Source organism: Ostrinia furnacalis, unplaced genomic scaffold (assembly GCF_004193835.3).
Source record: "Ostrinia furnacalis isolate ACB-3 unplaced genomic scaffold, ASM419383v2 OfSCF2491, whole genome shotgun sequence".
Taxonomy (NCBI): domain Eukaryota; kingdom Metazoa; phylum Arthropoda; class Insecta; order Lepidoptera; family Crambidae; genus Ostrinia; species Ostrinia furnacalis.
This window is the reverse complement of record NW_021132730.1, coordinates 286733-430911: the sequence shown is the minus strand read 5'-3', so window position 1 is coordinate 430911 and position 144179 is coordinate 286733. Positions and strand designations below refer to the sequence as shown.

Genomic DNA, 144179 nt, shown 5'->3' with positions numbered 1-144179 from the left:
GCTTCTGACGCTACTACGCGGACTTCAAAGCAGATATTATCAATGTATCGTAATTATATTTAAATATTCATGACTCCTGCAACATTTTGTGTTACTGCGCGATCTCTCAACATCCGTAATACGTTGACCTACAACTCTTAATTTTGATGTGTTCCTAGAACAAAAAACAAACTAGTCGGCGGGAGTGTGACCAGTGTGAGTCACTAGTCGGCTGTGTGAATTATCTCGAGTATCGCAGAGTAATGGCCGAAAATTTAAATACGTCTTGTTAGCCCGTAATAGCGCAACGATATAAGCTATTCCATTGCATCAACGCCACGGTGCATGGTTAAACAGTAAATAGTTACAATATTCATAATTTAACTATTGTATAAGTTACATAATAATATTATATTCCCTTGTCATCTACGTACTTACTTATAACCAGGACCATGAACCAGTTAGTGTTATGTTTATGACTAGCGCAAAAAGAACGTACCCATTTTGAAAAAAAAGTATAGTTGTAGCGGTAGGTAGAATGAATTAATAACGGGATTTAATTATTAATTTTCCGATTAACTAAAGCAAACGGCGGTACGTTTATTTAAAAAAAAATATTTACCCGTGTCAAGTGTTTGTAGAGCTTTTGTATAAAGCTTTCTTTTTCTTATATTTAGTATACATATTTTGACAAAACTGCATCGTGGACGAAAGCTGCATGCTCATAAAAGCTGTTCTATTCTAGCTGTGGCTGAAAGGTGTAATAAAAATGGTGGCTAATGACTCCGCATGCCATTTTGAGCGGGTAAAACGGGCAGCAGCAGCAGCCACTTTGTCACCATTGAGGCTCATTAGATTGCTCCAGACTTGACGGCTCGATGTGGGAAAGCATACTGTAATTAAGCTTGAAATATTTCTTTAAAGTATGTGGTTTGTGAGGAAAAGAAGTCTTGAAAAGTGCAAGAAACAACGAATTTAAGGAATAGCTAATTTAAACTTGCTGACCAATTTTAATTGTTATCAAAAGTGAAAATGATCAATAATAATTAATTGTTGAAAAATATTCAGACAGAACTAGAAAATGCGTAGAATCGAGTGTTGAAATTGAAGAATGATGGATGGTAACTTTCGTTCATTAAAAAACTACGACCATAATTCTACATCTTGTGTGGGCTCTATCAGCAGCCAGTGTCAGGTTTCAAGAGCCGCTATGGACGTCATGGCTCAATCAATCCGACATGATTTAACGTATACTCCGAAACACAGACTAGTTCTTCTTTTCAACAATTCAATACTAAACTGGGAACCACTACACAAGGTGAAAAAATAAGAATCACTGTAGCTCGGTTTCTAAATTGTGAATCACAGCTTGAGAAGAAGAATGAATTTAATAATATGAAAAGCTCATACTTGAATAGAATATAAGCACGCTAAAGTCAAAAATTCCAATTCAGAAAGTCCTACCTGGACTATTCAGTTACTCTATGACTAATGAACTCTTCAAATTCAAATAAAATTCAAAAATATTGAACATCTTACAGATAATATAAATAACAGACTTTCGCAAGAATAATATGCACCTAGATTTGCAACGCAATTTCCTTATACGGATATTGCGGTTTTATAGAACATTTTCTAAGAAGTTTTTCATTCTATAAAATATAGGGAAACGATATAACAGTGCTTTAGGCGGAACAGCGTGAGTAGAGATGTTTATAAGTTTATTATATCGATCGACATATCGACAAATCATGTCTCCCGTTAATATTTTTGTATAGCATCTTTTACTACTTACTTACTATCCTCAAAAACACAATTTACTCATGAAATTGAAACACCTTTTTAGGTTTATGATCTTAACTAACATTTTTCTAGCATCCTTTTTCTACAATACTAGCAGTATTGCTAATTAATTAACAAAGAATATAGAAAAAATTACCTACTTAGGTACTGTTTGTCGATGTATTGATCTACAAACTTGAGTACATCTCTATAACAACCGGCAATATCTATCTCAGACCGGATGCTCAGCAAACGTAACCGAGTGTCTCTATTATAGAATCTTTTGCATAATAATGCATATGATAATCAAGGTGAATCCACTGTAGATAATATGGTCTTCATGTGCGAGTCTGCGTGTAATTTGACAGGAGACATTTCATCGGGGGATTTCCCCATCAGATTTTTTTATGAGGTTAAAGAACCGGAACTTATATTTTATAAAAGAAAGCATATCTTTTGTGTTCATTCGTTTCAGACAATCCCAGAAGCATTCGTCATTACAACTCTTCTTTGTGCCCACAGATGTCAATTTTAAATAATTGTGCCATCCTTCAGACAGTACAATACGTAATCAAGGTGGACTCGACCCATAACCCGTGGCTGTACGCATTTGATGACTGATTTTGATGATGATGAGCATATAATTTTCCTTCGACTAGCAGTTCTCTAACTATCCGAATGTTTATAAATGACGTAAGAATTATATTGACAAAGCTGATCAAAAAATTACCGAACCAAAATGTTTCTTATACAAAAAATTCTGAACCTTTGAATAGAATCAGTCTAATACGTGGCGAGTGTATAACTTTTGTCCTAAAGCATTTAGACTAGACTGTTTATTATTTCCTTTTTATTTTTCTTCTTTAGTTTCCTCTGCTTATGATTAAACGGGATGGAACTTAATGTTCCAGATTCATTGATTTCCACTAGATCGTCCTCAGATAACGACTCTTTTATTCAGCTATTTCTAGGATACGCTTGGACAAGAACTACAGACAACATACCAAACTACATAGAAGAATAATTATTATGGATCTTAAAAACACAAGCCAACAATACAATACATAGACGTCCATTATTATGATCCAGAGCCCGCTTTAGTTCGCAATAGTCAGCCCCATGCGCGCGCACCTGCCGACCGGTCGCGCTAGTGCGGTGGCCTGACGATTTCCTGCCATACAGACAATCAACCTAAACACTGTAGCATCTTATTTCTTTACAATAGATTCTATTTTGCAACAAAAATGCATATGATGTGCGGCACTGTACGTAATTACTCGAATCGTCGATACAATGTAGCTTTGGATTGTACTCAAGTTTAGTTTCTGTCGGGGTCCTAGATGTTTTCTGTTCTTGACATTTTGCTGATGATTGTCATAAAGTTAGGACATTAAACGTCAGTTGCACCACCTAACTATAACCGTAACTATAACGTTAACAGATGATTTTTGTATGGAGTTTGACAATTTGTAACCCGCCCTAGTAACTAACATGTGAATTTGGTTCATATAAATGAATTTATTGCAATGGCCATTCGTTCAAGCATGATTATTTATTCACCATTTCCTTTCATTCAAAAATAGACACAAAGAATATTGTTTACCTCATGTAACTAATTTAGTTTTTACAATTTTACTTACGTTTGTGAATGGTACCTATCTAGTTATGTTCTAAAACAGCCTATGCTAGAGCACAACTAGCTCTACGTAATTTGCCTTTTCTTACAACATGTTGCTAAAGCATTAAAATAGGACAAAGTTGCGTCATCATGGTAATCATCACCTCCGTGTGTGCCACATCAATCGTTCCGCCAGAATCATTGAAATTCAAAGCGATGTCAGCCGTATTGTCAATTGAAATCAGTCCTAGGACAACAATTGCTATATGTGGGTATAGCAACTTTGTACAAGCGCACAGAGTTTTTGCTAACCTGTAAAAATAAATACGTCATAATAATATGTCATAATACTTTTGTTGGAATTATCAGAAATAGAACTAAGGCGGGGACAACATTTTATGAATTTCTTGTCAGTAGTAAGCCAGTTTCAAAAAGTTTCAGTGTCAGTTACTTTACAAAGCAATAATATGTTGCATTTGCAGTTATTGAGTAAGAAAGAATCATGGGCCGTGTTTTCTAACTGTATTTACACCTAAATGTTATGTAGAGTTCGGATACGGAATCCGCATTGTGCAAGTCCGACTCGCACTTGGCCGATTTTTTTGTAACAAAAGCGAAACATACATTTCCAGGTTTGTAGGCTAAACGTGTTATATTTTACCTACTTTTACTACTGTCACGTGATGAACAGTTTACACTTTTATCACTGTCTGTACTTAACCTGCTGCTAGGTAGCGTCCAAAATTACAATCTGAATGATACAATTTACATTTCAAATCCGTGGTTACGCATTGCTACCCGAAGTCGATTACACAGTAATACCATAATTTACCCATAATAATAACATTGGTTATTTTCTAAATGAAACAATAGTAGGTAGCCAATTCGGACCCCAACTCTCAGGCCTCCATTTTTTTTTACCACAGTTCTCTAGGTTGTTTATGGATTGGGATTGGAGCATTAGAAGAATATTTTGTGGCAGATATACCTACTCGTACCACTCGTACTTACAATATTTCAGGTAAATAATTAGGAGTCGTACTAACAAAACAACGTACATAGATAGATAGATAGATAGACATACATAGTTTCACTTATTATAGGAATATACCTACAAATGTTCATAAAAGCTTATTGGGTACTCCAGTAAAGGTGGTATAATGACGTAGTTAGTAGACGCACATTAAATCATATGGTCTCTACATTTTCCAATAACCATCTATTTTTCCATGAATACTAGTAAATTATTGTCCTTGATATCATCAAGCATATTTTAAGTATTGCTTCCATTGTTTCTTTAGCATTCATTTTGTCATTTCAATAAAGTTTTATTTGCAGTTTCGGTTTGTAACTTTGTTTTACTTTACCCAAGTAACTACTTAATAATAATATTAAAAAGTGAAAAGATCTAACGCTTCATCCAGCGACTGTAGAACAAATCACTGGGAATCACAGCGCGTCTCTTCAAAGCGTTTGTCGAACATCAATTTAGATTAGTACAAGACAAAAGTAAAAAAGATTGGATTGCTACACGGAGCGTGGTGCCTTCCTCAAATCGGTGGCCGCACCGGTCACGGCACACGGTCAATTCGTCAAGCAGTACCTGCCTGCTCTAAAAACTAGTACTGGCAGGGTTCGAGGGAAGAATAGGATGGCCAGGCTGTCAGATTTAGAGTCCACTTTACCTACTATTTCAAAACAATGACTAACTGTTATTAAAATTTCTTAGCGAATAGAGTCGCTTCTCAAACTAAATTTTAAATAAACAACTTGAAAAAATCGAACTGCCTAAGGTGGGACTCGCACCCACGACCTTCCGCTTGCCGGGCGATCCAACTGCGCTAAGTAGCTAATTTAAAATAACTAACTGACAAAAAAGTTTCTATCGTCAGCTCTAGAAGAGTATTAACACGGGACTATTCCCACCTTTCTTTCCCACCGCTGCAACTCCTGTTCCTCCAGAATCTACAGCTTGATAGCCAATAAAAACCAAAAAGTGTAAACAGTCAATAGTCGAGATCACGAAAATTCAATCGATGTTTGCATCACTTCTTAATCATAGTTATATCACAAATATTATGAACAAATTGCCAAAGTATATCGACGCATTTCACTCCGAGTTTTTTTCTTACGAACTAAAATAATAAAACTCAAGCATTTAACAAAATCGATTTATAAGACTAATTTGTATGTATCTCACAGTGCTTTAATTAATTATAACCAGACCCCAAAGAAAGAATTTCCACGCTTGACATCTTTGAGGCAGAAAGGGCACTTCTTTGGGCAGACAATTAAAAAGACATTAAAAATACCTGTCATACTTAATGACTGAAGTGTTGTCGCCCTCCCACAAGGGAAGGCTCGGAGGGAGGCAGAGAGGCGCAGGGAGGGGTGAGTGAACGCGGCTCTATTACGTGCCTCTGGACGTAATATCGAGAGTACCGTCATAGTAAATCGGCCGTAACCTGTGTCCATGTGCGGTCTTGCTACGCCGAATAATTTGAAAGTAATTTTGAGTGTCTGTAATCACTTCCACAGGCAGAAATTGCTGCTCCATTGGGTTATATATTACAGTTAAAAGAGGTTAAAAGCCAATTCGCCTGTAAGGATATTCCAAGATTATCAACTTTGTGATTTTTCCGTAACACTGAGCAAATACTGTAAGATGCTTTACAGATAATTGTGAAATAATTCAGCAAGAGTCTTAAATACCGCATTGTCATGTTAACTACACACAAATTTTGCTATTTCATTGCAAGTAAGCAGTAATAGAAATGGCGCCGTATTGCAAAGATCGTCACTCATCGTGATTCACAAATGACCACGACCGCTCTGGCCAGAGTGTACTAGTAGGAGGAAGCAGTACTTACATTAAGTAGCGTTTATCGAAGCCTCCGAGTTCGCCGCAGCGACGCGTCACCGTGAGTCACGCGAGCGTTGAACTCGCCGCCATCTTGCGCGCGCGCAGCCCTCAGCACGACGCAACATCCCTCGTGCGCCCGCCCAACGGATTCTAAGAACTACAATGTAGAGTTCAACTATTTTCTCGTAGAAGAAACGTCACGCACGCAGTTTTGTAGCAGGAATAGGCGAGTTTGCGAGTGCGTAGAGGCCCTTGGCAAGGTATCTGACAGCTCTATTGTCATTGTGACAAGAAGAATAAAGAGATTAGAATTTGCAACTTTTGTCTATTTATTGTTTTGGTACTTAGGTATTCTCATTATTTTAAGTTTGCATTGCTTGCATGATCATATTTTAGGAATAACATAAAGATAAATAATTTATTTTCTACTACGCGCACCAAGATTGCCTTGAAGTCTAATATACGTTACGTTGTATTTTAGAGCTAACCTTTTTAATTATGTTCAAAAATCTTAGTAAACAACTTCGTAGTCCAGTCGTTAGAGAGTGGGACTCCCCCGACTCCAACGTTCTGAGTTCGATACCCAATAGGGACACGTTAAGTTAGTCAAATTATTTAGCCATTTCCAACTGCTATGGCGGTTCCTTACAACTCACACGAAAGAAGAAGGTAGGTCTTAATATTTTAACAGCCTCTGATTACTAAGAGTAGCTTAGCTAATAGAGCGTTGTAATCACAAATTAATAGTATTTCACACTCTCCCATATACCATGGCGAACGCGGTAACCATTAAGGTTCGTAACCTTACGAAACGACATTAATTGTGATGTCTTTTAAAATGCTTCGATTAACAGATTCTCTCCGGACACGGGTTGTCCCTTAAATCCCACCATTAGTTCCGCGAAACGTTTAAACTCTCTCACGGACCTTACAGATGATATTTAAGTTCATTAGCGGTATCCGTTTTTAGTAATAAATGGGTATATACGAGTAGGTATACTAAGAAATTTATCAAAGTAATTTTCAAGACTAAGAAATACAATAGAGGCGGATATTTGTCTCCATCATTTACTTACATAATTGACTCACTTTTTATGAGCTATCAAAACCCGACTCTTTCATTGTAGAGAAATACAAGCCGATTATAGCGTCACTATTCTGCCAACTGGTAAAAAAATAGTTTAAATACTTGAAAATTAATTCAGTTTTTAAATCCTTGTAGGCCTAGATGCGGCCCCGATAAGTGGTTATCACGACATTTTATCGATTATGCCCATACATTTTGCCGTCGATAAAAGTTATCACGGCAAGCATCTTAGGCCTATAGATCATTTAATTTGATAGAAATTGAAAAAGTATAGCTACCCAATAATCTACACGATATTGAACGCAAAAACATTCATACATACAAAAATTCGTTTTCAGTTATGTAGTAGGCACACGGAATGACTTGATGACATGTGAATATTCTTCTGTTAGATTTTCTATGCCATACCGATTTGTGTTTTTGTAGATTACTAGTCCATTAAGCTATTTTCTTTACGTCCACACATTCTTCAACATTTTCACACGCTGATGTATAATTTCGTAGTTTTCCGTAACAATAAAGTCCGTCCGAGGCCGTTCCGCTGTCAGACTACCCTTGAACAATCAAACCGCTGGTTACTGATTGTCAGCCACATACTCATTAGTGTAGCGACGTTAGTATTTTTTCCACGTGATTCTGTGCACTACCATTTATGGTACTGCTATGTGGACTGTGGTATTATGTCGTTTAGGTACGTAGAGTACCTAAACCACAAGTATGTCGGAATAACTTTGAATTTAACTCAGTCTTTAGTTTAGGGAAATTCTTAAGTTTAAGAAAATCCTTTCTAGCATTTTCTCGTGTAAACTTAGGCCTGTAGAATTCACCTCTTTCTTACACACTTGACAAAAATGTTTTCAGGAAAAAATATTCTCACAATCACGTATACAGTAGCACATCATACTGACTAGGTCTTGACTGTATTATAAAACATTTAAATACGATATGTACTAGTTATTTTTATCTTAAGTGCAATTAATCAAAAGCGTGTCATTGATATGGCAAAACCGCAAATAAGTTTCCTGTTACTGAAGGAAAAAATTACTCTAGTACCGATTGTTTTTAATAATATACAAATTGAACAAACTACCGTTTTGATACAGAGTTTACACAGTAAGATGTATACCTACTATCGGTAACTGGACAAGGTATAAATAATTTACTGCTAAATGTCGTCACAATTAAATTACTATACTTAAACTATATGCGTCATAGCATAACTATTTAAATTATGAACTATTTATTTAGTGCACGTTGCATTTTGTGGTTTTTGTTAGCAATGTGAGGAAAACCGTATTTTATTATTTTGTAGTAGGTACAATATATATTTTTAGTATTTAGTTGACTAATGCTTAAAATTAACTAACCAATTGCTAATACTATGTAGTTAAGTATGTAGAATTGTAGACAAATTCATCATAGCTACGATTTCAAGTAACAAGATGAAAAATCACTGTCTACTTGAAGTAATAGATTTAACTATACATATTATACTTTGCATATTTACATTGAACTCGAAAAAATGAAGTACCTACTACCTAAGTAAATGAATGCACGTAGTTTGGTTATCCATCGAGTTGACAAGCTTGTGTTCTGTCTTGTAATTCTATAAAACTCTAGAACCTCACATGAATTACGTGCTCCCATGGTTATCAATTGTAATTGAGCGGTCAGAGCAAGCAGCGAGCGTGTACGACGATCTGCTAAATCGTTGCGGTGCGCGCGCGCAGCTTTACTCCTCATTCAAGGATATTTATGCACAATCTGTGTTTCAGTCCTTGGCGAGTACGTACATTCTGAGGCTCTCGTTATGTAGGTACTTCGCTATAAGATAATAATAACTGAAAAGATACCCATCGAAGGGTAATTTGCAATATCTATCAGTTGCATTGTTGGTAGATTTTTTTTGCAGCATCAGCACGTACCTATAGTTTAAACGATTTTCGGCGTTTCAACGTAAGTGAGTAAATAAATTGCTAAAGTTATTCTTGTTTTGATACCATTCAGATGTTATGTAGAGCCAGTTTATTACTTGAGATCACCTTCACCAGCATTTTCGTGCAGTACTTACCTGCGGCGCTACCTTTACCAGCATTCTCGTGTAGTACTTACCTGCGGCGCTACCTTCAGCGGAGTTCAGTGTCCCTACTTTTAACACGTAAAATTACAGGTTTTAATTAATAACAAATTAATTAACTCTAGCTTCACCTCTTACAATCCCTAGTAACATCGCAACACATGTAAAAGTATTTATGTAAACAACACGAATTCCTTTACGGCTGAACCTTCGCGGTAATAATTACGAAACAGATACAATGTAGGTGCACTATTATGGGTACAATTTTCTATACATACGAGTAAGTCATACGTTTTATAATATGTATAATATTATAAAACGTATGACATGCGTGACGCGGTTATATCGTATGCGAAGGCTGCTTGCACTTGCATTGCATGTAATATGACGTCATATCAATCAAACTAAATAGTGTTACAACTACATAATAAAATTGTAGAAGGAGATATATTTAACAAATATGTAAGTCTGATGTCCTGTCAATTGTGTGATGATTTGATAACATTCTTATTGCTTAAAGCAAAACAAACATTCATAAATCCATCCTTCCTCACTTTTGCGTTTATAATAGAGAAGTATTGATATTAGTTTCTAGCCTAGTACTGCTTACTCTTTCCCGAACACTACAATCCGGGCAATTTCAAGGCGAGAGTGAATAGGCACTTTCAGGGCAAATAATTATGTACCTACCATCATAGACTGCATCTGCGATTGCGGTCAAATACCTGCCTTGATGCATAAAAAAGTAAAATAAAATGAAACCTACTTCCAAGGAAGACATATTCCAAAAATGACACCTCTAGAACACATTGTTCCGAGCTTTCCAATCCGAATATGGTACTGAGTTCCTTTGTCCTCTCCCTCGTAATAACTTGTGAAGCGTCTACGCGGAGGAATGCCGAGGTCCGGAGAGGAGCCGTCACTCCGTCACTCGCCTCTGGGAACCGGCCATGGCGGCCATGGGAATAGCAACACTTCCAATGTCTTTATTATTTAAACTTGACGTAATGATGCTTACCATAGATAGGTTAGATGAACTTAGATGGAGCTTTTTTGTTCTTCGTATTCATAATTTGTATGGAAATGATGAGATTACAAGGATGATGGTTGTCAGATAGTGTTCTTTTTAACCGACTTCAAAAAGGAGGAGGTTCTCAATTCGGTTGGTAATGTTTTCGGAGTAAGTTACAATGTGTTTACTATTTGTAATGTGTTAGTACTACGTGTAGGTACTAAGGTACTTAATTGATATTAATTTTTAATAATCTTGTTGTTCAATGGTTCGCATTGAATTTGCAAAATCTTTTTATATCAATCAATGTTGCGCTTCTTTAATTATGCTGTTTAATATTTTTAACACATGAGTTAATCTGAAACTTTTACTTTACAATCCAAATAAAATTAAGCCTACATGAAAATCTCGCGAGATCTTGATGTGTAGCCATTATCACAGATCTAAACGCAAATACTCTCTTCACAGTCGGCTGTGCGTTTATTTAAAATGCGTTTCCAACAAGCAGTGTAAATAAGATAGGCAACCGCAGGAGAGTGCAGCTAAACACAGGGCTTGCGGTCGGCTGGAATGCAGCCGGCCTCCCTCCGGCGCCCGCGCAGGGTTGCCAACACTGAGTTACTTTAATTTGAACCATAACATCTTAAATTACTTTAAAGTTTATCTGAAAAGGGTATATGAAAACACTCCATCGAGGTAAAGCAAAAATAATAAATATGTAATAAATTGCATTGAATTTAAATTGACAGGGTAGAGTCTTGCGACTCTAATTGGCAGGTTACATTTTTGAAAGAATCATCATTTCTAGGCATAGAAAACTGAAATGAACTGGATGCATGCGGCTACCAACCGGTCAATCTGGAAATTGTGGGAGGTTATGATCAGCAGAAGACGTCATAAGGCTGAAAAAGTGATGATGATGATGAAAAGCTGAACGTAGGCTTCACTGATTGATGTTCAAGATTGTTTATTGAGAGTCAAATTTGAATGACTCGCCGGAACTTTAAAGGGCTAAGAATAGAATGGAACTACGTTATTCATGGGTCTTTCTTCATTACTTAATTTTAGTTTGATTCTTAACTTTAAAACTCTTATTTAACAAAATTAAATTAAATATAGACATTCGTATACTTATCGGCCCTTATTATTTCAGCTTAAAGCCAGTGGCAAAGAATAGAGGAATTACGTTATCATTTGGTCTTTCTTCAATGCTTAATTCTAGTTTGATCCTTAACTTTAGAACTCATAATTAACAAAATAAACTTAAATATGAGAACATCGTATTTTAGTCCTTATTAATTCTATTTAAAAACTGCCAACCCTACACAACTTCCCTCATTTCACGCTTCTTGGAAGGGGATTTTCAATCATTTCTCTAGCCAGCGACTGTCATTCGATGCATCTGGAAAACGCTGCGCTGTAATCTGCGCGCGCGCAAGAACTGGCGGGACGTGTGTTCTGTACAGTCGACTGCACATTTCTGTTGCAAAATAGCACATAATATAACGACATAAGATGCTACAGGGTTTTAGGTGGATGTGTTGTCGTCTATACATGGTACTTTTTGTCGGTAGGTTTTATAGCGAACTCAATGTTTATATGAAAGGAACTTTTTCATTTCAAAATAAATGTTGATGTTTACTTCTGATTTCCAACTATTTTAACTCAGTCCACCTTTCGACAAAATTATATTTCAATTATTATACAGCTTAAATTAGTTAGCTCTACATTTTCACACACTGTCTTATTTATGGTCTCATCACAAAATGGTTTCAACATATTATTTATTTTATCTATCACCCTAGTAAGAGGCATCAAGCATTAAGAAATTTGATAAGAGATACGAATGTAAAGATGAATAAGTTTACGATTAAGTTCTCGACTTTGTTTTGTTAAAAAGGGAAAGGCATCTGCTTCCAGAACCAATCCATCATTTGACGGGCTGAATCTGATTTGACTTGAGAATTTATATGATAAGGCCTGACGAATACGAGCAACTAAGAAATAACATAATAGATCAATTAAAAAAGCAAAAGTAGAAGATAAATCTATTCCATGTAAACCAGTAGAGTCATCATTATCGTAGATTATTTTTCTAAGAGAGAACTACCATTAACTATCACGATCGTCTTCCACGGAAGATCACTACAAGTCCTAGCTTGAGGGTATCTTTAAATCTTCTTATTAACAGTTTAAAGCATCACGTAGTTCGCTGTAAAACAGACAGGCGTCTGATGTTTGTATTCTGGGAAGGATCTTGGCTGCGCACGCGATTCAAGGGTCTATTTGGCACGAGGATTTTGTTTTATCCCTCTGTCTTTCTCGTACATGTTAGCATCCGAGGATGAGTGAAAGGGATGGATAGAGCCGAAGGTTTAGACATTAATTTTCGAAATAGGACCCCACACGCGAAACCCTCAGAACGAGATCTGAGATAATTTGAGATAGAGCGGTGAAATTCAAGAGGCATACAACATGTTTTAACGATTCAATTTTCTAAGTAGGTAGTTCCATAAGTACAACAATGGTACATAGAGTATCTATACTTACGAGCAAAAGTATGGAATCACCCCTTTGTGTTCCGAGCGGTCTTAAGAACTGAATGACTATGTATTGTATGTATCTATGGTATCAATTTAAAGTTTATAATTTCACCTATAAAATGGTACCATTTTTTATTGATCTTCTATTAGTCATTTAGTTCTTATGATCGCTCGGAATAAATAGGGTGTGTTAAAAACGATGGAGTGGACTGTATTATAGTGAATAGGCCTGCCGGTGGTGATTATAGGTATGCTATAGAAGCAAGGAAACTCCAAAAAAGGGCCAAAACAGTAGGTATATTGCAGCTCAAAACATTAACACGAGAGTGAACAAAAAGCAACTTCAAAAACCCAAAAAACAATATTAAAAAAAAGTAAAAAACCATAAACAATTATCAAAAAAGGATTGCTGGCCAAACTGCCAGCAACAGGGTGATTGTATATTTTTGCTCGCGAGTGTATATGTAATATCTTGGTTAGAGAAGAGACATTCTACAAATAAAATAGAAAAACCCAGCTGCAGCCGTTGTCACATTAAGTATTGCTCCGAAACGTCAAGCAGTGAGAGGTAGGTACATGTACTAACTCATATGTCGCGTTGAGCTCCGTGTTTCTCTATTTTCATTGAAATGGAACGCGAAAGTTCAAAATATCTGTAATGTACACTCGCGGAATGAAAAGGTTCGTTACCTTAGTGTCGGTTTTCGCTTGTACTAGGTACTGTAAGAGTCAAACCTGCCAACATAACCGTGCAAGAAACATTGCTGCTAACATTTAAATAAATATGACGTTTGCTAACGAATAAGGTTTTGCTTGTTTATTTTTCTATCCCATCAGTGCAATGTTACAAAATGTAGTTTTTTTTTAATTTAATAGATAAATGGCAGGTTGAACCAATAAGAAGGTTTTAGTTTATCAATCATAATAATCTTCTTGACAAGTTAAATCGTCAAACAACTTTGATCTGAATAATTTTGAACTTTACTGACGAACAGTTAAAGATTATTTTCTCTAACTCGAGATTATTCTGTAACATAGTTTCAAAAGGTGATATGTGCTCGCGATTCGTTGAAGGAATCAATTTGAAAACTGACGAACCTTTTCATTCCGTGACTGTACCTACCTACTACCCTACCATTTACTGTCAAACCACACATGTAATGCAAATAAATGATTTGATTGATTTTATCTTACATTCTACAAATAATCAGTTATTTATTTATTAGCTTATGCTTACAATTCTCGCTACTTTACACTGCACTATTATCATTAAATAGATCTGTCAAGCAGGTGCTAGTCAGCCTACACTGAAGTTAAGAACCTATAGAAAAATACAATGATTTATTAGGAACTTGCATGCTACTTCATGTTTAGAACTCTAACTATTCATCTTTAATCTTTATTATTACCATCTATTTCTTGGAAATAGTAGCAACTCTGTCACCATCCATCAATAAGTTAGTTCTACAGGTGATATAGAGAAATAGTAGTTCAAGTAATAAAAAGAACACGGACATGTGAATAAACATTCTGTAGAAATATTACGTACATTTATTTAGCATCAGCTAACTGACTGTCGAGTCGACGTCTAAGGAATACTCAGTTAATTAAATGGCTCCTTAAAAGTATGGTCACCTGACCACCGGTCTCCCCTCAGGCTTGTACCTGACATATTTGTAGTATGTACTAGAATAGAATAGGCTATTTTTATTTCGAATGTAAACGGTTTTTCTGTTACCACTCATTCGCCAACCCTTTTCCTGCGACTCAGGCTTTAAACACAAGTTAAACTAGCTTTTGCCCACGTTAAACTTTGGAGGCCCCAGTTCATCCCTTAGGGGGTGAATTTTGAAAATACCTTCCCAAGCTCAATGTGACGACAGTGCCTACTTCATAAAAAGGCTTATTTCCAAAGGTCATAGCTATATTGTACTCAAATAACGTAAGTTCATAATTACCTACTTTGATTCCCAATGGGTCCACGATCCACGATATCAAAAATAAAAATGCATTTTCTATGAAAATTTTAACATTTCATGAACTCGGTGGGAAAAGAAGAACAATAGAGACCTTTGGGAATAAGCCCATAGAAGCACCAAATTTCAGCGCCATCCGTTCAGTGGTTTCTTGATAGATCAGCCAGTACTGGTTGCCTTTTACATATACAAATTGTGAGCAATTTAACTCGTCATTAATTAATTTTAACAGTGTTTACTATTATGCAAAACAGTCATTATTCATCACTGCCACATTTTCTCTCTATTAACAATAGCCAGGTTTTGAGATTCATGTTTAATAATTCGTTTTATCTACGCAACAACTACGAGAACCAGCGTACAGTGTAAGGGCCGTCGCACACACACTACCGACATATTTTTACCTTCATAGCTTTATCAAAACTCTCCCTGTAAACTTATAATGTATGATACGAAATATTTAGTTCTTTCTTTAACGTAAAAAGGATTACATAATTCACTGCTTGGGAATAAGTAGTAGGTATAATTCATAATTGTTCAAAAAATTAAGACGGTTGCAAGAAGTATAATATTGTGTACTGTGTACCTACATTGCGCATTATCCAAGAAAAAGCCCTGAAAATTCCTGAAACTTATCCCATAACGGTTTTAGAAGCAAACCTACCTGCTGCTGTATTTCCTGAACACTATAATCCGGGCGGCGTTTTCAAGGCGAGAGTGAATAGGCACTTACAGGGCAGATATGTACCATCCTAGACTGCATAAATACGAGTACATATTCCGTCTGTTATTTATTCTTATAACGGCCATTACTTCACTGTTGATCTTGATTCTGGACTTTGAATGTGTTAATCCAGTATCAGTGTGCTACCAGCCTAAGCGAGTAATAAATACTTCGCTGGGAGCCCATCCGTCAGCGCCGAGTACGGCCGATTGCGCCGTGAAGGGCAAGGCCACGAGGCCGCCGACCCCAATATTTAGGGACAGGCCTCCGATGGCGGACTCGGGCGAGTTGCGTCAGTGGACGAGTTGCTTTATGATATTTTTGATCTGTGGTACTGTAGCCTATAGTAGATTAATTTGTTCATGCAGCGAAATACTATAGCATAGGTGACTTAATTTTAAATAAGTTGGAAGAGCAGTCGCTCGACAAGCGGGAGATCGTGGGTTCGAGTCCCGCCTTAGGCAGTTCGATTTTTCAAGTTGTTTATTTAAAATTTAGTTTAAGAAACGACTATTCGCTAATAAATTTTAGTGATATGTGACTTAGCTTAGTAATAGTAACATCCTGATTTGACAAATGCAGTGACAGAGATTAACGAAAGTCGAGACTGGCTCATGCTAATGCATTACAAATCTCAATAAGTTCCAATAACGTTCCTTTTTCTACTTATTTTTTGCAATTTTCAGTTCGAGCGTCTCAAATTGTTTTTGAAATAACACTAACCTGCAGACATGGAGTTCTTGTATCATGATGCAGCCGGCAGGAGCAAATACGAAGATCAACGATATAATTGTACGTCATCGCAACACCAGCATCTATTTTCAAAAGAGTTTTACAGAAGAAAGAAGCATCTTTCTTGCAGAACTTTTTTTTGCAGAGGGATTATGTCTCGCAGTTCTTTAATAAAGTGACTTTTATACACCTATGTATAAGTATCAACCATATGCAGCAACATCGTCAAGCCTCTGAAAATGAAAATACACATTTTTATATACCAAAACTTGCTCTAAATGTAGAGTCGACCGATTCCCGACTCGAACACTCATCTCAATAGACAGTAAGTTTATTGTACAGTGTTTTGTTGAGTGTTACGTTGCACATGTAACTCGTGTCAAGCTATAAATCTCTACGTAAGTATAAGACGCGATAATGAAACACGAAAGATCATTAAATTTTGTAATTGTTATATCAACCAGACAAAAGAAGAAACGTGTAAAGATCTTAAGAGTTTTACTGTATCTATTGTTTTATCTGATAATAAAAAGGATTTAAAAGCTGATTAGTGACAATAATTAATGATGAAATGCAACTAATGAGCGCAATTAGTGTCAGAATAGTAATTGATTAACAAAAGCTCTATGTAAGCTATGGATAAGAAATTATCTAACTAATTGTGACTAGGATCCTTCGCTACGTTAAGGCTTTTAAATACTAAGGCCGAGTGGCACCACCTTGCTATAACCATTCCGGTGTTTTTTTTTATTGAGTTTGACAGACTTTTGATGTTTGTTTTCGTTAAGATGGTGCAACCCAGCCCTATTGAGTGAGTTATCATCTTTTCCTTGAGAGAAAAGGTTCGTTTAGTTACTTAGCTCGTTTAACGAAAATCCATAAAGTCCGTAAAAGCCTCGATTGTGAAACTACAAAATTCCTGCGCGCTGACTCACAGGTCGTTGGAAGTGCATGAATCAAACACCTGCATGTATTCGATGAGTTGCCCAAAATCGGTTCCTGTGTGAATTTCTTGGTGAATTTAATGACTAAGTTTATCGGTACTTTTCTTCGGCTTGAAGTAAGGGCAGGCCCGTTCATCTCCGCGAGTTTACATCGAAAACAAAACACGCACGATGGCCCACCTATAGGATACTATTCGACAAGGCCTCACATACGAGCGAACATTGACTCACGCACGCGTATTCTTGTGTATGATGGAAGAAAATAAAGAAAATGGTGTACTAAATACTGTGCCGTATTTAACTGCCTTCAGATATAGAGGTAGAGGTATTTACTCAAGATAATTACAGATTTTTCATCGAAAAGAATTGAGTCCTGAAAATTTAAACCAAACCTAATAAAAGCTACATTTTAGACTAATACACAAACTTTTGCAATCTTTACTTAATAGATTTTGGTTTCTACTTATATTCTACTACTTATATTAAAGCTACTATTTTAAATATAACATTGTGCAGCGATCGTGATCTTGAATTAATTAATTAGACAGTCACTTTAGTCTCTACTGGTATACTAACTAGGTCGAATTAATTACATAAAAGAAGTATATAAAAAAGTCCAATTAGAAATCAACCACAACCAAAGCAGTTAGGGCTGAAATTGATGGCTGTTTTACTCGTCTGACAACGGGACCAAACAAAGAAAACGTAGCTAACGGCACATTAATTAGCGAACATAAAATTTCTTTGAATCTGTTCTTGTCTTTTATAAAACGTTTGTAATTTGAAAAATGTCGCAGTAAAAACTCTACAGCGAGTGCTGTACTGCCTCTCTCTTTATTGTGATTCTTATTTCTACCGCTGTAGAGTCATCAAGGGCACGAAGTCGATCTTGTACAGGGATTTCAAGTGCAGACCTTGTTTCCAATCCCGGAGTCGCGGAATTTTCACGTTTAAAATCGGCTAAGAAGTTGGCAGACTATTTGTACTGTTTAACCAAACACGTTTTTGTACTTATCAAGTTGGTAGTAGGTAATTTCCCGAAGACTTTTATTTGTAGAGTCCCTAATTTCGAGTCCCGGTGGGACAGATAGAGAAAACAAAAATGTACGCATAATGTAACTAATACGTGTACCTACGTAATCAGCGTTATATTATTATGTTCAAGGTAGGTATTAAGGCTCGATGAGCGTTTAGATGTCGNATCCGGGCGTTTTCAAGGCGAGAGTGAATAGGCACTTACAGGGCAGATATGTACCATCCTAGACTGCATACATACGAGTACATATTCCGTCTGTTATTCTTATAACGGCCATTACTTCACTGTTGATCTTGATTCTGGACTTTGAATGTGTTAATCCAGTATCAGTGTGCTACCAGCCTAAGCGAGTAATAAATACTTCGCTGGGAGCCCATCCGTCAGCGCCGAGTACGGCCGATTGCGCCGTGAAGGGCAAGGCCACAAGGCCGCCGACCCCATTATTTAGGGACAGGCCTCTGATGGCTGACTCGGGCGAGTTGCGTCAGTGGACGAGTTGCTTTATGATATTTTTGATCTGTGGTACTGTAGCCTATAGTAGATTTGTTCATGCAGCGAAATATTATAATATAGACTTAATTTAAATAAGTTGGAAGAGCAGTCGCTCGGCAAGCGGAAGATCGTGGGTTCGAGTCCTGCCGTAGGCAGTTCGATTTGTTCAAGTTGTTTATTTAAAATTTTCGCTAAGAAATTTTAATGATAGGTGACTTAGCTTAGTATGTAATAGTAAGTAACATACTGATTTGATAAATGCAGTGACAGAGATGAACGAAAGTAGAGACTGGCTCATGCTGATGCATTACAAATGTCAATAAGTTCCAATAACGTTCCTTTTTCTACAATTTTCAGTTCGAGCGCCACAAAATGTCTTTGAAATATCACTAACCTGCACACATGGAGTTCTTGTATCATGATGCAGCCGGCAGGAGCAAACACGAAGACCACAAACCCAGCATCTATTTTCAAAAAAGTTTTACAGAAGAAGCATATTTCTTGCAGAACTTTTTTTTGCAGAGGGATTATGTCTCGCCGTTCTTCATGATAAAGTTGACATACTTATTACTATCAAACATGTGCAGCGACATTTTCAAGCCTATGAAAATGAAAAACACATTTTTATATACTAAAACTTGCTCTAATGTAGAGTCGACCGATTCCCGACTCGAACACTCATCTCAATAGACAGTAAGTTTATTGTACAGTGTTTTGTTGAGTGTTACGTTGCACATGTAACTCGTGTTAAGCTATAAATCTCTACGTAAGTATAAGACGCTATAATGAAACACGAAAGATCATTAAATTTTGTAATTGTTATATCAACCAGGCAAAAGAAGAAACGTGTAAAGATCTTAAGAGTTTTACTGTATCTATTGTTTTATCTGATAATAAAAAGGATTTAAAAGCTGATTAGTGACTATAATTAATGATGAAATGCAACTAATGAGCGCAATTAGTGTTAGAATAGTAGTTATTAACAACATATAGCTTTTAAAAGCTCTATGTAAGCTATTATAGGTAACAAACTATCTGGCTAAACGTGACTAGGATCCTACGATTAGATAGCCTATCTTCCTAATGCCCGTTTTCACCATCAATTCCTAATTTTTAAGTGACCCCTACCTATGGTAACACATAGCAGGAAATTTATTTTCATTTGGTCACTTAAAAATTAAGGATTGATGGTGAAAACGGGCATAAGGCTTCTAAATACTAAGATACCACCTTACTTTAATCGTAACTATAACAATAACCAGTGTTTTTATATGAAATTTGACAGACTTGACGTTTGTTATTAGTTAAAGTTAGATGGTGCAACCCAACCTTAGTGAGTGAGTTCATCTTTTCCTTGAGAGAAAAGGTTCGTTTAGTTACTTAGCTGGCTTAACGAAAACCCATAAAGTTCGTAAAAGCCTCGATTGTGAAACTACAAAAGATTCCTGCGCGCTGACTCACAGGTCGTTGGAAGTGCATGAATCAAACACCTGCATGCATTCGATGATTTGCCCAAAATCGGTTCCTGTGTGAATTTCTTGGTGAATTTATGACTAAGTTTATCGGCATTTTTCGCTTAAAGTAAGAGCGCAATTTTGATTAGTTTAACTAAGTTCGTTCGTTCGTTTCAGCCAAATGACGTCCACTGCTGGACAAAGGCTTCCTCCAAGATTTTCCACAATGCACGGTCCTACGCTGCCCGCATCCAGGCTCTTCCCGCGACCCTTACCAGATGATGGTCCACCTAGTAGGAGGCGAGAACTTTTCTGCCCCAACGGCCAACGTCTCTACGATCTGTGTATAACATTATATTATCTGTGGTATAACTAAGAACAATTTAAAACGTCACACAGGGAAATGAAAGTCTATCATTAGGCAAAGTATTCATAGGTTAAACTGGTAATATTTTTTATGAATGCAAGAAATAGAGGTATGTTAACTCAAGATAATTAAAGATTTTCATCGAAAAGAATTGAGAGTCCTAAAATTTTAAACCAAACCTAATAAAAGCCTACCATTACACAAATTTTTGCAATCTTTTCATAATAGATTTGGTTTCTACGACTACTTAAACTATATTAAAGCTACTATTTTAAATATAACATTGTGCAGCGATCGTGATCTTGAATTAATTAATTAGACAGTCACTCTACTGGTACTAACTAGGTCAAATTAATTACATAAAAGAAGTATATAAAAAAGTCCAATTAGAAATCAACCACAACCAAAGCAGTTAGGGCTGAAATTGATGGCTGTTTTACTCGTCTGACAACGGGACCAAACAAAGAAAACGTAGCTAACGGCACATTAATTAGCGAACATAAAATTTCTTTGAACCTATTCTTGTCTTTTATAAAACGTTTGTAATTTGAAAAACCTCGCAATAAAAACTCTACAGCGAGTGCTGTACTGCCTCTCTCTTTATTGTGATTCTTATTTCTACCGCTGTAGAGTCATCAAGGGGACGAAGTCGATCGTGAACAGGGATTTCAAGTGCAGACCTCGTTTTGAATCCCGGAGTCGCGGAATTTTCATGCTTAAAATCGGCTAAAGGTTTTAATTTAAGACTATTTGTACTGTTTCTCCAAACACGTACGTATTGTACTCGTAGTAGGCTAGTAGGTATGTACATCAAGTTAGGAGTGGCATTTTCCCGAAGAATTTTCTATTTGTACAGTCCTGATTTCGATTCCCGGTGGGACAAAAAAGAAGAGAAAAATGTACCTAGGTGCTTAATGTAATTTTTAATACATGGGTGTTGGTGCACAGATTTCTTTTCTATAGATAATATGATATGGGGCTCATAAGAAGCGTCCGCTCTTTGCTGTAATGCTACATGTCACATAAAATTTAGCGCTTCTAACGAACATTAATTTGGCAAGTACCTACCGAGAAAACTGATCTAAAAACTAAAGGGCCCGGGATCCTGAATCCCGGCGCCCTTCCCACCACCGCCTTACCAGGAACACAAAGTACAACGCGGAAGCGCGGGCGGTTCCCACGTGCAATCATTAGCGGTTCCAGGGAAGCCGCGATGGGAACTCACCATTATTGACACTGTCGCAAGCGCATGCCCCGCAAATCGATTAAGACGTATGCATTCTGGTCGTCTCACTCACTCCTACAAATGTACCATTGTAGACAGAGATAGATAGAGTCGACACAACAAATCGTTCAGCAGAGTTGACTCCGGTTTATAGTCTCAAGCGCAGTTTATTGCGTATTGCGCGTATTGTTGATTTGTGTGGAACAGATTTACCGTTTTGAGAAAAATACACCTGGTTTAATTACCATTTACGTTACGGGAAGATATGCCTAGTTATTGTAACAACGTTGTTTGATCTTCCATCTGTAATTAAATAATTTTGTCATTTATTATTTTACCTATTTGAGTGCTTAATTTGACGTTAAAAGCAATAAGTATTGTAACTTTCCAAGTTCATCTGTCTTTGTTATAGAGTCTTCGGTCTTTGACCTTTGGCCTGATCATCAATTAAATTTCCATCCGGTAAGATGCAGGCCAAGAGCATCCCCATTGTGGGTACAAAAAAAGAAGGTAGATTTACGTATATTATGTATGCCGATTGGTATCGACTGCAATCTGCATATAAATAAACGCAATATTAGGTTTTGCGTTTTACATTATCGCATTTTGCCACCATTCTGCTGATATACAATTTAACTCTTACATCATAAAAACAAGCCGGAGGTTATTCGCACCTGCAAAAGTTTCGTATCAGCACATTACAATCTATTACATTAAATGCACCTGGATTTACGTTATTTGCAATTTGGGTAGTGTCAACTTAATTTATTAACAAGAAATCACCCAAATTGTTTTCGTTTAGATGAAACAACCGCTTAACAGTAAGTAGTAACAAATCAAAGAATGGATGTTAAATCTGCAATTTCATGTTCTTCAACAAATGGAAATCCTAAGTACCTTGGTATTAACGATTTTCAACTGTCTAAAAAATATTACCTAGGTGTACCTAAAAATGACTTTTAAAATGATCTCTAGTAACAATTTTACTGCCCATGCAGATCGGATTTCCAAAGCTTTCCGATGCGTTGCGAGTTAAGTTGTTAGTAATTTTCAATTTCCATTGTCTTTGTTGCTTACTAAACCACACATTGAGCAAGATCCAAATCGCGTTACAACTGGAAGCGTAACAAAGGGGTTCAGTGAGTTGTGTCAGACTCATGCCAAGACAACGGGTTGGAACAACACTCGGCTGCCTTTCCTTCGTCTTAATTACTCAATTCGTAGAAAAGTCGCGGAGAGCGGCGCGGGCGCAATGTCATAGACGCTTTGAGTAGGGTTGAAGGCAACCTTTTTGTTAGTTTAAACGTATTTTTTTCTTAGATTTGGACTTGAATTAACATGTCATGATAACTATAAAGTTCAAGATTCAAGTTTTTTATATCATTTGAAAACTTCTTGAACTTACATTACAAGTTTACCACTCTTCCAAAGCATACGCTGAACGGATTGCGCTGAAAGATACGCAGATAGTAAATTATGACGTAGGCGTACCTTTTCTAGGCCACTGAAAGTCACAACAACTAGTATGATGACGCAGTAAATCCATATTTTATGGACACTATTTTGGTACAGGCACATTGACGTCTATCCTTATTGCTTTCAGTAATTTTTAAGGTAATGTATAACATTATTTGCTATTTTAGAACGTTACAACTATCGACAGACGCAGCCCTATCTAGCAGGCAGTGCTGTCATTAGGCCCGCTTACCTGCGCCAGCGCACAGCCCGGGCATTATCTCCGAATCTCCTCTAAAAGGTAATTACACGCGTCTATTCTCTCCGAAGGGCTCAGCCTGATAGGCCGGGCGGGACTGCACAGACCGTAACCACAAATGATACTAGTAGCGCCTCAAGTAACACGAGAGATTAGAGAAGAAAAAACAGTGTAATTGTCTACCTAAATAAAAAAAATCTAGAACAACCTGTATTTTACCAGCAGTCAATGTTTTTCAGTTTGAGCAGTTCAGAAACGCTTAAAAAATCTGCAATCTGTGTTTCTTCAGCAATGATAAGGTGTCATAAGTACCATCTTTTTAGGCTATAGGTACTGAAAATCAGGAAAACGATAGTTTCTACTTATGTAGAGAAGGGATTAGATGCTGAGTTTCTTCTAAAACCGTTCAAAGGCTAGCTTAGACATTTTTGTTGTCTTTGTTCAATAAATAATTCCTTCTCGCGTACTCTTACTAAAGTTTCTCTAGACTAGAAGACACAAATCTTTTTAACTTACTTGAAGTTTCAATAAACTAGGATTACGATTATGGCGCGTGGGCGTTCCTCTATCGTCAGATTAGTAAAAAATACAGGTAAGGAGGTACGCACGCGGAACAAACGTTGTGTACACGTATGAAAATAGTATAGCAAATAGGTACACGTCACACCTGGCAAAGATTAGTTCCATACTTTAGTCGTGCGCCATAATAGGTCTGTATTCGTACCTACCTATTGCGACCGTGCGTCTTGCGTCGACAATAATTACGCTTAGTACGATATGATGTAGTAATCAAGGCTAAAAGTGGGGGGAGGGGGGCAAGTGACAGGAAACTCGGGGCACACGCCACCACAATTAAGTGGACAAGACACCGATCGCTACTGTAATTACCGTCACGCGACACCGAAACCCGCCTTTCTAGCTAGTGATGTCTCGGACGAATCAATCAAATAGATATCTGCATAGTAGGTACATCGACTGATGAAATGACGTCTCACTCAATAAATTACCATTATTAATAACTTTTAAATTAAATCTTGAGAGGAACACGACGGTTGGCATGAGTGCGGAAATAACCAGTTACTTCTTTCTGTTCTTATTATTGTTTTACTCAAGGAAATGTCGTTTTCATTGGAAAATCATTATGTTATTTGTGTTAAGCAGAATAGATTTTTATGGGATCTAAAACAATGCGACTGAAGGTTGAGTATTTTTATTCACACCTAAATTAAAAAGCATTGAACTTGGTTAACGTGATAGAAGTTATTTTTGTACAGATAGAATAATTTCTGCGAGGATTTCAATCTGAAATCCTGAGATCTGTTTTCCCCCATCACTATTAATAACTGAGAAAGATCTGTAGATCCCACGAACATATACGATCCGACGCATGTTCACACGAACCGATCCGAGCAATTTGACTCGAAATATTATTTAGATTGCCAACAATAACACAAAGTGAGTGCCTTCTCAAGCACCAGATGATTACCCAACGGACTGGGAAGTGAATGGAATACAACCGCTTTTATCTAAACTACGATGTGGGGCCACTTCAAATTCGTCAAACGAACATCTTATGGATATTAACTAACTATAGTAGTTAACCGCGAAAATGTGGAATACTTTCATTAATGTTGAGGTAGAGAATTCTTCTTCTATCATTAGTCGGTAAGACGAATAACATCTGAGACCATAGGGCTCCATCAGGGGTCCGGTGAGTCCGCCCTAACTTCGTTGGCCAGGTTATCGCGTTTCGCATGCCCCATTCCCATTTTATAGTTTCTAGTGTCAACTAGATGGTAGAGCTTTCATTTCTATTACCATTGCCACTGTAGTGACCTACAGCTGTAGTTTTAGTATCACCCTTTATAAATAAGAAGAATGACTACACATAATTCCACATATTCTTGTCATATCTTACTTCTAGTATTATAAGTCAGATCATTGAACTTCAGTTAGGTGCTTAAATTAAAATAAACCCTGTATTTTCTTCTCAGTATTTCTTGCATTTTCAAGCAAATTAAAATGGACAAGACTGCATTCGATGTATAAAATATAGACTACGATTTGTTTTGATTATGGTGATGGTATTCGAAAACTCTACATCAGCCATACTCGTACGTATCATATCATAATCCTCGGTATGTGTATGACATTTCTGCAAATATGAATTATTCATACACATATTCTGATAGGCATTTCTGAATATCAACGTAGCATTTAAAGTTAGCTGGTTAGATGGCGGCCTCATTTCGTTTTGTTGCAACTCAATAGAAATTACGTCTGTAATCTTGCAAATACTTGCAATAGAACTTATTGACATTAAAGTTCTTGCTCTATTATGATGTTAATTATTATAGAACTTTTACTCGTGTTCAGTAAGACTACGAATCTGTGTAGGTAACTACATAATTATTTGTTTGACGAACGACTAAATACCGACGTTATACCTAGTCTGTTAGTCTGGGTACCACTATTTAAAGTTATATTTCCACCTTGTATCCGATCTAGGAATTGAACCTGGGGTGAAGACAACTCAAAACCTTGACCATCATCCATCCTGAGATTTTTATTATATTTTAGAAATCGGGAGTTAGTCACTAAAAAATGAGATTTGAAATTTAACGCATACTTAATATCAATAATTGAACAGCTTGGTAAAAAACTATTCCGTCTACAGCGTAGGTATTATAGAAATGAGCTAACCTAGCGAAATATTCCAAGATTGCTGTTTCTAATTCGTCCAGACTAAGTGGACTTGACGAGAGAATTCACCATTAGCGGTAAACTGCTATTCCAAGAATTATGGCGACTACGTTGAATAGTAATTTTGACGGCCGTCTAGGGCCGCATTCTATCATTTTAAAAAGACTGCATTGTATGTAGGTATGCACTGTACGGCTATTTTATAAATACAATAAGAGGTACTAGAATACTCTTTCATTAATTTTAATATAGATTCATTCGAAATATCGATAAAAACATATCAGTAATTCGATCAACTGACTGATTTTATAAGTCAGTAGGTAAAACAAAAACACGGTCATAATTAAATGTAACATTAATTTATATTATTAGTTACTACTAATATGTACTTTTAGCAACCCTAGGCTAGATAGGTACGAGTAAGTGGTATTGCTAAAAATAACACCGTTGAAGGCAAAAAGTCAAGAATTAGTTGTTGATATGTGTTGATAGCGACATAACAGGAAACCAGAACTATGTATTAAATAAACTAATTTTTACAGAGCTTATAAAAATATTGTTTATTACTTAGTTACTTTGTCACCTCTATAAGCTCCTTACTCGCTTTGGCTGCTAATTTATAGTAGATTTTTCAATAAATAGTAAGTACCTATTTATATTTTTCAGTGGCCACTTGAGATGGCCTCCTTCTTTTTTGAAGTCGGTTAAAAAGCAGGAGATTGTGTTCACTCCTAGGAGAGTTAATTACGACAGTGAATGGCAATTGGCTGAAGCCTGAAATGGTGAGTGGTAGCAAGTTCTCAGCCGTTTAAGTCTTTATTACCGGGTACAGTAGGTCCTACTGGGTTTAACGAGCGTTAAAAAGGTCAATGAGGGACATCGTCACCGAGAGATGAACTGTATTAGCACTGAATCAGTTACAGACAAAAAAAAATATCTCATCAATTTAGCCTATCCTATGTAGACCAGGTACATATGTTCTTCATAGCAAGAGCTCGTTCCAAACGGCCCTCGATTCCCGGTATCGAGGCTCGTGACTGACACGCCCGATGGTGGTCACCGCTCGATTTCAGTACACTTTGCTGTAGAAAAATAGGTAAAATATTATTTTAAGTGCCGTGCTCATACGTCGAGAAAGGATGGTAGATAGGCAAAGAGAGTTTGTAGATTTTAGTGCTGTTATAGCTCTACATTAATACATGACATTTAAAACGACATGATCAATAAACAGGTATTACATCTTACTTCCTCTTTCCAAAATCTAGCAGTAGGGTTTTCAATACTGACAATAACAAAGCATAGTAGTTACGCCTATGTTATATTACTGGGTGGGGGCTTTTTATCTGAAAACTGTTAACGAATTTGTAACTCTGCTAATGATACTGGTTTGCAGGAAGTAGGTAATTAAGTTTTCCCTGATTTACGAGCTTAATTAATTTTAGGTTCTTCCCACGATCTAAGTACCATTCACTGCGAATGTGACATGTTCAAGCTAAAAATATTGCCTCCTNAGACAAAATTCCACGCGGGCGAAGCCGCGGGCGGAAAGCTAGTAATATAATAAATGTCCGCAGCATGAAGCTTTCTACTCAATTCTAATTAGTTAACTACTACGGAAATGGTCATAAATTAGTAAACAATTACCTGCTACGAAAACAAATGAACTTACTCATTCCGTTATCCGTTATGTTGAAACTTTTATGACCTCTTACAAATCACAATCCATCAAGATATCAACCAGGTGCTTCGCTCAACTCAATGTTATTTAAGAAATTCCATGGTTTTTCAGTAGGTAATCAGGTTTAAGCTTACTTACACAGCATTAATCTTGAACATCGTAGTACCCAAAAATATGATGTTCCAGTATATACTAGGAGCGGTAATGGCAAGCTTTTTTATATTATATCCTAACTAGGTATAATTACAAAGAAGCTTTCCAAGGTAACTTTCAGTAGATACTTACCTGAAAAAAAGCTGTAAGCCATTTGATGTTTTGTATCAGTGAATTAAGGTCAATTTTCAGCTTCTTCGACATATTATGGCTAGCCACTTCAAAACGACATATTGTGACATCACCGTTTAATTTTCACTAAATTGTACGTTGCGTGCTCAATTTGATTGCATTGACTCCCTGTTCATTCACTCAGGAACCTGCTGCGCTTGCGCCGTACCCTGCTATTACAATGTTCAAAGTCTTTGCGGAAGAGGAGTAAGGTGCAAATTTGCTTGGTAAAATCTATGTTGTTAATGGTAAGGTGAGTATAGACTGGATCATTTAATTGTAACAGAACAACGAGCCGCTCTATGATAAATATTTTCTAGTGTAAGTATCACCCTTTCACGAACTGAACGTCGAGCACGCTCGCCGTTTTGTTACAACCTAATTGTACACGACGATATTATATTATGTATTGTTACTCCAATACCCACAAGGCCACAAACGTATTGGTGTAAAACTTCGACGAGCGCGGGCGATGCAAATTTCAACAAAGAGTAAACACAAGGTACAACGAAGGGTTGGCAAATTAACACTCCCTGAGAGTATTTAGGTAGGTACGCCGAACAGAGCGCCGAGCATTCACAGTAACGTTTCATTACATAAAAATGCTTTGGAAACTGAGCTTACCATTCGTAAGAACGTTACATTACATAGAAATGCTGCAGTCTATACTCACCTTTAAGGGCACAGCGCGTGACGACGTCACCGCACCTTGGGGTGAGGTGGCCATATGGCAGGCATTTGTTGGATTCGCCGTCCGATTTAATTGCCGGCCCTTCCGGCGCTGCGCCTGCGCACAGCTAGGTGCTGTCATGAACTCTGTGATGCAAATGATCTGTGCAAATTATGAGATTCTATTCTTGCACGGGAAATGTTAAATAAAAGATTAGATTTGCCGAAATAGTTATTTTGGGTCTTTTGCGATGGTTTGAAACATCTATAAAAGCCTACTTTAACCTAATCATAAATCAATAAGTCATAATAAGATTAAAGAACAATTCGAAAAATATCAGCATGTTTAGCTTTATAGTAAACTTTACCTAAAATAATATAGCCATTAATGATAAAAATGTTCAATATTTCAATATTAGAATATTTAACCTTTAATAAATTCTGTATCCTGTTTTAAAAATATTGTTTGATTTGTTCATAATAAATGTTCCTAGAACCACAGAATAATAATCTAGAACTCCGACTATTAAAAAAATATTCATTAATGTTAGTAATTTCCAACTTATTTAACCAGTTTGTAATTAAGCTGTTAACTTATTTTTGCAAGACAAGTTTTGACATGAATAAAATTTTAATTTTGATTTCTTTGCTTATAATAATGAGTCAGTTTGTTAAATATAATTAATTATTGCGGTAAGCATTTAATTATTTTCCACAATTCATTGTTCATTCCTTGACAATATTTTATCTATTAATTAATCGATGTAAATGTTAGTTGTTGTTTTCTTGTCAATAATCAATATTTAATATTTTTATTTCTACTTTCTCTGCACTGAAAGCCGAACCATAGACCACAGACAAAAGCAAAAACAATAATCACAAAAACAGTAAACGGTAAATCAAACGTAAGTATTAAGTATTGAATCAAATGAGAAAAGCTGGCTCATATTATTAAAGCTCCATTAACATAAAAGCTTCAGAAAAGAATACATACCTACTTAGTAAGAAGTGGTCTATGACAAAAAGGCTTGAAGAGTTGAACGAATAGACTGGTCATCAAAAATTAATAGAACCTACCTAAAGGTATTTTACCTGAAACACGTTCAAGCTGCTTAGAAGCTCGTTATTTTATCACTTGCAGGTACATTTACCTACTCTTATTCACCATTGCAACTCCTATACATCTAGGATGTACAGTTTGGCCACCCGTATTCACTTACAGGGCAGATATTTTATGTACCATCCTGGACTGCATCTCACTTAACACCAGGTGCGATTGCGGTCAAATACCTGTCTTGTTATGCATAAAAAACCCTTGACTGTCTTGGGACCAAGGAAGACTAATTTTATGTAAGGAGTTTCAGCCATTTTATATGATCAGAAGAATACAGGAGAAGTCCGAAGTACCTATAATAACGCAGGTCGTTAGCATAGCAGGTTAATCACCTAACCCTGCTGAGGCCGCGTGAATGGAGCGGCGATACGCACCGTGGCGTGGCCGCCACCCCGCGTTATGCGCGGTAGCTGTCACCGTGTTACATAAAGTGTAACGTAATGCACTGTTTTAATGTGTAACATGATTTTTATGGAATTTCAACTGTGGGAACAATAGTTGATTAACATTTATGATGTGTTGGTTTTAAGGCTGTGGGCGGTAAGTAAAAGGTGTTGCGTTGATCGCACATTTGAAACAATAAATTATGAGAACTTTGATATAAGTACGAGTAGTGGGCTGAGTTGGTAATTGGTTCTTCTACGAGTACCTACGTTCTGTGACGTAGGTGGCAATGTTAGTCGGATTTAATTTGATTTTAAAATTTTCAGTCTGTTAGCGTGGTTTTTTCAGTAGACATAGGTAATGTCTAAATTCTCATCATAAATAAAAACTTGATATTGATTAACCCATTCTAGCTCGAACCAGACACTCTGAAACTCATACTGTCATAGTAACTACGTAGACATAAATGAAAAACAAAAGCTTTTTCATCGAGAGCTTTATAGTATACTTAGTTAACAAGAACAAAGGCGAGCAAACAGTTATAGCCATATTAACGATAAAATATGATAATAACTGGATAATTACATTAATAAAATGTAGTTGAACAACAAATTAACTTGGGATTGTTAATAATAATAGACAAGCAGGCATGTTGTCAACTGCAGCCCGCATAGCGGTCTGTTGCGTTCGTCGCAAGACGCGGTAATTGCGCGTGCGCGCACCGTCACAGGGGGAGACTCGGATGCACTAAAATGATAAAATAATATTCAGAATATTCAGACTTTAAGAAATATGAGGCTTATCGTTTTCATCATTATCATTTCAGCCACAGGATGTCCACTGCTGAACAATGATTTCCACATCACTCAGCTGGTAGCAGCCTGCATCCTGTGTAAGTCTTTTCTTAGCATTCCTGAAAGCGCCTGGAAAGAGGCTAACTATGTACCTACGATCTTAACTCATTCTTTTTACAAAATCCCTCTTAAGAATCGTAATAATATTTAGGTGGTACAGTATGGTATAGTGTAACAGTGTATACAGAATAATTAAATCATGAGGCTACTAAAAAGAGAACCGAGTGCCTCTCTGTCTGGGGTTATCTTTGTCCGCTCACCAATTAGTCCGACCAATTGAGCATCTAGCGCAAAATCTATCATGTTCTGTATAGTGAAGCCTTCATAAAATGTTTTGTAAGACGTAGTGGAACCACTAAAATGTTTGTGTGGTGCTAACGCCTGAAAATAATTTATTCGATGTACCTAAATACAAAGGCCTCCCCCAAGGATTTCCACAAGGACCGGTCCTGCGCCGCTCGCATCCAGGCACCTCCCGCGAACTTCACCAGATCGTATTTGTCCAGCAGTGGACGTCTTTCGGCTGAAACGAACGAACGAACCTGAATATAATTTTCATCCAAGATCTAAAACAAATATTTCTTATTTTCGCTGAGAGTAATTTTATTAAAGTTTTGTTATCTTATACTTTTAGGTAAAAGTTTTACACACATCCCGAAAAGTGTTATGTTTTGTTGATTTGAATGCCTACTTAAACTTATCGCCATAAAAATACTTACAATGGTTGATTTGCATAATCGTTAATTAAATGAGCCGTGCTAAGAGCAGTTAAATGAAAGGATGTACCGTTTTTTGGCGCCAAGTGAACGTGATTTTATTGGTTTGATAACACTTAAACTTAACCGTAACATTTCTAAAAATACGATTCCAAGAATCTGTTTGTTATTTTCAAAAAAAAATATTAAAAAGAAGTAAGGTGTGGCTGGAATTAGACCCAATTCAATTAACTTAAAACATTTAAACTGCTTTTTTCCTTCAATGGTCTGGTCACTGATTGTTGGTGAGCGAAAATACTTAAATTGATATCGTTACCTACCATCTGTTAACCTACTTACTATAATATGAGTGTACAAGTAAGTAGGTAGGTACCTAGGTTTACATTATTTAGAATTTAGATCATCCTGTTAGTTTTATCCAGTTTTTGTCACAAAATGAAGGTACCTAGGGTGTAAATTATTTTTTATGAGTTAAAATAATTATTCTTGGACTCTAATCCCTATTACATATTTTTGGTAGGTCCGATAGTGGCGGATACATCGATGGTAGGCAGTGGCTATCCTAAACAACTTACAAACCTTTGATATTCATCAATAATATCCTAGACAGGCTCTGAATACATTTACACTGCACTATCTATCTAAGAAATAGTTGCTAGGTTGCTACACAACTCGTAAAGTGCGCAGGCCAGTTTCTGATTAATTCCTTAGCCTTGCAGCGATTGTGAATGGCCGCATGAATGAACATCCAATGGCTCTCGCGACAATCCGTCCGGACATTCTGCCCCACTTGGGTTTAATTGCTAGTTCACAGTGTCTTACGACTAGTGGCTAGAATGCTAGCTTTAATATTGTAGATGCAATACCTACAAGTACCTATTGAGCACTTACATCATAATAAGTCTAAACATTTTTTTTAAATCTCCGGCTGAATTTGCCGGAGTTCGGTTTTTGAAGACAAACAATTTCTTGTATATTCAATCAATAATGTATTTTTTATAGCACGTGCTGGAAGTTTCCCGCTAATGCCTACGAGCAAACTTAGGTACCTACTCTCTATCTATAGACTTCAAGGTTCAGCTATTTGGTAAATAAGATAGGTGTCTTTAATTTCAGCGAATGGTAATCCACTCTTGCTTTTTTTGCAGCCGCTGGTCATCTGGTTCAACTTCTTCAGGTCGTCAGTCTATCGGGCAGGTGGACGTTTTCGTCAGTAGGTACGTTTGCTATAAGGATAACTAGGCTAAGTTAAAAATCTATTAGAACATCATGTGTGATCTGGCAACTTGTATCTACTGTTATGTATTGAGGCAGGTCATGTGAATTAAGTGAATAAAAAACATTTACGCTAGTTATGACCTAATACTAAACCTACTATGATCTGTGATTTATTAAGCCTGTGTACGCCTACGGATATATGCAACTTATAACATTTTTCAAGTTGTGGTCCAAGTCCTTTTTTGGACACTAGCTAGAATTTTCAATCTTCTTATACTTCAGCTACTTGGGTACAGTGTTAGTAGGTAGGCTTGTTTAAGCACTCTGTATACCGAAAGTTGAATGTCTGAATATCTAGAGATACGTGTACTTAGCCTCAGTGGTATTTGAAGGAACTTGCCCCATTGGCTTTTACTTTATCGAAGGCACAGAAATTATTGGAACATGATCGGGCACACCCACGATTTCGATCATACCTACACGACGTTGGTTTCAGGACAATATTAATGTCATTTAGGAATAAATGAATAAACGATACGAATAACAAATAACTTTATTTCTGCCTCCTTAGACAAAGAAACATTCGTTAAATAGCGAAATGATCACGATGTTAAGTCTGTAACAAATATAGTCTAGAAATTTAGAGCTTTTACTCAGAGATTTTTCCAGTTATTACCTACTTACTACTTGTGATGTAATAAATTGAACTCCATAATGAAACAAAGTTGTTTATGTTAATGCTTTCAATTAATTAAACCTACTCAAACAAATATCTTTACTTTGAAATTGATAAAACATCTACAATATCATTATCATGAATTGCATATGAAATGTGTAATCTCCGACGGCTACATAAATACTTAGCGTTTCGCAAATGAGCTCTTATATTAATTACCTGTTTAAATAACGCATTTTAACTTTATGGGTTTAACTTAGCCGTCGGTGTATTAAGTAAGAATGCAAATTAAACGCAATATAGGTACTCGTATATCAGGAATATAACAAATTTCATGACCATTAGCGGCAACATAGTGGCTCAGCGAGCTCTCACCGCAACTTTATGGTCTATAAACCAATGGCCAATAGCTCTCCTATCCTCCATTAGCGTTTGCTCTTGTAAACTAAAAATAAAGACAGTCCAATAGATATTTTCACGACGATAAACTTTCAATGAATACTTAAATGACTGAGTGCAGAATGTACGGGACTATTCCCACCTCTCGTTCCCACCACTGCAACTCCTGTGTAGCCAGGATCTACAGCTTGACCGCCACAAAAACCCAACCAATGAAGGTCAAGTTTGTCCCGGGGGAAAGTTAAACTGTCATTGGACCCGCAACGAAATTAATCAGAAGAACATAGGAGGAGTTCGAAATTAAGGTTCGACTTCCCTCCATTGCAAAGCGGATGACAGGTGACAAACAAAGGTTAGTAATTGTTGCTAGGTTGCTACCGTGGTTGCTACACAACTCGTAAAGTGCGCAGGCCAGTTTCTGATTAATTCCTTAGCCTTGCAGCGATTGTGAATGGCCGCATGAATGAACATCCAATGGCTCTCGCGACAATCCGTCCGGACATTCTGCCCCACTTGGGTTTAATTGCTAGTTCACAGTGTCTTACGACTAGTGGCTAGAATGCTAGCTTTAATATTGTAGATGCAATACCTACAAGTACCTATTGAGCACTTACAACATAATAGGCTTAAAAACTTACTCTCTAAGATAGACATAAAGGTTCAGCTATTTGGTAAATAAGATAGGTGTCTTTAATTTCAGCCAATTTAGTCCACTGATGGATGTAATCCTCGGTGAACGCCACAAAGCACGATCTCTTGCTTTTTTTGCATCCAGCCGCTGGTCATCTGGTTCATCTTCTTCAGGTCGTCAGTCTATCGGGCAGATTTTCTTCAGTAAGTACGTTTAATAAAGGTAAGGAAAGGTTACGTTAAAAATCTATTAGAACAGCAGGTGTGGTCTGATATGCTAGCGACTTGTAGGAACCTACTTTGTTGTGTATTGAGGCAGGTCATGTGAATTACGTGAATAATCCAATCCAAAAAAATATTTACGATAGTTGTGACCTAAATACCTAATACTAAACCTACTATGATCTGATTTATTAAGTACCTACTCCTACGCATTTACGCAACTTGTGTGTTTATTTATTATGGTCTGAGTCCTTTTTTGGACACTAGCTAGAATATTTAAGCCCGATCCGACCAAACTTTTATCCGAAAATAACTCCTGGTATAACTGACACATTGACAGTTAATAATAATAATAATATTAATATACATTACAGTATGGGAAGTAGGTATGTCAAAACTGGCGATTTATACTGAAANATGGTAGGCAGTGGCTATCCTAAACAACTTACAAACCTTTGATATTCATCAATAATATCCTAGACAGGCTCTGAATACATTTACACTGCACTATCTATCTAAGAAATAGTTGCTAGGTTGCTACACAACTCGTAAAGTGCGCAGGCCAGTTTCTGATTAATTCCTTAGCCTTGCAGCGATTGTGAATGGCCGCATGAATGAACATCCAATGGCTCTCGCGACAATCCGTCCGGACATTCTGCCCCACTTGGGTTTAATTGCTAGTTCACAGTGTCTTACGACTAGTGGCTAGAATGCTAGCTTTAATATTGTAGATGCAATACCTACAAGTACCTATTGAGCACTTACATCATAATAAGTCTAAACATTTTTTTTAAATCTCCGGCTGAATTTGCCGGAGTTCGGTTTTTGAAGACAAACAATTTCTTGTATATTCAATCAATAATGTATTTTTTATAGCACGTGCTGGAAGTTTCCCGCTAATGCCTACGAGCAAACTTAGGTACCTACTCTCTATCTATAGACTTCAAGGTTCAGCTATTTGGTAAATAAGATAGGTGTCTTTAATTTCAGCGAATGGTAATCCACTCTTGCTTTTTTTGCAGCCGCTGGTCATCTGGTTCAACTTCTTCAGGTCGTCAGTCTATCGGGCAGGTGGACGTTTTCGTCAGTAGGTACGTTTGCTATAAGGATAACTAGGCTAAGTTAAAAATCTATTAGAACATCATGTGTGATCTGGCAACTTGTATCTACTGTTATGTATTGAGGCAGGTCATGTGAATTAAGTGAATAAAAAACATTTACGCTAGTTATGACCTAATACTAAACCTACTATGATCTGTGATTTATTAAGCCTGTGTACGCCTACGGATATATGCAACTTATAACATTTTTCAAGTTGTGGTCCAAGTCCTTTTTTGGACACTAGCTAGAATTTTCAATCTTCTTATACTTCAGCTACTTGGGTACAGTGTTAGTAGGTAGGCTTGTTTAAGCACTCTGTATACCGAAAGTTGAATGTCTGAATATCTAGAGATACGTGTACTTAGCCTCAGTGGTATTTGAAGGAACTTGCCCCATTGGCTTTTACTTTATCGAAGGCACAGAAATTATTGGAACATGATCGGGCACACCCACGATTTCGATCATACCTACACGACGTTGGTTTCAGGACAATATTAATGTCATTTAGGAATAAATGAATAAACGATACGAATAACAAATAACTTTATTTCTGCCTCCTTAGACAAAGAAACATTCGTTAAATAGCGAAATGATCACGATGTTAAGTCTGTAACAAATATAGTCTAGAAATTTAGAGCTTTTACTCAGAGATTTTTCCAGTTATTACCTACTTACTACTTGTGATGTAATAAATTGAACTCCATAATGAAACAAAGTTGTTTATGTTAATGCTTTCAATTAATTAAACCTACTCAAACAAATATCTTTACTTTGAAATTGATAAAACATCTACAATATCATTATCATGAATTGCATATGAAATGTGTAATCTCCGACGGCTACATAAATACTTAGCGTTTCGAAAATGAGCTCTTATATTAATTACCTGTTTAAATAACGCATTTTAACTTTATGGGTTTAACTTAGCCGTCGGTGTATTAAGTAAGAATGCAAATTAAACGCAATATAGGTACTCGTATATCAGGAATATAACAAATTTCATGACCATTAGCGGCAACATAGTGGCTCAGCGAGCTCTCACCGCAACTTTATGGTCTATAAACCAATGGCCAATAGCTCTCCTATCCTCCATTAGCGTTTGCTCTTGTAAACTAAAAATAAAGACAGTCCAATAGATATTTTCACGACGATAAACTTTCAATGAATACTTAAATGACTGAGTGCAGAATGTTAGGGTTGCAACGTTCTCACATTTCAGCCTCCAAGTAATCCTTAGAAAGCCTTTTTATATCCCTGTGCTGATTTATCGTGTCGTCTGTACCAATTGCTGTAGTGTAGATGTTACGGTTAATGTGATAAATTGAAAATTATTAATAATAACCGGTTATTATGAATAATTACCGACGTTCGCGGTAAAAGTGATAAATTAATCACATTTAACAGTGATTATTTAATAATTCAACCTTAGTACTAACAAATTTCATAAAAGAGAACCACATCTTGTGTACGTGCTCGTGTACCTACAGCCAAACTTTTGAACGTTTTGATATCATATATTAATATAATTTGGCATAATGAGTTTGGAATGTTTCTTGCATAATATTACTTTTCCATGATGCCTATAACATAATGTTTTGATTTAAAGTGAAAATTAGGTTAAGGTGCGGCGGGGGTGGCCCTTGGGCCACCCCTAAGCCGCCTATTTAGTTTTATACACACATAAATGACCTCATATTAATCACATTTACCAAATCATGCGGTAATTATTCATAATAACCGGCGATTATTCATAATTTTCACATTTATCACTTTGACCGTAACATAGACATAACATTCGATTTCAATACAATAGTAGGTAGGTAATCGTTTCATTTTCAGCAAGTGCTTAGCTAGCTAGCAATATACGAATCTTTTAGTAAGACTGTTAAAGACGTTAAGATATTGCACAAATTATACTTAGCACACAACAAGTATGAAACACAGGTCAGACGTAAATTACCCACGACAGGTTTACAAAATAACTATTAAAGTATGTATGTAGTAGTAGGTACAGCGTCAAACACCGCAATCAAATCACGTGCAGCCTCTGAAACAAGTTCTATGCTGATTGTTTTACACAATTTCATCGTGCTCCTCCGTGCGGTGAACGATCTACACCCGCTCCCTCAAGGTCCACGCCGCCCTCTGAATCCAGTTTGTACTCGCATTCGAATCCAATTTTCTTTGAAGGCGGCCTGCAATCTACAATCATTATTTTTGCAAAGACAAATCCATTTCTGCCCGCGGTACGTGACTGCGGGGTAATGAGAGCTAATGACGGGCCATCATTACGCGCGCTCGCTCCGTGGTCACGAAGCCGTCAGCTAGTGACACCGTGTTATTGCACTTTTAATGTTGAATTCCCCGAAGTTTTGCAGGTTTTGCGAAATAAAACTACAGATCAGTTCTGTATTCGGTTTATTTTTGTCGTGTAATGTCCGTTCCCGGTTTACACACTTTTGAATTGAGACGCTCAACTTATACTAAGTAGTTTTAAGACCATTATGTTTACCCAAAATTGTACAAATAAATATTTGAATTTGAATTTGTAATAGTACTTAGTTGTAACTTTAATAACATTTGGTCGGCTCCGATCCTCTAATATTCTGACTGTAGGTTCAGGAAAACGGATGTAAGTTTAGTCACATTGTGGTGGCGTTTTTGTATGAAAACTCGCATGTAATGGCATCATTTACACTATTTAACAAGAAAAAGTTTTACATTGCGTAGATTGAAAGAGTAATTTCTTGTTCAATTGTACTACTCGTATAGGTACGCTGTATTTCAACAAAAAGCTGATATAGCTGATAGTAAAGCCACAATTCAAAAACACGAATCCGACGATGTTGTAACTCTATAACCGCCATGAATCACCCTATTACGTAAAATGCACGAGCCACAAAACACAATAGCCTGCTAACCGTAGCCTACGAAGCAAAAATTTTACTAGTCATCACGAAAAATTGCTGCCTCAAATTGTTCCCGTTGTAGATATTTAAACGACTGCCGATTCGAATAACGATAGTATTACTTGGTATTGTTACAGTTTTACAATGTACTAATTATCTCTAATTCAAGTTAAAAGAAATTAAAAATAGATAGCTACGAAAAAGCGCTACGAAGATTTCGGGAGTTTCGTAGATATTTGCTACGCGGTTTTCGTAGCAGATAAGGGAATAAAAACTACGATTTAACCACGCAAATAATGCAAGTTTGAAAGTGATTATGATAATATTAATATACCACATTTGAAACAAGTTTATTTATATTAAATTTAAATATTATTGCAATAGACTATAAACATAGAGCCCACATTATTAAGAGCACTAGTAGATCGATCTACGACAAAATCACGAATTTCTCCAACTAATTTTAGACTTTAACTCTTCAACATAAGATTCAAAATCAATTGAGGAAACTTCTATTTAATATAGCTTGATGTGATCGCGCCTGTACTAACATTCAGCTATTCGATAAACTATACCTATGCCGTGGGCGGCGCGCTCGTATAATTTGTCATCAATGTGACGCGAACTAAATCGCGGGCAACGTCCAATCTCATCTGGGCAATATTGTTTTTGCTGACGGCACTGATGGGTTTAATGCCGCGTAGTTAATGCATGGTGCGGGATTGCGAAGCGGAATAATGTATTAGGATGAAGGTAACTAGGAGCAAGGATGGTGCTCCAATGGTTTACGAATAATCAAATTGCTACATTTACAAAATCCAATTCTACTTGATGGCGTAGGTACCTACACTCACTTTTGGTCTGCATAGAGGCTGATCAAAAATACTGATCACATTATTAATAAATTAATTTATTAATGTAGATATAATACATAAAATTCATTAAAAAAGGAGCCATTTGACGAATTACATTGATGAACTAAATTCATGTTAATTTAAGAACTTCTGTTCCTCTTCCTAATAAAAGCATGGATTCCGTAATTCTACTATCGCTCATGTTTTAAGAGATTAATATGTAGGTACCTATAAGAAAAACCAAAAAATCAACGACAACTTTACCTAACTTCCATAATCCCAACCATAAAGTTGTTAGTTATCGTTGTCTATTCTCTAGTTGGATCAGTTGTCTTTAAACTGTGTTAGTCTTACCAGTTATATTATAATATCGCCGGCCTAACTCCATATTTCTTGGTGTTTTGAAAAATATCGAACCAAAGTATGCCAGTTGTAATCTTTATTAACTCCACGTCGAACACAACGTAAAATCCTGCGTCAAAAATATTGAATTACAAGTCGATACCACATCGGTGATTTTACCTACCGGGGCGTAGGGTTGGCAGCAACTCATATAAAACAATAATAAAAACCGTATCTAGTCTTTCTTTTGTGTGTTGCTTGAAAAAAGTTTGTAGTTCATTCTCTGTACCTAAAGAACTCGGATAAATTGTCTAATATGAAATTAAACTTACTTCGATGCAAAATGTTTGTTTTATTTCAGCAGGTCACCAGTCAACCGACGATACTGAACTTTATTTTCACCATCATCATCAACAGCCCTTTACAGTCCACCGCTGGACTATGAGCCTCCTCCACTATAGCCTGCCAAGCGTGGGAATTATTGCAAAACCCTCCCCTGTTTTCACCAATCTCGGTGAAAACTCTTTCTAGAAAACAAATAAAAAGCATCATAGCTACCTGAAAAATTAAAGAAGATCACCGAAGTTTGTCGCAATCGTCCACACTGAAAAATAACAAGATTTATAAACGTCTTTTCATATTTATTCCGTTACTTTTCTTTGGCCTCAATTTCTTTATTTTTTCAGACACCACTTAGCAACCCTACTCGGCAGTAACATGTTTGTCCCCGCATTGTGTTACAAATCGATGCACGCTGCAGTGGACGTACTGGCGACCAATAACGGCAATAAGCGACAATCAATATTCATTAACCGAGGAATTATCGGTGCGCGAGCGCAGCGAGAACCATTCGGCCGAATTCTTCAATAACTTCTAATTAGGGCAGCCATCATTTGTCAGTTGAGACCAAAAATTGTTTGAGGATGCGACACTCTTGCCAAAAGAGTACCTACTTACTAAAGTAAGTTAAAGTAGGTATACTTTTGTGTTGAGTAATTTACAGTGAGTGCAATTTTCATGAAAGTTTTACTCTTTTTCAGGGCAACCTTTCATGCTACAGTAGTGGTTTTTCGTCTTTTTATTTTCTTTTGATATTTGTGTTAGTGTCATGAACTATTTGACGCTGACTGTACCACAAATTACGACGGCAATACCAAATAAGTAGTTTTCACACCACTTGCATTAAACAACTACCACCACACACAGCAAACTTCGTCGGTTGATCTGGGCTGTAACCATTTCCATAACCAGTAGGTATTATTAACTTAATACTTATTTAATTAACTGTCAAAAGATTTAAATCGATGAAATTAATTGAGAATCTTATTTCATACCTTACTTAGATTGAAAATTGCTAACCTACGAATATGTTATTATGTCCAGGTCATCTGAGCCATCTTCTACGTGGTCTGCCGCCAACGCCGAATGTTTCGATCAGGCGACCTGTCCATAAAATGAATACTTTTTAAGATTCAAAGAAATACCATTAACCTAATAACCTATGTATCAACTTATGTTCCTAAATAAAAATCTTATTTTAAAGTAAAATTTTACTGTATGATGTTTTTACACAACTCGACCGATGTCTGTAATACTTACAAGCCGAGAAGAGAAAGCCTGATGCTGATGAAGGCGATATCGCGCGGTTCGCGTTAAGTATATTAAATCTCGTCTTACGTTCCATAACAAAAAAAAATACACAAAAGAAAATTTTAATCAATCGCTCTTTTAAATCGAAAGTGATGAAACTGAAAAGTTAATTCTAAAAATACTGAAATGTCGAGCTTGAGTCTATTTCTCTTACAGTAAAACGTAATAATGGAAAGTCCTACCACGTAAAGTTTATCATTCAATAGAAATCAAGTAAGGTAAGTGCCCCCTACTTCGGTATATTAAGGCTCTTACGACTTTAACATTTTATTTAAAAATAACCAAGCATGATATCAGTATGAAAGCTTTTGTATGCTAAACTTTGGTCTTTTGACAGTAAATTAATACATAATTTATAGTTATATAGTTTGAACTTTTTTTTATATTAATTATTCTGCGGACCTCCTATTTGGATCCTGTTTCGTGACAAAATTTTGCTCTGTTTCTAAGTTCGTGAACTCATGTCCCCTATTTCGGGATAAGGTTTTATGCATACAGTTTGGATATTTTAATAATGATTAAGGGTTTAATAAATTTAAAAACGATAATAAAAATTTAGAATAAAATAATGATGTGAAATTGACGATATTACTTACCTGAAATATTCATAAGAAATAATGTGTCTAGTATAATATTTTTATTTGTTAATCCTAACAATATGTGAAACTATTTATACAACCATTACAAATGTAGGGGGGGGGGAACTTAACCCCCCCCCCTCGTGCCCATAAAATTTAGATTTGTTATTTCTAGCGATATGTGAAAATATTTATANTTTAATTTGTATCACTTGGATATGATTTCTATTAGAAAGTGTTGTGAGTGTGACGCTTGAAGGGAAGGAAGTCAACCTAACCTAACCAACTGCGTATTTCTATACTGTGTAGCTGGAAATTGTGGCGGGAGCTCTTTGACGCGCTGTTTTCGGCGAAGAATTGCGCGTGGAGAGTTTGACAGCGCGAAATACCTACTTTAGAAGAAATACCAAGCCTTAATGGCTGAATGACATTTCCTATTAAAGGTTGTATAATTTGTCCAGTACTTACTATAACTACATTAGAACTATTTATACAAGCTTAACTTTTATCTTAGGCCGACTTAAGGATTAACATTTTGCATATTGAAATTAAATAGGTGAAGCTACTTGTTCGTAGCACAAAGAAATTATTTCGTAGCTATTTCACGAAACCTGAAAGAGCTCATTAAATAATATTCTACTTCAAATTTGACGATATACTCGTAATATACATTTTTCAAGATATTTTAAATCAAATTAATGAAAATATTGTGTATTTTTCTTTACGGAGAAACTTAAAAAATCTTCCATTAGTTTCTATACTAGAAATGTTTACTATTGTCGTTTTGTAAGAGTTATTTTATTGCCTGCCTAATTACTTATTAGATAAAAGCACTCTTATGTTGACAACTGTAGACTTTTACTCATAAGGTACCTATTGTAAGTTGCTATTGCCGCTGAGAATCCTCTGCACTTACCTTTCGACCTTTTGTCCATTGTAGGTACTTTAGCTTGTCATAAAAGCACTCAGCAGTCTGAAAAAGATACTTACCTTAAGCGTGGTGCTCACTGATTTTAGTACCTTAGGGTGCATTACAAATGATTGACAGAAGCCAGCAGACTGAGGTATTGACCTCGAGCGTTTCACATATAAATCTTGTTCGGTAACAAATTACAGACAGCGTTATCTGCGCCGGCGGCTGTTACTGCTATTACGGCTAATTGGCGACAATCAGCCGCTACTGCTTTGTACAGGAATTTTCTAGACAGTTCGTTGGGATCTTTGTTTCGTCCGTGAACTCTGGGAATCGTATTGTTTTTGGATTTACTGTGTTTTGAGATTGGGGAGCGGCATTTCGAGTTATCAAGCCGGATTCCAAATGTTGAAGCTGAGTAATGCGGAATTCCCGTTTAATCTACAGTCAATTGTTTCATGATAAAACTTACTAAAACCAAAATACAGTTTTTATTTGATTTATTTTTAAAACTTTTAAATTATTATTTGGCCTTTATTGCTGTATGTTAACTTAATTGTTTACTTTCCGAGACCATTCTAAACCATTAGACACGTTTCATGATGTGATGGTAGGTCTAGGTATAATAAAGTTTTTAAACCTAGTGAAAGGCGTCGTTTTTGTGCAATTTTCCACGGTTCCATGCCAGTAAACTTCATTATGTCTCAAGTCTCAACCCCTACCTACCTACAAGAAGGCGTAACTACACCAATCTCACGACCGATCAACCGTCTCGGCCGTTGAAGTCGGCAAAACAGACTTTATACGTGTGAATACGCTTTACTACGTGCGAAGGCACGACTGTTAATTCGCGCCAAAAAAAGAAACTTACCTACCTACCTTAGGTCGCTCGGTTTCCTCGACCCTCGGTTCGCACGCCCTGCACGCGGAAACGGCGCGTTCCAGCAAAAACTGGACGCCTAACAATGCCCGCTCTTCACAAGAATACGCTGCATCGTTGTTCATTTGTCACCTTTTTATCGCCGCGTTGCTATGCCCACACGATGTACGTGTTCAAAATATGCATGTACTCAACACAATACACGCCAACAAACATGATCTTTCGATATTACAATTGCCATGTCGGACACGTTCTATGAAGGCATATTGTAACTGTTATAAACGTGTTCCACTCGAGTTTGGGTTTCATAAGAGCTTAAGGTCACAGGTAACACCTAAATCAGCGGAAATGTTAACACTGTTAAGTCAGCTATCTATCGTATATTGCAAATAAATTTAAGGAAAGTCTGAACAAAGTTTTCAGTGACATCATGTTTCGGGAATATCACTGCGACAAATTCTGTAGCGTTTTCCTGGTAATTTACATAATCTCATGCTTCATTCATTTGTGTAATAGGAAAATAACAACAAACCCGAATAATAACAAGGAAAGTGTTACAAAATTACCGGTTAAAATTAGGATGATTTAATGTTCATGACCCATCCCACCAGGTCTATGCTCAACATAACAGGAATGTGTGTGGCTTCACGGTGAAGGATTTCATCGTAGCGTGGTTTATTACACTATAAATTTTGAAATTAAACGCTAATTAATTCTAAGATAAACACACGTCTTATACAAAGTAACAGTGGCAAATTGTATGGTAATAATAACAATTGAAATTACAATATTGTATTAAGCTGAAGTCCCTACGAGGGGTAATATCCAACACCCGAAGTATTCGGTTCGAAAGAGAGAGCGCTAAAGGCAAAGGCAAGCATATTATTATTTTAGTAAATAGCGTTTTTTTTTCTTTTTACCTGGGAACGGATACCTGCCCCACTAAACCCACTGCGCGGAACACTATTAAATAGCTCCGCGAGCCATAAAAAACAAGGTGAAATAACAAAATCATCGCTTGATGGACAGAATAGAAATGCGCCGGGGGATATTTTCTATTCGTATGCCGTATAACAAATTACCACGGTAATTGACCGTTTGGATCTACAAGAAAGAGACGGGGCGTTTTGGGTCTGTGTAGCGTCTTCTTTGAGCATTAGAAAAGGACCTTTTGTTCGAATTCAAATTTGAAATTTAACGGCCGCAAGAATTCGATGTCGGTTATGCATTCCTGTCTACTGATCTTCAAACCGATTTCACGAGTGAATGTGGTGATTAAGCCGGATAACCATCGCTGCAGCGATCAATTTATTTGTGTGGGCGTTTTGCTCCATTAATTTCATTTCATAACAGCCATAGCATCTATTTATCTCTAGTTTTTATTTCGACGCTGTTTTTAAAATTGCTTGAATCGCGTTTAAAAATATTATTATCAAGTTCGTGAAACATCTTTTCTTCGTTAATAACATTTTGTTGCCTTTTTACAGCCAGATTAGAAAGCCCGACTTTTCTGTTCGACGCTTTTTTCTCTATTTTGTTGGTCGGTGAGCCAATCAAAATTGCATTATGCAATGCTTATAGATAGATTTAGCTGAATTTATTTAAAACTGAATCGACTATTTTGTTGTTATTCTATAGCAAATGACTTGTGTTTACTAAAGACATGATTACGCGGGGAAATCCAGCGTGAGGAAGTCATAGTTCTTTTTCTTCCTTGTAGAGCTTGTTTCGCTTCTATTTTGGGTGCTAGAATAATACAATTTAAGATAGGAAAGGTTAAAGTTAGCAATTAATATTTTTTTTCATTTTCATCTCCAAGAAATTGTGTTTTTATTGTTCATCTCAAGAGATCTTATGCATTTTCTAAATTGCAACATTAAACAATCTATATATATAAAAGAAAGTCGTGTTAGTTACTTCGCTTATAACTCAAGAACGGCTGAACCGATTTAGCTGAAAATTGTCAGGGAGGTAGTTTAGAGCCAGGAGAAGGACATAGGATACTTTTTATCCCGTTATTTATTGCCATTAAGGCGGAACAAAGTTCGCCGGGTCAGCTATATTCGATAAGTATTTTTTTGTTGTGCAACACTATTATATCCGTTGCGCAAGTAATTAATAATCAAAGGAATCATAGAATGATTTTCATGTAAAGTTCATTGTCAATTTCAACGGTGAAAAAAAATCTTAGACCCTTGCCCTTTGTCAAAATGCACGTGGATCGGATTACGCGCCAAAATTGATATTTTTTTCATAATACCTACATTTTTTGTTTTCTTCTACTCAAAATTTATAATAATTTAAATGCTTTACATATTTCAAGTGCCAGAAGCAGTATTTTGCTAAAACTACTAACAGAAAATACTAAAAGAACATAAAATTTTAGCATGCAGTAACTATTCAAGCGATCTTCTCAAGCCCTACCTGTGCTCGGACCTACAAGGACAAACTTCTTAATTAACACGGTGATGCAAAAACATGAACGCACGATGGCGGATGTATATTAGCGGGGGTAAGGAACGGGGGGAAAGGTTGTCGGCCCCAGCCTGTGACGTCACCGCACTGACCACTTCGGGACCGCCACAATGGCCTTTCTCAGAAGGAGCAGATGCGCCTGCGCCGCTATCTACCGCGCCCTCCGCTCGCCCGCGCACTCCCCGCACGTGACTTTAGGGATTGGCGCGATAAACTTAACAACCATAAATTCCTCGTCTATTTCCAAACCGTGACTTAACAACGTAAAAACTTCCATTCTTCGCCCTCGGATGCTCGAAAAACTACAACAAAAACTCACTCTGAATAGCCAATAGCTAAGCAGCGCGAAGTGTATCTTAACGACATTTTTGGGCGGCCCGGCGCGGCAGGTAAGCGGCGTACCTGCCCGTCGTACCGCGCCCGGTCGCGCGTCTGTCCCACGCTGCTCCGGCGACGAACCACGCAACTTCCATGGATGAGTGTGGATCTAGTCATGATGTACAAAAACATGCACTAAACCTCCACTCATCGAAAGAAATTGACTTTCCGCCGGCCGCAGCTCGCCGACATCCCACGACGCACTGCACGCACTTTCGTCCGTCACGTTGTAGCACCGACCGTACGAGCACGTTGCCGTGTTTTATAAACGCGGTGTGGAACGCGGGCGCGCGAGTCGCGAGACGCGCGCGGTGTGGCCGCTCGCAACGAAATAAACGGTCGAGATTTCAAATCTGGAATCTAGACGCTGCGCGTGCGGCGGGCGGGAGGGGCGTTGGCCAATGGCGGCGCAGCGCGCGCAAACCGTGACGTGGTGGGGACGCGCGCTCGCCGCCCGATATTATCTTTTCTATAAGAACGTTATTTTCTTTCTTTCCTACTCGCCCGTCCGTTCAACCGACAGCGGAAGTGAAATGAACGCGCGCGTAAACTGCAGACCCGCTGGTACTAGCGTACCTGACGCCGAATGAAATGCACAATGCGTTCATGTTATTGTACAGATTTATTTCGTGTAATCTTAACATCTAGAACATTGCTAGGCAATTCTTAAGTTAATTACATCGAACTTGCTTAATTTTATTAACAGACTCAAGAGTACATGCAAATATAAAACTTAACGGCATGATAACATCAATTAACTTATCAAGAATAGATTGCGTCTATTGATTGCTAATACAGTTTTTTAAACCATGAATATTCAATCAGCTAAGAATAGGTATATTCCATGATTGTGAAAAACTACGGTAAATTAATGTTAACATGAAAAGCAATCACAATACACACTAAGATTTCTAAGAAATATTAAAATAACAGGAAAACATTATCAACACACCTCTATAGCCTTAAGCACTTGCAAGTATTTCCGCTAAATTATCTGTTTTTTAGTTTAAAAATAATTTTAAATTCCTTAACTATTGTATGAAATATGTGATCACGCACAAGGTTAGATCCAATAACAAAAAATAAATGATTGATGTGACTAGGGTTTCTGCTCGAGCTTTCTCGAACTCGAGAAAACTCGAGAAATTTGGCTTCATTCGAGACGAGAAAAAAATTACCGGAGCTCGAGAATTCTCGAGTTTCGATTTTGAAGCTTTAATATTCTTGAAAGCCTATTTTCTTAGACAAAATTAAGATTTTAATTATTTAATAGGTTAATGTTGCGTTTAGACTGGCCTAGTCTTTCCTTTTTTTAACTAATTTGATTTGCAAGTAATGATCTTAACCGAAACTAATAATGATCACCTACGAGTATGCTATATTTTATTATGTTTGTATAACTGACTGATTTAAAGACTGAAAATTTTTTGTTAACTATCTGTTAGTTTAGGTACTCGTAAATACGTTTATTCAAGTCGTTATCTTTAAGTTTAAAAATTTATTTAAATGTTTTATTTTGTTTGTAAATGCAGGTTTATTATCGTAATTTTTCAATTAATTTGGACTTGTGTTCTTTGGAAAACAAGTGATTCAATTGGAGCTCCAGATATTTATGGTTATTAATCCTTAAAGTACACGCGACTTTATGACTTTTGTTCCTTTAGTTAATTACTAAGTTATAATTATCCTACTAATATTATAAATGCGAAAGTTTGTGTGGATGTCTGGATGTTTGTTACTCTTTCACGCAAAAACTACTGAACGGATTTTGTTGAAACTTTACAGTATCATTAATTATAACCCAGACACATTATTATAACATTAATAAAAACCCGTGTTTTTATTAAATTTCAACCGATTTCAACAGTTTTAATTAAAAGACTCGAGACCCGAGAAAACTCGAGACTTTGGCCTCGAGAATTCCCGAAACTCGAGAAAAAAAATAAGTCGAGAAATCAGAAACCCTAGATGTGATGTTTATTCAATAATAAAATAATACATAAAACTATTGACTTATTAGTAATTTATCAGTAGCTACATTCAAAAATTAAAAAGATACCAATAAAGGTTGGCATCTCGTACTTAATTTACATCTCCTAATATGGAATGCAATGACGAATATTACGAATTCAAATGCAATTATTGTATTGTAATTAAAATTACAAGGCACGTATATCGTAATTTGGCACATCCTTAAACATATTTGGGAACATTCTTCTATAGAGCTAGGTAGTTAAAAATGCAACACGTTAACGAATGCATAAAATAATAAGTGAATGTTACAGCCAATAAACTGTTAGCCTGTCCTTTATATGGAATAGACCACCTGGAACCTAGGATGCATATTTATAAACAGCCTAATCTATCATTATTTTGCTTTAACATTAATTTATTGTAAGAAAAATATACCATTCAATGGTTGTTATGTACACTAATATTATAAAGAGGAAATATTTGTTTGTTTGTATTGAATAGGCTCCGAAACTACTGGACCGATTTCAAAAATTCTTTCGTCATTAATGATAAACATAGGCTAGATTATGGATGAAAAACCCATTCTGTTAAAGATTAGGGCTGGTGAAGCTGCGGGCAGAAACTAGTTTGATATAAAATTGTGCACCCTAAAAGACGTTTGTGACTTCAGCAACGCCATCTATATTTTTCAACACTATTTAAATCTGTTAAAAAACATGTGTGTCAACACTTAATTTTTCATCGAATTGACTCTCTCAAGGTTTACAAAAGTATGTAAGTAAGGTAAAATTAACCATTTAATCCATCGAGGGTCGTTATTCTCCATGATAAAAGTATCCCGAAAAAAAAGACACATTATTTTATCTCACAGCATTAATTCTATCAAATTGACTCTCAACAGATTTACAAACTAAAGTTTAACCCCATACTAACAAAAGTTACATATAGTATGCACCAACTTACCTTGACCTTAACTGTAACAATAACCGGTGTTTTTTGTTTGGAGTTTGACAGATTTTTGACGTTTGTTAAAGTTAAAATAAGATGATGCATCTCAGCTTTAGTATAGAAATGTCATTACAATGTTCAGCATGCGTGTAACTTTTTTTACTAAGGCCCAGACAAGACGGTGAAACGCAACTGCAACGAAACTGCAATTGCTAGTTACTTTTAAGTTGCACTAAGTTTCTGCCATAGCGTCCGTTAAGAGACCACACATGACGCGACCAGTTTGAAAGTTTCAGTTTCATTCATCAAAATCATCACAAAGTTGCAGTTTCGTTGCAGTAGCGTTTCACCGTCTGTTCTGGGCCTAAGGGGTAAACTTATATCAAAATAGGGTAAAAATATACCGTTCAACCCATCAAGGGTCGTTATTCGCCATGATAATCGTGCATCCCAAATCCGTAAGCTGCATGACCTCGGCGCCTCCATCCAACAGCCGATGGGCACAGATTGCTAGCTTCTCACTGATGGCGCACTTCTGCTTGTTGGTCAGCTGGCCGGCTGTCACTACGGTGGCACTGAGTTGCTCCAGCAGTTGAGATGCCGAGTACGCTTCCATTAGGAAACTGGAACGGATGGAGACTATTAAATGTGACATTGGCGAAATCATGGTTCTCAAAACCAAGTCGTTGCCAAAATAAAAGAAGAAGACTATTAAACGGGACATCTTTGCTAATAAAAGTATAAAGGGTTCGCCAGATATGACGCCTGAAGTCGCGCTATAGCGCCGAATTGTGTTGGTAGAAACTGGAACGGAAATCATGGTTCTCAAAACCAAGTCGTTGCCAAAATAAAAGAAGAAGACTATTAAACGGGACATCTTTGCTAATAAAAGTATAAAGGGTTCGCCAGATATGACGCCTGAAGTCGCGCTATAGCGCCGAATTGTGTTGGTAGAAACTGGAACGGAAATCATGGTTCTCAAAACCAAGTCGTTGCCAAAATAAAAGAAGAAGACTATTAAATGGGATATCTTTGCTAATAAAAGTATAAAGGGATAACGCCGAAGATATGGCGCCTTACGTCGCGCTATAGCGCGTTCGCCAAATACAACTATGCCCATGTATAGCGCGAGCTATAGCGCCGAATTGTGTTGGTAGAATGCGGATAGTTTTATGACAAACACAGTGCTGGCGCTAGCAGTATACAACGCACTGAACGCTACAACGCGGTGATGGGTGCGCGTTCTGTTTAGCAAATTCTTAAGAGAATAACTTGATCACACCATAAATCTGTAATTTTAAGACACTTAAAAAAATAAAAAATACTGAAATGGAAATCATTGGGGATGTCGTGTTTTCAGTTATCATGTACATAGTCAGGATCTACATGCGTAGTCCGCATCTCTAACTCGTGGAGCAGCTTAGCGCGACAGTTGTCATTTGTCACACCCGGTGGGCACAGATTGCTAAAGCCTGGTCCGTGAGCACGTAGAATTTTGTACAATGACCCCAAGCTACCCATCCTTATCGCTCGTGCGTAATTATGTTGCTGTCGCACTCGCACACTAACTGCGGGCGCGCGTCGCACAGTCGCGACAGCAATATAATTACGCGCGAGCGATAAGGATGGGTAACTTGGGGTCATTGGACAAAATTCTACGTGCTCACGGACTAGGCTTTAGCTTCTCGCTGATGGCGCACTTCTGCTTGTTGGTCAGCTGGCCGGCTGTGACTACGGTCGCGCTGAGCTGCTCCAGCAGTTGAGATGCCGAGTACGCCTCCATTACGAAACTGGAATGAATGGAGACTATTAAATGTGACATTGGCGAAATCATGGTTCTCAAAACCAAGTCGTTGCCAAAATAAAAGAGGAAGACTATTAAATGGGACATCTTTGCTAATAAAAGTATAAAGGGATAACGCCGAAGATATGACGCCTTACGTCGCGCTATAGCGCCGAATTGTGTTGGTAGAATGCGGATAGTTTTATGACAAACACAGTGCTGGCGCTAGCAGTATGCAACGCACTAAACGCCTCCATTAGGAAACTGGAATGGATGGAGACTATTAAATCGGATATCTTTGATAAAAAAAAGTATAAAGGGTTCGCCAGATACGGGTGCCTAGCGCGCTTGAGCGTTAGCCTGACGTCGGGATATAGCGCCGTTGGTGTCTTAAGTGTTAAAAAAGTTATACTGAAATGGAGGTCAATAGCTCTATGTAAAAATTTTGTAAAACTCGATTTTTAGTAGCAAATTAGTCACGAGTGCGCGAACCAGTAACGCTAGGCTAATGTTAAACTTCCTTTGCCATAAAATGGAGAAGCGTTTTGACTGCTCACAGTATATCTGAAGGAGAGACGCTCCCGGCAAATTTCTATCTCGTAGCAGAAAGTACTACTAGAGACAAGAAAAATAGACCGGGGTTACTTAACATAGAACATGGGAAAAGGTAAATATTCCAATGTGATCCCACATCATAAATTAAACATAAATACTTACTTTTCTACAAACTTTTCCAGTTCTGCGTAGTTCTTGACATTCATGTATTCCTGGACCATTTTGTCTGGAACAAGTCCAGTCACCTGTGAAAAGCAAATATACATCTTATGTTTAGAACGTGTATCGACTGTCGATTGCAGTTATTTGCAGTTATTGTAAGTGTACGCGCATGGGACCGATTGCAGATATTCGCGTGTCAATCACTTCAAGAATAGTAACATTTTGATTAAAAAATCAAATCAAAATCAAATATTTTAAGACGAAGGGTTGTGAAAACCTATATTGAATATTCAAAAACTTTATAGGACTATGTGCCGGCCGTAGTCTTCTCCAGTATCTTGAAAATGTACAAAAAAAATGTAATGGCCTTCTGAGGACGAAGGCGCGAGCAAAAGCTCATTCACTCTGAGGGCTCACCAAAGCCTGTCTCGCATAAGAGATGTCGCCATTTTTCTCAGTCTTGTACAGTTTCACGTCAGACGCCTGCTTCAAGCTCACGAGCAAAAGCTAGTTTATTATTACAGGTGTAGCGCATAGCTGAGTGAGTGTCTGAGGAATGGGAGCGGCACGGTTGGATGTTAGGCCTCAGCCTCGAGTTTAGCGGGCAGCGGGGCGGGGGAGCGGCNCTCGAAAACAGCGGCGCGGGAGCGGGCAACGAGCGGGCAGCGCACTCCTTCTTTTGCCCACAATAAATCGAGCGTTACGAATAAATTTGAATCGAAATAAATTTGTCGCCGTTGTTCAGACATTTCGTTTGCGAATAAAAACAAATATCTCGACAACACAACCCCGAACACAACACTTCGCCGCTAAAGCGCCGCGCGAGCTGCCCGCTTGTTTCGAGAACGGGTCTGCGTTGCCCGCCCCGCTCCCGCGCCGCCGCCGCTCCCGCCCCGCAGCCCGCTAAACTCAAGGCTGAGGCCTTATTGTAATGTCAAACGTCACCGAGACTTAATGGGGTAGTGTGAGTTTACGTCAAACGCATTCGATGTCGACTGTGCAAAAAAGTGACTTTAAATGTATGACGGATTGTACAGCGCCCCTAGCGGAAACTTTCAAGAACTAACATTTTCATAAGCGTGTCTTGTCCTGGTCTCCGATAAGAGATGTCGTCATTTACCTCGGTCTTGAGCAATCGCCTGCTTCAAGCTGGCGACCAAAAGCTATTTTATAAGATAAGAAGTAAACTATTCTAACCTCAATAAGTCCGTCAGCCGTGATCTTCCCTAGCAGCCGCTGGCAGCACTGCAGCGCCGTGAGCGCGCGCCGCAAGTCACCTTCGCACGTGTCCACTGCTTGGTGTAACACCTCTACGCCTTCCGTGGGCCAAGCCGCGGGCAAAGCTTACTTACTCCGTTGGCTTCAGCGATCTAAAGTGTGTCTTATCCTGGCCTCCGATAAGAGATTTCGTCATTTACCTCGGTCTTGAGCAATCGCCTGCTTCAAGCTGGCGACCAAAAGCTATTTTATAAGGTAAGAAGTAAACTATTAGTCCGTCAGCAGTGATCTTCCCTAGCAGCCGCTGGCAGCACTGCAGCGCTGTGAGCGCGCGCCGCAAGTCACCTTCGCACGTGTCCACTGCTTGATGTAGCACTTCTCTGTCGCCCACCTCTACGCCTTCCATGGGCCAAGCCGTGGGCCAAAGCTTACTTACTCCGATGGCTTCAGCGAATTAAAGTGTGTCTTGTCCTGACTCCAATAAGAGATGTCGCCATTTACCTCGGTCTTGTGCAGTCGCCTGCTTCAAGCTAGCGACGAAAAGCTACTTTATAGGATAGTATAAGATGTAAATTATTCTAACCTATTGAGGTTAGAATAACTTATTGAAGTCACATAACACTTCTCCGTCGCCCACCTCTACGCCTTCCATGGGCCAAGCCGCGGGCCAAAGCTTACTTACTCCAATGACTCCAGTGACCCAAAGAATAACTTGGCCTCCGATAAGAAATATTGCCATCATTTGCCTCGGTCTAGTGTAGCTCCACGCTCAGTCGCCTACTTCTAGCTCGTGTGCAAAAGCTTAATTATACAGTGTGAGTCACGTTAAAGTGTACATATGAAAATAGATGAAACTAGGACCTATTTTTATCGACAAAAAAGAGGTCAAAAAATTTTTGAGATTTTTTTTAAATTTTTTATAGAATTTTTTTTCTTCAAATTACTTATTGTAAAGAAAACGTAATAACTTTTAAACTAAGCTGTATATCCTGATAAAATAAAAACAGTAATAATGCTAAATAACAGGCGATACTAAAAAAATACATAGAATACACAAAAAATGCCAACAAATAATAAAAAATGATACTTTTTGAAAAAAATCTGCTTAAAAATTCGTGCTTTTTTGGTTATTTTATAAATTTCTCCAAAAAATGCCCCTATAACCGGTGGTTTTTATTACTTTGTATTATTTTCTATCGTATTATCTTTGTAAAACCAAAAATCGCATGTCTATATCCCTATCACAACATTTGCTATGATCGTTTGAACAAAGGCCTGCCACAACATTATTCTCCGCTACAGGTAGAGACAATTTTAATTTTAACTAAAATTTTTAATTTACCTCGAAATCTTTTGTTTTTATTTGAAATCTAACTTGTCTTTANGAGACTTCATGGGGTGTAGTGTGAGTTTACGTCAAAGGCATTCGATGTCGACTGTGCAAAAAAGTGACTTTAAATGTATGACGGATTGTACAGCGCCCCTAGCGGAAACTTTCAAGAACTAACATTTTCATAAGCGTGTCTTGTCCTGGTCTCCGATAAGAGATGTCGTCATTTACCTCGGTCTTGAGCAATCGCCTGCTTCAAGCTAGCGACGAAAAGCTATTTTATAAGGTAAGAAGTAAATTATTCTAACCTCAATAAGTCCGTCAGCCGTGATCTTCCCTAGCAGCCGCTGGCAGCACTGCAGCGCCGTGAGCGCGCGTCGTAAGTCACCTTCGCACGTGTCGACTGCTTGGTGTAACACCTCTCCGTCACCCACCTCTATGCCTTCCATAGGCCAAGCCCAAGCCAAAGCTTACTTACTCCGATGGCTTCAGCGATCTAAAGCGTGTCTTGTCTTGTCCGATAAAACATGTCGCCATGTACCTCGGTCTTGTGCAGTCGTTTGCTTTAAGCTCACGACGAAAAGCTACTTTATGTCTATGCTCGCGATGAAAACCTACTTTATAGGGTAAAATGTGAGATATAAACAATTATTCTAACCTCAATAAGTCCGTCAGCCGTGATCTTCCCTAGCAGCCGCTGGCAGCATTGCAGCGCCGTGAGCGCGCGCCGCAAGTCACCTTCGCACGTGTCGACTGCTTGATGTAGTACTTCTCCGTCGCCCACCTCTACGCCTTCCGTCTCGCATATCTCGCGGAGTCTGTGATGGGATAAGGAAGGGATATTAATGATTAAATTTATTTAAATATCTCTAAAAATATTTCTTAAATCTCCTAGCCAATCCAAGCCAAGCATCCTACCTAGTATTTTTATAGAGTGATGACGAAATCGCATCGTCCGTTCACGCTAAGTACACTCCATAAGTTACGTAAAACTTTTTTTTAGAGCTGCCTTTCAAAGCTTTCTAGTTTTGTAGTATTTTTGTAGATATCAGGCATGCTGAGATATCGCTTAAAATGCCCCTTGGAGGGGTCCAATACTAACTAAATAATGGCATTAATAAGAAGCAAATGAAGAAGTTCTAGTCATAGAAACTAGACTCAGTGAACATTAAATCCTACATATGTTCAGCAGTAGTATCCTTCCTTCCTGTAGCTGAAATAATTATAATGAAGAATGTTAAGTCTGTGTGTATAATGTTGCATATTATACAACTCACCTCTTAATAACATTTTCTCTCGCCAGTGGTTTGAAACGGAACTTGGAACACCTACTGGTGATGGGCGGGATGATCCGAGAAACGTAGTTACAAATGAGACAGAAGCGCGTGGTACGTGTCTCACGCTCCATTGTGCGGCGGAGGGCCGCCTGTGCGGCATTTGTCATGGAGTCCGCTTCGTCCAGGATCACCAGCTTGTACGGTGGACAGGGGCGGCCACTGAGAAGATGCAAAAGATGAACACATGTCAAGAAACAAAAATGGAGGTTGAAACAGTCTGTTGATAGTTCATAATATAGATACAGCATAGCCTAAAAAGGCTAGAACAAGTAATATGCAGTGGGTGTCTATTATACTCACATTGTATTGAGAGTATGCATTATTGATTTCTTACAAAGTGAAAACAAAACAAGACTCAAATGGAAATTACTGGATTTATTTCAAAATCAACAAGTTCTATCATCATTAGACTTCAAGTTTACTGCCACAATCAATTTTTTCATAAAATATTACTGTTTGTTACTCTCTTGTCTCTGTATCTCTCTCCTATGAATAGTCAAATTGGAAGTCATAGTGGGCATCCACCCAGCTATATTATAGGGAGATACAGATCCCTTTATAACCAATAACTATTATTTAAATACTCCCTATTCAATATAAAGTATCAATGATCCTCAAAAAGAAAATTATCTATAATATTGAAATAAAAACTACTTACTCTGGTCTCGTACTGCTTACAGTGAGCTGGGCAAAGGCCTTCACTTTGTCCCTGACCACTTGAATACCGCGTTCATCAGATGCATTCAATTCCAATACTCTATCCTTTGTTATGTCTCCAAACAGCTGCCGAGCAGCAGCCAATATAGCACTAGTTTTACCCGTGCCAGGGGGGCCATAGAACAGCAGGTGTGGCAAGTCTCCACCCGATAAACATTCCCGCAAGACTTGCACAACCTCACCTTGGTCAACTATATCATCTATGGTTTTCGGGCGGCTGAAAACATTAAAAAATACTGTCAGTACGTTATCACCAGCTTGTGTAGTTTATGGATATAGTAGCAGTAACAATATTATTTACTATTTCTCCACCCATGGTGCTGGTGGCTTCTTCTTAGACGATGTTTTGACGCCGGATGAAGATGGTTTATCGGCAGCGGAAATTTTACCAGTTTTAAGAAAAGCCTGCATATTGCTTGCAACTATAGGCTTAGATTATTAATATGTACAGCCACAAAACCTACAAAGTAATCGATTTAATTAGTAAAAGCAAATTCAATTCCGAAAAAATTTAAGCGCGGTTCTTCTTTTGACTGTCAAAATCAGATGTGATGACAGCTGTCATAAATTTAGGGAAGTGATTACTTACCGGTTAACCACTGGTACACTACCGGCGCCAAATACATTTATTGCACCGGTTGGCGCCGGTAAAGCAAGCAAAGCATAAAGTGGAATCGTCGATCGGTAAAATAAATAGGTTGGCATATAGTGTCAATGTCAGATGTCAAGGAGGAAAATAAAAGCGGCGGGAACGTAAACAAGAGTGCAGTTTATTAATTTTTAATGGATAATCATTTTTTTAATTATTTTAGAAATTGATTACACAAACAACATGACTACTAGGTCTCAAAGAAAATCTAAGACTTCATTAGACAACAAACAGAACTTACCAGCAGTATCAAAACGTGTTGAAAACTCATGGGTTCTTCTGCTCAAAGGTAAACCCCCTAACACGCTAAGCTTTATTATAATGCATCACAGCACAGTGTATTTACGATAATTATGGTATTGTTTCAGAATCATTGTTTGATAATGACAATTTTAGTGTAATAACACTACCACATCCTGCGACTGGGAATCCTGCCAAATACTGCTTGGATAATGTAAACAATAAGATTTATGAGGCAGTAACTTTCAGTGAACCCCATAGATCATGGTTTATCAATGAAACAGTAAAATCTGATGGAAGTATTATGTTGGTGACTCCGATAAATCCAGCTTTTATAGGTTAGAAACAGTTTCATATAAACATTTTATTGGATAAAAAAGTTGTTTTGAAATATTTGTTTATGAATTGTTATTGTTACAGTTTTACCGCGATTAAAAGAACATTGCAGTAATAGGGCAATGCCTTTGGAAGACTTGCTCTCTGAAAAAGGATATGATAAAATACTTGACTATGTGGGCACACTAGACAACATAGGTGATTTAAAAGTAGGTACAATCACTTACAATTCAAGTTTTAATACTTTATGTTATATTAATGTTGCTCACTCTTGCAGGGCTCACCTGATTTAAAAGCATATAAATATAATGAGGAAAAAACCTTAAAATGGCTTCAAGATAGAGTCAAGAAGCTAGCGCAAGTTTTAAGACAAAAAAATATTCATGTGACATCAGGAGCTGCCTCTGCAACATTTGTGTCCAGTAACTTAAGTAATGATACTGTGGATGAAGGTTTGTAAATTTAAATCAGTAAAAATTAGATACTACTACTTAATTGTATGTTTTAAATAACAACTATATGATAGAATCTAAGTAATTTTTGGAGCATTGTCTATTTATTGCAAAACATCAGGAAGAAAATTAATTTCGGGTTTTTCAGAAGAAAAATATCATTTCAATCTAACAAATGCATTTATTTTTCAGAATTTTATTTGAAATATGCATGTGGTATCATTTCGGAATACCTCCCTGATGAACTAGCTGAGTTGTTGGAGAAACAATTTGATTTTAAACCAGACCTAATTGAATCGATTGGGAAAAAAAGAAAATCTGAAGTGGAACTTAACGGGACTAACAAGAAAATAAAAAATGAAGTGACTGATGTTATGGAAAACTTAACAAGTCCTAATCAAAGCTTCAGCGAAGTCAAAAAAGAAAAACCTATGTCAGCCAAGGAAAAAGCTAGACAGAAAGCTGCTAGTGGGACCAAAACGATATCCTCGTTTTTCACGAAAAAGTAATAATTTTGAAGATTTATTTTGTAAATTAAATGAAATATAAAAAATACATAAATAAATTAGTTTTTAATTTATTTACAACGATGGTGTTATTTGCACCTGCTCTAAAGTTGGTCGGGCCTTGAAAATTCTAATTTTAAAAATTATCCGTGTCAGACAGGAAATTGTTTCAAAATTTTAGCACATTTTGGCCTACATTTACGAAAAGTCGCAAATATAGCCGTAGCCTTACAATACCATAGGGAAAAACCGGTAAAATTTGAACCGAACTTGAGAAAAAAACATACTGGCAACACCAATGCAGCCGCCATTAAAAAACGTCCATCCGTTTTGGACTTTCAGTGGGTTTTTATTTATTACAGACATTTTTAAATAATTAGGTGAATCTCGGACACCTTGGACATTGTGCAGTGAAACTGATGTGATTTATAATTTAAGTGTCGTGAGTAAGAACATAACTGAGTGCTCAATATTATAAATATCGTGGCCAATGTCAGCAGGCGTGTCAGATCAGGTATTTCGCTTTTGCGTTATCTTTTTACTTTATTTACGGTTAAATTTTATGTTTTTTAGTTACTAATGTTCACTTTATCTCTTTTTCCATGTCCTCCGTATCCTGTAGCGGATGAAAGGGCAAGGGAATCAAGGTAAAGTTTGATCCATTATGACGTTGCAAGGTGTTTTCTCTGTCGAAGAATCTCGTACCGGTCGGCTTTGTATCCGATCAGGCGGTCGGGTTGCGTTGCTATGATTAGCGTCATAGTTTTTGCTTTCACCGCTTTTCCCTTTCTATGATTGCTTACTGGATTTTACTTCTGAATAAATACAACCATCCTAACAAGTATGTATTGGATTGTCAGAAACTACTACAGAATCCTCTGGGGAGAAATTCCCGAGCTAGAAACATACATAGTTTTCTATACACTTTAGTCTAAAAATTACCAGATGATTTGTCTGTAGGTGTTGCTGCCCACACTGAAAGTAAGGAGAATAATGCAACCCACACATAAAATCTAATCAATACTTGTTTATGGAACATAGGGTTTAGTAGAGAGAATTTCAATATAGTACCAAGTTTTCAGTCAGTATAAGTATTTTAATATTTCTAAAAATAATGTACCCAATGTATTATGGTAAGTAGTGAAAATGACAGGAAACACTCAGGAATGTTATAAAGTGCCTAGTAATGATCTGTAATCCAGTTTTGTAAATATCCTCATTAATTGGAACAACATTTCATTAAAGAAATAATTACACCAATATCAAGATTTCTCTTCATTATATTTGACTGTTCATTTAATTTTATTAACTGTTGAAGTGATATAATATAATATTTAATTGGGTGTAATTCTACATTGACACAGCAGGTTTCAAACCTATTTATTATTGTAAATTACATTACTATTAAATTACAAAAAATAATTCTCAATTAATTACATTCAATTTATACCTTCTAGTGCATACCTATAATATTTGCATGAAATATTTTTCTTTAAAATTGTTGTCATCTCAAACACATGTTATTATTTTCTTAAATGTTGTTGCTGATGTTGCCAATTAAAAGTTACAACAATTAATTAGTCTGCTTAATTGCTTCCAGTTAATAATGCACCGAAAGAGCAACAGTTAGAGAGTGGCGGAGATGAGTTGGCTGAGGTGTCATGGCGTCACCAACAGCAACCCTCGTACGCGCCGCCCATCTCGTCAGCCGACCCCTACAGCGCGGCAGGTAGGTACATATTGTTTCATATCTCATACCTCCCTGCTTTTCTAAAACTTCATTGTGTTTTTATAAAAAAGCTAGATAACATTGTAACCACAGCATACTTAACAATTCATGCAGAGTTATATAACCAGACACTAATAAACTTATTTACAAATGTGGTTGACGTCTAAGTGAAAATTGACAATGTCTGCTTATTTATATGAACACAATTTGTCCAGTATGTTTCTCATATTTCATGTAGATAGATTGCAAAATATACACTCATTCCTTTTTTTCATTTCAATGACAAAGAAATTTCTAAGAAATATGAGTAGCTGACTGTACATTACATGTTATCAGTAACAGCTGAGTGATTATTCTGTAGACACTCTTCTCAAACAAATGTTTTCCTGGTTCACAGGTTATTACGGTACAACAGCACTTCCTTACCAAGCTTTTGGAGTCGGGGATGGGACATGGTCCACCAATGGAACAGACCCGATGACTTTCCTCGGAGGATACAATCCTCACGATTCTTATGGAATGGATGGTAGCTAGTATTTATTCAGTAATTCAAGAACAACATTATCACTCATTAGCATAATGAACATGTGATAAAATAATGAGGTTTGGCTATAAGTAAACATAACAATGAAGTCATATACTTTGTTGTTATGTACTCAAATAACTCACGTTTAGAATATTAGCAGATAGACAGACCACAACTATTCATATTTAAACTCACTGCCAACATACTGTTTACATACAATGACTACCATCACAAACATTTCATTCCCTCAATTAATTGCATGACAAATATTTTTATTGCAATGATCACTTAACCTAACATGCATACTATCATTTCAGGTGTATTCGGACACTCAACAACGCCATTTTCGACCGCTGCATTCGGTCAACCCGCATCCACATTCAATTATTTTCACGGTAACGGTGACTACTCCACTTGGGGTCAATTAGGTCGCGCTAAGCAATATGACGACTACTACAGGAACGAAGGCATCTACGTGGCCGACGGCATCAAGGCGGTCGAGGCCGGCGTGCAGGCGCTGGCGCTCGGCGAGCACAACAAGGAGCGCGCGCCCGAGCTCAAGGACGCGGCCGGCGCGCCCAAGAAGATGACGTGGGCCTCCATCGCCTCGCAGCCCGCCAAGCCCGCGCCGGCCGCGGCGCCCGGCGGGCTCAAGAAGAAGGGGCCCGGCATGCCGCCGCCGCCCATCGTGCCCGGCAAGCACAACATGGACATCGGCGCCTGGGACAAGGCCAGCGCCGCGCCCGTGGCCGCCGCGCCGCCGCCGCCGCAGCCGCAGCCGCCCGCCGCGCCGCCCGCGCCCGCGCCCTGCTGGCGCGCCCGCCGCCGCCGCCCGCCGCCGCGCCGCCGCCCGCGCCCCCCGCGCCCCACCCCGTGCTCGACGAGCTGCGCGTCAAGAACGACTACAACCCCAAGGAGTTCGACCTCAGCGCGCCGCTCGCCCGCTTCTTCGTGATCAAGTCGTACTCGGAGGACGACATCCACCGCAGCATCAAGTACGAGATCTGGTGCAGCACCGAGCACGGCAACAAGCGGCTCGACGCCGCCTTCCGCGAGCGCGAGCGCGAGGGCGGCGCCGTGTACCTGCTGTTCTCCGTCAACGGCAGCGGCCACTTCTGCGGCATGGCGCGCATGACCAGCGCCGTCGACTACAACTCCAACTCGAGCGTGTGGTCGCAGGACAAGTGGAAAGGACAGTTCCGCGTGAGGTGGATCTATGTTAAGGACGTTCCTAACGTGCAACTTCGTCATATCAAATTAGAAAATAACGAGAACAAGCCGGTGACGAACTCGCGCGACACCCAGGAGGTGCCGCACGCCAAGGGTCTGCAGGTGTTGCGTATTATGCATAGTTACTGTCACTCTACGTCTATTTTCGACGACTTCATTCATTACGAGCGGCGCCAGGAGGAGGAGGACTCGCGTAAGGTTCCGCACCATAACAACCAGGACAACAGCCGCGACGACCAGGAGCCGCCGGGGCGGGGCTACCGCAACTACCGTGACTATCGCGACGGGCGAGACGGCCGCGAGCATCGGGACGGGCGCGACTCGCGGGACCACCGCGACTCGCGCGACAACCGCGAAGGTCGGGACCCGCGCGACCAGAGGGACGCCCGCGACCCGCGCGACCACCGCGATCACCGCGACCACCGTGACGACCGCGACGGCCGGGATAACCGCGACCACGGCTACCGTGACCGTGACTCTAACTATAGATCCCATCATAAGGTATATTCTCAAACGTGATTGAATGACTTTGTTATAAATTATTTGATTTTTTTTGTAATCATTTATTTTTATTTTTCCAGGACCGTGACGGTTCGCGTGGCCGCGGGCGTCCTCGCAATTGATATAGACGATACACGAGGACTGTTGAGGACTAGCTTCTCTCCATAGACAACTAGTACTGGAGTAACTAATTGGTACCGTATTATAAGGGCATGTCTATGTGTCGGGGCATACATGAACAGAATGGAGGATTTGTCCTTTTCAAACGTAACCGATGTTACGTTGCAATCTGAACAATTTAAATGTAACATAGAATATTGATTGTTTTAAACAGTGCGTCATTAAAAAACTCTCAACAAATTAAAATGTGCTAAATATTTTGTACTGGAAGAACGTTTTATTAAACAAACGCCTAGTGAACCGAACATTAACTAATAACAACATTCACCATGTGCCAGTTTCGTGACACATGACATTGAGTGGAATTGTGGACTTTGTTTCAAATTTGTGGACTGAATCAATGAAATATACTAATTTTTATAACTAGAAAATTCTGTGGTGAGAGGAGTTGATCCTTTTTAGGGACTGGTGAAGTTATAAATAACACCAACATATTGTGAGTGTTGACTGAGTGTAGTGTTATTAAAGGTACCGCAGTCATCAAGTGTTGAATATTATAAAGAAATGTTAACAATATAGTATGTCATGGTTGACAATTTTGTAATACATAAAATGAGAAAAAATTGTAATCAAGCAAGGTGTGGAAATTTTGTATACATTTTTTTATTATCTGTAAAAGGACAGCTAAAGATTCTCTCGTGGCATTGAGTTCTGTTTTATGCTTTATGTATGTAGTACAATTTTCTTTAAATATGTACGTATTTTTTCAAGGGACTGTTGTTACATGACACGCACTATTAAGCCAAGATCGATCTGGAATGTGATACTGTTTTTATTAATAAAGTACTCTAGTATTTTAACTCTTGAGGTGGTAACACAATAATGTTATTGATTCTGGCTACACCATCATTGTTGGTCAAATAATTTTGGAATTTTATCAGTTTCTGTTTTATTTTTACAGTTTTAAACCAATATTATATTTTATGATATTTCTTAATAAACCTGTTCCAGACCGATCTTTAATAATAATTTTATCCAAATTGAAACTGTGCTTCTTTATGATGCGAAAAAATGATTGATTTTATGATTTTCATATAGTTTTAGGTAGATATTAAAATATTCCTTGTTGAATTTTTTAATTGTATGTACATATTTATACATTTTAATATTTACTACTTTTAAGAGCAACTGCAGTGTGACGAGAGAAAATTGATCGATAAAATAAAATATCAATTTTACTGTTCAATATGTTTGTTACATTATATTATACAGGGTGGAAACGATAAGTGATCTCACTCGATTATTTCTAAACTATACAAGATATCCAAAAACTGGTTACTGATCCTGAAAGTGCTTCACAAGCTCTATCCAATGGTACCAATAATAGATTACAAAATAAACTGGATCTATCTGAAAATTCAATGGGTCCAGCCTCCATACATTTAGTAAAACCACATTATATTAAAAACTGTACAAGATATTCAAAAAATGGTTACTGATCCTGAAAGTGCTTCTCGAGTTCTATCCAACGGTACCAATAATAAGTTATAAAATAAACTGGATCTATCCGAAAATTCAATGTTACCAGCTTCCATACATTTAGTACTGCCACAGTCATGGCACTCATGTTTTGATAATATTAGAGCAAGTAAAGCCTAAAACCAATGTTTTCCATGAATAATTTTAAATAAGAATGCAATTTACGAATTAATTTTAAGTGTTTATTATTTAAAATAAAAAAAAAATAGCACTTCTAGTATTGTGTGGCTGGCATAGTGGCATACATTTAGTATGGAGGCTAAAAATATTGAATTTTCGGATGGATCCAGTTAATTCTGTAACCTATTACTGATATCGTTTGAAAGAGCTCGTGAAGCACTTTCAGGATCAGTAGTCAGTTTTTCGATATCTTGTATAGTTTTGAAATAATCGAATGAGATCACTTATCGTTTCCACCCTGTATACTGTCTCCCCACCTTATTTTAAAGTGCCTTTTTTTTAAACATTCTTAATTTGAAGTAGATCTTCTAGTGTTAGTGCCACAAATATTTTTATTTTCAATTTAAATGATTTGTAGTTAGGAATTTGCTGATGCATTCTATTTTTTGTTTTATTACTTTTAGTTTATATCCTGATTTAAATAGGAAATTATTTTCCTTGATACACGTAAAAGTGTTGATTTATAAAAATTATGTCGTACCTTTATAAAGTTATAAAACTCCCCTAAAAACTGATAATGGATTAAAGCCTATCATAGAAAAATATAAAAGTATTATTTTTACCTGTGTTTGCTCCCGTTTAGTTTTTTTGTTCATTTATGTTTTAGTATGTAGATAATATACCTAAATGTAGACTGTTTCGATTTTTGCACAATAAACAATGCATCAACTGCAAAGCTACCGTCTAGGTCTAATTTAGCGAAAAGTTTTGGATTCGAATTCCATTTTTCACAGTAGAGGAGGAAAAATAAAAGTTCTGAATAAAGGTAACAAAGACTAGCGAGTCGTGATCATCAAACCAACTTAAAAAATATTCCCGGTGTCCTTCACTGACGGACGAAACATCATTGGGAGAAAGTTTTCCAGTCCAGCAACACTAACATTTTTCTTCCCAATAACCACCTGTGGGACAATGTGGGAATACACGGATGACTACGCTCTAAGGGCTCATGGATTTTTTGCTTCTGGTAACAAATACCGGTATCAATAACGTTATTAGCAGCTCATGTTTGGTAGCTTTAGATTTGGCTGACACTTCGAGCTGTCATTAATGTTCCGAATTTCATGCTCTAAATACTAGGTACGAATATAAATTATTAGGTACTTTAATCACAAATGTTAAACTAAATTAAAGTGAACATTTATCTTATATAGATGTTATATAAAAGTAAACATATAATTTATATCTATTTACAAAGTTTCTACACAATTTACATTAAGTTAGAAAAGAAATATGTCCTATTTCGGACTGCGAGTGCTTTCGAGTTCTAGAGGGCGCTCGTGTTGCAATTGGAACTGTCAAACGGAGTATTGTCAATTGTCAAATTCTGTTTGGTTGCTTGATATTTTTCCAATGTTGTCGTGTTTTGGATCGCGGACAGGCGTTCGCTCGATTCATATCTCAAGTCGCATTTGGGTTTCGGTTTTGTTTGTAATATAACATACTTTATGTTATAATCTTCAAAACAATGATAACGAGCTCGTATCAATACACAAAGATAATCGAAAGACGATAACAGAAATGTGAACTTCAAACGCTATGATTCGTAAATAGACTTGATGGGAAGTAAATGAACAGTCGACTGAATCAGTGAGTGTTTAGCAGTAGATATTTTTGTAAAAATGAGACATGCATTCGACCGAAATGCAAAAAAGTGTATCTGTGCAAGTAGATAGTGATTTCGCGTTATTGCTGCCCAGCGGTGCTTATGAAATTAAAAAAATGGAACCACGATCAAAGCTTCGGAAAGTGATACTATTCTGTTTACTTCTTTCCCTTTTTGGGATGGTTGCATTTGGATATTTCTGCCCAGATCAGGTGAGAAGTTTTATTTATCTCCACTAAGTTTAAAATATATTTTTTGCAAATTATAAATTCTAAACAAGTAGGGTACACCTAGATGGTTAATTATAATTAAATCTTGGATCAAAATTGCCCCATCACACACTAGATTAGGGGATGCATACAAATCAACATTCCTACATGCCCTTCCCAACTTCTACCCTTCTACCTCTACCTTCGCACACACAGCTTTCTGCATAACCCAGGGGTCGACTGGCTGAGAATGCTTAAATAGCATTAAGTCCACCTTTTGTACTATTTTATTGTGCAATAAAGTTTTATAATAATTATAATAATGCCCTGATTAGTGTAAACAACGGCAACAAATCTAACACTGCATACACAACAAAAAATACTTGCATAGAAAACTGCTTCAAAACTGTTTAAAAATGAGTTTATTTATTAATAATTCATAGCTGTGTTTATGTAAAAAATAATAACTTTTTAAAACCTTATCTGTCTCATTGTTCGGACCCTCTTTTCTGTAATTTTTTAGTTCATTTTGAATCTTTAGGTTGGGCAATTACTTTGAAAATAAGGTGGGTGGGATCTAATATGAGTTATTAAAAACAAAAGGTTCCTTGCCCTACACTTAAAATATTATGATAGTTTTTATGTGGTTTATGGACTGAAAATTGGTAGCACCATCATTAAGATTATTATGGCATTTATCTCAATAATAGAAATATTGTTAAAACAAATTCAATTTCAATTTTTGTTTTTCTATTATGCTTTACTTTTAATTTATGTGTTTAAAAACCTGATATTGTTTCATGTGGCCATATCATTAGATCTGAATCTTGGGTGAATTAAGATTTATGATAATTTCAATTCAAATATTGTAGCCTCATTTATTGCATTGTTATTATTTCACATTAAGTAATCTCGCGAACCTCTGAAAATATTTTTAGGCTGTGTCATCATTCAACATTTTATCAAACTCGGCGTAGCAGGCATTGCGTGACGAAAACGCAACAAAAATCTGACATTCATAATATGTACCTACATAGCGCGACTTACGTTTGTGCGATAAGCGTAAGAGCACGCGTTGAGAAAAGCTCGCCGCATGGCGTCATAATGGTGTCCTTCAAACATGAGCAAATACAGGAAATAAAATCGGACGTCCCGCGATAAGTTTCTAATTTCTTTACGCATGAAATTCAACCTTGACCACCTTTTTGGCCGATCAGAATCACGAAACGCGTGCCTTCCGAAGAAAGAATTATTGTTAAAAAAGGCAATCAGTTCGCTTTAATGAACAAGCGTAAAAAGTGGCACGTAAAACAACCACAAAATACTCGCGGGTTTTGTCTTCCGCGGCCGACTAAAGTTCATCGTCTGCGAGAATCACAATTTGTGGAGGCAATTTGGTTGCCGAAATGACTTCAGCAAACTTTCTAAGCATAATTTTCGTATCTTTTTCGTACGTAAAACCAAAAACGTTATTTCAGATGCCAAATTTGGCAACTTGAGTAGGTAGGTACGATGAGTGGGAAGATAGGGCCAAGAACACATCCATAATGCAATTTATATCACACTGTACTGTCATGCTGACTGGATGATGGTAAGCGCGAGTGGCTGCAATAGGCTAGATATCATATTATATCCATAAATTAAGACCCAAAACAGAGTCTGGATGATAGTTATGTAAATAGGATCTTTGTAAACGGATTAAAAGTACGAAACGAACCTACAAGCGGAGCTCCAGTATAAAACCCAGATTGAATTAGCCTGGAGAACTGAAACTCGTTAGCGATTGTACTGCCCTGGCCACATGAACGCTAATTGGTAGATTAGCTTTTGAACCTGCGACTGTTTGTTTAGCACGGGTGAACTGACGCGTTCGCTTTTAACTTACAAGTTACGTAACGTTTTAACGAACGGAGGTTAATTAAGCATTTTAAAGGAAAGTTCTTCAAAGGAAACGAGGGAAAGCTCTCCCAGGATGAGATTTTGAAAACCAGATACGATTGACAAGGTCTTTTTTGTTTATTTGATTATCCGATTCGTTTACGATCACTTCTTTACTATCAATCAATTGGCTATGTGTGAATTAAAAACTTTACTAAAAAAATTATAAACCTAACTATATTTTCCGCCCACTAATTGAAATGAAAAAAGCGAGCGCCAAAAGACATTCTCATCGGTATAAATTTAATTGTTCCGAAACTTCTCGCATTGTATTCAGTATTGGCGCAATAAAAAAACTAACGCCACCATGTATGGACACCCGCCACACGAGTTACACTGGAGTCGTTTAAAAGGCAAGTCCACACTGTCCACACGGCTTATTATCGTATTGAGATCAATCGAGGTGCGATTGCGATCGTCTGCGTTGCGTTTCTTTAGACTCGTATGCACTCAATTGAAAGTTATGGACACCAGCCGTGCGCTATAGAATCCCAGCGGGCGTCTATCACAGATGTGCATCAGAACTATCGGTGATGCTTACAAATACATCACGATCGTATTTATGTGATTCTGTTTTTACACACATAAACCTCTTAACTTAGAGCGTGACTTAGTGTTACTAACNAAGTTAATCGGTTAATAGAAATGTTAACTTCGTTAATTAACGATTAACGAGTTAATGCCCAGCTATGGTTACTAACGCACTAATACTGGGAGATGATTAGTAAATATTGCAAATATTTTAGCGACTTGTGATATTCAATCCAGAATTTCGTATTGAAGATTGTCAAACAAAATTAGTCCTAATTATCACAGTATAAGGTTTATCGGCAAAATTATATCTCGATTTAGGAATAGATCTTGAATCTTGATAGAGTCGCCTTGGTCTGCTGATGAGAAGCCAGGCGGTTGCTATGTGATCATTAATTTCGAGAAAAAGCCTGGTTAATCTTGATTACTTCTCGCTTGGTCCATATTATACGTGACAAACTTTCTTCACAGGCTACGTGTGAACGCTTAATAAAATTCTACTTGGTTTCGAGAATCATTAACATATCTATAAGTCTATTAAGTATAGTTAACCAGTGAAATTAATTGAGAATAAATAAGTTAATCTTACATAAAACGCCCTTATCTATCAAACCATTAAAGCTTTCAATATAAAACTATAGTCGCCTTAAAAGTAAATGCACATCCACATTCTACTCGTGTAGCAAAAGTACCGTAACACGTGTAGAGACGCTCAATATTGCCCTGTTTAACAATAAGCGTTGTGTTTTGTTAACTGCAACACATGTATAAACTTCGACACTCGTGTTGAGTAGTTTTTATACATTAAATAAATGTAGGTAACCTACGAATATACATTTTCAGTTCGTTCGTTTCAGCCGAAAGACGTCCACTGCTGGACAAGGCCTCCCCCAAGACATTTTCAGTTGTACCAACAAAAATAATAAATGTTCTTTGTAACGTCTTTACTCTCAATTTTAACCGACTGAGTTCACAACCCTAGTTATAGATTTTATGAGCCGCTATACATCAGACATGGCTCAATCGGACTTACAGCTTATCGTGCCGTGAGACGCCATCATGTTATTTGTTATCTGATAATCAGATTGATAGGGAGCTAAACAAACTGGGCACAATTACATAAAGTGAATTTTTAATTTTTACCCAACTGGTAATTAGGTAGAGAGCTTTTAAACTCTTATAAAATGTGGTTTATTTATGGACTGTGCGATACAGACATAAAACTATTTTTTAATTTAATTCCAATGAACATGGATTTTGCTTTTACTTTAAATATTTGTTATAACTTTATGCCCGAACATAGGTAATGGAATATTTTACTTTGCGAAACTTTCCAATGTTTTACTGGCACGCAAAGTATTCGGAGCGTACCTACTTGTTGAAGATTTGGCAACTTTGTGAGAGTTTTAAGTTGATAGCATTCGTCGGATTCCTTTTAAGAATAAAACGTTAAAAGAAAGTTTCGTGGAAGAAAATTAGACCTTCAATCTTAGACTTCTCGCCACAAAGCCTGGATTAAAAGTGAAATTGTTCGGTGAATTAATTTCAACTTTGTATCATCCCCCCAGGTTCTTGTTTTTACCTCCATAAATTCTCATTTCCTTGCTTTGGTTTTACTTTTGTCTCTCAATGGGGTTTTTGATACTTGTATCAGAATGGTGCTTCAATTTCGCAGTTAATTTCGAAATATCCGAGCAACAATGGCGGTGTATTGTGTGTTATCCCGATCAGTAGATGGGCGGCCATTGATAAAGTTATCAGTGCGGTAATTAGCCAGGTGTCGCGTGGGCCCGTTGCTAGGCAACCGATCGGGGACCAGACGGCTTCTATATGTATACGCAGCTGCAATCGACTCCGGACCCAACCCGTATGGTACATTCAGTAGCAAAATATTCCGTATTATTATTTCTATATTATGAACTCCAGTATCCAGTCTAATCGAGTGCTATCATGGTATTTCGATAGATTTTGTTGAAACTGAACTAAATAATATGCGGAGGATATACAGCGGAATAATATGAATTCCGTTGGATAAGAAGCACATTCTTGGTTTGTATTTTCAGAGAATATGCTTCAATGAGCTCAATGAAAATGTTGAAAGTAAGATCATTCGTTCTCAACAATGTTTCTTAACAGAAGCAGCTTGTAAAAGGTTTGGAGGATCAGGTCTTGCTATTGTTAGATTCCGGTATTCTGCACGGTCAGTTTAAATCCCAAATTGAGTTCTGTTTGTCCAATGCAATTTAGACACGAATGCTTTACGACGGAACATTATAAAACCTTTTATATGGATGACCAGCTTATGGACAGTTTCCAGTTTCGTTTTATTAGATTATGTTTCGCATACAAAGAAGTTAGGATATCGTTGCACTGTTCCAGCGCCACACGATTAAAATTACTTGCAGTGATTACGCTGGTAGTTAAACGCTTTAGTGTTTATAGCTCAGTTAATGAAGCTTGTAACAAAGTTTGGTTGTAAGAGATAACTAGTTTTTTAAGTGTACCTATCTAGTTTACTGCGTTTGCAGTTAAACGACTATTTGTTAAATCCAGTTGATAGTATAGTCGGCGACGGAAACGTTATAATAACGAAGTAATGGCGTTATTTTTATAAGACCGCTTTTGTTAGTCTGGTAGTTTTTTATTCTCTGATATATAGAACGTATGCACAGTTAAATCGAGATAGCCTACTTTAAAACAGCGCCGTCTTAACTTAGTATTTCTCTATATGGCAAGTCTGCTTTTATTAATAAACGGGGACGCTAATTTAAAAGCTAAAATAGAATACGGGCTTGTTTTGAAAAACCTTTCTCTCTTCAATACTCGTCATATGAGTTTTATAAATCGAAAAAAGCTTTTCAATTCACGTCAGCGAAAAATCGAGATTCAACGAATCCCAATTTGGTGTTGCTTACCATTGCAAAATCGAGACAAAGAGTGAATAAAATCGTATTTGTGCACGCACGGTGCGTTTTGTGCGGAGTGTATCTGCCCACATATGGCGGGCTGCGCGTGGGCAACTTGTCCACCGACGCTGCCCGGGGTGCGGCGGGAATTGACGATGCGCAGGATAACACCTGGACTAACGCCTACGGGTCTGGGAGGAACTAGAGATATATTTTCAAACTTATTTTGCATTTACTGCGACGACGATCGCTGAATTCACTTAGGATTGTAAATGCCACTGTTATTTTTTTATCCGTAGATGGTTTCTCGACAGCATAATCTGTTAGAACTATCATGGATACCTAGTTTAGTTTACACGAAACAGGAGTTTGTAAGATAATCCAGGCTTAGATTAGATTAGGCGTAACATACACAACCCCAAAGTACAATATTTAGCGGTTCCTGCATTACATAATTTGTTTTAGCTTACATGCGTAATATTCAAAGAGTAATTTATCAAGTTACAAACTCATACATTTGGACGAGAACTTGGCAATTGTTATTTTGTTTAGAAGAAATATCCGCGAGAGTAGAAAAGCGTGTTCTTCATGTACATTTTCGTCTCAACTTATAATAATATTGAAAAGTTATTTGAAATCTGCGTACATACTAGACAGTATGTTTGCATACTTACTAGTAAATCTCTTGAGTCTATTTATTATTATTGATAAGAACAGTGATTGTATACTCCAATGATAAGAACGAGATATCTTGATAGAAATATAGTTATGTGGTTTGCCTAAGATTTAAATATTTTACGTTGAAAGTTCTACATAAAATTAAGATAAATTGAAATGGGTAATTTTATAAAATGTCAACTGGTTGCGTAATGATTTTATGTTCTCAAGCGTAATTATTATTTTGCTTTCCAAGATTATCAGAATCCTCCAGTTGACATTAAATTAATGGTGCATCATTAAAAACGCTTCCCAATTATAATGTTTATTTTTCTCTTGTTGCTGAATATTTATTATATTCGCTTTATTAATGCAATTATCGTCTTCTCTTTCTTAATTAATGTCGAGAAAATTATGGATACAATAATTTGAATGGGAAATTAACGGGCATAATGAATTGAAAGTCAAATTGACATAATTTCTTGATGACAGGCGATAAAGCCAAGAGATTGTTATTGAGACATGGAAAATAAATTATGGTCAAATTGGCGCCATGACTTCACCAAATCCTACAAACTGTGCTGTTGACAGTAATAAATACAATTTGTATCTACAAATTCTGTTTTCATTGAGTAGAATAAAAACCGATGTTGTATAATGGATCACGATTACTCAATCATCGATCGTATTTGTAAAGCAAATCATATTCGTCACATAATTGATTATTGTGTCAGTGGAAAGTGTTTAAGTAATAAATTTTTAGAATTTATTTCTACGGTAGAGTGCTCTACGCCCGGGTAGCGACGCACGCGATTATAGCATTAGCTTTGTTCATTATAAACCATGTAGATCATCGCATACTACTACTTGTACTTGGATTAATGTTCTTTCAAGGCTAGAATTCCTAGAATCGGTAGACACTATCTCTGGGAATTTGGACCTTCGTAAAATGGGGCAAGTGTGATATCAGTTGCACAAAGTTAGAGCATCTCCCACTTGGGATTTCCCTGGCTTACTCGAAATCGAATCTGAAGAAAAACAAGACCAAACGTCTGTAGACAAGCAACTTCAAATCGCTGTGCTCAAATGGCACTTGGCTACACTAAAAGCCAACGGTTAAAGCAGGGCGTTAATGGACTGGTGACTAACAGAGATAACGTACATGTCGTTTGTCAGACCACCACCTTGGGAGACATTGTGAGGGCAAATAGAACTGGGGGGGCTACCGGATCTATCCATTCCGCTCACACTTATCGTGTTACTCACATGAGTAAAAGGGATAGCCTCGAAATTTAGAAATCAGCGCTAGATATAGTCCTTGGACTCTGCATAAAGTCTTCAAGCTCTATTCCCTTTACTCATGCCAGTACCCAAGTAAGCTAGAGTGAAGGATAAAGCAGAATATATTGAAACCACTTTATGGTCCCTCTGGCGTTAGATTGGCACAAGACCAAGAAAATGGGGCAATGAAAAAAGATTTAAAGAGGAAGTCTAATAAGGTAGACCGCTGTCAACGCAATCACGAATAATGTGCACAGAAATTGAATTCTGTGGTTGTAATTGTATCTCATATATTATAATAACGGTGTTTATTTACACAAGTCTGGCGCCAGGTCACGTTACTCATACTCAAGTTAACCAATATCTATCTCGTAACAATGACTTGTAATTCAATGCTTCGTAGCGTTCGATATTTAAGTTATACTAAGCCAATTATAATATAAATTAAAAATTTACGTTTATACTGCGGTTAATAAATAAACGTATTCATTCAAGAATTTGTTAATAGCGTTATTATCAGCGTCTTGTTCGTTGTTCAATAAACTAGCACATTTAACCTTAGAAGGAAACTACGATTATTTAATGTTCAATCGGAAACGGAGATTGATATACGAGAATAATCATAAAATGAATAAAATCTTGTTTTTAATATAATTACTTCTTCTGATTCACAATGATTTTAAAACTACGGTAAATGAAAAAGCTCATTCCAGAATTAACTCGCGCGTTTCATGCCCTACTGAAAATTGATTTANATTGATTTGTCTGCCTCACCGCGTACCAATCACCCTGCAAACTGCATGCTGATGGGTGAAGGGCGCTCTGCCCTCTTCATTAGGCGAACAAACAAGCGGGATGGAGATGACGTACTTATCTCGATCTTTGTCGCCCTTTCACGAAGCTTTGGATTCTACTCATCAGCATTTTAAATTCATAGATTTGAGATGAAAGCTCTTTCATAACAGGGCTATTAACAGATTGGACTCATTATCAAAAAGTGATCGACTCATAAAGAAGCGAAAAGTAAAAGCTACGACATAATATTAATATCTCGAAAATATCGGTATTCCCCAGGAATTCTCGGAAGGGCCATCGACGATTCCATCATTATCCCGCCATAATAAACGAGTGTTTCCTTTGATATTCAGATTTTGTGAGGTTAATTTCGAGAGCAATCGCAATATTAAGTCATTCTGAAGAGTGATTACATAATAATGGAGTTGCAGGAGTCTGTTCGTCCCCTCGAATTGATTTCGATTATTAAGGGTCGCGTCTGGAGGGTTGCTGCTAATGCGGAGACGAGGGAGCTCCGGTTCAAGGGCGTTGTGTCAACACCTCCGCGAGGGGATTGGGAATGTCCTATTATGTTCTACATTACTTTATGTATATCTCTATTGTGATGAGATTCAACATTAACTTGTTACTAGCTTGTGAATGCTATTTTCCATAATTCTATTTGGAAATGTGTCGGTAACAAATAATTATTTTTGTTGTAATAGAAAATGACCTCTCCACGAAGTAATAAAATTATTCAGCCGTGATGTCAAAGGCACACAGCTAATGAAAGCCACAAAAATCAAATCCGATTTAGAAAGCTATAATTATCTTTTGTAAATCAATGATACTCAACACCACAACAAAGGTTACAAACTATCGTTACCACTTTCCAACTGATAACTATTGATAAGCCAAGATAACAACATATCCAGAGCTCTCCTAGGCGTGGTTAAGTGCGCGACCCACTTATTTTTGTGGTTCTAATTTTAATATTTGTTTACAGGTGTGCGCGCTATCGGCCAGGGATAGAGTTTCGGAATCGCTGGCGCTGACGTACGCGGAGGCACCTGGGCGGCCGCTGCCAGATGTCATCGCGCAACCAGGACTGTCGTATGACGAGGTCCTTCACGACGACTTCAGATTCGACCTGGACGCGCACGATGTCATGGTCTTCTTGCACATACAGAAAACAGGGGGCACGTCCTTTGGGAAACATCTCGTCATGGATTTAGATTTGAAGGTGAGTTACTGTGATGACAGAATCGAATTTCGTTTTACTGACACATAATATATCGATAAAGCAAATTGCTGCGCTTTTATAGCGCTTGCTTTTCTAGCGCAGAAAAAATACGATACAACCGTATTTTCGTTAAAATATGTGTATTTCCTTAAGACACTCGCGCATGTTATTACGCGAATGATAAAGCTCAATGGCTCTTTACAAGATTGCCTCTAGCCCTTGTTTCCGTAAACGGATCCGTGGATCTACTAAAGAATGTAGATTCCAATTCTATTCTCGCGCAAAAAAATCCAATCTCTTTTTAGGCATTCCTTCTTTAACGTCACGTCCTCCGCGAGATCTAAACTAGTTTAGCGGACTAGTCGCATGGAGTTTAATACATTTTTTAGCTTACGAAAAAAAAATATGCGTTTCATTTTCGACTGTGAATTCTCGTTCTCGCCGCCTTTTGTTCCCGTCGCGATTTCGTGGGGATCAAAGGACGAATCCTCCTCTATCAATTTTAAACGTGGAAATCTCCATGAAAAATCTGTGAGAAACGTGGCAGACATGTGAAGTGGCTGGCTGGGAGTGGGCTATTAAAGAGAGCGCGCGTGCGGTGACTTCGCGGAATTGATGAAAATGGAGGATTCGCTCAAAGAAAACGTCGCGTCACGTTTGCCAGCCCGGCTTGGTGACTTTGCCTTTCGACGCTTTGAGCTGCCTCTTTAGAATACGCCGCGCTGAACCGCTGGTTAATTAATTACAGCGTTAGACGCTGCTTGTACAACTACCTACCTTTATTTAATCCGTACATTCCTTTTTGTACTTTCTTATTAGTTCGACTTCAAAGGGTTTTCAAGTTTTTAGTACCAGAACCATTCCTGCCTGCGGTCACCTAAATCTATATCTTCTATACTTATAATAAATCTGTAGAGAGGTCAATTCTGTACATGAAATATATTTTCAAAATAACTATCAGGGGGTGATTAGTGATCGATACTGATGCCAAAAATGCAATCAGTAAAATTTTTGTCTGTCTGTCTGTCTGTNGACGCTGCATGTACATTGTACATTAAATAAAGGTAGGTAGTTGTACATTGTACAACTACCTACCTTTATTTAATTCGTACATTCCTTTTTGTACTTTCTTATTAGTTCGACTTCAAAGGGAATTTCAAGTTTTTAGTACCAGAACCATTCCTGCCTGTGGTTACCTAAACATAGAAATAGAAGTGACAAACTCGTTTTGCTATTCCCGGAATTGTACTGTGTAGAACTGTTATGTGACTCAATTTAAACGAAATTGGCGATTTCTGCAGAACATAAATTTTAGGTACCTACCTAACATGGTTGCTTTCTTCTACACGAATTTTACACAAACCCAAAAGTTTGAATGACCCTTTTATTATAATAACTTTTATAAATAAGAATACGCAAGCAAACATTTTATTCATAGTTTAACGATATTAATTGTGAATTATTAATTTTATAAATTAGCAATCGTGGACAACGTCAAGTATACTGTTACTCAACAGTATCTATTTATTTGTCTGCATTAATGTGTTGAATGACACGTTACGTTACACAACTAATACTAAAAAATTGCAAAATTATTTATTTAGCACCGGAAATTAGTTTATCTTTAAACGGCAGTTAATCCGACGTGAATAATTTAAAAGTAATATTACCAGAAAAGAATATACATAAACCTAAGGGCACATTGGCTAAATCTTAATAATAATTGAATGGTATAAAGAAATAAAAATTTACTTTTTAAAATTCGAGAAAATTATGACATCACTTATTTATATTTATTTTACGAATGACATGACTGTTCTGTCCATTCAAATTATCTATAAAACCGACCGATTTGTGTTCGGTATTAATCTACATTTAATATAATTAATTTTAGTCTTCTAATAGCCATACCATATTATCGTTATTGCCAATTTCCTCTTTCGTTAATTTAAATTATTTCTACCTTATCTTTACTCAGACCAGAAATTCAATTTAAATAGGTTCTTATCAATATCATGTGGTTTTGAATTTATATAATTTATTTTCATAAAAATAATCTTGATGAAATATAAAACATAATGTTTACCTACTTGATAATTAATTTTATCAGTAATAATATTGCTTTTCTCTAAATAGCTTTATCTTTATTATAATTCTGAATTTCCTCTTTGTTTGATTTAAATCATTATTGTATTAATTTCCTTTACGTTACTAACGTTACACAGACTATATAATTATATATTTTTTAATTCAATATTATTTGTTTTCTTGTCTAAATGGATTGACAACAGTGTCAAAAATAAAGTGTTGATGACTTACTTTTTTTATGCAGAACAAGGCAGATATTATTAGCTTATCAAAGTACTGTTTTTAATAAAGAATTATTGAACCCCAGTTTAAATAGAAATAGGTGGAAACCGTTCTTTTTATCGTTACGGCCATAAAGAATGACATTCTCCTTCCTCATGGATTCCTGCCACTAAACATAACTTAAGAAGGGAAACGTCCGTATATTTCATAGATCGCTGAAGGTTTTTGGAATGCACTTATTCTAACATGGTACGATGATTTGTGGACGTTTTCCGTGAAACGATCGAATAAAGATTTTGCTCGGCAGATAAAAATACGAGTAGGTATAATGGTACGGGTCGAGTGTATAATGTAAAATTATTAGGCTGGGTTGCACCATCTTACTTTAACTTTGCCAAACGTCAAAAATCTTTCAAACTCCATACAAAAACACTGGTTATCGTTATAGTTACGGTCAAAGTTAGGTGGTGCTACCCAGTCTTAATAGTTTGAAACTTTCGAGCAAAATTCAAAACTCGGTCGAGTTATTTGAAACTTTGAATGACTTTATTTTGAAGAATAGTTTTTTAAAGTTAAGAAACTTGTTATTTTCCTAACAACAAGTTACTGATTTACTATACAGCAATAATAAGCAGAATTACTTTATTTGTGATAATTTCAGAATATGGACAAAGTTTATCAAGTTAAGTATTTCAACTTATGCGAACCTAGACCTCCGTGGTGTTATCATTAGAATAATACCTACGAATTTTTCTTTAATATAAATATTAATTTTAAAAACTTATCTTACACAGGGTGTATTCTCGCGATTTAAGATAACCCCGTTTCCTGGAATCCGTCAAATTGAAATAAGCTCGCAATGAATTGAATTAATGAAATAAAAGACAGTCGGCTGAACGTCAAAGGTCGCAGATAACGCAGAGAGATCTCTCTTGTCTGTAGACCGTTGGATCGGCACGTACGCACGATTATTTTATTTGAACATAGAATTATTAATGAACTCCCTCATTTATTACTATTCAGTTTCTAAGCCCGTTCAAAAAGACCAATATCAATAGAGCCTTGTGATATAGAAGTATGTTGCGTGTAGGTATAACTGAAACTTATTTTACTAAAGTAAACGTACAAGTGAGCCGCAATGGTCAACCTTATAAAATACGGATACGACCTTCTACAAATAACTGAAAATGTTAATTAAGTTAATTAAAAGAAGGTTAACCCACCTACTGTGGTTTAAATACCTCGATAATTAAATCGCGTAACAATACACAATGTTAGCCTAAAAAGTTATAGAAGTGATCTTTTGACATAATTTGTTGCTAATGATCTCTAGTAATCACCCCTTTCAAGATCTAGTATCCCTGTCACCCTGTATTATACTGACTTTGTTCTGACTATATTCTGGTAGTTTTTTTTTCCTATTATAAGAAGGAAATAGGTACTGTTTAATCTTATTACAAAGATTAAATGGCGAGAGATACAAAGGACCCAAAATTAATTGCCTGTCAACTTGACACAATGTCAATTTGACCCTAGAGATATTCGGAATATTGGCACAGAAATAACTCAATCCCATGGTCACGACATTGATGTGTCGCATACTGTGGAGACAGGCGAAGTAACAGAGCCATCCATAGCTTTATTATACGGAGGTATTGGTCCAATTTTCAATCGTACTATTACTAAATCTGATTAAACTGTGGGGTCATATTTCAACAATTGATTTCTGGTGTGAAGTGCTCCAATAAAATTGAAATCGGTTTAACACCACAACGTATTATTATAACGTTGTTCGATTACACCCTGTATAAACGGTCGAACTACACCCACCTTGAATAATTAGGTATAGTGGGTGATTAAAGTGTTAGTTTATTCTTAAGGCGGGTTTGAACTGGGCCGTGTTTCTGTCAGGGTTGCGAACTTTGAGGGTTTCCCCAGAATTATGGTGAATTTCCGGTATTACGTCTTACCATAATTTTGGGAGAATCCTTGGGGGTTCAATATTGAACCCACAGTGAAACCAATCATAGATACGAACAAATTGCCGTACCGTGTAAAAGCAAAACTGGTGATTATATCAAAGACCTTGTGAAGTTGTGACAAGCAGAAAAACACATTGTAATAATAAGCGTTTTGCCTTTGCATGAAAGTGACATTGTCAATTTTTATTACCAAGCCTATTTTCATTTCTGTGAAAACCCCCAAGTGCCAACATTGAAAATAATCCGCAGTAGTATTTTAAAGCTAATCAATCTATGAAACAGTTCAGTGCTTCTCATNATATTCGATTGCAACCCCTAGTCATATTTCAACAATCGATTTCTGGTGTGAAATGCTCTAATAAAATTGAAATCGGTTTAACACCACAACGTATCATTATAACGTTGTTCGATTACACCCTGTATAAACGGTCGAACTACACCCACCTTGAATAATTAGGTACAGTGGGTGATTAAAGTGTTAGTTTATTCTTAAGGCGGGTTTGAACTGGGCCGTGTTTCTGTCAGGGTTGCTAACTTTGAGGGTTTCCCCAGAATTATGGAGAATTTCCGGTATTACGTCTTACCATAATTATTATTTTGGGAGAATCCTTGGGGGTTCAATATTGAACCCACAGTGAAACCAAACATAGATACGAACAAATTGCTGTACCGTGTAAAAGCAAAACTGGTGATTATATCAAAGACCTTGTGAAGTTGTGACAAGCAGAAAAACACATTGTAATAATAAGCGTTTTGCCTTTGCATGAAAGTGACATTGTCCATTTTTATTACTAAGCCTATTCTCATTTCTGTGAAAACCCCACCCCAAAGTGCCAACATTGAAAATAATCCGCAGTAGATTTCATATTTTAAAGCTAATCAATCTATGAAACAGTTCAGTTCATCTCATAAATGCTGTATGGGTTCGATAGAGATGAGGCATCCCTGCTTTCAGCTCTACTAAATAATTTACCGTCAGGCTACTTTAGGCGCTCACCCCCACTGGATGCGGTTTCAACGGAAAGTTGTAAATGTCACGTGGTCGTTAAAATCTTTTTTATCTGTGACACGTGGATTTACTTTTGCGGCCAGTAATTTATGTGCAACGTAAACTTTAGTTTAAAATGTGGGTCGAAATAGGACATTTCACGTGTTTACGTGTTTTTGTTAATGGTTTAGAGACTTTGAGTAACCTAAATGTATTTTAAGAATAAATGCACAAATGTCATGCAAAAATTGCAAAGCAACGAGGTCAAAATATTTTGATGACGTAATTGCTCCTCTATGTAGTCTTTCATGATACCATACTCACGATTTTATATTTATGTGACTTGACATTGAAAACTTCTTTCTGCTATGTATTTCATATTATTTAAGTATATTATTTATTCTCAATACTTACCTATACATTACTTACGGTATTACAAATCACTTTATCTTTTCGAATTAGAACCTGGAACTTAAAGCAATCCATTTCACTCTACTTCTCCATCCATCCATCTCTCCAATCGCAATAATCTAATGTACTACAGGAATAAATGAACTTAAATTTTCAGATGCTCACCAAGTCTTCATCAATCTTCGTCAACAATCAAAAGTATCCAATAATTACGCGAAGTTTTGACACTTCTAAACCTTAAAAGCTTTTTTGGGTATAAAAAGTGCGTTCCGATTCGAATGGGTACTGACGTTTCATTTTTATGAAGGAATAACAGGGTTGTGGTTCAACTTGGAGTTATTTTCACCCTATGTTACGTTTGTTTTTACATCCATCATTCATACCGCATACATATTCGATGTGTGCATTTGCCGAGCCTCTGTTATTTTTTGTCATAGAGTGGTTGCGCCGGTAATCCTTCGGGGAGTGGTTGAAACCACCCGGTATTGATGTGCTTGTGCACAATCAAAAAATACACGGACGTCGGAAAAATGCCACTGTTTTTGAAGCATTGGAAGGCTGAAGCTTTTTTATGTTATAAAACTAGCCTCTGCCCATTCTTCACTCGCGTGACTTGCGATCTGCTACGAATCTACTCGTATCTAGCGAACAAAATACGATCTAGTAGATCTAAGTATTTAATTTATGTGGACTATAATTACTTTATAAAAGTATACACGTTTTCAATATTATTGATAAGATTGTATATTTTTGTTCATTTAATCTCATCTTTTGCATAATGAAAAATTGAGCTCGCAGAACTCTAGAGGTCAAGCACTTATCAATATAATGTTTTTGTAAAATGTACAGACGACAGCACATTAACCTAAACACTGTAGCATCTTTTGTAGTTGTGATAGAGGCTATTTTGAAGTACACTTCACGGCATTCAAATTGTATTCTAGGAATCGTTGCTTTATTTTATTCTTATTCGTTCTCTAAAACGTGATTTAGTTTAGTACATGATATTGAATGCTATAAAATCGCATTAGACATGCCCAATGGTCCAATTACAACAATACTCGTAGGCTTACAGCCCATTTTTTGTTTCAATCTTTTCCAATTGAATATTTTGCAATCGAATACTTCGATAATGACTGTTCGATCATCATATAGGTATTTTGAGAAATTAAAATACATTTATAGTTTCCAAAACTACTATGGATAATAATATGTTCATTGTATAAGTATTATGTAAGTATATCTATGTCCCAAAATAGAAGTAACAGCTATAATATAGATTCTTTTGTTGTGCCGACGTTAAATTTTCATATTAATTACAATAATGTGTCTTTTTAATAACCAAGAATATCATAAACGTATTAAATTTCCTAGAAGTGGGCTTTTGAGCTTAATTACTGATATTATTATAATTAGTTGTCATGTGGCCATAACGTTTTACGACTTTTTCGAAGATCATTTTCAGAATTAATAAAAGCTTTCGTCCACTCCAATGTAACGTTATTTTTAATAGTTTATCATGTTTTATTAGAAACCTTTCGAACTAAACTAAAATTGAATCACAATGTCGTCAAAACTAATAATCGGTCAAAACCACTTTTGACTGATTTTTGCAGTCAAAAGTGGTTTTGAATGATGCCTTTGGTCAATATCACTTTTGACTGATTTTTCCAGTCAAAAGTGGTTTTGACCGAGCTCGTTAGTCAAAACCACTTTTGAGTGCAAAGATTTTATTTATTCGACCGAACAAATTGATAATCTACTTATCTTTTACCTGACGAATACCCAGATATCTTAAAAGTAGTACCTAATGTAGGTAGTACACTTTAAAATAGTTTTATAACACATTTTTATATTTCCATGTAATTTTCATTTATCATAACACTTTATTAATTTTTGATNTTTGGAAATTTCGATAAAAAGAATGAAATATGAAAATTTATTTAGAAAAAAAAATATATTAACTACCCACTAAACAAAATAATAACCAAAAGCTAATTTGTATTCCATTCTATGCACCAATCAAATTGTTTTTCGTTTCGTTTATCGTGAAATATTTTTGCCAAATGAAACATTTGGCAAAACATACTTTGCCAAACAATAATTTGCTAAACAATAATATGCCAAAAACGACATTTGCGAATTAAAAGTTTGCAATAAGTTGTTTTGCCAAATGAGAATTTGCCAAATGAAAATTTGCGAAACGTTGTTTGCGATGTGATAATTTGGGAAAGTTTTTTGGCCAAACAATAGTAATCCTTATCTTTTACCTGACGAATACCCAGATATCTTAAAAGTAGTACCTAATGTAGGTAGTACACTTTAAAATAGTTTTATAACACATTTTTATATTTCCATGTAATTTTCATTAATCATAACACTTTTTATTAATTTTTGACTGATTGGTAAAATTTTAAATCAGACGAAAGGTAAGATTTTTGCAGTCAAAAGTGGTTTTGACCGATTATGAGTTTTGACTGTAACAGATACACAACTAAAGGTAGGTACAGATATGTTAAAACAGTTGAAAGGATATCACGCCGGCCTAAACAAACATGTGTAAATACGGTATATCGCCTCCGCAGGATCAGCCAGCTTTCCTGGCTTCGCGACAGCCGGCCCCAACAAAGGATAAATGTATTCCGGTTCGGACCCAACTTTAATTCTATGTGCATAACATACGTAATATAAATTTCTAGTTAACTCCCGACTGCTTTGTTTCTCTGCATTACAATGTGCCATTACACATCCGACTCCCATTGTCGCCGACAACACTTTATTGTTGGCCAACTTTATGTTTTTAAACAAAAATCTTTTACAACCCGACCCCTTTTATTAATACATAGAATCCAAATAGCCCCGAATAAATTTTTATTCCGCTCCTTTCAGAACGAAATTGCGGGCATCCAGCTTATGGAATAACTATAATAATAAACTCCGCGAATAAGTTTAGGGGTCTTATTATAAGAGGGAAAGCTGCATGTAGACTTTATTGAGCCCGTTTGCTATTTCTTTTTATTTGAGTTGTGAATTAAAGTACTTAGCGTGTCTGAAAATTTGACCTCTGAAGGTTTAGGGCGTGATAAGCGCTCAACCCGTTTACAAGATATAAAAGTGGAAATAGAATAATAAAAACATTCTAACAAATAGTTTTATGTGAATGTAGTTCACGCTCTATGTCTATCATCGTTGCGCATCTGTTAACGTTCTTATTAAAATTAAACCCGAAAGTAATTGAGATAATTAGTTTTAATGACGGCACGGTTAGTGTAAACGTTGACAACAAATGTCCAGAACGAATAGTTATTTGATGAAGTTTTACGTGTGAAATTAGCGGAATGGCCTCTGGGCGCCATACTGCGAGTGTAAATTGCGCTTGTTCGAAGGACTTTCTCGGGATCTCGTGCGCGATTGTCCGCAGAGGATTTCCGTTCTCGGCTCGACGATACCGTTTTCACTAGTAATTTCCGGACACAGTGTGAACTCTCCCCTAAAGCGTACCCTCCCGTTCGGAGGAAATGAAAATCGCTTACGTATTTTTAAATCCCTTGAATTATTCGCTTTTGTTATTTAAATTTTACACGTGAAAAAATTTACGCGTTTATGTAATCTGTGAATGTTTTTAAAATTGGATTATTCTTGCAGAGGCCGTGCAACTGTCAACGGGCGCGAAAACGCTGCCATTGTTTTCGGCCGCACAGCAACGAAATATGGCTCTTTTCGAGATACTCCACGGGCTGGAAGTGAGTACCCTTTGTTCAGCTAAATAAATTTAAACCTCATGCGTGGCAACAAAAAGTTGTTCGCAGTCACAACGTTTTATTTAGGTATTTCGTTATTCAAACGTAGGTATACATAAAATGTTTATGTTGACCCACGAAAATTGTAAAAGCATTTGTTCGGTGTGGCAGGACAAGCTGTGCAAACTGCAACATGTGCCGCATTACAAGCTCGTAAGTGCCCGCGGCAAGGCGGCGACAAAGAGTTGGTGCTGTCGTATTGTTATAAGTATATTCATGTCCACAATTTTGAGCCTCAAAATTTGAATATGAATTATTATTGTTCCGAGCTTGGAGCAGCAGGGACATTCGATTACATCAGCGGGTGGCGCCGCCGTTCCGCGTCGTCCTTGGTTCTGTCATCGGGATGTCCGTTTTCGGCATGTTAATGTACGAAACAAGCTTAAGTGCCGAACAAACGATGTACTTGGAACATGCAAAACATATCTCACGCCCATTGTTCGCCGCCCTTGGGGATTAGAGGACTCCGCGCGTGGTTTGCATTGAAAATTTTAAACGAATTTCGATTTAATTAGTCGTCAAGTGTCAACGATCAGAGGCGCTAAACTTTTTGAGGCGGTTTTATAACTACATACTAACATAATTTGTGATGATGTGTGTTACCGTAACATGCATAGAGCTTTTATTCTACACTCTGAATGAACAACCCACTTTGCCACTGCATAGTAGTAAAACGTTATGGCTCTTTTGAGAAGTCCCGCCTATCCCATGTGACCTTGTTCCTTAAGCGAATCGTCATGTCCCGCCGTATAAACAGTGTAATAAAGAGGTTTACACTATTCTCGTAACGCTTTGTTAAATTATTCGCGGCGGCAACTTGGCGACCCCTGGCGGCCATTATAGTGAACATTGTCTGTGAAACAATTGCTGTGTCGAGTCGTCGATCAATTTGGTGACTCGCGCCTCATTGCTATGCCCGGCCGGTGGGTCGTAAATTATACCGCCATAATGACACCAAGCTAAATTGAGAATACCGGTGGTCTATCTATCCATGGCACGTGTACGTTTTCGTGGTATATTCTTAATCGGACCACTAATGGATCCATTGTTAACACGGAAGATAACTAACGAGTCAATACATATTTTTTCTTGATTTACTCCCTCGCCAATGTTCGGAGATAATGGGCTTTTAGTAGTATATTTATACGAATAAACAAACAACATTCCATACATTTTTTCTTGGAAATTCTTCGTTTAATTACCTAAAACATATTTTTTTTGCAAAATAATATATGGTTTTTTAGCTTGTACTTGAGTAATGACGATTCTTTCTTGCAAATTTTAATTTAAAATGTCAATATTATTATTTAGCTATACGAATACAACAAAAAAGTTAACATTATTCCGTATTCTTTATTACAAGGGTACATTTTAACATAAAAACTGGAGATTTTTTAAAAAATACTTAAATCTTGAATAACTTGGAAATGAACAAGTTTCGGACATGGTGTCATATGACTTAAATGACTGCAAATAAGCTCTACTTTAACCCCTTTCAAGGAATGTATCGCTTTACCTGTCACCCTGTATAGACACGCAATTGACATTTACCTCTCACCTCAATGGATCGCTCCACTGGCTAAATTAACTCCACTATAGTCTGCCAAATCGTTTGCTTTTTGTTTATTTGACATGTTGTTTGAACATACTGTTGTACACTCTCGTTAGTGTGATCGGTGTAAGCATCACAAATCAAAGTCAAGGCTAAGTACAACCCTTGTCTGTCACGTATAGCCATTAATTGTCTGTCTTCTGTTTCTCGCAAGACAATTTGTGCTATGCGAAAACGCTTTCTGTTTTCGCCATATCAGGCCGTATATTTTATGTTTCATTCAATCCAAGGCCTATTGTGCCAAACTTGTCTGAGAATCATCGACAATAGGACCGCAATAAGAAAAGTTTATGTGACTTCATTCCAACAACACTTAAATCCGAATAAAATAAAGCCTGTGGGAACGATGAAACAACTATCTAAGTACTTGTTACGATTGGCTCTTTGCTGGACTTGCTCCTTGCGAAAAGACCTTTTATTTTTATCCATTAAATACTGTCTTGGGAAATCTCCTAAAAGTTTATTGCGTTTAATGTAACTTACACGTAATGTGAGATCTAGTTTTTGCTCGGTATTCAAATTGGTTTTAACGAAAAAGTTAAAATGTTTGCTTTCTAAAGCTAGCACGCTGGGCAAATAGACAGCAAAAAAGTTTCGTTTGTTTGATCAATTTGTAACGATTTAGCGAAATCCCCAGCAATTTCGGGCCCGGAGCTCCAGAAAAAAAGCTTCGTCCCGTACACAAAATTTGAATTGTAGCCGCTTAGCGTGCTGGCGTGGGCTGACTTTTGTTTTTTATCATACCATGGGGCTGAAATGTATTCGTATTGTGCCGGTTTCGCTTTGCTGGCGGCTGTTTATGCTCCGGCCATAAGTAACAAATTCATGCATTCACGTATTAAAATATTCCGTCGACTAGATATTTACTAGATACATCAACTTGTACTGAAGTCACAAAGGGTCATTTTATACGTGAGATGGACAGCTCTTAAGATCTCGATTCTCGACTCGCGGCTCTGGAACGACCTATTCAAATACTCCACACCCTTGAATAAAATATTAATTACGTTTACTCGTTTTGACAATCGTAAGAGATGTACGAGTGTTGTCGAGAAGGTATCAGAAGTAATCGATTTTCGTATTGCTAACACAATGAGTGTTTAGAATTTAAACAAGGTGTTTAAAGCTGCCATGTGCCGTCGTGTACCGTGATGCTTTCTCACGGGGTGATAGCTGGCATCGCTATCGCCTGTTTGTTTGTAAGCTATTAATTCGACTAGAACGTCGACACCGGCGGACCTCCCAAGTAGACGGCCGCGGGAGGTCGCGTTCCTCCCCTTATTTGACTACTTGTAGTCTTTAGAGCGAGATTAGCCTCATTGTGCTTTGTGTTTACTGATGTAAGTAGACAACAGACGTAACGGTCCGGGTAAACGGTTCCTTAAATGGTAAACCAACTATTAACCGGTAGGACAAGATGGCGTTATTCTTTTCTAAATGGTGGATTAACGTCAGATTAAGATCTTGTCGGACAAGATTGAAGGCCGCCCTGTTGGGCATAGACCTAATTGTTTGCCTAGCATAGCGTCTCTTATCGCTTATTACGCCATTAATATTTATGATATCATTATCGATATTGATTGCTATCATTATTTTAGTGAATGCAGAGTAACTCCATTATTCCATAACAGTCTCCGTAATGACTTTCTCGAGTAACGCGCTTATCGTTTTATTGATCATGAATATTTTTGTCATGATCATGAGATTTAATTCAGAAGGATTGATATTGCCCCATGATTGTAAATCAGAGCTTTTATTAAAATATTAACCGACATTGAAATTCGCGAAACATTGAATGAAATCACGTTACACAGTCGCAACTCGCGGACAAGTGTTAATTGATCGCTCTTTATCATTAGCACCTCATTATGTTAATTAGGGCGCTGATAACTTTGGCGGGGCTGTCATCGGTGACGTGATATTTGTCATGAGTTTGTCGCTGCTCTCGATTTCACTCGGTTAGGTTTAACTAGTGGCGGGTATCTGGGAGCCAATCTATCACGGGAGAGATAGCGCCGGCCCGGTTATCGGCCGATCGTAAATTAAGTGGGAACTATCTGTCGCAGTGCCGGCTCGTCGCCTCGTCGCGCCCATGCATTGTTCTCGGTACCAGGCTCTGGTATGGTTGAGTGGAAGAGATTGTGATCAATTGGGGCAAACTTGAGGAGATAATATGGTTATTCCAGATTATTTAAGCCCATTTTCAAAATACTGCTTGGAATTGTGATAGGTAAGGCATGTTCTCAGCTGTGTTGAAGCTTCGTTTTAGGTTTTTTCGTTGGGAGAACAGTGTCCATTATATCCGGGGTGAGTTATCAGTGGCAGTTATATCGTTAGTCGTAAATTAATCGGGGAATATCTGGACAGTCGCCTTGTTGCAGTATATTGTCATTAGTCGCACGGTACTGCGAGAGAGATTAGAATCAATTGGGTCGCAAGATTGATTAAAGGTAATTATTATAGAGTCCAATGCGAAGTTTGAATTAATTTTTATGCTTGTTGGGAATTTATTTGTTTATTATTTAATTCAAAGCTATTGCTTAGAAACAAGATACAAAAGGAATTGTGGTTTTGAATATAATTTTGTACGTTCATTTTCGTTTGAGCTACGAATAACGTATTAAAGCGATGGAAATATCACAGACTTCTGTTTGACCACAAACTGAATCCAAAAATAATTAGTACCTAACAATTGTGAGGAAATAATGTATCTTTCCTGAAATTGTGACACGTCATCAACATTATTAACTAAATAATTATTACTAATTAGAAACACTATTTTATTTGGTAAACCTAAATTATTTTAATTTTTAATGCATAAAACGTATTTTCACGCTAAGTAATTAACAATTAATGCTAGTTTACAAATATATTAATTTTTTTATTGGTTTAATAAACTAAATTAGATCTATTCTCAAAGATTACATCGCATCTGTCACATCGTTCGTTCAGAGTGTAGGCCATAACCATAATAATGTAGTCATATCACTTGTAATTCCATAAAGTTATATCTGGCGAGTTAAAGTATGCATTATATTCATATCAGGACATCCACATGATTACCATTCAGATCTCATGCGCAGTGTTTATTCGCTGTGTGTGAGATGTTATTGAAAAGCCCTGACGATCATGCTTGGTAAATTAAATTCTTGGTATCATGCTCATAACAAAAATAGCACGCATATCATTCAACGCATTGTCAGTCTTACTCAGTTATTAAAAAAAAATATGAATGTGCCTTTTTATTAAAAAAGCTTAGACTTTATTAATTTCAACACCGGATGCCATAAAACCTCAAAGATATAAAATTAAAACATTCAATATAATATCAATATCATGCTTTTACGAGTGTCCATACTCATTATAACTGGTTCATAATTATGTATCAATTTGTGTAGAGCAAAACATCAAGATAAAATATCTTTATTAGCTTGATAAACAAATAGAACTGAGAGAATTAATCGTTCATTGACCCGGAGCAGTTGTCGCGGCCTTAGAATAAACCTGTGCAGTGCACTACTCTGTGATAACTCGAATGCTGTTCGAATGTATGTTCTATTGCATTAAAAATAAAGGTTGAGGATGGTTACAGTGTTTGAGTGGTGATTAATTAACTTGTTTGTATTGGTAGTCGGTGCTCGCAGTCGGAACAAATCCATCGAGTCACTTCCTGACCAATTTCCATTGGCTTTGTTTCCTTTATCGTTTTCTAGGCGGCCATTTGGTCCAACGGGACTCGTCGGCTAGGCTCTGGGCTGTACACGATTTATTGTCACCGTGTTGATTATCAGTTTGTGTAGCATTTGATTGCGGCTTTGTGTAGCATTTGATTGCAATTCAAGTCCTGAAACAACTCGAGCGAGAGTTGTTCTTGAGAAGTAAAATGACTCCAAGAGTTGCCTGTACAATAATGTTATCATATTTATATATTTTGTTGCTACAAAAACACTAGCTTATTCAAACATCATCCATGCGAAACAACATCCCCGGAGTACAAATCAAAAAGCGATTCGCGGTTAACAATCTCAGCACGTTCTTCACCAATAAGTACCTACGTATCCCTTTCTGCTTTTTTGTACAATTCCGTGACGTCAATGCTTTTGACAGTCTATTAATCTGGGCATAAGCTCACACACTTTTGTAAATTGTAGTCTAATCCTGGTTGAGCTCTGCTGGTGATTTACTTTGACGCTGACTGACGTTTTATTCCCTTTATTTATTTGCCGGGCTTAACTAATAGTACAAACACGTGCTGTGAAGCTATTTTTTGCACGACGTTAAACTGGAGAGGGTATTAGAACGTCAATATAGATAAGTGTCTGCGTAAGCCTACTGGGAAATTAGTGTTACAGGAAAATTGTGAGAGGAAAGCTCTCGTTGTTACCGATGATGCGAGTAAATTATGAGTTTAAGCCTGCTCCATATGGCATGCCTGATTTTGTCCCCCGGAGGGTCGCAGTAACGAGGGTGTGACATTCGCAAACTTCATTTGGAGCCTAATCTATTAACGCGGCCTCGTCTGCCGGGTCCGATTCTGAAATTTATCTCGCTTTACGTCCGTTAACTAGATTGGAATAGTTCGCTTAGTTTGAGCGTTGCATCGTCCAATATACTCGAACGTACCACATGGAGAAATTTCAATCTTCTTCACAGTAAAAGCTTCAGATGTTTGAACGTCTAATGAAATACTTTGTAATAAAACTCGGGGATAATAAAGCTGAAGCAAAGCATACCTTGAGTTAAATAACTTAAATTAACTGTAGCGTCGGATAAGTAATATTGTCAGAGGATGTTATATTCAATTAGCTTTTATAGTTTGCTCTCAGTTTGTTGCTTTTCATTGTAATTAATTTTGTTCGTAGCGGAAATTGTGTTTATTGTTTATCCAAGGGCTATTTGTTTTTGGTATTAAGTTGTTGGTCCGTCAAAGTGAAGGACCCCGGCATGTCGACGGTGTTCAGTAAAGCGCATCGCTGCCATTTATATTAGTGGGAAACCAACTGAAAGGCTTTACAATTCCAATTCCATGAGAACTCAGCTCAGTGAATAGGATAAATCTGATTGGGACACCGGTTCTGAATCACTTGAGTCAATTAATAACATTTTAAAGTTTAATTTGAATCGTTGGGAAGGAAAAAGGGGTAAATGCTCGCTCATTGGGCATTCATACCTCTCTTCGTTTTACGTTTTGTTGAATGAATCTATTTTCCTAGCTCAATGCAAGCAGCACGGACGCTTGGATCTTTGAAATAATTACTATCCGTCAGTTATCTCTTATCTAGCCAAGCGCAGCTAAGGAGTGGGTGCGGCCAGCTTTACTCGCTGTCGGTGACGGTGTACGACAATAAATTAACGACAATTGCACTAATTGTGCAGCTAATGGCTTCGCTCGGTGACGCATTGTCTAGCTCCGCTATCAGCGGCTATAATTTATCGCGGCGATCCGGAAATATTTGACGCGTGGGAATGGCTTCCCCGACTACTCGCTGTCCGGGACTACTAATATTTTGCTACCGGTATTCCTTTATTGCATTACGTGATATGAATGCTCGGAGGCGCCACTTACAGCGCTTCCTCTGAAGGTACAAATCAACGTTATTATTGTATTTGTGCCCTCGCGTGGGCGGGTGTAACTGATGTTTATATTCTCCGCGCGGGAAGCCCGACGACGCGTTGTGGCCGATACCGAAATTGCTTTCAGTGTGTAGAGTTCGCGTGAGGCACCAGCAATCTACTGCCGATATAAATCTACGAGCCTGCCGAGTTTCGAATAAATCGCGAACTATGAGGGTCCTCGCAATTTGCTCATCCATTTCACCCGAAATTCTACTATTTGTCACGACAACTTCCGGTTGTTGTTTTTTCTTTCGATGCTCTTATCCTATACCAATATTTATGGCTTAGATTGAAGAACATCCTCGATTTGCCATTTCGTGCCCTGATTCGATAAACCGTGTAGTCCTAAGTTATTAAACTTTGTGTGCTCATTCGAGTGTTCACGAAAAGCGAACACGCTTCGTTGCGCTAAATCAATTCCCATTTCATTAGCCGGTATAGTCCCAGCGCCTACTTAATTATTTATTTATTGCTCTCCGTTTCTTGTTATAATTGCTACTATTAGTTACAAAGAACTAAGTTACAGTTCGTAGTTTCATGCTGTCGTACCGAGCGATAAAACTTCTCGCAAAATTGAATTTTTGCGAGTGGGAGGACTGAAACAATCTGTGATGTGATTTATAAAGTAGGCAATCCGAGTTTATGGCCACATTAAAAACTAGCTGAGTTTTAGTGCTCAACGTGACATTGTCCACAAGCAAATGGGATAGTAAAAGATCGTCGGGTGATGCAGACGAGATGATGTGTCGTTAGTATCTTACATTTCCTTTCCCACTGCGATGTTTCCTTATTGTTAACGTTATGGCCCTGCACACAATAGCTACATCTCGGGACTGTGTTCCAGCCTCTTACAATTTGGAATCACAACAATAACGCGGGCAATGAAATAATTCACGGAGAGCCATTCCCACGTGACAGTCTGTGCGCGAACTTGCACAAAATTAGTTGCATCCTCATGATATGCTGTCTGCAGAATACACGACATGATTCAGGACTGATGAATGGCTCGGCCGGTCGTGAACTTGCCGACCGCGGTCATTGAAACGTTCAATTACGTCGCTCGTTGTTGCAATATCTCATAATATATTATATTAAACCCTGCTACTGAACCGCCCACTGCTGTAAATTAATTACGTCTTCGTCCTCCACCGTCTATTTTAGTACAATGAAGGATTTATTCCATCTTAGCCGCTAATTTATGGTCTAATTGCCTTATGCGATTATTTGCTTATTTCGAAATACCTCGAGCTTTATTACAGTTGGAACTAATTGCTCATGTTTGTTTGCCGCAAAGATGCTCCTAATACTGTTGTTTGCTTTGACTTCGTGCGTTTCCACTCGGGATGTGTGTGGTTAATTAATTCGCTCACTCCCCCCGACGTCTCCCGGATTCACCATCTATCCGATTCAATAACGCTCGGGTGAGTCGAGTAAATCAATTGGCCACGCGGTGACTCACACAATAAAACCGATCGTAACGCTCGTGATTGAGACATAATCGGAGCCTTTGTAGAGGTGAAGCATGTGCAAAAAAATGTTACTACTGTAATTTGAGTTGAATGGTGCTCTTGAAATGGATTCCAGTGAGCACCCAATTAAATAGTCCAGAAGTTTTATATCAGGGACGTGTCGAAAGACGCGGCGGCAGTGATCTAATTGTTTTGGTTGGGGCGGGCGCATGTGTTGCCGACCCGCGCCGACAAATAGGGCTGTCTACGAATAGTGGATATGAAGCCGTTAGTTTAATGCCACGCGAAATGACGCTCTAAATTTGTGAAACCTCGACCTCCCTCGTGTACAATATTGATGCCTTCCTATTATATTAGTGTATGCGGTTTTATTAACGGTCATAACTTTAAACGGTGCTATTTGTAAGGCTGCGGTATTAGTTGAGTCGTTAATCTTGATTTAACTCGCTCGTTGCCAATATTGTTTCTGAAAACAAATTGGTGTTAATGTGTGTATTATTTTACACACTTCGGTATTCATGTATAAAAATTATACCACTCTATCATAATCTCTTCATGACTAACACCAGTGAAATTTGTATTATAATGAAATCTAGTTCACAGTGGTAGCATTTTCCTACTTATTTTCTCCATCTTCCTGGGGACTGAAGTGGCATCCCTACAAACTTTTTTTATGTTATCAATCCTGTTTACTGTTTGTTTTTCTATGGCAACAGTTTGTAGGGCTGTGGTCGATTTAAGTGTGTGCGCAGGCTGCGTGCGGACCGCTTCAGTTCATTTCGTTTCTGTCCACTCTTGTTTTCTTTAACCATGTTATTTCATCGTTAACATTAACAAGAACAGACGTAAATAAACGTCTCGAAAAGTCTTAAGTATTCACTTATACTACAGGCTTGAGACATTAATTGCGTATTATGGGTATTAGGTAATGAAAAATGTAACGCGAGCCAAGAGAGGGGCGTGTTATGTGTCCCCCGGGCATGAAGACTTATTAGTAGCCAGTCTGCCGCTGGAAATGTTTTCACTTAGAGCACCCTGTATTACGTTTCCTTCTTTGACCCTCCCATAACTTAAATTCCTCGGAAAGCAAAGCCGCGTCAGCTCTTTATTCCGGTAATAAGGTTTGAGACAAAAAACTCCTTTGAGATTTGGCTGTCCTAAGCTATTTCTGTTTGCCTGAACATGTGGGACTCGAGCACTTGCCACTTAAGAACTTGCCGAAATGTTTCTCGGATTGTACGAAGACATTAATATCGTTATGGCGCCGTTCTAACGCTTCAAGTGGAGACTTTATTTAATAAATATCTACTTAAGATTTTCCAAGTTCCATTAGTGCACCTAATATAATATTATTAAATTCAATTAATATAAAAGATCTACTGTAAAAGAAAAGAAAATGTAAAAGCAACTCATACCTTGGCTGAACACAAGCACCACAATACTTCCAACCAGCGGCACTTAAACCATCATGACTGCTCTATATTTATGAGTTTTTTATTCTATTGTAATTCTTTGTACATTTCGACTTGAAATACATAATTTTCGTGTAATGTTTCCGGGTGCTTCAGCGAAAATTTCTTTGTTTGGGCGCGGGCGCCTATTACGGTAGGTCCGGAAAATTCGTTTCGCCATGAAAGCGGACCGTACTTAAGTGGATGATTGTGCGACTCGAGCGCACCACTACAATGCATACCACTTTTTGTTTTATTACATCGATATATCAACTACGAGAGCACGCATTTATTTAATGGCACTCCTTAAATTTGTGATATTGTGAGGGTGTTTCATTCGTTTTTATCTGCCTAGCCTTCCTTCTACTTAATTAATTTTCAGAACGAAAATCATATTTTGCTGTTTGGAATAATACAGAAACTGCTATAACGGTTGAAACAAATAAGGCGATCGGTTAACAAGTTAGTCCACCAATTGTTTTCCAAAACACAAACTCGCCAAATGAAGTAAAAGAACGTCTTTTGAAAGTTCGCGCAGGAGCTTTTGGGGCGATATATTGAATTTGTGTCAACAGATATAGTGGGGAGGTCAGACGGCACTCGGGGGGCCCTCTGGGACCGACCCCACTTTGTCGGGGATGCCCGCCAGATCGAAACATTCCGTGTGATTAATTTAAACCGATCGGGGAAGACTAGTCACAAGGAGAAAAGGGAAGGCTTCGGTCTATGCATATTCAGATTTGAGCGGATCGTCATCTGTCTTTGTCCCAGTGTCTCAGCGTACAGATTGCCTCAGTTGACTTGCTGTACCAACTGAAAACATCAGTGTATCTCTGTCAACTGTGCGAAGTCAACAGAAGCAGTGCGATACTAAACTGGACTTATATTTATTTGTTAAGAACTAACTTACAAGTGGCACATATTGCTCTAATCCAGGTATTGGAATTTTATACTGTACGCATAATTTCAGTCTGAACATACTTAGTTACGCACATCATCCCAAAGAAAGTAGATTTTACATAAAGCATTATTGTTTACCATATTTCCTAAACATCTGCCTTTAGGTACTAGATTCTATTGGCATCTTCAACTAGTGCCGGCTGAATCTGTTCCTTGAATCGAATAATAAACCGTAGACGCCTCAGGCGTAGTCCTGGCCCTGTGATTTGTTACGAACAATGTCTCGATATTAGTTCCGATACTATATTCCGACCGTTCTATCGATATTGAATTTCTAATCTCGCCGCGGCCAGGCCATGTAAAGCGTGATTCGTTTTTGTATAAACCCTTTGTGATCCGTGGAATTCGGTTGACCCATTATTATGTCCGAACACGACTAGTTAAATAATGTAGAATCGATTACAAAAAAATATTCGTCTGTTAAGGGTCAACAGTCAAATAGTCAGAGCCATTTGGGTATATTTTTCCAAACTTTTATAACTCCCAACCACAAATAAATAGGCTGCTCCTTCTGGGCAAAGTCGTTCCATCATAGATCACATCTTACACCCCTCGGGTGAAATAGTAATAAAGAGCAAGCTTATCTTTTTAAAACACCCTTTCCTTCGTCCCTTTTCTGAAAATATTGTACACAGCTGTCTCATTATGTTTTGTTGAGAGTCTTACATTAACACCAAAAATAATATCTTTACTGCTAGCGAGTAGGCATAAGTATGTAAAAAATAAACTAAATCCAAACGGTCGTTTCTATATTATAAGCCGCGACCGCGAGGTCAAATTCTCAATCTCAAGTTCAAATCTTATTTCCATACTAAACGTACACATTCTCACTCCATTACACCGTTTATAGATTAATTTATTGATACTTTGTTACTCACGCCTAATACAATTGACTGTCTCCTAAATTACATACATTATGTATAACATAAAGCTGTTATATTGATTAGATATACATACTTCTGTGGAAGTAGAGACCTCAGAAAGAAATTTCATTATTTTCTTTGTATAGAGGCGGGCGCAGTGATAATACGGTGATCAATCAAGCGGGGCACACAAAAATTCACCGCGTGCGATTATGCCTCCGCCGCCCTGCGCCACAGCCCAGAGAAAGAAGAAAGCTTACGGCCGCGTTAAGCCAGCTATAAAAGGGCTGCTGGAAGCAGATGGAAGTCAACGCTTTAGGCTGTGATCAGCCGGATAATACACGGACTGCTAGAAGCAGTCAGAAGTCGATATTCTAGCTGCAAATGCATGTGAATTACAGTATTCATTTTATGAAGGCCGTGTATGGCCGGCCGAAGACAAGGCGTTCAAGAGCGTGAAAAACTCGTCGCATGAAACCATTTCATTTGTAATGTCATAATTATTGACACTCCAAGAACACTCAGTGAATACGCAACTTTATTTCATGCCTAGTAAAGCTTTTGTCTCGCGACTTCTTAAAAAAGTCCATGGGTAAGCTAATACTTCTTTACATCAACTGTTACATGATTTACAATTATTGTGAAAATTTAATTAAAAAGTATTCAGGAAATAGGAACTATGAAAGTTTTCTGTGTAAGCTGTTTGTTAAGTTTGGGCTCTGACATTGCGTTCCCATACGTACGTTTCGGAAACAGGATGGAAAGCAATTCGCTTTATTGCTCCCTACATAACAATAAGAACTTTCTGCTACTACTAAATGAGAGCTCGTTACTGTTTACAACTTTCTGTATATCATCAGCGCCCTATCAGTTTCGTAAAATCGCCGATTGTACTTTTTAAACGGAAATTAAAGAAATTCTGCGAAGCATTTATCAGTGAAATCTCATTTTAACAGAAAAAGCTGGTCTCCAGACTGTAATTTCCTCTTTAGATTGTTAATTGAAATGTTATTAAGCTCATGCAATACACGTGTCGAGTTCAAGGGGAACAATCCGGTGTTTACTGTAAACATGTCGTGTAAAAATGCAATAACGTTAATGAAGACCGCGCTCACTGTTTCGTTTACCATTAGCATTGGAAGAAGGAAATAATGACAGGTTCGACCGGTCCCTAGTTAAGATTAAGTTCTTCTGCGTTCCATATGCGATCGGCACCCGGCGCGCATGCGAGGCGCGCGCTGGCGACATTGCTTTCCCACGGCCGATTGAAAAAAACAGCTATCCGCCGATATCCACGCTCATTCTCCATTATAATAATCTCCCGATGAGGAAGCATCAATTATTAAACGCCCACCGACCGTAAACACAAACGAACCACCATGTTTCACTAAACTTCACTAATTAAACCAACGATCTGTTTGATGCGTTTGACGCTGTTATAATGGAAATAGTAATGACGGATTTATAATGATATCGTGTTACTGCGGCGTTAACGAATAATTTGATTTAATCTATTGTGTTTGTAGATGGCATAGGTTAAACATTTCGGCTCGCATTTCGTAATAGTTGGAATAATTTATCTTTATTTAATGATGCGGGGCCTAGAGAGTGTATTTCTCCCACAATTTATATGTAACAGAAAATTACTGAATCGTTATTCGATAGACAAATATACCAGCGTATTGCCTAATGGAAGTACCATATTCAATGATAAAATGACGTAGAGCCGGTGAGATTTATGTTATCCGCTCAGGCTAACGAGCTTCGATTCTATAATTGAATATATTTTCTGTGCGTGACAAAAAATTCTCAGGGGGTCGAGTGTCGGTGTCGGTAGGTGTCTTATATTAATGACAAACACCGTTAACTTGTTTATCGCGAGAGATGATTTTGTTGAGACTCTCTAGTGGTTAATGCGTTTGGGTTGTCGCTGTCATATTTTATGCTTGTGTTAATATTTGGTACATGTCGGCTGTGATGGTTATGTGTGCCGTGGGAGCTCGGCGGGTACTTCCTATCACGTCCGCGCACCTGTTATATTATGTTATATTATATTATGTAGGCGAACGTAAGGCGATGTTCGAATGGTGCATTAAAGGCACGGGTCACGTTTTGGGGTGCGTTCAGACAGGAGACGAGTCACGCGTGAAGCTTCCGCTGCGTGCGTGCATAATGCCTTATATCAGTCATATCTGAAGACAAGGACTCTATAAAGGTGTTAGTAATGTGTTAAACTACCTGACGCCAAAAATATAATGTTTTTTTTTAACTTCTCATTACATATTCCGTGCGTTAAGTCTGTATCACTTTTATCGTTTTCTTTTTACAGCATAACCATATTTTTTCATTACCAAATGCAAGTTTTGTAACTCGCAACAAAGTTACACGTTTGTTTTGTAAATAAATCACCTCTAATGAGAGTTACTTTAATGTTTGCATCGCTCTCGACTTGACGAATGAGTTGTTTAGCTCTGTGCGTGTAATACGAAATAACATTGATATAGTTTTTGTGAGGCTTAGTAGCTGTCAAAATATGACGATAATATTTTTAATCGATTCAGACTCAATCGCGGATTCAATTTATGCGTGCACTCGAGCGAGACTCTTTAAACCATCGACTCGGACACATATTTGCCCTCTTCTAACTCAGCTCTTTCTTTTCTACTACAACATGTAAATGACACCTTTAGAATAGAAACTTTAATAGCTTTTTTAAGTTAGTCCCTCAGGAATAGGGAAATAATATACGCCCCTGTCAGAATGTTCGCAACTGTTAGTGTGATATTGCACCGCCCCGGTGGGAGGCTAGATGGGAAGTATAATGCTTTGCGCGCTGAAAATAAACTGAAGCTTCAGAGGTGACAAGGTGCTCGGTTTCCTTTGATTACTTTGCGCGCTTGAGCGATATAAGAGCTTTATAAGAGTCCTTGCTTATAAATCTACGATAAAAGGATACTGAAATAGCAATAATCCTGTTGATTGTTGATATTTTTAGCGAAGGTAGACGTGATCGTTTGTGATCGCGTGAAAGTCTTATCTGACCTTTTTTGCAAGCGATTCTTGAAACAGAACTTTTCACTTTCAGAGAAGTCCTGTAAATATTACACATACGAAGTTTTATAGTTGTGTTTACAGCAAACTTCAGTAAAGACATAGTAAATTACGGACTCTAACTAAATGCTGTGATTAAATTCACAAAACTTAATTTGATGATTGGTTTCATTTCATTTCGGGTTGTTTTCTATTTCGTATCATTATTCTGGTCGAGCGACACCTGAACCCAGAACCCTATTTCGGTGAAAAATTGAGCATTCAAATTGAACAAATTATCGTTTACGAAATTCTTGGAAGCGAATTTTTTGTTTTTCATCGTCAGCTTTCAATTTGAACGACAACGATAGTCTGTATCATCTATTATTGAATTTCCCCAGTAGGGCACGGCCTGCTCGGAACTCGGAAGTAATGTTTCCCCGACGGAATGAACTAAAGCGGAGCCGGGCTTTGAAGTTGACAAGGCATGCGTGATTACACGCCGCGTGAGCGGCTAAGCGCGCGGTAGGCGTGAATGTATATAGATACGACGGGCTTTCGCAAGGGTGAAGTGGAATGAGCTAGTTTTAATATTATTTTAACCTAGCTTAGCCTGGAACTTAGTAACAGAGAAATCGTTAAAGTATAAGTAAGGTTACAAAACTACATTCTGAACTCCAGTCTCCAGTGGCCCTGGCAACTAAATTTTCTTTTTCAGCCATTGTTTTACTTTACTTAGTTGAGAAGTAATTCAGGGATAGAGGGAATATCAGTATTCACAAAAAAAACTATAGAAGAATGTTCATACCCATTGCCACTTATTTGGTACAAGCTTTTTTTAGTTTGGGACTGGATGTCGCAGTTTAGATTGATATTTGTACTCATAAAACACTAATATAACTATGTACACAGTTACCTTGAACAACACAATAGTTTCACGTAAACAACGACCGACGCTGACGCTGCGTAGGTAACTTCAGTCTCCCGAGGTTCCCAGCGCGAACTTAATTAATTTGTGTAATAGGTATAGGCTCTAACTTTTTCTCGTAATAATTTCCACGCGAATATTGCTTGACATGGCCTCAATAGAGTACCTATTTTGGACACATTTTATTAATGGCCATAATAACAATAGAATGACAGACATTAATTTTCATTAGTACCAAGAGCTCTCAAAACAAAGCCATAACGACTGGATATAATTCATAATATCGCGGGACTTATGAGCAATTATTATCATGCTGCCATACACAATGCAATGATCCCCGACATGCCTACAGTTCATTATTGTCCCAATATTCCCAACATTTGGCGAGTGGCAAACTCATCCCAGACTATTACAGTTATTTATATCACTAACAAATCTCACTGCGACAGTAATAATGCTCTACTAAAGCTAGGATAGACTAAACAACTATTATTCCGTGCAATGCTAACATTCAACACTTTGCGGTCATTAATAATCCTTCCAAATTGACATATAAATATGAGCTAAAGTTCGTTTCCATGTTTAACTGAAATAGCTTCGTTTGAAAAAGGTTGGTGCTGAAAAAGCAATAAACTATCGTAAAGCGGACTGCGCACCGGAGAGCCGAAACTGGGTTTTGCATAGTTTTAGTTACGGGCCCGGCATGCATTGGCTTAATACGGCGATGTTCTGGAAAGCCTAGTGACACGCGTACAAAAGGATGTGGCGAGTCGACACGTTGCAGTAATGAAACGTGCCCTACCCGCAATTTACACGTTGGATGCCGATTTGTCCTCGATTAGATTTTGGCATTAGATACACCTAGTTAAATTAAACATATGAACTAATTTCAGAGGACGGATTCAGGTGAAGTGCTTGAAACGTGGACAAAACATTCAATGGAAATTCATTCAATAAATTGCAATAATGACGGCAAGCGCTATACTGAATACTTTAATACAGCCTATTTAGGTTAGTCCCTAATGAATCCGATTCGTTTGATTTGGTGTTGAGCCCATTTAGTTAACTAGTTAAATGAAGCGAGATATGAGGTTGCGGGAACGGATTGAGGAGCTGCGTGACACGCGGACAAAGGGATTCCACGGGTCGACAAGTTTCATGCAATAATGAATACTTGTTGCGGCCCTGTTCAGGTCTATGCGGTAGATTATGACATGTTTCTATACAAAGTTCGAATCGAATCCATTTATAATTCACCTACTTACTTGGTTTGATTTTTCCCAATATTCAAAAGCTAATAAAAAACTTTGTCGTTTCGGCCAAAAACATGATAAAGGACCTGTTGCTCACAGTTTCAAGTCTAATTTAAATTGAGAAGTGTAATGTCTTATGATGCAATATTAGATCATATTAAGTAGGTACCAGACGAAAATAGATTTAATAGAGTTTGATGTTCCATCATTGTTACTAAATGCACTTATTATTCTGTGCTAAATGTACCTATTTCAAAATCACTGGGATACCTAACAGGGATACCTACATTCCAGTAACCAGTTTCATTGACAAAGAGCAACCGCCCGAATCAGATAACCTTTTCCGATTGATCGAAACGGTCGCAAGATCAACGACAAATAAATCGAATCGATGTAAACGCCACATTAAGGTTCACGATCCGTTTCACGCTTATCTGACATTCACTTAACATTGTTAAAAAAAATATTTATGTAAAACTTACAAGATTGTTTTGATGCTTGAAATTAGAAGGGTTCTTGATCATGACAACCCCATTTTGTGCCATAATAAGATATTTTTTCCACGGCAAACACTGTTCGTGAGGCTTGTTCAACGAGCAGAAAATTAAAAATTTACAAGCAACCCCAGGGAATTTTGTTTTCGTGGATATTTCGTTCAGGCTATTAACTTTGGGGGTTAAACAAAGTTAATGGATAGCAGTAAATAATAGCTATCGGGATACCTCATTTCGGTAGTTAATGATTTTCATTATTGTATCCCCGTTTATTTTGGCGCGGTATCAATTACTTAGAAAGTAATTAAAACTGTTACACATTGCAGGTTATTTTATTCGTGAAGTTTTAATGGAAAAGGCCGCGCTAGTGTTAGTTTTTATTTCAAAAGTTTATAGTAAGTATTTTTCAGACCGCGCCAGTGCAATAAATTAGAGGGGAAGTGAGTGTACACGTGAGCGCAGAAGTATTACATAATATAACATTTTTCTTACCACGTACCTGAACAAAGAGAAATTCAAAGCTTTATTTTATAAAGTAATTTATTGCGTCTCCGTTAGCCTTGGCTGGGTTTGTAGTTCAATATCGAATTCCGCGAGCTTAGAAACGCTATAATTTGTGTATCGAATAGCCGTCGTGGAGTTCTCTTGCATGTGAAAAGGCCACATCGCAGGAACTAATCTGTAACCTTGACCGTTAGTCGCTGGGGAAAATGGGAAAATAAAGTTTCCGCGTGGCCGGTCGCTGATTATGACGATTCACTCGAAACTTCGTGAGCTTCAGCAGTTATGTAAATACTCCTGGAAATTACGGCCCATACACCGCCCGTTGCATTCAAGTCCGACGCCGCTCGTTCAAATAAATAATCGTTATTACACTCCTTACTTGTTCCGACGTGGTATTCAATTAGCGCACATTCATGCACAAAACATGCTTTTACGAGAAATATTGTTCATAAAAAACCGTTTTGTGAACATGTATCATTTTATAAAACACTGATCACGTCCACGTATTTATTTATGTTATAGTTCCGAATGGGCGAAAAATCCATAAAACGGACTGGCGTATTGTTATTTTTATTATAGTTCTGATAAATAAGGTTCGAAATCGTAATAATGGGCCTTTATCGAGCGAGTTGAACCTGTTCCAAAGCATAACGTTTGTTTTAATATATCACAATCACATCATTAAATGCTTAAAATTAATGAGTCACAGTTTATTTTGGTAGTAAAATGGACGCAACTTACGTAACTTTAAAGGTTATCGCAATCTTTACCACATTTTGCTGTAAGCGTGGTGTTCGCGTTCGTTACTGGTTCAAAGTAGGTAGGTACCATCGAAACAGAAGAACAAGTGTGTAATTTTAAAAGCGCTCACCTTCGCCTATCAAAATGCCGGTCGCATCTGCGTCGCCGACGTTTTTTCCATCTTATTCGGCAAGTTAACACGTTGGGAGGACGTCGAAAAAACTTGAGATCCAAGACGCTCTCGACCGTCTCCGAACTGCATAATGTCTATGTTTATTTAACACGCGTTTGCGCAAAGTTTTACAGCTTTATTCTGTGCCAAGCCAGCAAAGTTTTTTGTGACGATGCAGAAATTAGATTGTTCTAAAAGTCGATGTAATTAGATAGTACTGAAAATTTTAAAATCGATCACTAAGTTAGCTGTTAAATAAAGAAGTTTTGAAAACGTTTTGCATTAATAACATTGAACATCCTGATGTTAGCTGTTTGTAGTAGCAAGAAATTGTAATATCAAACCTGAACAGATATGACATCTTAATTGTTATTTTGACACCACTGGCAGTCTAACCTACAGCTGGCAAAGCATTCAATATTTCTCCATTTGGTATCTAAACTTCTGTTTGTTTACGGATGTCAGTCTCAGGCAGTTCGTTCGACTGTCGATTATTACTTTCTTTTCAAAGCACAACCCTACATAACAGAATAGAATACACACAATAACAAAAGAATATGTTAGCATACTGTCAAATGAACCACGGACGCGCCCAAAGTTACAGCGGTGAACGCGAGTCATTACCGTTGAACCGTGCCCGATCATTGCGCGCAATCAACACAACAATAAACAAATTTGGTATCATTAATGCTTACATTCCGTACCTATAGCACGAACTTGTTAATGAATTCATTATGCCCAGGAAACGAGTCCGCGGGTCAAAGCTCAGAATGGTCAAACAGTTTATTACCGCGAGAAAAGTACCTAGGTGCTAGGAAATAGAGAGCTACGGCTAGAGATAGTTTTATTTACTTCTTTAGTATTTTGAAAATCTATCCTTGCTGAGGCAATACTTAACAATCATCTTATTTTTTAATAAAACTCTATTAAAGTTCACTTCGTAAATCGATTGACGTCGTAAACTAGCCCTTTGTTTGCTTATATTGCAATGGGAAGTAAGTAATTTAAAAAATGTGTTTTGAATTTTAATAGAGCAATTTGAATTATTCATTTCATCGCTTCCCAACCGACGAAATAGTTAAATTTTAAAGTATTCATACTATTTCATACGATAAAGACTCGTCTCTCGTCGCTATAACATCTCTACATGTTTTAAAATCTGTCTGGCCGTTTAGTTGAGCTATAGGTCAGGAAGGAAGCAACTCGAAAAACATTTCTTTCAACAGGCAGTGGGATAAAAGGATGAGTGGGATGGGTCCGATAATAGAGTTGTCTGTTCTCACTCGGGCATTGTGGTTACATAACTGAAATCTGTCCTATTGTGTTGGAGACAGCCAGTCACGCAATGTTATACTTAGAACGCTTCCCGCCGACTGATGAACAATTAACTTCATTTCAAAACATAATTTTCCTCAAAAACAGCCCTAAAGTCAACAGCATAAGTTTCGACAATATTTATACAGCTAGGGAACTTGATGAACAGTAATTATACTGATGTAGCTAACACGAAAATGTCCTTTATAAAAATTGTCGCCAACAAAGTTTGATACTAATAATAAAATAGAAGAAAAATGAATACATACTTTTAAAAATTTAGACTTAATTAAATTTCCTGTGAATCAAATATCCCTGGATATTGTATGACTACGAATTCTTCTCATAATTGAATGTTATTGCGACGAGAGACAATTACTTCTGACTCAAGTCTGTAAGCTTCTTACAAAGGCTGGATAATTAAGAGAACTTCCACAGTATCTACATATTTAACCGAACAAATAACGGTTAAATAACTACCTACTATCAATATTCAATTAGTTGTTGATTAGAAGGTGAGTATTAATTAGCACTCGGTTGATGTGTGCTATTGAACATCGAAACTTCAAAGCGACGAACTCGATAGTTCGATACTCAATAGAAATGTTCTCGATCTGTTATTATTTTGTAAGCGCGTTTGATGTAACATGGTAAACAGCGCATTAGTATGGTATCAAACATATTATATTAGTTAGAGACACCAAATTAGTTCGAAGGTTTGTTGATAATGGATGGATTGAACCTGTTCTTGTTCTATCTACAATGAGAATTGACGATGAAATGTGATATACCTACTTTTCGTAAGGATCAATGCACCAACCTCCATAAGATAGATTTATGTAGGGTGTAAGATTTTAAACTTTCGCGTTCCATTATAAACTTCGCGTTAAGACCCGTGTCTTACTATTTTATGTAGGGTGGTTGGAGTGGTTGATTTATGATTATGATACCTACTTGTCTTTGAAATGATACTTTTGCGCTACCTACACGAATGCGCCTTTCATTTTTTCACTGTGCAGATTCTACTAATTCATCCCGAATATGGCGAGCATATTTTATATCACATAAAACCCAAACAGCACTAACGTCTTTTTCTACAAAAACCTGTCCACTGCCTATATTCGCTAACAATGTTGTGTCTAGCGACGGATCTTGTTATGTACAGTCGCGGAATGAAAAGGTTCGTCACCTTAATGTCGGTTTTCGCTTGCACTAGGTACTGTAAGAATCAAACCTGCCAACATAACCGTGCAAGAAACATTGCTGGTAACATTTAAATAAATATGACGTTTGCTAACGAATAAGGTTTTGCTTGTTTATTTTTCTATCCCATCAGCGCAATGTTACAAAATGTAGTTTTTTTTTATTTAATAGATAATGGCAGGTTGAACCAACAAGAAGGTTTTAGTTTATCAATCATAATAATCTTCTTGACAAGTTAAATCGTCAAACAACTTTGATCTGAATAATTTTGAACTTTACTGACGAACAGTTAAAGATTATTTTCTCTTACTCGAGATTATTCTGTAACATAGTTTCAAAAGGTAATATGTGCTCGCGATTCGTTGAAGGAATCAATTTGAAAACTGACGAACCTTTTCATTCCGTGACTGTACCTAATACCTATGTTTGTGGAAGATCTGTATCTAAGCTCGTTTTACTCGACGAATTCAATCTCGAATCGCAAATCCAGTCGGGTGGCATTTGTTTTGAATCAATGGCATCGGATACTCGAGTATTTTACAGTTTTATTAGTCCTTCGATTTCGCGTCAGATCGGGCGGGGAGGAGATTGCAATGGATCTATTATTTTATTGACAGTAGCAAAGTCCGAAGTTCGTTGTTTGTTTGTTCGTATAGAGCTTGTGCTATTACATCCAACATAGTCTACAACTACGTAACTTTAAATTTAAATGTTTTAAGCATACATGAAAATTAAGAATAAGTGCTAAGTCGAGTTGGAATTAGGCCTGCTCCCTGAAGACTACAGAGACACGTTAAGAGCCACGTTCCAAAAACGTTAAGTCCCCATGGATAAAAAGACCTGCTGCTAATGGCCATATAATTGAGTACGAACGCATTACAAAGATGTTGGCCGTTTTTAGCATCAGATGAAATATGTGGTTCCTTTCAGCCAGGCAGTGCATTAGACGAGTGCTGACGGCGCGTAGCTCGAAATAGCCGCACACATTCACCTCGGTATTTTTGTCCTGCTCCATCGACAGGTATGCGTAACGTAACGCACCCGATCCAGACAATGACTTGAAATTTCCACGCTTTTTAGCGCCGGGCTATTTATGCGTCCACTAATTTGCTTGTACCGCCGTGAGCTCTGTAACACAGGAGGTTAACTTACTACAACTCATTTAGTACTTTTATTGGCTCTCATAAAACTGTAAGTAGCCGCCGGTACAGACATAACTTTATGTCAACGATAACGACGTAATTTATTGGCGCTTGATAGCAAAGTTTTACAACGGGAAGCAATTTCACTCGTTTATTTTTCGCCGGCACAGTTCCTATTTTGCGGGATGTTTGTTCAAGGGGCGAACGGCTGATCTCGACAAGGGAGCCTGAGCGGTAGACGGTAACAGTCGGACAAGTTGTAGGGATTATCCGGATAATGCCGCAGCATTTCATCGTGATACATCTTATCGACGCCCGAGAGAGCCTTTGCTCTTAATATTCCGTCTATATACGCTCACCGAGCTGCTGTAGAGAGATAAGTGTACATGGTAGGAGCACGATGTTAGTTAGATTATGATGACCACGACGTACAAAGATCTATTCTTTTGTTTTGCAATTGATAGCTTAACAAGTAAACTAAGATAATTATACCTACTCAACTTTACTGGTACAATATTCATTTAGCAGGTAAATATTAAAATAACATGTCCATTGTCCATACTAGGTAATATTGAATGTGATACGGACGTTTGCATAAAATAAAACTAAACAAAGACCATAAGGTCGGCGAATACCCGTTTGTATGCATTTGCCCACGAACATAAATCACCGTGGTGGTTGTAGTCAACTGAATAAACCGTCCGAGGATTTCCATGTTGGGTGCCGTCCAAACCGTCGCTGTAACATGACGAAAACAACTTATATGGTGGCACTTCACAGATGTGCACCGTTAGCTGTTCCACTGGAAATTTCACGGAGCCCACACGGAAAACAACCTCACAACATAAACAGACTTGTTTAGTGGCGAGGTATTATGAACTAGGAATGGAAAGTACTTTAACCCTAGATACAGGGTTCATTTATTAATACATATTTTGTACAAACTTCTTTGTAAACAGGCTAGAAAAAAAGAAAATTTACACGTGCTCCCAAAAGCTCGCAAGGCTTTTGTTTTTTAACAGGCGAATAACATTATCATGTCTACCGCGCTTGTGCAAGTTTTGATTCATGTAAATATTTACACGAGTTAGCGACAACATGTCTTTACTTTTAAAACCAAGTAAGTTTACAAACGTAGCTTATACCTACAACTCTTATTGTGTCTACCTTAATTTCCAAAGCATTCATACTTTATTTCAACGAAAAACGTCCGTTTGACCTGTATTCATATTCACTAAACCAATAAAAATACTGGTTGAAAAAGTCAGGTGTTTCGGGGCAAATATGAAATGAGAGTACAATAGAAAATGTTTCCATATTCTTTGTATTCAATTTACATCTCCACTGGCCATCCCTAACCCGTGCCCGTGTGTATGCGAACTAGAATTTTGTTTCCACGCCGCCTCTCAATATGCTCTATTGTTGCCCTTATGCGAGTATTGTTCTTATTTCGGTGTGTTGCAATGTTTGCGTTCCCATATTCGCGTATTGGTGAACGCTTTTCAGTCATTTACACAGCTCTGCCGACTATCTGCTGAATACTGCCACTGCGTTTATTGAGAGTGCCTCCACCTAAAAGCACTTAGTGGATTGACACTGTTCCTTTGTTTCGAAAAAGATTTGAAGTGCTTCGTTACGAAATTAATGGTGGTATTTTTCGCGTCTCTGTTTTCAGGCTCGCGATAAAGATTTCTTCAAGGCAATATGGGCCTAACCGCTCCATAGTAAAGTAATGCATGCCTGATTCTGTTTTAAGTACCTACTTGTGCTAGTCGTGTATAGGTAAAATTTTATATGTAGAAGTTATTTGAACCCTTTTCATAAGAGTGAAGTCAAGCACAGCAAGCCGATTCGCAATAAAAATAAATTGTTCCGTTATAAAGCCGAGCTTATAGCGAAAATAAACACGAGCAATAAATTGCGGTGCATTGTAAAATCGACGTGCGGTCTAGTGTAAATGCTTAAAATAATTGGAGTTGGAATTTGTGGGATGTCAGTCATACCGACGTTGGAGGCCTGTGTGCTCGACATTCGGCGGGATTATCCGAATTATGCCCGTCTGCTACCTAACGACTTGCCCGGACTTAACAGTCGCATAACTTTTCTAGTATTTGGTAGCTTATTAGTGCCTTCATTACGGTGGAAATGTATAGTGCCTTTCCAACTTGGCAGAGATAAAACTACGATCTGAAAAAGAGGTACCTACTCCGTAAGAAATCTTGTTTGCATGTTTTCAGTCTGAATTATGTGAGCTCCATAAAAAACTCTGTATTGTGAGCCTGCCCGGTGTCCATGACCATAGTTAGGTAGAGAACGCATGCATTACTCGAATGTACTAGCTAATGACATAGTTACTAACTTCCGTCCGCCCGCCGTATATAGAATTAATGACACAAATTAAAATAATAATGCTATTCAACGTGTCACAGTCATAGTGGTTCAAAATAAATAGCTTTAACACAGCTTAAGACAGACGTTAAATTATTTGGCCATCAGTCCGTAAAATTAATCTCAGTGGTTGGTAAAGCCGGCGGAATTTTGGTCTTACAAACATTCCCACTAAACCAGAGCTGTCATGATTTAATCCGTTAATTGCGATTTAAACAATAATTTGTACCGCCTACGTTTCTCTAGGTGATGAAATGTATGAATTCATTCAGCACCTGAAACATTTCGGGTAACTTTAAAAATTAATTGATTACAGAAATGTTTTCAATTTTGTTTACAGCCAAAACTGTTTAATATACTAAGTTGCCTGTGGTCATGCTTCCACTATTATATTTTGATGCAAGAAACGTTATCGCGCTAATTCCAAATTTTTACGTCCAACAATCATGCAACGCGAAAGTTTAAAACTGATTAATCGGTCTTCATTCGACATTGTAAGTACTTACTTGCCCGTTTTTCGTTATAATTATCTATTAACACCATTTATTATAAAAATAAAATGTAATTCTTCGAAAATGATTTCGAATTAATTATTATAAAAATCTTTGGACTCGCCCGACTACGTCCAATTTATGGACGACGGGACATCAAGCAAAACAGTTTAGTGTTGGCATCTTTTATAATAGGTGCTAATTCAGAAACAAAAAAGTTCTTTTAGTTGTCGACAGCTTCTAACATAATAAATAGAGTCAATAACTGTCACATATAATAACTGCTGACATATGAAATGATCTTTTCGCCCGGTCTGAAAAGAGCACAAGGCTAAGCGAGCGCCAATGAGGCGGGTCAAGTAGGCATTAATGATGCCCGACCTTAGAGGGACGTAGCACTCTTGAGTGAGGCTTATACACTTCACTCAACTGTCTCGATATTACAGTAATATTGATGACAGAAATAAAAGAACAAGAGAGAAGCAATTTCTTTGGCTTTATTGCTATCGATATCACAAAGAATCAGCGACGCAAATAGGAGATAGTAAAGTTCAAATTCGATTTGTTGGGAGCTTTCGTCACTTTAATACATAAAAAGCGAATTAAAATGGAAACTTAATGGGTTTGGCGATTTAAATATTAATACGACCACGTCCAATTCGTGACAGATTACAGTAAATCCATAAACCTCAAATTAATCATTGCTTTTTAATACATTTTACTGGTGACGCCTCACCGTAATCCGTTATCGTCACACTTTTCTGTACAAATGTGTTTTATTTCGTTCGTTACAAAGTATGGATTATGTGCCTTTCATCCGAAAGGGACAGAGCCGTGACATAGAAGTAATCCTCTCCGCCCGAGGATTATGTAATGAGGATTTTTATTGCGGGAAAAGGGCGAAATAAAGAGCATGTATTTCTGTTCTCATGTCGGCGTTGATACGGCTAGTCGCCGAAATCCGACCTGACCATCGAGTGGGCTTAGCGTGTGATTACATTTCGTGCGCGGAGCGGGGCGTCCACAGATTAGGGATTATTCCAATTTTTTTTATGATAAACTGTACCGAATCGCTAAATAGTATCTATAATTAGGAATACAACTTTTAATTTACCCTAATAAGGCCCGATTTCCACCAAGGCGAAGCGGCGATCAGAAATGTTTTGCACAACTAATCAGATGTCAATCAGATTGAATGAAATTTACAGAATGAAATCTGGTTCTTTATTCAAAACCTTTCTCCGCTCCGCTCTGCCTTGGTGGAAATCGGGCCTAAGCAGGAGGATATGAAATGTTTTAAAAGATTATAAACACCAGTGGCAACCACGGGCCGGAAGACGTAGCGTGGGCAGGCTGGCTGGCTCCTACTAGCTGGACCGACGATCTGGTGAAGGTCGCAGGAAGAACCTGGATACGGGCAACGCAGGACCGGTCGTTATGGAATCCTTGGGGGAGGTCTTTGTCCAGCAGTGGACGTCATTTGGCTGAAACGAACGAAAATTATAATACACATTTTCTGAATCGCGTCTGCGTCTCTTTCCGCTTTTCCTATGCGAGCGTGTTAAAGCTTCACACATCGCCACGGGTTTTCGTTATCTGTAGCTTTTCCGCATCCGGAAATGTCCCACGGTATTTCCGAACGCCTAATGCTTGACCGTTCGAAATGAAAAATCTCCACCTTCCAAATATACCTTTCCGTCCAATATGCGGAATTACAGATTCATGCGAAGTCCGCCGATATTAATTTTGAACTTCAGCCATTTTCGATGGGGAAATTGTATTAAAATGCTATAAATTGTGCCGTTTCTTTCGGACACTAATAAATTACTCGCTGTCTTTTGGCAACAAGAGCCATCATTAAAGTTCTCCTGCATTTTGTCGGGTTTTAGATTCTAAAAAATAAAACTTTTAACTAGTTGGCACAGTTACTGTAATTCTTTACACACTTTATTAGTGAGTTCCGACTTTGGCATGTATCGCCTCATCAATTGCCTTTCAAACGTAATTTGTCTGTGAACCTATTCTTGTAAGCTAAAGTTTTTTTAACTAATCTAGGTTAACCTAAACTACAGTTTGCTGCTAACAGAAACAATAATTAACTTATGTACAGCAAGTGACAAGTTAATATTTTCTTATTGTTAGTAATCAGGCTGCGACATAGTTGCTGTAATTATAGTTTGTAACTTTTCGTTTATAAGTAGTTGGATATCGATTAAATAAATATTTTTTTTCACCAAACGTTGTGTTAATAGCACTAAATGTTCCGTTTGAAAAGAATTTTTGATTTGACACGACTGTCAATAAGCAATAAAGGAAAGTGTACAAATTGCATACAATGTAACATTAAAACGTCGTAACAAACATACAGGTAACATAGGAAATTGTGCTTTGTATATTTCTGTTAAAATTCAAGTTTGTTCATTTACTGGACGTGTTTACGAGTAGGTATAAACAGAAAATAATTTTGTTTTAAGTAATTCAAGTTGAGTGAGGAGATACTTATCTTTTGGAAGGTAGGTGGCGTTAGGGGAGGCGCGGGTCGTCCGCGGAGGATTAGCAGATTATACGCGCTGAGCACATTCACTAAAAGCCCCAACACACTCATCTGTGTAAAAGCAATGACAACATTGCAATAATGTTTAAAAAAATCACTTTCAGTTACGATCTGTGAAGTTTTTCTCTTATTTAGTCGAGTTGGCAACGTCTAATACTTCTTTGTTACAGTTTCGGATTTACCGATTATCACGCACGTGTAAGCATCAATTTCGTAAAAATAAAAAGGCAATAAATAAAAATGCTCAAACACTTTCTATTAAATTGTAACAAGATCACTGAAACAAGTTATACACCTATGTATGTACATTGTAACATATACATTACTATTATGGAAGCAATAAACTTATTGAGTATGTTACGAATTCAATGAAAAAAGACCCAAATGCTTAGCGTGCTAAGTGTGAAGGGGTGCTAACTGCCTACGCCCGAGGAGAGATGTACACAGAGATACGGTTTTTGTGACGCGTCCGCACGCTTTCGCCGAAGTAACCCTTTTGTCGCCGATATTAATCACATTTTGCTAATTAGCTTTTTTGATACATATAAGTAATGTTATTACGCTGTTTGTGAATGAATGAAATAATCAACAGTTGAGTTCCTTTACGTTGTACAGTTGTCGGGTAATCCTATTAAGTGGTTCTGGGTTCTGGTCTCATTAATGTTTATCAAGGCTCTAAAAAGGGCTGCCCTACAAAATAAAACACCCATTTTCAAGACGACATTATCATCACAACACATCTGGTTATCTCTTAATAAAATTTTGATCTTGTTCGTTCATTTTGTTGAAATTATTCGACTACATTTGTGGACGATGTTACTTGTACATACAACAGACAGATCGTTGTCTGTACCTATTACAAGTACTGCAAGTAGGTAAACGAAAGGAATTCGTCCCCGAACAATCTGATCATTTTATTTGGCGAAGCTTGGAATCTCCAATCGTTCCTTATCTGGCTTAATTGATTCTTGGCGTGCTTCGACGGTGATTTAGTCGGGAAGGCATTTTGTCTTTACTAAGAAGATTTATTTCCAATCTCCTAGTCTATAATTGAAAGTGATTTTCATTTGCTGGCATGTAAAGCAGCCCGTTGAGAAATGGATGCAATTGACTTGACAAACCGCACAATTGATCAACATGTTTGTGCGAAAAGGTAAAAAGTTCACGTCAGAATAGAAAAGAAATGGAAAACAAAAGTTACTGGCTTCACAATCCGACACGCGTCCGGAAAAATGGAAAAATAAACAGAGACGCGTGGCCGCCGCCTTTGTTGTAAAACTGTAACTAAACACTTATTTTAGCGCTTCTATCTTTTATTCAGTTGGGCGGAAGCGAGTGCCATTAGTCTGTGTCGCCGCACAAGGCGAGGTGGGCACGCTTGCACAGCGGTAATTATAAAAGCGAGCGTTTTGATGTATGATCGTTGTAAGCAGCAATTTTGCAATGTACGCCGAAGCGATCGATTGATCAAGAAAAACACGATCTTTTCGGCCGGTCTGCACCGGGACTTGCACTGACCTGAATGCCCGAGGACCTTTGCTCGAGAAATTACGAGCAAAAAACCAACTTTTTTATGAATGTCGATCATGCGGGCTGACATTCTGCGGTGACGATCGATCAGTAACGTCATTATGGTTTTTTTGTCCAATAGATAACGATCGGAACCCTCTTAATTTTCCACAACTTGGGGTGGGTTCAGTAGATTGTATTGATTGATAGGGAAGGTGGAATGAGCATCCGGCTCCTATAAACATGCTACACAAAATGCAGGCCAATATTATGTCATTTGATAAACCAGACCTCAGATGACAAGTTTCGATTAATGGTTACCCACCTAAATGTCACGAATAGATTAGAGCTTTTTTGTATAAAAACAGACAAAATTAATGTGGAGCTGTTCAGTGGTGCCGTAATTTAGAGGCCATAATTGTGTCGACGAGTGACCAAACGCCCGCTGCTGGCAAACGTCAGCGCCCATAAACATTTCAAAGAGTACTTTAGAAAGCTCCCATATCGATGTAGCAGTGATGCGTCCCCTAAGCACGTAAATTTATCGATATGTAATGCCTATTTGAATAATTTTATTTAAGCGTTTGCTGTGACATCGTTTCAATGTAATACTTTACTGGTTATTTCATTTTCACTTTCGACAAAAAGACGGCCAGTGATGTGACAAACATTTTATAAATTACTAGCTAACCCGGCGAACTTTGTTCCGCCTTAATGGCAATAAATAAGCAGACTTTTTTTTTTAATTTCGAACGGGACAAAAAGTATCCTATGTCCTTCTCCTGGCTCTAAACTACCTCTCTGACAATTTTCAGCTAAATCGGTTCAGCCGTTCTTGAGTTATAAGTGGAGTAACTAACACGACTTTCTTTTATTTATATAGATAGATTGATCCTTATTAGATGTTTTTTGTTTCTAAATTGCAAAGTAAAAGTGGTTGTGCTTACTCTACTGCAAATGTTTCGGATTCTGACTCTCACTTAATCAAGCGTGTCTAACATTGCTCGTTTCGTCCACACTCTTAGAGTTAATTTGAATTAATTGCGATGCGCTCTCCACGCGATGGCCGAGGGAATAGCGGACATATCTCTGATTCCGTTACCGCCTTTTAAAACTTTAATGCTGAATTACAAATGAGAAAGGGACAGAAGGGCTGATGGTATACATTTTAGTACATTTTCCTGAGATATTTTTCTCATTTTACAGCCATTTTATCGTTGGATGCCTGTTGTCTTGAGTAGGTCTGTTCTGAGAGCTTTTTTTATTGATATTGAAAGAATGGCGGGTATTATTCCTAACAATCTTCAAGATGTAGAGAAGACTATCGTTAAGCTAATATAGATCAGTTGACTGAGTTCATTTTGGGTTTCAGTATGGTTTCAGCGGTCAAGTCAAGCCTCCTGTGGCCTCAAATTTGCATGAAAGTGCATTGGGTCATACCAGTTTGCACTACGTGCCACATGTGTATAAACGGGCGGAACTCGTATGCGTCTCTCCAACGGTTCCTATATTGGACCGATATCGCACGAAACGCTAGAATACGTGTCAGAATATAAAAGTGCTCGGATGATTTACAGCTCAATCTATACTAGCGTGCAATCGTACGGACGTTATTTATTGTGCTAATAAATAAAAGTAGATCAGTACGATATTTGTGTCATTTCATTAGCATGTAAATGTCGATATTGTACATTGTGGAACATTGCAGTAATTTAGTAGTAAAAGTTACACGTAACGTCAACATTCGTATCTGTAAATAATTGCACTACCAACCTGTATTTTCTGAAAGCAAATCTTCTCACACATGTGACTGCATAACATTGTCCGTATCGCTATACGACAATGGCTGCAGCTGATACAGCGTTGGATATAAAATCTGAAATACCAAAACTGCTCTATATTTTAGAACGGTATGCGCCCAAGCTCATCGTCGGCGTTGTCGTATCGGCTAATGTGGAGCTGAATCGTGTTCACAACGAAGTGGCGAATTGCCAATCCCTGCTTGCATCCTGCGGGAGCTGTTATCGCTTGCACAGCGGTTCCCGGGCTACCCCAATGGGTGATAAGCACACAAAAGTGGATTATAAACATCCCCCAACGAGCGAAAAGATCGGTAAAATTAAGCAAAGAAATTGACGGCCGCCTTTCGCTGCGTAGTTTTCGCTGCGTGTGGTTCGCGTACTGGATTACTATGGCAGGAGTCGCAGGGGACTCACGTCACGGAGTATTTGGTCTTGCTATTTTACAAGTAGGTACATAATATATTTATGTCCGCTGCCGGGTAAAATACTTTCTTAGTTTGTGTCCAGATGGTGATGTGTAAAATTTCCGAGTACGTTTATTGTTATCTAAGTACAACAGATGATGAATCCTGTCAAAGCATTTCCATGCCTAGAACTACAATGTAGCACATTCTTCTTGTTGTATTAAAAAACTACGCCCAAAGTTTGTTGTCAGTGCTGCTCGGACAGAACACAAGTTGTACAGCGATGGCTGGTTGATTAAAAAGTTTCCAAAAAGTCGGGCACCGACCCAACAAGTTTGGAAACCGCTGGGGCCTAACACTTTGCTTGCACTAGGAGCTAATGGACAATAACGTTTGTCATCTGCCCCCGCCGCGGCCGATATTACGCCGACCCGGCCTTTATCACTTTCAACTACATTATACGACCCGCTAAAGGTGCCCCCACAAACTGATAAACATTTTGTCCGCGAGCTCTCGAATATGAACGAATGCTCGAGCTTTGCTTGCATTTTACCAACTTATTTGACAGCTGGGCTATAATTCGCAACACTCCGTTAGCTATATTTGTAACGATTAACATATCGTTGAATATTAGATGAAGATAAGAAATGCTACAGTTACGGCGCTTTTATTAATAACTTCTCACTAGGTATCGTACTATTAAAAAAGTATGTGGTAAACTGTTTATCATGTAGGTATTTAATAAGTTATTTAAGAAGCACTATTTAATCTTAAGAACCGCCCCGTTTCCGATTATGTTGCAAAGTATCTTTTTATTGATAGAGAACAAACCATTTCCAGCATTATAGTTGCAGTTCCTAACAGATGTTCGATAGTTCTGTGACAACATCAATTTCACGCGAGTTAAACACGGGCTTTTACAATGAAATAAATTCTATGAAAAGCCTTGTTCATGTGAATGTACGTGCTGAAGACACACCTTTAAAATTAATTTGTTAAAATTAACTCCTACTCTTTGTTTAGAAATACAAACAAATTCGTAAACGTGCTGTTACATTAATTTAACTTTTAATTAAAAGACTTCAAAGAACGCACTCAAGTTGCCGTGTCAAGTTTTCCTTGAATCGCGTATCAAAATAATGACACTTTTGATATTTACTTCGCACAATACCCCTTAATTACCTTTTTGGATACAACCGTATAAATGCCAAAGGTATTATTTTTCCAAAAGATAATGAAGTAGGTAGTCTACAATCCCACGCATATTGGATTTGATCATCGTTATCTATAAATTGGTATCTTCTGCTTTGATATTCAGAACCAGAATAGCCTCACCTATGATGTTAGGTCAATATTTATTTAGACAGTTTGAATAAATTACGTTTCACTGTCCCTGAGCGAAGCGACAATGTCACGGTACAATACTTCCTAAATATACTGATCCATTGGCCATTGACTTGTGGCATTTTGCCAGAATTAAAAAAGTGTATTTTTGCGGATACCCACACATCTTCTGAGTCTCCAGGTAAACATCTAATCGGATAGGACTTAATTTCATCTCACTGTCTTGGAAGTTCAATTTGATAGAGCATGTTTATGCGTAACACATTATGATCAGATTAACTAATAGTTAAAATTAATGAATGCAATTGAACTAATTACTTGCACATGTTCTATGGCTAACTGCCAGTAGGTATCGCGCTTATCTATTCCCGCTGGCTCGATTAAACGCGCATCGGTTTATAAATAAAAACTACAGCGCACCCGCGTCTTGTCTGTCGCCAAGCTGTCTGAAGGTAAACCTCTCGCCTCGGTATCGTCCTTCGACGCCGAGAATATGCAAAAGCTGAGACGCACCCAATCTGGTTTCATTAGCCTCATTTCGTATGCAATCTACGTTATAAACACGAGCAAACGGTCGATTTATATGATATAACGCCGGCGAAGATGCTGTTATAATTATAATAATTTGCATAATAACATCCATTAAACCAAAATCGACTATAGAGCTCGATATCTGTGGAAGCGATTCGCTAGCGAACGGCATTATTCAACATTGCGGGTCGAATCGACGCCAACGCTGTAGTGCCAACACAGAAACGACTATTGTCGGCATTAATCAAGCCCTGATAGAGTCTTTATACCGGTTAATCCGCTCGTGCGGTATATGAATGAAGATTTATCGCGGCATTATGAATTTTCAATCAGGTGTTCAATACAACAGAAGGGTATTATCGAACGAGGGATTAGCTTTGTAAGTCGGGCATGGTCTCCGACGCGACCTATCTGTGTCTTCACGCTTCGCTTCGTTCAGCTTCTGTCTTCGGGTATTTGTTTTCTGCACACGAGAATATGTTCCAAGTCCAAACAGGTAGTAACATTTCGTGATTACTGTTTACACATAATTTGTTATCCTTCAAAGAAACAAATGAACTTACGTACCATCGATCATCCCATAAGAAATAAGGACAAAACAAAGTTTGTTCAGTAGAGATATATTTGAACATTTTGTTTTCATAGCTGGGTGATGGATGATGGAAATGGTCTCAATTCTGAATTTCCGACGTTGTTACTCAACCTGTCAATGTGAACGAATCCGGGGAGCGTTTTAGAATGTTTCGTCTTTCATTAGCTTCTGAACATTCATTAAGTGGTTCTTTGTTCTACACAAATAACTTGATTAATCAACCGTTCGTGTTTGCAAACTAAACTTAATTTTTGTTTACGATTGGACTGATTGTTTGTTTGGAAAATTTTCGCCTCTGTTTTAAAAATAACGAATTTATCCAACTAAAAAGAAAGAAAAAATATTCTTTTGGTACCATATAAAAACAATACCTACAAATCAACTTGAGATCAAAACAATATTGTTGTCAGTATGATGCATTTAAAGGGCGTTCTCGTAGAGAGCACGTTACGGCCACTGGTATTCTGCAGACACTATGCAGAGCTAATTCTCACTAAGTTAGTTAGCTAATAATTCGTATAACCATTTGTACTAGCAAAGCGATCTGTCAGGTCCAATTACTAGCCCATGGACGCCATTAATCTCGATTGTCTTTTGTTACAGGTGCGGCCTCCACGCCGACTTTACTGAGCTGACAGCGTGTGTGGGCGGCGAGCTGGACCGGCACGAGGGGTCCGCCGTCCACCGCCGGTATTTCTACATCACGCTGCTGAGGGAGCCTGTCGCGAGGTAATTTTACCATAATTATTAGGAACCTATAAAGGTAGCAGGAAAGCGTTGGACGCAGTCCGCTACCAATCGATCAACATGGAAAACATTGGGGGAGGCCTATGTTCAGCAGTGGACGTCCTAAGGCTGAAATGATGACCTTCTGTGATATAAACTGCTTTACTTATTTACTTAGCCCTCTTATTAATAAAAGTTACACCCTAGTTGAACTCTGTAAGTTGTCATTTAGTATGGAAATTTAATTTTAATCCAGTGTTTATCCTAGGTGTAACTTTGTATTAATAAGGGGGATAGTGTGTCTTGGTCTCCGATAGGAAATGTCGCTATTACTATTATAGACATACAAAGAACTACTTATAGAGATAATTTGTTGAAAAAAGTCACCGATACTCAGCCACTTTAATTTGTTAGATACTGTTTTATAGTTTTACAATTTTCGGATAGATTGCTAACAGAAATGATCATTACCGAAACCGATTATTAAGTTTTACCATCAAAACTGCTTAGGATGAGTCTAACTCTTGGATGGAATACTCAAGTTTATTGTCCATAAAATACAACAATAGATATAACAATGAACGTGAGTCACATTTGACTCACGGGCATTCTGATTAACAATTTCAAAGAAACGGACAGCAAAATTAATATTATTGAAGTACAGAGGTTGACCGATTAATAAATATAGCGTTTTATGAAAATTCTAAGCGAGCTGGTAGGTGCCTTCCTTATTCAGTTATAGCATTTTTTTTTAATTTTAATCAGTTATAGTATTTTTTATTTAATTTGAATAATTAATTTCAAGATATATTTGTATTCCCTGAAACCAGGGCGATAGCAAAACTTAAGGCGTAAATTTGAGCTTTTGGAATGTTTGTAAATAAAGCTCGCCGTATAATTGAATTTAAACTCAATTAAGTATTGTAAACTTTCAAGGATTCGTAAATGCAGATTAGAGGAGCACTAACTTGAATTTAGATAGATCTGTTTATTTTATCTCGTTAAGGAGATTTAATCCTCTAAAATACGTGTTATTACTGTAAATATGAACATTAAAATGCTAGGTTCTATTATTTCCAATGAATATAAATAAGTGTGTAAATCTTGTGTCGCATAAGCATTATCCGCACACGATAATAAAATGCTCAGCGCTAATGTTATTATCTACATAAATGGCGATCCAGGCCTGACTGGTCTGCCGCTTTTGAATTATGGTAATAGACCACACAATTTTTAATTTCACTTTTAAAGTGGTAATATAGGGATATTAAAATTTAATGAATATAAAAAATAATAACATGCTTCACATAGAACAGTGCTCTCAAGAATACATAAATGTATAAAGATTATAAATAGACGTTAGACCATAAAAATGCCTTAGGCAATAATATTTGAACAGAAAAGCTGTGCATAATATTACTTGATGATGCTGCTATTAGTTCAAGCTTAAGATATTCCAAGTTCCTGTTTTGTGCTCTTAGCAATTTAATGATAACATAGAATATTCAGTAAGTTTAATTTTATCTTCATTATTTAACTCTTAGGCCGTCAACCCTAAACAACCCGTCAAAAATTAACATGTCGTCAATACAACCGGATCTTTTGTAGTCCACCTGACATATTGGGTGTACATACGATATTCACCTCAATTGTTTTGTCGTCAGGTACCTCTCGGAGTATCGTCACGTGAAACGAGGCGCCACGTGGAAGGGCTCCCGGCATTGGTGCCAAGGGCGGACGGCTACAGGTAGGTTTGCCACACGACAAAATAATCTGTAAAACCCAGGAATTATTGTTTGAGTTTGGAATAATTAAACGATAAAAGACATTTCATTGTGTCTTAAATTTTAAAGAAACAATGAAAACAGCAACGTGATGTAATAAAATGATCATACTATGATATGTGTGATTTGTAAACAAAACGCATTCATTAGTCAGTTTTTTTTTCTAATGAGATTTTTCCGATTTTATCCCGATTTCCAATCAACTTTTCTGGTAGCATTCGCCTCGTGTAACATTACCATTTGAAGGGTTAATTAGGGGATTTGTAAACAACTGGGCTTCCAATTTGGTATAAATATTTTATCATCTAAGTAAGCTCGTGGAAATTGGTTTATGTTTATATTAGCTATTACGTAATAAATGTTATATGGCTGGCTATACCTTCTTGATACAATCTTAAAGGAACACGCAGCTAGCAACCCTCATTTTAGTTTCAACTGGAAATAATCATATTTCCCAGCTAGAAGGAAGTCCTTTATTAAGTTTACTGAACCATCCAACCATGATGGCAACATTGGCAATTTTATTAACTGGTCTCCGAACTAAATTAAAAAAATTTTCTTCCTCAATGAATGAAAATTACTAATTAGTAGCTATCAAACTTAGGACTATATTATAATATCGACGAATTACTAGTAATTTAAATCGATAGTCTAAATATATACCATTTAGTAATCACCATCAATATGTATGTCATCAGAGCTTGTTCAATACAAAACAATGGCATGAAATTAAACTCGTATAGTTCCAATATACTGGACTGTCCTGTCGATGACATTGACAGTGGGGCGCCACCGTCAATACCGGATCGCTGGTTCAGATTTTTGCCATGTTGGAAACCATATAGTTGAACGATGGTAGCGCCCCCCTGTCATTGAGTTTGGTGGGACAGTTCAGCGTGGGTCATCTATACTACATTGTGGTATCAAAACTTTCAACCACTTCTGACATTCCATTCAACTGTCGAAACATGCAACAAGCATACTTTGTTCTCGTATAAACAAAAACAGCGCGGTTTTGCTGCTGTGAAAGTTGCATCCAGTATTTTCCACTTATTTAACTTTCAATAAACAGAGTTTTTCACTTCAATCGTCAGGGATTGGAATTAAAAAGTCCCTACGTTCGAGCATGCATCGTTGGCCGTGGCAGTACTTTAGTCAACCTTATTTTTTAATTAGTTTGCAAAGCTTTTTTTTTCTCTATTACCTACCATAGTAAATGGTGTTGTTTTAGAAACTCTATTTATATATTTACCAACTCACGTCCTAATATTAACTAGTAAAACCTAAGATTTACTGGTTTTCGGGCATTTACGTAACATTATGATATGTTATAATCGAGTGGAACTTCCTGAAAAGCCAACCTTTTATAAAATTACCCTGTATATTGTATCACTGTTGGCATTATTAGTTTTAAGCACGCTCTCAGCGATCCTTTGATGTGTAGCTCCGATACTTGTATTTACTCGTATTACGACGCTCTCAGATGAGCTATCCAATTGAGATTGAGAGCGACGCGTAGAAAGCAAGTGCGTGCCATCCGCACGGAATGGAATTAATTCGTTTGACTCCATTATCATACATTACGACAAAAACAAGAATAAGAATTTAAAAAATAACCGGCCGTCACATCGCGTGAGGCTATTTGAACGAAACGACTTAATTCTAAATAGAAAAAACTGATCGGAATTACTTGTAGGCAATCCTATAGTTAATTATATTATTTTCTTTATAACGTCGTTGTTTAATTAAAAGTAAATAATAATATAGCCTTCGTTCTTCAGTAAGTAGTTACCGATACGTATTTATGTAATACTCTTACGTAGTAGGTAGTTTTTACAATAACAAAACTTTTAACTGTTGTTTTTATTTTATTTATTATATTTTTTACCTTTACATAATTATAAATTACCGAGAATCATAACAGTTATCATTGTTTTCTACTTAGCATCAATGTACGAAAGAATTCGATATTCAATACCTGTCTCTGATTTGTGTAGGTATTGCGAGTGTCAGTAACGATATTATATCAATCAGGCCGTCATCTAGTTAGTAATACGAGGGGCGGCTGAAAAGTTTTGAGCCTAGGGTATTAAAAATGCCGATAGAAAAGTATAAAAAATACATTTTTCTATTTAATCTCCCTCTACTACAACGCACTTCTTACATTTGTGTAAAAGAGCTTTTAACCCACTGAAAAAAAATTCGCAATCTTTGCCTTCGAAATGAGCCTTTAACGCCGCCTTTATTTCTTTGTCACTCAAAAATCTTCGTTCCTGGTGGTCATTTTTCCAATTTGAGAATTAGAAAAAAAAGCTAAGGATCCGGACTAAACTGTGTGGTAGGCGATTAATTTATTGAAATCCAGTTTTACCCAGGTCAAGCCTTGCAACATGGGCGGGCATTCACGGGCGAATTGTCTGACAATAACAGATTTCCTTTCGCCAGTTTGCCTCTTATTATTTCGACAACCACTTGACGCATTCTTATCAACAGTACAGCAAAATAATCCCCGTTTATTGTAGTTTTTTTTAAGTAGGTAGTCAATGAATAAAATTACTCTACAATCCCAAAAATAGTGGCTATGAGCTTGGGTGTCGATCGCTCCGCTTTGAATTTCCGCGGCGGCGTTCTCCCTTTTCAATCCATTGCATTGACTCTTGTTTTGACTCTGAATCGTACTGCCGGATCTATTATTTATCAATAGTGACAATGAGAGAAAAAAAAATGCTAGGATTATGGCCAAAGATGTCCTAAAACTCCTGCAAAGTTGTGACTCGATGCTGTTTGTCGAGTGGCGTGAGCATTTTTGACACCCGTCGCGCACACCCTTTTTTCATGTGCAAATGAGTATGAAAAATATCGCCGATACGTTCCTTGCTAATGCCTATGGCTTCAGCTATCTGTCACAGCTTAATTCGCGGATCTCTAGAGCAAGATTCTTTAACTTTTTATTATTTTATTCGTTAATGGCGAAATCTGGCCGCCCTGACTTGCAGTCATCTTTTAGCGACTCCCTGCCATGCTTGAATTATCGGATCCAATCATTCATGGTGGCAAATGAAGGCCCAGACTTCCCATAAACTGTCGACATCTCTCCAAATATTACCGTCAGCGTTTTGTTCTTCTTTGTGAGGCATTTTATGACAACTGTGTACTTCAATTTCGTACATTGCGCGGATGACTGAGACATGATGATGTTTACGGATTAATTACTAAAAACGTAATGACGCTAATGAAATGAAACTTTGTACATATACTAATGAGGTTATTGGTAAATTAATTACATTTAGTGCGAGTCAATAATAACACTTGAAGATACTTAGGCTCAAAACTTTTCAGCCGCCCCTCGTATTCTTGTTATTTAATACTACGATTACAGTGACAAAATGTTGCCTAGAGGAAAATTTAAGTAAAATATTGGAGTGCCATAGTACTTATTGAATTATCTCAGAGGTTTCAACATTATTTAAAAGATAGTTCACTCGCATTCTAGTTCTTGCAACTCACGAAGGCGAGTGAGCTTTACTTGTTTGTGTACGTGTACTGTACATAACTGACATAACGATAGTGTGATATCTATCAAAACTTTTGATGAACGAACAGTAGCGAGCCACCACATATTGAGTTTCAAATACATCTGTGCACGAATCTGTTATTTTAAGATGTTTTTTTTTCGTACAGCGGCCGAGGTACCCCCTTGCTACACGGGCGAGTCATGGCGAGGCGTCACACTGGAAGAGTTTGCGTCGTGTCCGTGGAACTTGGCGAACAACAGGCAGACGCGAATGCTCGCCGACTTGGCGCTCGTGGGCTGCTACAACGGCACTTTGCGGCACCGCAGCGGCGACAGCGACCGAGTGCTGTTAGCATCGGCCAAGAGAAACTTGGCCGCGATGGCGTACTTCGGCCTCACTGAATATCAAAAGGTAAGTTTCAGATTAAAGGAATTAAGTTTGGTCAACTCTCAAAGAGTCACAAGAGATGACGCTTAGAGCATGTCAAGCGATTCCATAAATGAAAATGACTCGATTTTATGTTGTTGTAGCAAGCTTCATTACTAGCATATCATTATTCCAGTGGATCCTTCATTTGTTTGACGCCCACCGTGTAGTTCCAATGATAGCGATTATTGTTTTAACTTGAATAGCGACGTTTATTAAAAGAACTTGCGTCCTTTCCTCGAACGTCATTAATATACAAAATACACAGATAACAGGCAAATTTCCCAGAATTCCTAGCTGTTGATGAAAATAAATAAGTTACGTCGCCTCCTCAAAATTAATTGGTCTGTCTTCGGTCAATTTGATCAAGAACAAATTGAATTTATGCCCTGAATTGAGATTGGCTGGCATGAACTCACGTTCAAACTTGTTACAGTCAGAAAGTTGTAATGTCACATNGAAATCTTTAACGTTTTACATAAATATATTGACTTGGCCATCGCATGAAAACACGAGTAAATTAAATTATTTAGTGCGATGGCCAAGTCAATATATTTATGTAAAACGTTAAAGATTTCCTGGCCTGGACTTGGTATTACATGGATCTCACAACTTTTTACCGTAGAACAACTGAGTTGCGAGACTTGGTTTTTTTGACAAGTATTGTTTTTGATGGGATTGTTTTAACTTGAATAGCGACGTTTATTAAAAGAACTTGCGTCCTTTCCTCGAACGTCATTAATATACAAAATACACAGACAACAGGCAAATTTCCCAGAATACCTAGCTGTTGATGAAAATAAATAAGTTACGTCGCCTCCTCAAAATTAATTGGTCTGTCTTCGGTCAATTTCATCAAGAACTAATCGAATTTATGCCCTGAATTGAGATTGGCTGGCATGAACTCACGTTCAAACTTGTTACAGTCAGAAAGTTGTAATGTCACATTAATTCAAGTGGAAAATATCTCACTTCGCTTATGCTGTCGTAAAAGAGTTTGCGCAATATCTCATCCCGGACGGGAAATTAGGCGGGACCTGCCTTCTTGGAGACCTTTCCAGGAATTGTTTAGAGCTGTACCTCACCGGAACACTATGACGTCACTAGACAACTTTTTAATTGAATGACTGTGAGGGTTATTGAATTAGGCGGCTGAGTGTACTTTTAACATTAAGATGATTAGATATTTAAAAAACAATCTGAAATAGATTATGATTATATCTGTATAAAATACAGGATACCTAATCAATAGTTAAAAAGTCCGAAGCAGTCAAAATCAAAAATATTTTATTCTATTTAGACCACTGGTGGCACTTATGAACGTCAAAATATAGTAAATAAAAAAAAGGTAGACCCTATGGGGCACTTTACATTTGTCTCTTCATCTTTTGGGCCCTACCAGCGCTTCGAGACGAACATTATGGCAAGTGATGATAAAGAAACGCCGGAGTAAATTAAATGATCAGCAGCAATCAAGATTTCTTTTTAACTAATCTCTTTAATCTTAAAATTACTTTTTTCTCTACTATTTGTTTATCGTCGATTCACGTTTTTAATTATTTTGTTTAATAGAACTTCTAACTATTGGTATCCTAGTGAGATACAGCCTATACTGTAGGGACTTTTCCAAAGCTGTTACACAACAAGGGAACAAGAAATTCACCCTAGTTTCAGCGAGATTATGCGAGCGAATTATTCATACTTTTTATCATATTAATTGTAAGGCATACTGAAGTTTGCTAGCAAAAATTTCCCTTTGCAAGCCATAAGTTTAATATTATGACAGTCATTAAGAGGAAATGAAACAGAAGAAAACTTTTATGCGATGCGATGCAAGCGCAATTTAGTATCTTTATGGTCATTGCTTCTTGGTGAGTTTATATGATAAACTAGCTTATGAGAGTTCGAAAGATTTTATAACTATGTCTAACTTAGCAAGAAACTTGATCTTGAGTTATTTAAGTTTAATGGTTTCCTGAAATAATATACTAAGAAGTAAAATTTGTATTTGAAAACTAAGTTTTATTCTTAGAATATTTGTCTAATTTCATTTATAAGATAGTGTCAGTACCGCTCCTTATTTGTCAGTTGTTGATTTTCAGCATTTGCCAACAGTGTTCTTGAAGAATAGCAAGAATAAAGTACCTGATTAAACTTTTAAATGTTGAAGACCATAATATTTTCTTCTCTCTCTCTCTCTCTCTCTCTCTCTTTTCTTCTTAGTGCAGATATAGGATGATTCTGAATGAATTTCACACAGCGAGTAAGTCTTCGTATGACCTTAACCTCACCTGCTAAATGATCGAAGATGGAGCACGTTTTCAATAAATGCTTATTTACTGTATTTGAGATGAAGCACGTTTTAAGAATGCCTCTTTATACGAGGGTTGAAAACAAATATTGGGTACTAAACGTAAATCTACGATACGAGTCATACGACATACTTAAAATTGGCAAGTCTTATCGCTATGAAGCGATTCGCCTCGCGAAGCGAAGGCCTCCCAAATGGACCGGCCAGTCCAGCGCTATCCGCATCCAGGTGATTTCTGCAGCTTTCTTCTAGTCATCGGTTGTTTTCTGGTCCGCGGTCGCCACTCTAGAACTTTTTGACGGTCGTCAGTTGATAAAATTCTGCGATTTGCGTAATTAAAAAATAATTCACTCGCCTAAGTACATTTGCGTTATTAGTAGGACACAGATCAGCCTCCGCATCCGGGAATAATGTCTGATTTATTACCGTTGCGTTGATATAATGTTAATTAGTAAATGCGCCCGGGCCAGTCGGGCGACAGGTGTGGGCCGGGGGCCCAAGCCGGCAAATGCTGAATTATTTTCATTCGTGTCTGCGATTGCTAAACTGATACTTAATAATTGGAAGCGAAACAATAAATTGTGTTACGCACTTCAAGTAATTTATGTTTATGATACATTATAATTTCAATTATTTTATTGTTAAAAGTGTTTATTAAATAACGTAATTGTAACATTTTCGATTTGATTAATGCTGATTGATTGATGATAAATATGATAATTTTCGATTAGCGAAAGGTCTTGGGTTCGTGCCTGTGGCAATAGCTAAAATATTGAGTTTCACAATCATCTCTCAACTTATACTTAGTGAGAGATAAATTAATATCTAAATCAGTATTATTTACTCGATATAAAGCGTTTGCTGATCACCATCATCTCTCGATATAATTACCACTGTGACTGTCCATTGTTAGAAACACAATAAAAGGGCTTGTTACTAACATAGGTACTTTTGAAACTCCAAAATCAATAATTGAAATGCCGCGTTTAATTAAAACCCTATCAGTAGTTATGATGAGGACTTACAAAAACAACTTTACAAAACGATATACTGCACTGGTAGTTACCAGTTTGATATAGGATCAATTAGATTTTATTCTCTCACTGAGTAAGTTGATAGAGAATTATGAATTAAGGTGAAAATGTATTTGGAATCGCTCCTCTACCATCAACCTCAAAACTGTCTTTTAAATGTATCGTTTAATCCTTATGTTGACCCTTATTACCAGTCAATAAGATGTTCGATAAATCAAGTAATTTTTCCAATCTCGATGCGCCCGAATCGTGTTCGATGGTAGGGGGGCCGGACTATAGTTATCGGCGTATCTCGGCAGCGCGCATGCGTGCAGCAAATTGCCGCCACGCCGTAATAAATACCAGCTCAAACGGAAGGCAACGTTAATTGCCTTTATCGTGTTAGTGCGACGCAATAATCAACCCGTGTGATACTATAATGAGTGTCGTGAAAGAACTACCCCCTGTACTTACTTTGAGTACAATCTACAACAAAATGCATACATTGTAGCTTTTTTAATCATGAAGGAAATTTCTATAGCGTAGTAGCTGAAGTAGCGGCTGTCGTAGACTTATTTATCACGGTGGCTAAAATGTGGAACGAGAACATTCGGCAGAAGTAACGGAGTTGATCAAAAATGTAGAATTTAAATGTCAGAAGGCTGGCTTGACTCAAAGAGTGGTGTAAACGGGCTTACAGTGAAGACCACAACTCAAAAACGTAGTCTTTGGTAGTAGAATGCCCTCCAGCTTGTTTAACTGACGATCTCAAGAAGTGCAGGCAACGGCTGGATTAAAAAAAAATGGGTTAAAATGATATAGACAAAACTATTTGTATATTAATGATATAAGTTGCGCTTCAAACGCGTTGTTTGCAATCTGCATACAGTTTCGGCTCGAATTCGATCTACGCCTTAACTAGATTGCCTAGATTGAAACTCAAGCATAGATTCAAGCTTGATAGGTTGAATTTCAATATTTAGATCAATCAGACACGCTCGAGCACAAAACTCCTTAATATATGGATAACAAAAATCATTTTAGAATACAAAACTAAAAAAATTTACTGTCTCTGTTACGATCTTAAGAATGAGAACATTATATTTATTTATTTTATCAAAATGTATTATTATATCATTTGAGATTTTAGGCGATGCTTACTTAAAAACAGTTTCACTGTTAGTCTTATTTTACTTATGTTTATGACTGTACTTCAAAAGTAATTTGCGACCTTTTTGCGATTCATCAGATATTTTAATGCCTTTAAATAAAACATCGAATGTAATTATAAAACATGTGAATAATTGCTACCCTTGGCAGCGATCGTAAATTTATTGCTGTAAACGCAAATCTTAATAAGAAATAACTCCTTGCATCGTAATCATACATGTGAAATGTACTTACTAAAATAGCCTACTTAAGTACGTACTTACTTATCTACTTTTAGAATCAATTTTGTAGTAAAATAACCAGATTTTACATGAGCTCACAACAGTCATCCTTGAATAAGATTTTACAACAAACAGAACATTATAAATATTAAAAAGTAGCTGAACCAGATGTCAACGATACCATCTGTGGAGCCCGTAACGATTGCTCAACCGAGATATTTATCAAAATGGTTACGAGTTTCACGTTAATTAGTTCACACAGAACAGAACAATAATTACCTACTAACACCTTCAGTTTAGCATGTGGCCAAGAAGCATGCAAGGCTTGCTCCTCCCGAGTGTTTTCTTACGAATGAGAAATGGTCGCAATAATTCATGTCAGTTAATACTTTAAGTTTCAATTTATTTTCATGAATGAGTTTAGAGAATGACAGTTTCCCGTAACATGAGCTTCTCTTTCTTCTTCTTATTTTGTTTACGGCCAGGTCTGGAATATTGGCCCACGGATTGACCTCCCCAATGAATTCCGCTAAAGACACGTAACTACACGGCAAAAAGGAAAAAAAACAAAGGAGAACATGCACCGTTAACATTACATTGACAGTGAAATATAAAACACTAGCTGACCCGGCGAACTTCGTACCGCCTTAGCGTAGAGATTTTCTTAATATTTTTTTCCGTAAGAACCATCCTTGGACTTCCACAAACATTTAAAAAAAAGAATTATCGAAATCGGTTCAGCCGTTCACACGTGATGCCGTGACAACGCGAAACGGGTTTCATTTTTATATATATAGATGAGCTTGTTTCATAGCTAGTTATAATATTTCACTTGACAAAATCAACTGATACAGCAGATCCTTTTTGCAGGACTGAATTAACGGATCTGTCGATACAGCATTGTATGTCGTTCACATCTGTGCATCTGTCGAATTCCGTTCCGTTTCACATATCTAGATCGCTTATCCATGGATAGCATCTGCAGGCGTTCGCACTTCCCCAAACATCTTCGTGTACGTGCTCTTTTATACTGTTCTCAACGTCCAGTATTTGTTAAAAAGGGATGTGTAAAAATATCGGACAAATATTTTCCAACTCGCTTATACAACTAAAGATGGCGCCAGCAAAATTTAAAAGGTTTGTTTAGGTAACGGGGGTTTTATTGTATGTTATTACATACCATTAAATACATGGAACTTTCAGGTAAATTTTTCAGTATTTAAATATGAATATAATAATATTGAAAAAAATAAACTAGTGATATCGCCACAGTCAGCATAGTTTATGTGTATCTCACTGCCACTTCTCCATTCCACTTACTTTACTCTTGATTTTTTAACCTGAAAGCTGTTTTGAATAAGGCAGTTCTTTGATGCTACCAAGACGTAGAAAACGCTAACCTGAGAGCGCAGCAATTCGGAGTTCGGAGTCTGAAGCTGAAATGAATAATTCTATGTATTCGCGTATACTAATGCTTGGGCGGCATTAAAACTGCATGGCTTGTAAGAACCCGTGAACAGGTAATGTGAATAATAAATGGCACGTGGCGTTCTGGCGAGGTTCTGCTGGGGATAATGCGACGTGGCATGTTGCTAAGAGCCCACACAACCAACTTAAAGCGTAAGCGACGTCGCTAAAGCACAAACGCGACAGCAACGGCACTGTCGCGATAAAATGACGTGATCGAATTTCCCCTTTTTGTTTTTCGACCAGGAAAATGTACGTTTGGGGACGAAAACATTGCGAGCGTGCAAGAAACTTTATTCTCCTTTGTTTTCGGTAGATTTGTTCTGACGCGCTGTATTTGCTTTGCTGTTACTACGTAATTTAATTGACCTAATTTAATTATTAGCGAGTCGTTTTCATTGAACGTGCTGATTTGTGGAATCGTAGCAAATTAAACAAAGTTCTAACTAAAGCGTAGCTTTTAACGGAAAAGCTCTTGATATCGGTTCTTCCATGACAATCGCAGTTTTATGTGTGGATTCACAAAAGGTGGTGAAATTGCAATGTCACCTGTGCTGTGACCCGATATTGGCGGTGTGATAGCACTCCAAGGGGCCCGTGCCCGGAGGCTATAGATGTCCCCGATGTTCCCAGTGACCCCGACGAGATAAGCGCCGCCATTACTCGCACTTGGATCATTGTTGCCGTATCTGTAACGCCATTTGTCGGAATTGTCGTGCCGACCCCGTCGCAGTTTTCTTGTCCCTATAAATATTCATAGCCGTTCTATGGCCATTTGTTTTTAATGTTTGTCCGCCGATCGGGGTGAAGAAGCGTTTTAATTCATTAAGCTTTATTGCGAGGGCTTTTGTAAAGTATTAAACGGCTAGCTTTGGGCGGCGCGGCTCCGTGGATTTACAGCGGGTTCAAATTTATGTCTGTTTAATCGTAATACCCATGGAATTGTTCCTCAGCAAATTAGTCCATACAAAGAATTTAAAGATTAATGAACCTTTTGTAGTCAATTTAATTTTAAATTCATTTGGAAAACCGACTTGAAACACCGAATGATGTATCCTCAAAAATAACTAATATTTTGTTTCGCAGATCTCACAATACGTGTTCGAAGAGACGTTCAACCTCCGCTTCGCGGTGCCATTCACGCAGCACAACGCGACGGTGTCGGGCGCGACGCTCGCGGCGCTGTCGCCCGCGCAGGTGGCGCGCATCAAGCGGCTCAACGCGCTCGACCTCGAGCTCTACGAGTTCGCCAAGAACCTGATGTTCAAACGGTGAGCCACAGTGGACCGTATGTCTCAGCACAGTAGGTCGACATTAGCTCACGCAGCACAACGCGACGGTGTCGGGCGCGACGCTCGCGGCGCTGTCGCCCGCGCAGGTGGCGCGCATCAAGCGGCTCAACGCGCTCGACCTCGAGCTCTACGAGTTCGCCAAGAACCTGATGTTCAAACGGTGAGCCACAGTGGACCGTATGTCTCAGCACAGTAGGTCGACATTAGCTCACGCAGCACAACGCGACGGTGTCGGGCGCGACGCTCGCGGCGCTGTCGCCCGCGCAGGTGGCGCGCATCAAGCGGCTCAACGCGCTCGACCTCGAGCTCTACGAGTTCGCCAAGAACCTGATGTTCAAACGGTGAGCCACAGTGGACCGTATGTCTCAGCACAGTAGGTCGACATTAGCTCACGCAGCACAACGCGACGGTGTCGGGCGCGACGCTCGCGGCGCTGTCGCCCGCGCAGGTGGCGCGCATCAAGCGGCTCAACGCGCTCGACCTCGAGCTCTACGAGTTCGCCAAGAACCTGATGTTCAAACGGTGAGCCACAGTGGACCGTATGTCTCAGCACAGTAGGTCGACATTAGCTCACGCAGCACAACGCGACGGTGTCGGGCGCGACGCTCGCGGCGCTGTCGCCCGCGCAGGTGGCGCGCATCAAGCGGCTCAACGCGCTCGACCTCGAGCTCTATGAGTTCGCCAAGAACCTGAGGTGGAATTGTGTAAAGAAATCGTTATCATTTGACAGTTCATAACGTACGATTATTCTGTCAAACGCTTTGTTTAACTGACTTTATCGTACGTTATGAACTGTCAAATGATTACGATTGCTTTACACAATTCCACCTCTGATGTTCAAACGGTGAGCCACAGTGAACCGTGTGTCTCACCACAGTAGGTCGACATTAACTCATGCAATACGGCGCGCGTCAAGCAACTCAACGTGCTCGACCTAGAGCTCGCCAAGTATTTGACTTATAGTCAAGCGGTGAGCTACCATTAACATAACAGATTGCATCAGTTTTCACGAAATCTTCAAGTTGAAGATGTGAGACACGCTTGCATCTTATCTTATTCGAGCTTCTGAAACTCAAATCCAAGTGGAACCACGCTATACAACGGAGAAACTTCAGCTTAACGCAATTGGGTCAAGCACAAGTAATCTTCAACTCTCGCTTGACCTGCAGCTTAGGAGTTTGTCAAAAACTTTAATTCAAATTATTACTTTAAATAAGCACTACCTTTTTGGGTTTGTATAATGCTGAAATTTTACTTTATCAACGGTGCTTATAACGAGTGTTTAACATTATATTTATCCTTTTTAGTCATGTTCTCCGAATTAAAACAGGTAGGTACGCTTAATTATATTAATTAGAGTGTAAAATGTGAATCCAGCCTCGCCCAAAAATAAAGTCTAACCGAAACAGGCAATTCATAATTAAACAGAGGAATAGCTCGCCTTTTCGACCAAAATACACAAATAGGCGACGACCGAGTTTGCGGTATAGGTTATGTCAGGGTCTCGGATTGAACTAGTTTACTATTTTTGCGGCGAACATTTTTGACACTGTTGCCCGTTAATTAAGAAGTTTCTAACCGCGCTGGTAAAGTTTCTTATGTATTTATATTTACGGCAAGGTTAACTGGGTGTTTTGATAGTGTTAGTATATATCGATTGCATGAGCTACTTTATAGGTCAGTGGAAATTATGCATTCGATTCAAAGGAGTCAGGTGCGTATTGCAATGACGCCTACTCAGCCCACGCACTGCCTTTGATCGCACAGCCAATCACAGTGCACCTAACATTTCCTTTTCTGTCCCAGATTCGAGGCCCTCAAGAAACGTGACTCAGACTTCGAGTACAGGTGGCGACACCTAGGCGAAGTGTCCCGCACCGGGGTCACCGAATTCGATTGGGACAGCAACCTGGAAGATGCCACCACTGAAAAGTACCGAGGCAAGTAATCTGTAGGACGAACCCCTCGGGGCTATGACGTCATACCTAGTGCGTACACTAGTCAAAACTACACAGAATCCGTGTTGTATCGTAATAACGATATATCACACTCCATGTTTACGTCTAAGACGTGATACTGTTAATAGAAATGTACAAATAGGTGAAGTTTACTCTCGTAATTAATTGTCTATGTATAAAATGTGTTCGTGCTCAGTTCCCATGAGTTATAAATAGCCGATTACATAATCTTATAGTTCACGTTTTGGTAAACGAACAATCTCTGAGTGATTCGATTGTGGATGTGTTTATACACATAATGTGCTTCAAATCCATCCCTTGTACATATAATCTATATTTTTATTACATTATTGTATTACGTATAACGTTGTTGAGTAAAGTGAATGTTGATGTTTGATAGAAACAGGGTAGGTGATGCATCTAGGATGAGCCCAACGAAACTTAGCTTTTAGTTTTATCTTGTAGTAAAGTAGCATTTTATTGTGACACACGGACACGTTGCGCTACGAATGGGTACTTTAGATGTGAACGCGGGAAAGGTATCTTAAATAAGAAGGAAATTTCAACCACTAAAAGTCTCTTTGGTGTTATATTTCACAACGATATTCTGTGAACACGCTTGACCGGCGATCGAGGGCGGGAACTGACACCATACTTATACAGATTCATAAATGAAAAGAAGTAAAGAAGTATTTAAGCTTTAAAATGACACTTTTCATTTTCATAACTTCAATGTAAACAAACATGTTTGACAAATACTTTACCAATTTAAATCGAATTAATTCAAGATACCTACCTAAATGCGCTTTACATTGCGAGTTAAGTCGATATTCGAAACTCCTTCACTGAAGGTCCTAGCCTGATTGATTTCGTTGCGGGTACCTAGACAGCTTAGTTTCCCCTACACTACATCGGTCGGGCGTGATTGGCGGTCAAGCTTTGGGTTCCGTACTTGGGTAAAGGGAACAAAGGGCATATGCATTTTGGAAGTACATTAAATCTGTGACGTTTCCGTGTGTCGTACGCTGGCTNTGAACACCACTGAACACCAGTGAACCGTTCTTTACAATACATTGCTTGCTCAAAATGTATAAAATGTTTAATTAAAATAAATTACCCTCACACACCTGTGTACATCCATGTAGATAGGTTTAATTTGCATTTCGGTCGACGACTCGCTGGTCAAACAATAACTCATACTAAGTGTTACAACCTATGTAAATAGTGAGGTGTATTATATAAAATTTTCTCATTTAGGTTATCGAAAATTAATCTTGCAAGTATAAAAAGAAAAACATATTTTTGTGGCAAAAAATATTGCTCTATTATTTTTAAATTTTAGACTTATTCTTAGATTAATATTGGTTCAATAGTCGTAAAAATCATCTCAGTTAAAAATTAGCCAAAGAACAAAATGACATGTGCTATAAATACTTTATTACTCCATATTGGAACAATTTAGGTTAAATTAACTAATTTAGCGGTTGTATCCACGATGGTTATTTTTATCTAAATCTAAACTCGAAAGTTTTTATCGCGTTTGTGTATCGGAGATAAATGGGACATAAAAAATTAAGAACTTGTTGGTCAATGATAAAAATCTGAACATGATTTTATTTAAGAGCGCTCATCCATCATTATTATCGAGATCTCTCTTAATATTGTATAATTCCGATCCAATTTCGTTAATTGCATAATAAAGCTTACATCGCTGAAATAACATTGTAGTGTTCGTAATAACATACAAAATAAATAGAAGATAATGACCACTTAATCTTAGCTCGCATGCGCCCGGCAGTTATCTCCGGCTTAAATGTGATATGGGCTCCAGTTACATATTCAATTTACGTGAGAAACACTTATACGGCATAATAAACTCGCATAATTGCTGGTATTGCTACTAAATATTCATATAAACTGAAAAGCCATCACCGTGGCTCGCAAATCTTGTTTTTATTTTTATTGGGGATAGTAGTACCTACCTACCTGTAGTTTTAAAGCAAAAAAGCAGCTGTTTTATGAAATAATGTACCGTCGACACAGCACACTAGTTTAAACCTTTTTATTGCAAAATAGCATCTAATACAACCGCATAAGATCCCAGATTTTTTAAGCTAGATGCGTTATGACTATTCGATATTCTGGGCCAACTCTAAAACAATTATTTATCGATGTTCCAGTTCGTTTATTTCCGTACCTAAAACCTCATTATCAATAAGTTAAGGCGTTTTTTAATTTTAATTATTTTTGAAATATTGGAGAGTGTATCTAGTGACGCAGTTGTTTCTATCGGGGTCGGATCGTGACGTTAAGATATTTCACCTTACTTAGGTATAATTTTATTTAGAGAGGGAATAATTTGTTACAAATAAGCATTAAATCAGTAAGTTCCAATGAGAAAGCGAAATAAATTAACGACTTGACTTAAGAATGTCTAGAGGCGTTTCCATGCGATAAACTGGGTAAATAATGTCCTAATTTGCAACAAGTTATACCCTCTACGTGACAAATCTTGTAAACAGTGAGAACTGTAAACATTTCTATTTCTACTCTGTTCCGGATTCTAAGGACATACAAGAATGGAAAACTGTAATAAAAGAATGTACACCTAAAATGCTTATATCGCTGCAGACTCTGCAGAATTGCAAGTATAACAACAAAATAAAGGAAATTCGTTGGAATCTCATGCATTTTCAGATAAAATAGACATTTTAATCACGAATGCTACCGTTTGTTGTTTTGTTATTACTGTGCCAATAGCATTTATGGTAATCGCTGTTTCCATATGCATTTATTCATGGTTTCACTGCGATTCCTCCAATAGTGACTTCATGGATGATTAGTGTTCCGTTAAAAATTACATTCACTCGGGTTGTTCCCGCTTTGGGGGGTTTTGTTTGGTAAACAGACATAAAATCTAGATCAAAGCATTTTTTATTTTTATTTCAGTAAACGCTGTGACTGTTACCTATATATTTTATAGTGTAAATAGTGTTTACTATATCCAAAAGTGGTTGAATGTTCACTGAAAAGAAATAAATGTTCGTTGTAGTGTTCGAATGAGTGCCGTAGTGGCCGGCTCTTGACAATAAGATTTATAGGTTTCACTACCCTAATATACAGTAACTGTCGTGTTGTAATCGACTATTACGCTGTTTTTAAAATGTAGTTTGTCCTCATTTACGGGTTAAAATTTTACATCTTTATTAAATTATGTTTTATTGCATTTTAAAATTTTCAATCAATTTTTTTTTTTTTTTCAATTTCNTTCAATTTATGAATTATACTTAATCTCAATTATAAATATTCTAACCGTTTTAGGTTTTATTTTTTGTAAAGTATTGTACATACAATAATATTTTAATTTCTTGAAATCAAATTTAGATGTAAGAATCAGCTATATCTAAGTAAGTATATTTTTCTGTGTGTATGGTACGCTAAGTCCTGTGATAAAATAATTTTGCACCCAATGTTTTTACTATCGTCACTGGTGGCATGAGAACCGAACATCTTGAATTGCGATCCGAATCGAACAATGCATAATTTAAATTTCACGCTTGATGGTTGTAAATATTAACGATAGCCTGAACTAAGTATTGTGGATAACTTAAACGATGGGTGCATAAGCCATATAATAAGTTAGCCATAGCCACGCTAAATTATCGTGGCACATGACATGGTAGCAAACTAGTAATCTAACAGTAATTAGTACGTATTGTATGTATTTAATGTACACCACCGCACTGGTGCAGATCGCGTTGTCTTAGTACCAAAATTTAGTATTTAGTTTATTAAGTTCCCGACTGAACCAAAATATAGTATGTTATGTTGTGTTACGATCACCGAGAAATAAAAAGAAACGAAACTACTTCAGCAGTTTTATTTTACACCTTCCTCTTACGTAAAGACGCCAGGGGGCGCCGGCGTCAACCATACTGAGCACCTAATTAAAGTTGTGATATCAGGAAAAATCGCGACGGAATTACTTAAAGGCCAATTAAAACTTAGTCTCACGCACAAAAACCTAGAGTACCGTAATGGTCGCACAATTTATAAACGCAGTAAGTACCACTTACTGCATTTATGATTGTTTTGAATATTCAGAATCCTGACATCGCGATCTATAAGAATCAAAGACCCGTTTTTTNTATATTTTTATTACATTATTGTATTACGTATAACGTTGTTGAGTAAAGTGAATGTTGATGTTTGATAGAAACAGGGTAGGTGATGCATCTAGGATGAGCCCAACGAAACTTAGCTTTTAGTTTTATCTTGTAGTAAAGTAGCATTTTATTGTGACACACGGACACGTTGCGCTACGAATGGGTACTTTAGATGTGAACGCGGGAAAGGTATCTTAAATAAGACGGAAATTTCAACCACTAAAAGTGTCTTTGGTGTTATATTTCACAACGATACCGCGAACCTTTCTGTAAACACGCTTGACCGGCGATCGAGGGCGGGAACTGACACCATACCACTTATACAGATTCATAAATGAAAAGAAGTAAAGAAGTATTTAAACTTTAAAATGACACTTTTCATTTTCATAACTTAAATATTAAACAAACATGTTTGATAAATACTTTACCAATTTAAATCTAATCAATTCAAGATACCTAGATGTGCTTTACATTGAAGTTCAGTCGAGATTCGAAACTCCTTCATTGAAGGTCCTAGCCTGATTGATTTCGTTGCGGGCACCTAGACAGCTTAGTTTCCCCTACAATATATCGGTCGGGCGTGATTGGCGGTCAAGCTTTGGGGTCCGTACTTGGGTAAAGGGAACAAAGGGCAGCTGCATTTTGGAAGTACATTAAAGCTGTGACGTTTCCGTGTGTCGTACTGCTACTGAACACCNGCGTTTATAAATTGTGCGGCAGCGTAATGGTCTTTATTTTACCAAATATGGTGTGGATAAAGACTGCGGCTTAATAACCAGTGGGTAGGTGTAGTTTGTGCGAGCGTGCAGGAAGCTCGAATGGTCGAATTTGCATTTATGTCATTAGGACGCATCCGCTAGGCCGGCAGAGGGAGCGTCGGTCGGCTCTCGCAAGCTCAACGGTCGTGTCAAACTAACGTTCGTTGCACCCGGCGTGATGTAATCGCGCTATCTGTTGATTGATACCTCGTCGGCCGGCATTACAGGCTCAATTACTGAAAATGGGACTATTACAGCTCGTGACCAAATGACTAATGATGAAGCGGGAATGTGCCGATTGCTAATAGTTCCTAGTAATTTCATGAAATTAAAAAGCCTACTACTGAGTTTAAAGACGTCAGTTTATTGTGATATTTTTATCCCACTTTATGTCTTAAAATAAGATTTTTCGGGCTGTAAAATAGCCACTATCAGTAGATATGACCTCATTCGTATTTTGCTTGTTTTGAGACTGTGCAACTCAGCCTTACAACGTGAGGTAAGGCTGAGTTGCACAGTCTTACTTTAACTTTACAAACGTCAAAAAATTGTCAAACTACATACAAAAAGCACCGGTTATTGTTATAGTTACGTTTAAGTAAGATGGTGCAATTCAGCCTAAGAAAATGATATTGCATTTAAAGTCTGCATTAAAAATGTCCATGTTACTCAATCTTTTGATGGAAGCTGTAGGATGCAGCCTTAATAATGTAATAGAGCTCACAACCGCTAAAGCTCAAGCCATGAATAAAGAACTGGTGAATGTGGGTCGCATGGCATCGCATGCATGTGATTCTGCAGCAGGCATGCTTGCGCTGGCCGCTGGGACCAACTCGATTTTATACCAGCTAAAGGCAAAGGAATTCGATTATAAAGACATCTATTTTTAAAGAGCTATCGAAGAAAGTTGTTGTTATACTTTTTTAAAGTAGAGAAGTATGTAATTTTATTTTATTTTGATTTAAATGGGTATACTCTCGCTTTCCACGAAAGTTTAATTTGTGGGTTGCGAATTAAATTTAACAGTAGGTAAACATGATTTAATTCGTGTTTTGTTTTTTAAATACGAAAAAAACGTCTCAAAAATGTTTTGAAATTTTATTTTGTCTTATCTGAATCCAGTTTATTGCTTTAGGTGTGCCATGTCACTTTATTGTTAAAGAGACAGCCTCATTTATTGCCTGCAATTGATGTCAATTTAAATAAAGCAGCCTCACAGTTAAAGTGAATGCAAAATGCGCTGCGAGAACGTATGGCTCCAATAACATATTGACACACCAGTTAGGTGTGTACAGTTCACAGCACATCTACTTAACACAAAATGACAAAATATTCAGTTGAAAATCCATTGCTAAAATAGCTATTTTGTGGCAGGTTGATGTGCTGTCGACTGTACATTTATGTAAATTACCTTTTCCAGCTTCCCATACGCTGCGTGTTGGCTGTCGCTGTCGCCCGCAGCAGTGACAGGTTAAATGGACGTTATTATCTAAACTAATCTGATCAAACGTATGTGGCTATAATTCTATAATAACGAACCGTTTTCAAATTCAGTTGTCTAGCGACAGTAGGTAGGTGCAATATCCTCAAGCAACGGGTAAGTATCCAATTTACTTATTTAATGTATTAATTTAAGCGATATTTCCTTACGAAGGTTAAACTTATGTGAATTCTATTTACTTACCTACTTAATAAAATATCATATCCCATATCATCTTCATTTCCGTTACTTTGTAATGACTGGAACTATAAAACCAAGTAAGTTACCATCCAAGAGCGTATAAACGCGGCATTTGCAAATATGATATGGTAATATCAAATGAGCAAACAGTAACCGTCAAAGGCTCTCTATATAAATTACCATCTAAGAATAGTAATCATCTATGCGTCCCGCCGCCTTCCGTACGGAATCACAGCCTGCATAATAAGACGATCAAATTTCCAGTAAGTGGTGAGCTGACTCTATGCATTAAGATGCGGCTGCCCGTCCAAAACTCAGCTCGAATTACCCGAACTTAGTACGGAAATTTTATGAAAACATTGTTAGTGTGACTGTGAAATCAGTCTTTCCCAGAACTACGGACGCGCTGCCGATTTCTCTTAAATCTATTTTAGGCACTTTAATGGGATTTTTATTTCAACGGAATCCATTCTTTAGCTATAAAATCCTTGGCATGTATAGATTAGCAGTTAATATCGTGTAGGGTGACATAATTAATGGATAATTAATTTCGTATCATTGGTGTTCTCATGGAAATTCATATAAGATCATAAGTTAACGAACACCTTGTGTGAACAGGTAAACTTTCTTCGTAACTTGATAGATAAGAAGCACTTTACTTCTGGGTTATCTACTTCATGTCTGTTGCGTGAACTTGCCGACGATTGAATTCGTTCCCCAAACGAGACTTCACTCGAGGTAATTAAAACAATGGCTCGTCCCAAAAGTTTGAAACAAGCGCAAAACATAATACGGATTTATCAAAACGATCCATTGTTTTGGGTAAATTGAAGGAAGCGCATTTGAGATAAACTGGTTTTATTTTAGCGTGAATGAGGCATGTTCCAAAGAGACACTTTACTGTTTTGAAGTTCCACAAAAGGGGCGGGCGGTATCTGAAAAGCTTTCAGAACAAGTAGCGTTTGAGAGTCCGCCTTACTCTTTGTCTTTCCGTTTCGTTTCTTGTAATCGCTATTGTTCCTTATCGCCGCGCTGGTTATCGCCGGGAGCACCAATTTATAGTTATTATACGGGCCCGGGGTACAGCATTATCGTGCTGCGCCTTCGTTTGGTCGCCGATAATGCTCCCGATAGGATTGGAGGTTGCGCAACTTCACACACGTATAGAATATAGATAAACCCTCGAAGTTATGGCTTGAAACTGAACACTTAACCACTTACAAACGCGGCCTGTTTCAAGGAATAATTTATTTTATCGTTAATTCTCTCCGCTGAAAAGCGAACAAAGGGGAATTGTTTATACTTTAGAGGAAGGAAAGACTAGCCTGTCTTAATACCCGTGGCAATTCCTCCGTAACATGATC

The 144179-nt window shown here is 37.6% G+C and overlaps 4 protein-coding genes across 4 annotated transcripts; 3 read left to right on the top strand and 1 right to left on the bottom strand.

The window, feature by feature from the left end:
• Positions 1 to 50503: 50503 nt before the first annotated feature.
• Positions 50504 to 57873, bottom strand: LOC114355748 (replication factor C subunit 4). The gene is made up of 6 exons (XM_028308752.1): positions 57618 to 57873; positions 57258 to 57533; positions 56540 to 56758; positions 55921 to 56080; positions 52715 to 52797; positions 50504 to 50837 (listed from the first exon to the last, which is right to left on the bottom strand). The coding sequence occupies exons 1-6, from the start codon at positions 57725 to 57727 to the stop codon at positions 50630 to 50632; spliced, it is 1056 nt and encodes a 351-aa protein (XP_028164553.1). The 5' UTR covers positions 57728 to 57873; the 3' UTR covers positions 50504 to 50629.
• A 147-nt stretch (positions 57874 to 58020) lies between these two features.
• On the top strand, positions 58021 to 59558 carry LOC114355747 (ribonuclease H2 subunit B). The gene is made up of 5 exons (XM_028308751.1): positions 58021 to 58254; positions 58334 to 58543; positions 58626 to 58750; positions 58819 to 58993; positions 59186 to 59558. Exons 1-5 carry the CDS (start codon positions 58149 to 58151, stop codon positions 59500 to 59502), a joined length of 933 nt encoding a protein of 310 aa, XP_028164552.1. The 5' UTR covers positions 58021 to 58148; the 3' UTR covers positions 59503 to 59558.
• Positions 59559 to 59783: 225 nt separating this feature from the next.
• On the top strand, positions 59784 to 64818 carry Ythdf (YTH domain-containing family protein). Its single transcript, XM_028308655.1, is given in 7 exon segments — positions 59784 to 60013; positions 60122 to 60146; positions 61100 to 61228; positions 61626 to 61754; positions 62072 to 62554; positions 62557 to 63485; positions 63566 to 64818. Coding segments are annotated over 7 exon segments (1761 nt in total). The 5' UTR covers positions 59784 to 59989; the 3' UTR covers positions 63608 to 64818.
• Positions 64819 to 66668: 1850 nt separating this feature from the next.
• Hs6st (heparan sulfate 6-O-sulfotransferase) lies at positions 66669 to 139206 on the top strand. Its single transcript, XM_028308642.1, has 8 exons — positions 66669 to 67142; positions 76233 to 76469; positions 85806 to 85903; positions 120931 to 121056; positions 122718 to 122800; positions 126519 to 126763; positions 134047 to 134231; positions 136059 to 139206. Exons 1-8 carry the CDS (start codon positions 66954 to 66956, stop codon positions 136198 to 136200), a joined length of 1305 nt encoding a protein of 434 aa, XP_028164443.1. The 5' UTR covers positions 66669 to 66953; the 3' UTR covers positions 136201 to 139206.
• Positions 139207 to 144179: the final 4973 nt, after the last annotated feature.

What these genes read in the sequence shown, in the direction of transcription:
- LOC114355748 (XM_028308752.1), bottom strand. Translation starts at nt 57,727, where the DNA reads ATGCAGGCTTTTCTTAAAACTGGTAAAATTTCCGCTGCCGATAAACCA. An exon ending in GCACCATGGGTGGAGAAATA is followed by an intron (nt 57,534 to 57,617) that starts GTAAATAATATT and finishes TAATGTTTTCAG; the next exon opens with CCGCCCGAAAACCATAGATG. An exon ending in GTAAGCAGTACGAGACCAGA is followed by an intron (nt 56,759 to 57,257) that starts GTAAGTAGTTTT and finishes GCATCTTCTCAG; the next exon opens with TGGCCGCCCCTGTCCACCGT.
- LOC114355747 (XM_028308751.1), top strand. Translation starts at nt 58,149, where the DNA reads ATGACTACTAGGTCTCAAAGAAAATCTAAGACTTCATTAGACAACAAA. An exon ending in ACAACATAGGTGATTTAAAA is followed by an intron (nt 58,751 to 58,818) that starts GTAGGTACAATC and finishes TCACTCTTGCAG; the next exon opens with GGCTCACCTGATTTAAAAGC. An exon ending in TAATGATACTGTGGATGAAG is followed by an intron (nt 58,994 to 59,185) that starts GTTTGTAAATTT and finishes TTTATTTTTCAG; the next exon opens with AATTTTATTTGAAATATGCA.
- Hs6st (XM_028308642.1), top strand. Translation starts at nt 66,954, where the DNA reads ATGCATTCGACCGAAATGCAAAAAAGTGTATCTGTGCAAGTAGATAGT. An exon ending in GATATTTCTGCCCAGATCAG is followed by an intron (nt 67,143 to 76,232) that starts GTGAGAAGTTTT and finishes ATTTGTTTACAG; the next exon opens with GTGTGCGCGCTATCGGCCAG. An exon ending in TCATGGATTTAGATTTGAAG is followed by an intron (nt 76,470 to 85,805) that starts GTGAGTTACTGT and finishes TTATTCTTGCAG; the next exon opens with AGGCCGTGCAACTGTCAACG.